Genomic DNA, 125,250 nt, shown 5'->3' on the forward strand with positions numbered 1-125,250 from the left:
GCAATTTGAGTGATTACCTACAATCGATAAAACAGTGGATAACGATACCGACCACCGTTCACGGTGTTAAGATTTTGGCACTTGACTCGGAATTACGCGTTCACATTTTTTCACACCCTTCAGTTTGGGACGTTTGGATTTTAACGAAGACGCGCTTATTCTGCCCCCTGCGACAATTAAACAAACCGCGCGTATAATAATAATGAATAACTCGAGGATTGTACGCATTGTGTGTGTGTATAAGTGCGTATGTTCGAAGGGCATTCTTAGGATAAAGGAAATCTCTCCTCGTCCCTTTCGGCTTGGGTCGGTGCTTCTGGGGTTTCGACTAATTGTATGTAAATACCGCCAGCTGGGTACACGATCCCGCATATTCTGCAAAATGAATGACCGGCCGACAATTTGCTAGCAAAAAAAAAAAAAAAAAATTCACGTTCATGGTTTAGACGGTCGAGAGTTGTATTAATGCATATTAAAGACAAAATTGTCGTAAAAGTTGAAGGAGGTAAGAAAATATTTAGATTTTGCCACCAATTATTGCAATATTTTTTATTTATTTTCATGATGAGTTTATTTTTTGTGTATCGTGGTCCAATTAATCATTCACCGCGTTTTCGTATATTATATACGCGAATCTTTATAGGGACAAAAATTTGTATGAATTTTTCGTTGAGTTTATAGAATTTCTTATATACTTCCCGAGGAGGACAAATTCGCTCTTGAGTTGAACTCTTAACGCGTTTTTAGAGCCCTGATTCAGCCGGTTGCCGAATTAAACCGGGTGCCATCTCGACTTCTTTCCATTTACCATTTACCATATTTGAACCGCGTATAAGTCGAGAATAATATTCGTTCTATAAATAAAAGAAACCAGCTCGACCACTTCCTGTGGAATTTAGGAAACGGAAGTGTGCGAAAACAGGCATGTGACTTTTACAGCGAAAAATCGTTTACATCGAAGAGCAAGTGATCATCATTCCCGCAAGTCAATTCTTCGAAATTTTCCTACATAAATATATAAGTATGTGATTGAAAATGTGTTACATATGTATACGAAATTCTTTGGAATACCGCCAAAATGAATTTTGAACCGTAGAAAGGCTGCGCGCAGATGCATTCTCGGTTAAACTTGAACTTTCTCGTTATGTTCCGTCCAAGTTTCAAAGGTCGGTCAAACGAACGTGATTCGCGGATGTCTCGGGTATCTATAACGTAGTACCGACCCACCATAAAGTGAAAAATCCCTGTATACGTATCTGGAATGAATAAGAAAAGAGGCGGACGCACAACACAATCCTACTTCTCGTAGGTGCGCGGAGGAGCAGCTGTTGTGGCGGTCGCTCTTCGGCGCTCCCACCCTCTAAAAACACCCCCACCCCCAACTTCCTCTTTCTGCCCCCTCAGGTATTGATCGTCCTTCTCGCCGCCGGTAACCAGGCCGACATTATCCCCCCTCCCCCTCCCCCACTCCCACACCTACGCCACCACCGGCACCCGGCAACAAACCGAAACGGCTGCACCTTCCAGAAACTAACAAATATCGGTTGGCATGTATATTCTACACCCTCATTGTGTACAGCGATGCTCGATCCCTCGACGAGATCACTTGTGATCCCTTCATCTTCGTCCCGTCGAGGAATATTCCAGATTTTAATATTTTTTGGACACCGATATACTTGTTGGATAAAACCAAGTTCACGGGTATAGGTGTAACAACAACGACGAGATGGTTGATTCGATACCGAACTGTCGAAGAATAATAATATCGGTAGAAAAGCGCGGACTAATTCGTGACTCAATGAAATTTTTGAATCTCTGCCAATTTTTCATCAGCACATATTATCCATCCGTCATCGTTTACTCGATCGTGTAAGCGCGAGTGCTTAAGTTGAATTATCGTATAAATAATAAAAATGTAAAGTGTTGCAAAATAAAAAAAAAATGAATATTAATCATAATAAATAAGTAATGCTATTTGTTTTTCTTACAACAACGTGTCGTAAAATGTAGACTCGCGGTTCGAACTTTGAAGCTACGTGTATATCCGTGTCTACTTAATGATACACATATACATAATATATACATGTATATGTATACATTACACCCTTGTGTGTGTAGATCGATGTAGGTATAGACGGATGGATCGACGGTGGGTCTCGAACGAAGAGATGTACGAGGAGGGGGTGGTTTCATGGCTCGAAGGAGAGAGAGAGAGAGAGCTAGGCGCGTATCGATTCGGCCGAAACGGGGGCGAAGGAACCGCCGATTGACCGACATACCGCAGTGTTCAACCTATTTCTCCGCTCATGCCTATACGTACCTGTGTAGGTGCCTCGCGTACCCTGCTTTGTACCTTACAGGCACAGACAGGCGCATCGAACGCGGATGACAAGGACCCCCACCACCCCCATCATCCCCCCTCTGAGAAGAATCGACTCGCGTGGTTTTTACGCCATGGGTATATGTATAGGTGGTAGTGGGTATATACCTATTACCCATGTATATACATACATAACGGCTCCCTCATCAATGCCTTCGCATCGCACTTCTATCGAAGATTAGGTACCCTGAACCCGTCCGAATATCCCTATCCAGTTGAGTGGCGTTAAACGAGCTTTAAAGACAATGTCACGCGGCGTCGTACCGAGTGCTCGCGATATCGATGGTTCTCTGTTTTACTACAAAGATCATGCATCCCCCACCACCCATCATCGTCGTCCTCCTCCTCCTCCTCCTCCTCCTCCTCCTCCTCCTCTTGATCCTCGGCAACGCGGTGAGTTTTAAGAGGTGCTAAATCCTGAAGAGGGTAAAAAGCACCTTTTGTTTTCGGGACTGCGTCACCACGCAGCAGCCCTTTTTACGCTTCGACGGTAAGATTTATACTTTCATTATACACCTACGATATCGATGATAGATGACGGGTTTTCTTCTCAGAGGACGATATCGTCATTCATTGTCACGTTTTTTTCGCATGTAAAGTAATTTTCACTAATGTCTTAACCTTTCGGCTAACTTGTTTAACGTCCGAAACAAGTTAGCCGGAGGTTAAGGCCTTGTTGAACAATAAACATGAAAGCATGGTTCGTGACATAACGTTTAGTTCAAATTACATCCGCTCTTTATTCCCGTTTCCAATTGTATTAGTTGCGCGCGATCGATTTTTTTTTTTTTTTTTCTTAAAAAAATTTTTAGATGTGAATTTTACTCTTGTTGGGAATTTGCGCATCATGGTGTCCAGTGGTCCTGGAAATGTCCTTAAATTTTGCTTGTCCTTAAAAAATCCTGGAAACTATCGATAAATTCTTCTTATGTCGTTGACATATTCTATTTTGAATGTCTTTGAATAATCTGTAAATGTCCTTGAAGTTGTTAAGGATTTTTTACCGGACACCATGGTATATTGTGTGAAAAAAAAAAAATACTCTCCTGATTGTACGTGAGAACTCCGGACAATGAAATGATAATATTATCGGGTTACACTCAAGTACTTGCGATTTGTGAAGCGTTAATTGTTGTACATACAATATCTGAATTGCTCCCGCTATCGTCGGTTACACTTCTCTACGTGTTATAGCATATAGTAAGCTGTACCCTTTTTGTTAATGCAAAATCGATTAGGTTGCTTTTATCTTCGTATAAATCATACGGTTGCGATAAGTCCGACTACTGCGTGCAGTATCGTGACAAGCTATCCGGACGAGCACGCCTGTCGATACGTCGTACATACATGTCGTCACTTGACGTATCTCGTCCTCTATTATACTATCTGACATATCGATTTTTCTTCTATTGTATAAATGATTAGGCTTAAAGTAGGATGATTCAGTGAACAATACCAAACAATCGTCGATCCAGATTCCGGTCATGAATTTAGTTAAACGTAGAGTAAATAGGGGCAAAACTGTGCACCTGCACCACCTCGGCTACATTTGAAACGAAAATTGGAGCAAAACCTGCAGTGACATGAAAAATTGTATCTGATTGCTAATAAAAATCACTCGAAAAGCAGAGAATTGTTAAAAGTCAACAACAACTATTGTCCCCAAAAAATGTGCATCTTTTCTTGCTTTTTTTCCTAATTTGCTGCGTTTCAGTGCTTCGGAAACTGAAATTTGTACAAGTTGTGCGAAAAACAAGCCGTGATTTTTGTCAGTATGCCAATTCATTCGAATAGTATTTAGACACCATTCTACGCAATTTGCAGCTTGGTCATAGCGTTTGCAGCAAAACAGGATGGCACACGTGGCACATATTACAGTCTTACGGCCGAACTTCTGGAATCGCCAGAAAAAATTGGAAACACATATTAGGTAGGTACACGCAACGCGTAAAATTATTGTAACGAACGAGTTGGCGAGTGTAAAGTAAAGCTGAACGTTTCTTAACATTTGAATGATTTGAAACTTTATGCTTTACGATTACCCTTTACATGTACGCATCTTCTTCCTTTTTTACCTAATTACAGGTACCTATATATATTTCGTCTGCATATCTTCTTTCACCGTTTGCGTATAGCAGTGAGTACGTAACAGAATATAACGTAATGTAACGTAACGTAACGCAGCGCGGAAATACATCAGGTTCGAAAGAGTTACAAGGGAGATTGGAACGAGAGTGAGTTATAAGAACGAAGATTGCATAATCCGTAGGTTTCGCGAAGACAATCAGGAATCCATTAAACCGTCGTCACCGCGCCCGATCGGCCGAACCTATAAGAGAGTCCGTAGCGGACCGTAGTTCTCGCGTAACATTGTTTGATTAAATAAGAAGCCAATTGAGCCCCATCATCCAATTACTCGCGAATGTGGGAGGGAGGAGGGGCAGAGGGGGGAGGTGGAGGGAAGAACGGATCCCGGCCTCTGCACCTCCTCTCTTTACGTCGAGGAAATTCGTCATCATACCAGTTGCCGCTTACCCGATAGGTATGTAACTACTGTATACATACTTATATAGGTATGTGTAAGTACATAGAACCTATATGTATGGTTAGTGCGAAGTGTGCCTACGCGTATATGCCTATTCATTCCAGAGCTGATGGAAATTCGTCACTTTGCCCGGCCTGTTATCACCCCGCGTTACAGGATCCAGTTTTATCCTTTCGCTCTGCAGGGTGTGGAATTAGATTCTCTGATTGTTAAGTGCTTAATGTCACTTCGTATTACGCACTTATTCTAGGCATATTTAGAGTATATATATATATATATATATATATATATATATTACAGTTTCTGAAGAGAAATGGTGCAGGATGGGAGAGACGATTTTACGCCAATGTTAAAATTTACGCATCATTCACGAATCCTGCATGTAAAGTGCAACGTTCAAATTCAATTTGCAGGGACCGAATTCCATGGACACGCTGACACGGTCCGTTACATTAACATGTATAATATACATGCATATATATAGGCATATTCATGAATTTTTCCGCTGCAGCTTCCGCGTCATAATTCAGTGACAAGTGAGACATCTGCTCTCGGACTTTTGAGGGGTGGGAATATGCAGAAGGCCCGAACCATATGCGCGATCTTCGACGTTCGCAGTAAGCTGTCGCTTCTGTCGCCTCGGTCAGAACGGAGGCGACATTGACCTTGCCTCGCTCTTTCCCCTATACATCGGCTCTTCGCAGCGCATATATATGTATACATATACATGGGGATTCGGTGCGATTCTGCGACGCATAACGTACCTACCTACATACATACATACATAAACGACTAGTGGCGTCCGACACGCGACGGCGTTATTACAATCTCTACTTGCGTTGCAGATCCAAAACTCGAGCAACACGTTTTCAGTCTATCTCCCCCCCCCCCCCGCTCCTTTCTCCTCTCCTCGCCCAACCCCGCAAGCCTATAGCTATCGAGCAAGAATGCGAAAATGATCGATCTTCACTACCAAGGTCACGTTCGATCGAGCTCGGACATTTCGAATCCGCGATTCCGGCACAACTGCGGAAGGCGATCAATCCGCTGGGTTCTCGAATGTTACAGTTGAGAGGGTGGCTTCGACTCACGCTGCGTACGTACAATTACGACGAATTCTTCGTGCGCACGCGACGAAACTAAAATCACGTAGTAAATATCTTCCTCCTCCGGGAGATCTTGATTACTTTTCGCAAGGTGTCTCTCTGCAGCTGTGCGATCTGATCGCGATCCACGCGAATTCACACACGAGCACTCTCTTCCACTCGAGGTGAGCAGTCGGATCGCGCCCTTGGCAGGGCTCGGGACCCGCGCGTAGGTGTTGTCCTCGGAACACTGCCCGTCGTCCTCGTCGACGTTCGCGAACCCTCGACCCCGCGCCCCGGATCGACGAACGGCGAACGGCGAACGGCGAACGGCGCACGCCGACTTCTCTTCGACTAGGCGGCGCAGGGTTCGAACCCCCGATTACAGGCCTCTGAGCCTCCATCGGCCGAGGATCGAGGCCGCTTCTTAGCCCTGACAACGAATCACGGGATTAGGGCAGTCGCCGGTGCGATTTTACACGCCGAATATTTTCATAGCGATGCGGAATTTCACGGTCTACGGATATTTAGACGATGCCTGCACTCCATGACAAATTCTTTGTGCGGTATCGGGGCTCAAGCAGCTATTTCGTGAACGATCGATGCTCTGCCGATGATGTCCGTTTAGTTACATTACGATCTGATAAGAACGCAGAGAAGAAAAAGAGAAAATTTTACTCAAAGGTCAAAAGTGCCGGGAAAGAGCGACACGGCGAGGTTTTTTGGTTAACAATAAAATACCCGTGTCAACTGTAAATATTTTTTATTATGAATATAATAGATTTTAGCCGCACATAGTCGTGTTCGCTGATGTTTTACCAAAAAACCTTATATGTCCCTTGTTTCCTGCAGAATGTTGAGTAAATGTAGCACCGCACGTTTCGAGAAATCAATTTTTTCCAACCTAAATATGAATGAATTATACTTTTTTTTTTTTACAGTCGAAACATCATCGACTGTCGAATCGGTATCAACGGTTTATTCGTCCCGCAAATAATTCCACCTATAATCGACTAAGCATTTTAGTTTGATTACGTATAGAAAGCGTAAGTAATAATAAATGTACACTTCGTCGATAAGCGAGTCAGACGATCGGAGTCTTTCATTACTTTCGAATTTGTATACGTGTAACATAGACGTACAACCGTCTAGTCTTTCCAGCGAACAGTCTTTACAATTTTCTGAATTTCTTTCGAAACCTAAATTTCCTTGCAGAAGTCATGTAATATAAATTGTTCTCCCTACCCTGTTGTTATACGCCGGAACTTGAGTAGCGCGATAACGAACGAGCAGATTGATTGATAGTTCCTCGGTTATCGAGAAAACTGTACATACATACGTGTCAGAGATTGTTCGAGAGTACATTTTCGCGAATCGAAATTAAAAGCTGTCTAATACTTGCGAATCCCGCTGACCTTTTATCAGAGTAGGAGTAGAAGGTTGGACCACACGTGAACCGCCCTCGGGTAGAATAAATTCGTGGCTTTTACTCACATTTCTTTATTATATTTTTCGGCTTTCGTTTGTTTCTCGTCGACGAAATCCTGGATTTGCAGTCCTGTTATAAATCTCGAACCTCGGACGAATCGGTTTTCAGTTTAAATACACGGAAAGTATAATACGCGTAAGCAGTACGCAAAAAAAAAAATAAACCCGCGTGTTAAACTGGTCGTTACACTTTGCCTGGCGTATTTTGTTTTCTCGGACAATTATGCACACAGATTTACAAAACTTGACAAGAGAGGAAAATAAATAATAATAAAACAGAAACAAAAGAAAAAAAAATACTAATAAACCGCAATAAAACCACCAGCCCGCAATACGACGAAACGCAGTCACGCTGGGACCTCGATTGAAGTCTGATTCAAACTCTAATATTCAGCACGTTTACTCCGCGGCATTCGGTCAGTCCTGCATTACATGTAATATATCGCGAAAGGCAAGGACCACGAACTACGAGCACATTCTCGGTGCATCTGTCTTGTTCTAACTTCTACGGCTCTGTTGTCTCGGCGTGCCGTCACTCTCGCCACGTTCGGATCGACGTCGGCGGCGACGGTCTGTTGTCGAGAGTTAAAAGAAGATGAAAGAAGAACGAGGAGAATATGTGACAACGTCATATAGGGTAACCTGGATTTTTGCGCCGCGAGCACCTCTATAATCTGTCGCCGTGTAACGTATCAAGGAATAACATTACGCGCACCTTTTCACAACTCAGCTGTTTTACTTTTCCGTATTAAAATCGATCCTTTACTTTCGGAAAAATAACAGTCGGCGAACAATAATATATACCCGCGATTCTCGCATCATCGATCGTTCCCGCACCTTGTATACGTATACAATAGTATGCACGTATGTTACATGCCACCTTACCCGGCGTGTGTTAAAATACAAACGACTGGCGCCATCTGACGGGGGACTTTGGAACACGAATTGAAATCTGCCCGCTGTCAATTGTTTGTTTGTTTTGGTCCGCGGCGTTTATTCATTCGCACGAGCGAACAGATAGCAGAAATCTGATAACGATAACTAACCGAGGAATGAAAACCAACGGAACAAGAAGAAGAGAACAATAAGAATAATAGTAGACGGCAAAGGGAAGAACAAATGCGAGCAACTCACATTTATGTATACGTATGCTTATCAATTCTTTACATCTTCACTAGAATTCAAATTTACATTTTTTTATCAACGATCCGTGGTCAGGGACAGCGTAATGTGTGTCTATCTTTCTCACACACACACGTTCGAATCACATTCAGTAAACGTGTTTCTCGCTTTAACTTTGCTTTGGCTTGTCCTCGGTCAATTTTGCCTGCAAAAACCGATACAATTGCGTTTGTATTCATGTTATTGGTAGATTTGTAGGAACATCGATGCTTCGACTTACATCTTTAGATTCCGACAAGTATTCTGACGCCTTGCTGGCCAGGTTGCCGATCGTTTCTCCTGCCGTGGCTCCCGTCTCTATTACTTGATCGAAGAGCCCGCTAAACGACGTCGGTATATTCAGCTTAGGAAGTTCTGGAAAATGGATCTCCAACTGCTCGTCTCCCGGTTTAACTGAAAATTTTCTTGTTTTTTTTCTGTGTTTTTTCACATTTCCAATACAGCTCATGCATGACTCCAGGGATTTGGAATTTTGGGATAGGATAGGGACATGGTGGTGTCATTCTGTCGCTAATGCTGCCCTTTACTTTTGCAAGTTTTTCTGTGCACTAATATCGTTGCAACTTTGTGGCCCCTCATCCTGCGGATCTTCCGTATCTAGTTTATTGAGTAAGTAAAGGGGATAGGAATTGTCAAAGATGTTCGGAAAACTCTTACACTGTATGCCAGTATATACTTACTTCCGTAAGCAAAGTTGTAACCTATGTTCACGTAATGTTTGGCAAGATCGACACCTTCTGCGGCTTGTTTTGGGTAACAGAAGGAGGCCACGAGAAGACCACCGGTGGTTGTGTACAACGTTTTCTTGAATGCTCCGCCTCGGAGGCTCAGTATTAGACCAGAAAGAGCTCCGATCCCGATTGCTCCCAGTCGTGGCAAAACGTTACTTTCCTCCTTCAGGTACTCGTAGAGGGCTGTAGAAAAAATGAAACATTATGAAGATGAGAGTGTTGTTACACGATTGTGTCCGTTCATGTGTAATCGTTTTTTAAACTTGGTAGTAAAAATCAACAGAGAATACGATAGTTCGCTGAAAAATTAAGTATTAATTTTGTACAGCATTTTGAAATATTTTATAACCAAGACAGTCCGAGGTTTTTATTTTTGAAACCGAAATTACATTCGATTCTAGACTGTCTTGCGAGTAAATCATTCGAGAATAGATATTACAAACTAAATCGTATTTAAAAATATTTCCATGATCGTGTATTGCAAAGTGAAATTCTGAACCAGAATTACCTTAATTTTGAACGAACATCTTATAGCTACATAAATTCGTTTACTGAATGTAAATTTTGAAATATTTGAGATGATAGGGGAAAAAATCATCATAAGAATTAGATCGAAGGAAAAATTATTTGATCCAATTCATCACGAGTCGCACCTGGTATGCTCCTTGCATCTTTGAGCAACATTTTTTTATATTGTACATGTCGAACTTTGTCTGGATCCATTATAAAAGTCCTTATTAACCAGACGCAACGGGTATCATATGGAAAATTTTTTCTTCGTCATTTATTTTCTTACAAATTGGAGTAGCTGGAATATGAACAAATAACGTTTGATTGCGAGTCTAGCAGATGCTAAGGAAATATTGCAGTTATATCCGGCTCCAAATTTGAATTTCAGCTGATTACAGTGATACAAATAAGCACATCGACTTACATTCACTGTGGGCCACTCCCGTATCTATTTTATCTGTAATAGATTCGGTAATATGTTGATACTGCGTGAAAACACCAGACAAGGACTTCCTAATCGTGCCAAAACCCTGTTCCAAGTACGACGGCTCACAATTGACAGGTGTAGGGCTGAAACAATAAATGTCTGGTTTAGAACATCATAACTCTCGAAAACATAAGCAACTTAGGAAAAATTTTGTCAAATACTGCCGATACTTGTGCTAAAATTATTCACAAAATGTATGGTAGAACCATCGTTTTCAAGTGTGGGATAAATGGGTACGCGATCGAAAGGATGCCTTACTGGGTTCGTTAGCTCTCAGGGACGATGAGCCAGATATCCAAGCATCGATTGTAGGCTTGACTGAAAACAATTCTGAGCGTTGATCAATTACTTGCTTTACCATTGGTCCACTTTTGAAGGTGAGCCAAGCGTATATATCGGCAACTCGGAGGGGCGAATCAGCTTCTTTTCGTCTAGTTCGCAAGGCGTTGGACAATTTGACGGAGGAGGGGCCGGCTTGACAAGCGGTGTCGCTGCACACAGCCCGCAAGGCATCAGGAATTTCTTGAAAAACTTTAGTAATAAAAATTGTTAAAAATATGAATTGGAAATAGAATTCGAAATCAGAGTACTGAAAATTAAAACAAAAGTTTGAAATTTAATGCCTTTCTAATCCGTGACGCGATATTTACCTTGATTCCGTGCATGTTGGTCGATGGATTATTTTCCCTTCTACTTATACCGAACGGTCGGATAACCTATCAAGAGTGTCACTGGTCAGTCAGCTGTACCAGCAGACATTCACGTGACGTAATCGGCGAAGAGTTTTTGATCGGAACGAGCGGAACGGGCGGAACGCGGACCTGATTATTCAAATTTAATGTCCGCGCGATGTTGGAAAAATTTTCTTTAACACGCTGCAATTCGTATATGCACAATTCCAACGGTTGTGAGATGCAAATACGCAAGATAACGAGAATTTAAAACGGGTGTTTTTCGGTGCTGTTAAGTCTATGTGTGTATAACTAACGGTAAAAACATTTTCCCTCTTCGCAATGTCAATCACGCATGCAAGTGAAGATGAAAAAAAACAATTGAGCTTGTTTTTAGCAACTCTCAACTTGTTCGTTATTCCTTTGCTTTTACATGGTGTTCTCCTTGTCCATGTGTTTTTCCGTCAATTATTAGCCACATGTTGTACGCTTATACCATTGCATACCCGTTATACATCGTCCTGCATCTTGAAGAATTATCTCATCTTTTCCTCAATATCGACATAGTTTTTCAATCGAGGATAACGGTGAACTCATGGACGGTCCTTATTCACAGATATCGCTGAAATAGGTCATAATAACGACGTGATAAAGATACGTACTTTAACGCCGGTTCGGCCAAATTCGACCAAAGTTCCTGGTTGGTAGTCGTCGCAACGATCGACCGGCTCTCGACACGTTATGTCTTTACCAAAAATATTGCCAACCGTTGTTTCCAAAATACTATGCACGACGTCCCTCATCCTCCGTTCTATTGGCCCTTAATTTTTCGCTCACGTTTTACATATCAAACTAATAATTTACCATTTGGATTTGTTCCGTGTTCAGGTTGAATTTCGGGTTGTGTGGTTCAAATATGGCGGGTTCTTCCCGGTCTCTTTCCAGCTTTCCACTCAGCTCGCGGTCCGCGGTCCGCGTTCCTATCGCACAGAACTTGGAACGCAGCGTAAACGCCGTAAATGCACGTATGTCGGAGTTTGACGGCGCATTTGACTTTACTGGTCGAATAAACACATTTGGATACTACAAGAGTTGATTATAAAATTCACGCTACGAATAGAAAGCGATGGCACTCTCGACCAGTCCAATTTCACCATCGGTTGATCTCAGCTCCTATCGTGATCAGCACTTCAAGGTTCGTACTTGATCACTCTACGCTAACATAACCTGTTCAATGACGTTATTCGTCGTTACTCCTCAAAAAACATTGTTACTCCTCATTTAGGGATCCCGAGTTGAACAGGACCGACTATTGAGGAACTCGACGACTCTGTACATTGGTAATCTCTCGTTTTACACAACAGAGGAGCAGATATATGAACTCTTTTCAAAGTGCGGAGACATTAGACGAATTATTATGGGACTGGATAAGTACAAAAAAACTCCATGTGGATTTTGCTTCGTCGAGTACTATTTGAGACCCGATGCGGAAAATTGTATGCGATATGTTAATGGGACCCGCTTAGACGACAGAATTATACGTACGGATTGGGATGCCGGGTTCATCGAAGGCAGACAGTATGGACGAGGAAAGACAGGCGGTCAGGTAGGATACCTTATTCCATATTCGGATATAGAGGAACTTGAATCCAGGGCATTAACTCATTCTGGTGGTCAAGAAGCTTATCGAATTGCTTGAATCGATTTTAAGATTCAAGTTGAAACCCTAAAACATCATGAGAGTCACAATAATGATTGATATTTTTCAACAAATTACCAGGTCAGGGACGAATACAGATCCGACTTTGACGGTGGCAGAGGTGGTTATGGAAAAATAATCCAACAAAAAGTAACACCCGTTGTGGATGGGGCATTTGGCCGATGAACTACACACCTATGGATGACAATCTCATTTGATCCTGATCGGTGGTGTGCGTATTGTTTAATTCTATTCACTGACAAGTATAGGCATATTGTGATGAATATACAAAGTTTTGAGGTGACAAAGAACTTTCGTGTGCGAAAGAGTTATTCTATCTGACTCTCCTTATTTCATTGATTTATATTTGTGTAAGTCATTAAATGGTTGATATTTTCCGACAGATGGAAGAAAGGTTTTCACACCCACAATATACACGTAAAAAATTTTATTCGTATAGATATATTGTATTCAATATGTATAATGTACACGCGCGGTACAACTTTGGTTGATAGTTGAAGATTTTTTTTTTATTAATCATTGTATTTGTACAGAAAAGAACACGTAAATTCGCACATGATACATTATAATTATATACATATATCGTATTGTTCCGGGTATAAGCCGAGGTTTCTTATTATCGACAGCAGCCGCCAAAATCGTCGTCGTCTCATACGCGGACCAGTCTTCTGTGCGGGAAACTAAGAAAAACACCCTTGAATACTGTCTCGGAATTTGAGGTCGTCTTATACGCGGGGTGGCTTATACGTAGAAGAATATGGTATATATGTGTATACACGACAGAACTCGAGAGGGATTCTTTGGCTATAATTCGTTCTTTTCGCGTCTTCTAGTATCAGAAATGAAGCTTCGGCGATTTAACTTGTCCATTCATAATATTGACGTTATTAATGGTAGGCACCAGTTAAAATAATAATAATAATAATAATAGTAATGCTAAAATTAATAACAATAATCTTAACGTTTCTTTTTGACGGGTAGACCCCATAACATCAACGATTTTCCAATTGCCGCGTGAATATATGTGATGTATAGGATTGTGCTTGTATCCCGTTTCAAAGAATGCCGCACAGCCTTCGTGGTGACGGTTTTTTCAGCACGGATCTAATACCCTCTACAAATACCTCTTCCAGTCCCTCTGACTTTATTGCCGAACATTCGACATATTTGTAGGCCTTGATTCTTTTCTTCATCTTCTTGCAATCTGCCGGTGTTATTACATCCGTGTCCTCCTTATTCCTCAGGTCACCCTTGGTGCCTATATCCAAGACAGATGATAAATAGTTTTAAGTGAAATCTAAAATCTGGTCAGTTGTTGGCAAACACACATCACTCGTAGCAACATAATGTAGAATACTTAATATTTGCAATATTTATTACACACTCACCGACAAGGACAATTGGCACGTTTGGACAGTGGTGCTTGATCTCCGGATACCATTTGCTGGCAACATTTTCGTACGAACTGCGCGCACTTATTGAAAAGCAGAGGAGAAAACAGTCTGTCTGAAATGCATAGCAATCTGTTGATCATACATAGCTACAGATATATCATCGTTGTTTGGTTCGCAAAAAATATAATAGCGATTTTTGCAGTGCGTAGAATTTGAGAGAATTTTTAACTACGTATGAAATTGAAATTGTAAACCTACGTTCGGGTACGACAAAGGTCTAAGCCTTTCGTAATCCTCTTGACCGGCTGTGTCCCAAAGCACCATATTGAACTCCTGTCCATCTACACATATGTTGTCTGCATAGTTGTCAAACCTGGACAAAAGAAACTTATGCATTATACATGGAAGACTGTTGAATGTAACCGAGAGCAGCGCCGATGTCTTTTCTTTTTATTCTAAAAACGTGATCATAGCATTGCAGCAAGGAATTGCAGATGTTCCGTGCAAATATTACACGTATGAGATCCACATGAACAGTATTTATTAAATTAGATATTTTTCTCAACTTTCCTTGCAATAAATTTGAATCAGTAAGAAATACAAAACTTTCAATATTCAATCATGCGTTACAATTCATCAAAGAGTGTCTTTTAGTCTGTGAAAAATTGTATGAAGTTTGATACGAAGACTGATTTGAATTAGCAGTTCGATTTATTTGACTTTTTTGGATGCTTACACTGTGGGAACGTATTCGGTGGGGAACTTCTTGGACGTGTAAGTGATGAGCATGCAGGTCTTACCGACCATGCCGTCACCAACCGCGGTGACCTTTATCGGTCGTATCCGAGACACCATACTCGCGTCCTCTGAAACAACTAATAAATAATTTCTCATGTTAATTATAATTGTAATCATTCGTTTAACGATACGGAATAGAGACGTAATAACACATCGATCTCAAACCTTTATTCTCGCACTTGACAAACTCTCTAACGAACTAGTCGAAGATCGGTTACCGAGTAAAATCAAAAACTAAAAGCCCCGACTACAACCGTGTTACACGTTCATTCTAAATATCGATGGTTTTTCGAACGATTTACAATTTAAAGAAGAAAAACGTATGCCTGACGAACTACAAGTCGGAACAGTTCTAGCTCTTCTTTCGTACAGCTCGCGATTCACGCTCGGCGCGCCTTCGCAAAACCAATTCATTAGACTCGCTCGTGTCACTCAATCTACGCATCCTGTCCTCGCACGCGCTCCGGTAGCCATCATAGTCTCATAGTCTCTCTTATCTCCGGCCCGTTTATTGTAGTTAATTCCTACATATTACCCTCCCTCGCAACGCGCCCGCCTCGGAGCAAAGCACTTCTTCTCGCCTGTGTGGAATAGCAAATATTACACCTACGAAGCGGTTGCGTTCAAGTATCTCCCGCGGTGCATACGATGCATATTGGCAGGCGGACGATCGTGATAAGCGGACAAACGCGATGGTGTGTATACTGTAAGTTGGTATTTGTCTTTCAGAGAAGAAATAAGTTAACGCACGATTATACCGCCGCGCGCGTTTCTTCCCCTGCAGTGCAGTTGCGTCTTTCTCTTTCCCCTGCTGAAAATGATTTCTACGATTTTCTACGAATTTTTAGGGTAATTGGAATATTTCGTACAATTGTGTAATAAAAAAAAATTGTAAATATATGCATCAGTTTCTCATAATGACTTGTAGATTATCATGAAAATCACAGTAAAAAATCTACAAGCCACTACAATTTTTAAAGAAAATGAACAATTCATCACTAAAAACTATTTGTAGGTATATTTACAATTTTATTTTACGAAATCATACGAAATGGCCTAATTTCTGTAAAAATTCGTAGTAGTAGAAATTTTCACCAGGGTTCCTCTCGCCCTTTTTACTCTTCAAATTGTGTCTAATATGTATAACGTGAATTGTAAGAGAGCCCGCATTAACTCGGGACGATTTAATTACGACGCTTACTTCATGCGTTTGTTCTAAAACTGCAGGGCCGTCCTGAGCCTCCCAAAGGCATCTTTCCAGCTACCAACAAACAGCTGTGGGTTGATAGATATAATATGATAATGAACACGCACATGTGAGTAATGCCACTGTGTGTATAACGCCGTGCTCGTCCTACATCCGGCGGGCAAGGCTCATATACTTATATGCAGTATCAATGGGCGTATGCGGCGCCTCGCGTTGCATGACAATCAACTCTCGACCTTTTCCTTTTTCTTTTTCACCGTCCTACGATTCCTCCTCTCGGGGCGAGAGAAATTTCGTATTATCTTACACGCTGTATGATTATTCTGCAGTGCCTACGACTCACTCGCTCGACAGGACACGTCTATTCGTGAATCGTTATTTTCTTAGATACATTGAATTCGTAATAATTAATTGATGCCCTGATAATTCAATCTTATGCACGTCTTGACGTGAATTTTGAAAATTATCATTCTTCGATGATTCGTGTTTGAAGTACAGAAATTGAGGTCGGAGACATCTTCGGTATATATAAGGCGTTGATATTTTTATACTTTCTAACGTAGAATATTGAACTGTGAAAAATAAGACTTTCTATCTTTGTGTATTATAAACGTGGATATCGTCAAAGTTTCGTTTGAATATGTGAACAAAAATATTTGTATTTATATTTTGTAAACGTGTGTGACGTATCGGAATATACGATTTTTAAAACGCGTAGATTTACAACAGTAGTCCTTTGAAGTTTTCGTGCAAGTCGTATGCTCATTGCTAGACGGGAAGTCGAGACTAACGCGCGATGGATCGTTCATATATCAATATTCATTCACGAGAAGAATTTCAATGTGCTTTAAATCTGCCTCATCCATACTATACCTCTATTTGTACACGCGTAATTCGTTTTACGAACGTATTACACACGCGTTTTTAATTCTCAATTTATACAATACTGCAGTATAACTTGAGAATGTATCAGGCATACAGTCTTGTTCAAAAAGTGTAGAAACTAAAAAATGATACAACAGATGTTTAAAAAACGTATAAAGATTGAGTTTCATCTCATCTTCAAAGCAGTGGAACTCTTGTACAAAACATATAAATGTAATACAAAAATACTAGCGAGTTTGGCCTAAAAATGTCCAGTTTTTCACTTTCAGCGTTCATAATTAATCACTTCTTACGATAATTCGAAAAGAGAAAAGAAAAAACAACGTATCGGTAATCGTTACAGGCTGCAAAAAGTAATTTCAAACTTACGAGTCCTATAGATATAATAAAAAATATGTTACACCTCTGCAGAATATTTGTATATAAATGTATTCATTAGCGAATATTGACATTCGCATTGACAATTCGTCGAACAATGGTTGGCTTTGGCATGCATAAAAAGAAAACAAAATACGGAATAATTTCAATACCGTTCCAATCAAATTCATCCATCTTAATCCTTGCTGCATAAATTTTTTTACCATCGATAATAATTTTTCTACCGGACTGTACGCCCGATACATCGGTAACCGGAGTTTATTTTCACCAAGTATTTCTGTCTATAGACATCCCGTCTGGATTATAGAAACGTTCTCAAAAGAATTTATGCGTAAATGAATGGTCCCAACACTCTTTGACGTTGTACGTACACACTGCTCTAGGATAGGTCAGGTCGGTGACTTTGGTGCGATGCAGGTAGTCACTTGGTTCCATGTTGGTTCCATGGGTAGGTGATATGATAATAAGCGTGGCGCGGCGGTTCGATAAAGAGGTGCAGCGTTCCTTTTTTCATTTTTTCACAGAAATTACCATACGTACCTTCTGACGCTTTTCCAACGCACATCGGGCAGCCGCCGCAGCTATTTCACCCTTGTCCGATGCTTCACGTATATTATATGTTGAGCAGCTTCTTCTTAGGCTTCGTCCCGCGTCCGGCGTTCCTTATCGCGCCGAATGTCTTTCACTCTGTTCTTTTTTCACTCCCAACGTTTTGTTTAATACTCCCTTCCACGCGAGCTTTTTTCCTCTCTATCTCTATCGCTTCCTCAGCATTGGACCCACGGCTACATCATCGTTCAGCACCTAAAACACAGCTTAGATTCAAACTCTGTTACAACGTTGACGTATTTTAAATCGACCGACAACCGAGCCGCTTGTTGGAATACACAGTGGATACCATTATGCTCAATTAACCGTCAAAGGGATCGGCCGAGTCGCTTCGGTGCGCGGAGGTCGAAACGTGGACTATTATACTAATTGCTTCAGTAATAATTGGTCACATGATCGGGGGACGCCTTATCGCGCTTCTAACGCTGTAAGCTGTTATCGATTCGTATGAATTTCAAGTAGCAACTAATCGGATGATGATCAAAGAATATCGGGAATTAACCATTTATTTTTTATTCTCACACGATTCTACACCGTGATATCATCGTTGAACACGGTGCAGGTTACAGAACAGAGACATCTATTTTGTCTCACATCATATAAGACGATTTACTTGATGCATATAAACTGAACAAAGTTGAATGATCAATATTTATTATTATAATCAAGAAGAATATAGTTAAACATGCTAGATTCTCTGATAACACGTTAGCTTATATACAAACTCACATTCGTTTCGTACCCAGAACTACTTACAACTACATTTCTCGTTCGTAGTAGAGAAAAAAAAAAGAGTCAAAAACTGTACAGTAACCACTTATCCTACAGAAATTTCTCTCGGTGTGAAATTCACGACTTCTTACGCATGACTAACGTCTTTATCAAGGCGGATCGAGGGCGAGGGTCTCTGAAGAGAATGACTACGGTTCATAGAGCAAAGGACGCGCGTAATTACCAGAGATCTGATGACGAGGCGGAAGGGAATGAGAATAATTTTCCCAGAATTTTGTGGTGCAATTTGAGGCAAACGATGTAAGCTATGTAAGCAGCTCGTATTGTTTCAATGTCGGCGTTCATAACCGCGACTCTCCCTCCTCCATCTCCTCATCCTCATTTCCTTCATTTAATCACGCACTCGGTGACGTCCTAACTCATTCCGGATCCGCGATCATCGCGGAACGCAATATGCGATATATTGCTGCTGGATGTCGAAAGGCCAGACCGAGTACCTTCCGCCTTCCCAAGAATCTCACCTACAAATACATGCACGTATAAACACTCGAGTCGACTATACGACGTACGAGTATGTTCAACAAACTTGCTCTAGTTTTGTTCCCTATGAGTTATATATACCCCCCCCCCCCCCCTCCATATCTCTCATACGTCTTTCTGTTGGTGAGTTTTACTCCTGCATGTATAGTCACAGCTTTCCGTGATGTGACAGGAAAAACCACTTCCTTTAACCGATCGACGCCGCCCTTCCGTCGCTCACTGAACAGTGTTAGTACGCTTTACACTACTGCCGGTGGAATGTAATTTAATTAAAATTTTTTTCATTTTTATTTTAGACGTCGTGTAATCGGCTGCGAGAATCGAAACAGGATAAGCTTGGTTACTTTAGGGGTTTTTATACGATGTCGATTTGTTTTTTCTACAGCAAGTAATGTTTGTTTGTATTGATCGGTCATTTGTTAGGTAAATATGTTGGGTGAATTTTGTAGCTGACTTTCAATCGGTAAAGATACAAATTAGAAGCCAAAAATAACTTGATCATAATTCTGCCAGGCTAAACGATATTTTTAGAGCCTATAAATCTACCTTTCTTGTAACACCGAAATGCCGTTCTACGAAGACTTCGCCACATCCAGATATACGAAAGCGTAACGCAACCGGGATTTCTAATAATTGATAATAAACGCTGGCGTTTTCTGCGATTAAACTGTATGGAAATATCGCGTAGACTAGAATTTTTCGATCGGAGTTATTGCAGTTTTTAACAAACCGGATTGGGGAAATTTCACGATTACGGAGTCTTTCGTTATCTTTACCTATATAATGCAAATTTTTGACAATTTGTTGGCAAACGGTTAATCGCGAGAATGCGAAGGCTTCGCGTATTGTCTGAAGTAAACTGCGACAGAAGCCAGTATAAAAGACTTGCAGGTTTTTTTACCCCGACGATAATAGTAGCCGATACATGATTCATATATACGTTGGAGGAATGTTTAAACATATCTGGTTAGATTAGATACACAAACCACTGCACGAATTCATTATACACATCGTTGTATGCTCCGTATGCATGTGAGCATTACGTTATTCCGAGTGGAAGACGATGGAAATATTTCTGAATTATTGCATTGATACATCCGAATTCCTTTCACGAGGAATATAGCTAAAGGATTGACGAATGAAGATTATAGGTACGTACCCTCGTCGACGTGGAATAAATGGTTTTAATCTTCGAACTTCGCAATCTTGCAGGCTTTTGGTTTAATATACGTTAATTGCTCCGTCGCGTGCCGCTCTAACAAATAACAAACCACGCTGTGCTTTTCGGTATTACCTAAATGTCACGCGAAAATTGTAACTGTCCTCATTTTTTCATTCTATGTACAGGCACGCACGAAGCATGAATGTCGAACTCTGTTTTTAAGGCTTTGCCCGGCCTTGGCTTATATATTACGGATAAAATATTTACGCCCGAAATAACCAACTGCATTGCGGTTCAAAATGAATTTCGGAGAGTCTGACCATCGACTCGATTACGTCGATGTAAATTGTTTCACGATCAGTACAAGCGGTTTCAACTTGTGTTTGAATCTGCATTTTCACCGCTCGCTAAAGCTGCGCCACACTGGTTCCCTTGGAAATCTAGGCAATCGGAGGATATGCGGTAGGTGGGTAACGAAAACGTGTGTTGTATCGTTATATGCCGTAGGTGCACGTGCATGTATCTGATATATGTATGTACGTGTATACTCGACTCGTTATCGACGATTAGGAATCCCATTTGGTTGCCAACAGCCGATCGTTAATTCCGTGCCATCGACTTCGATCGAGTTACACACGCATTGGCATATTCATTGCACACACATCGTACACCTACTATATTTACGTCGGGGTCTTTACCACGTGCAGCTATCATGTTTCGTCTATCTCCTCTACGTGTATAAAAATTTTCCCAATGATTGTGATAGACGATCATTCTCTTTGCATACGTATATAAACAGGTAAGTATATCTATACTTACAGCAAAGTAAGAAGATATTAATTTACGAAAAATGGGAGTTTATATGTATCAAGTCTGGAATTTGTTCCGTAATTTGCAGCAGTAGTTCATTAAAAACCATTATAAATGTGGATAATACAAAATCCTTCCATAAAAAGGTCTTTGAAACTCAATCTCATGACAGAATTCGACTTTTGTGGAATAGATTTTTTTACGCCGTGCTAGTATTGTTAGTAGTAATGGTCAGTTGAAGTACAAATTAGTGGTAAATTATCACTTCAGTTTGATACGGGGTGTAAGAGGCACCACTAAACAAACACCTAGCTAGCTGATATCCGTTTGTTGGCTGCTTTACGCTATCTAATACAAATTTAACCTGAAAAGCCGACGATACATATAAATTGTTTGGAAAAGCTACGAGACTATCACGTATAATTATCATATATTTCCAATTAGTCGCTGCCATCCCGATAGCACCACTGTCTTATATAATCGGCGAGTATTTTACACCGGAATGATGTGTAGGTACTTCGGTATTCACACCTTATACCTCCCCCTCTGGTAACATCCGAACAGCCACCGTGAACAAGACGGAGAGAGATCATCGAGAGGCTCCCGTAACGTTTAAAAATAGAACAGCTGTTACGCGATGTCTGTTTTTGTTTACTGAACCTTGTTGTCAATTATTAGTTTTGATGAATCTTCTATGTACATATACTTAACTTCTTGTGATCACTATGTCTGCAGCTCTAAACGCGCTTCACTCACGTATAGGTATATGTAGGTATGATAGTGTGGTGGTAGATCTACAATGACGCGCAGCTTGAAGCAATGCAGCAGCTTATACCAAATTATACGTATCGAGGAACTTTGGAAATAAATATCTTTGTATAACTCGAAATTCTGTGACTCTACCAAATAAATTTTCCTTTTCATATTTCGCGATAGATAGCATATAGAAATTATAACGTCAATTGAAATTTATGTACTTGAGCAACTGGGCGTTTACTGGTCTCGTACTTTTGCACGAGGCAAACCTAATATAGAGCTTCCACATTCCGCAGCTGACGGAGAATTGTGTAGCAATTGGTATTTCCTTGTTTTCTCAATCGTAAAGTTGAGCGATAAGCAAACCATATGAAAACTGCGGAGCCATGCTTGCAAACGAAGAATTGTAAAAGGCACAGAAGCCAAGGCGTGATTCTTTCCTCTCGACGCATGAAAATGGAAAAGAAAATAAAGAATGAAAGAAAAAAAAAAAAAATAGAATCCGTTCCTCGTTTACATTCCGAACGGTACAGCAGTTAGGTTTACTCTATCGAAATTTATTTTCATAAATTTATCGTTGAACAAAAGAACAAACTATATCTAAGCTCTCGTGTCTCACAATTGTCGTTGATGATACAAGGAGATTCAGTTTGTGGTATGAAACTCGCGGTGAGATAAGATTAGCTCGAGTTGATATCGCGGAGCGAATTCTAATCTAGATCCCGGGGTGCCGAGTCCCAATTTTTTTAATGTCATCGCCGAGTATCGGCTAATGAGCAAAAATCATGATTCGCCTTAGAATGCGCTTACGGGTACTTCTGTTGCCTGCAATTTTACTTGTCTCTAAATACATGTCGTCAAATTTCCCGCAATTAGATTTCACTGGATTTCACTGAACCTGCAACGGCACCTCGGACTCCAGGTGCCACGCCACTCTGTAATGCACTCTGTAAGGCGCACTTCGCACATTTAATTGATTCTAAGGCAGGACCATTGAGGAACCGTTCAATCGAATTACGGATGCTGTCCGCAGGATCGGAAAGTCAAGGATTACGACACGGTGAAGGACCCTGTGTCAACTCACCATCAATCCTTCACGCATTGGCGACACGTATTTCCCCTCGCATTCAAGTCACAAGCACAACTGGGCTGCGGTCCAGTTCTTCCTCGCGAAATTTTCACGGCAACGTGGATTGGAACCAGCACTGATAGATAAGGCGGGTTGTTTTTTTTTTTTAATTGATCAGGATCAAAGAGGGGCGAGGATCGCGGACACGCGCTGCCACGACTTGGAACCAACTGGCGACGAGCTATCTCACTGACTGACTGACTGACTGACTGACTGACTGACTGACTGACTGACTGACTCGCCGACAATTGACAAGGAACGTGCTGCCTCCGACAACCCTGCCCCTCCACATCAACGACGCGATAGAAAACCGCAGGTTCACCAACATGTTCCAGGTATCCTTTCTGACACGGATATATATACAGGAGAATATATACGGATATTGTGAAAACCTTTATCCAGCTGGGGTCGATCAGATATGACCCACTTGCCGCAGAGAGTATGGAATTTGCAAACCAGGTATAACGTTTTCGCGGCGAGCTGATACTCCGACATGGATAAGTCAATCTCAAGTCAAAAGTAACAGAGAGAGAGATTTTGGAGATATTAAAGATCGACTTTAGTCGATGAATTGTTACGCCGTTGGAATACCGCAAAGGCGACGTTTACGTAATCGGCTTTTCAAGCGCACTTATAAAACTGGTTTAAGTATCGAAATAGCAGTAGAATTCAAAGATAGAAATACGCTTGGTTCATAAATTTCACAAACGTGAATTTCAACCGAAAGAATCGTATCTTAGAAGAATCATTGATAATATAGTACCTAATGGTAAAAGGTACGAATAATGGTGATAAATAAATATGGATAGATGTTTTCGATAGTTCTCCAAAGGTTCTGACGAGATTTTTCGTGTCACACTTCAACCCTTTCAGATGACGATGGCTCGTTGAGATTTAAGACGGGATTTTATCTTTTTATTCGCAACAATCATGATCGAAGAACGAAAGAACGTCGAATTACTTCTTATTATATATCGAATTGTAAGAACGCTGGGTATGTCTACTGCACTGTGTTATCGCGATATAAAAATGACACGGGTAATCTGTCGCGTATAATTGGAATTCCAATGAAGTTAAGGAACCCATAGTATAATGCTCGCGCGGAAGAGATTCTCGCGCAGAAACGTACATAAGATTTCCGTCGCACAATGCCCTGTGCCGTCTCTTATCGAGGCTCCCGGTCACGTTGACGCATTAAAAATTCTCTCAGCAAAGACAGCTCTTGAGGGTGTCGATTGTTCGACGAGTATGGCGCAACGCATAATTACAAATTATTATACATGTGCATTATACGTGGTGGAGGCATGTGTGTGGACAGACGTATGTACAACACGTGAAGATGCAGGATATCGTATCGCTCTAATACCGTGAATCGGAATTCGCTCGTAATATTAATGCAAATGAGCGATAAATAAACATGAGTTTTCCTCCAATCCTTGCTTCCTGTCAACGAGGAAATCGGTTCAGTGCATCGCTCCCGTCGGGCACAATTGACATTGCCTATCTTCAATCCAAATCAGTTTCAAATTAATCCAAGTTCGAATTATACGACTCTGCGCGGTTCGAAATCGGCTGCAAATTTCAAGGTCAATGAGCGACACGGAAGCTTGGAAAATTCGAAATGACGTTCGACCCTTCGTCGGCAACTTTTTCGGCGTCGGTAAAAACGGTCACGTATCAACGGTCGGTAAATGGTAACGCTCGGCGGTTGTAGTTCGTAGTTGTTTTAGGTATCAACGGATGTCACTACGCGCTCATGTCAAAGTCAAACAGGATTCCATCGATTCCATCCGAGAGACATTCTCTTGTCGGTTACCGATACATCGAAGAGTTCAATGAATTTGTGCCGATGATTGCTCGCTTGCGTCGGGATCAATAATTAATTGCTCGTTGGCAGGCTGAAATATCGATCCACGTTTTCGAATCCTCCTTATATGCGTACGCAGGGCGTTTTGAATTATAGAGGTCGAGGTTGTGTAGTCACATGAACGTAAAGTGACGGGTGTCGATTGTCGATAAGTATACAGCTGAATGTGTGGAGTAGAATTGGTAGACATAATAAAAGGTAAAAAGTAGTGGCAACGATTTTTTTTATTTCTGTATTACAAGCTTGCTGTGTATACTCTTAGCAAACTCTTTTATATATAAATAAGTTTATAACAATTTTCAGGAGAGCCTATAATAATATACTCGTATATTGAGAAATATACGAGGTTAGGGCTTACAAATAACTATGTTTACAAGAAATATGAACAACTAATTGTCCATTCAGGTTTCGTCTATTAGAAATTATTATTTTTTCTTCACAATTATCAAAATTGTAATTAATTTCATTTGAATTTCGAATCATACATTTAAAACCGTTATCGTGTGGGTAAGACGATGAAACACACTTGAAACCGCAATAGAGTGCATGACTTATTCGATGATTTTGCTTCTCATAATCAATGATTTTCTTTAAACTGGATTGTTTTTTCGATTCTCATCATTGTTGTTCACTATGTTTATTTTCTAATGTTTTTATTCGGATGAAAACGTGTCATTAGCAGTGTTGAGATTGTAAAATAAAACTGGTGAATATACCACCGTTACAGAGACATTTCGCCCCCTCCCCATCCCCCCCCCCCCCCCCCCCCCAAACCCTACATTTAACGAAAGAGATTCCAACCATAACCTGTATTTCCTAATCCTGATGTCCGGAGTCTTATGCAGGTTTATACTTTGGCATATTTTTGGTAAAAGATCGATTAAATTTTGTGTCATGATTTTTTGAACTATAAATCATTAATTTTCTGTGGTAGGTATAATGTCCGAATACGCTCACGTAAAACAAATCCTTCACCAATCTAAGTAAGTATCTTTGAAAGCTTATCCCTCGTTGCACATATCTATATAGATATGTCTAAAATATTCTTCGTTTCTATACTTGTATTTATGTTTGACTCACAACGGGTCCGCGATAAAGATTCCAAGAGGAGTCAATATATACCTTATACGTGATTGCAAATATATAGCATTATAAAATTCGTTCTTCTAATTTTACGAAAAAAGGAAAAAAAAAAATGTTCACCGCACCTTCGACAGCCCAAATTGAATTTTTCTATTCATCAACGATCTGTGACATCGATAGGAATATTCCGACGATTAAAAAAAACAATCCAAAAATGGAGTCAGGTCAAAAGTGGTTCAATCGATTCATTTTTCCGACATTTTTCACGCTTTATCCCGCATGTTCGGCGCAACCTTCCATCAGTACCGCGTGAACAACTCTTACCCACCCGCAGCCCTCGTTCAGCTCGTGTAAGGGATAGGCGTAGCCGTTCGCGTCGCCATTTTGTATCATCGTATTAACGCGGGGCGTGTCCTGGGCGTGGGAGGGATCGACCTGAGCGATACCTGTGCCGTGAAGAGGAGGAGGAGGATGATGAGGAGGAGGAGGAGGAGGAGGAGGAAGAAGAAAGGGCCCCCGACGCAGGAAGACCGAGGGATTCGAGCTGCGGGTGCGCGCATTCCCGTGTTCTCGAGTCGAGAGAGAGTCCGCGACGCGACTCGCGTTCGCCCGCATCGAGACGCAAGCGAACCGAATATATATATCATACATTACACATACATATCCCACAGAGAAACGAGGCCCCTGCGCCCCTTGAAAATACCCGATTCCGCACTGTTCTACGGGTGAGAGGGAGTGAGAGGGGGAGGAGGAGGAGGGGGGCGGAGAAAGAACGATGAAAGTATAATTGGACCCGATCATGTGTCGGACGTGAAAACAGCGCATTTAGGCACCCACAAACGCCGCGCCGTTCTATAGTGAAAACTGTACCGAGAGAGAAAGAGAGGGAGAGAGGTTTTGTTTACCTTAGGCCAGTCGACACTCGTCACTCGCACGGCGTAGACAAGCTCCGCGCCCGCGTTCGCAGGACCGAGTCTTGTCCCGTCGACGGTCGACCTCCTATACGTCTCTACGCATTCATCACTTATATCGCGCTGTGTTTTGTTCTCACACACCGTGAATGTGTGTACTATACTATGTTATTCACACGCGCCGGGAAGGATTATCGAAATAAGGTGAAAAAGGCTGTTGATTCACACTGCTCGGACTGATTTCGAACGGCGTAGACGCGCGTATCTGACCGTAGTGCAGGGTGTGCGGTGTGTCCTGTAAACGTGTGGTGACGGGGAGCTGATTTTTCGTTCATAAATTTAACGGTGTGGTACGTCAGGAAGGACGAAACAATGTGGTAACTAACCTTGTCAATGTGAAATGTGCTATTTGTACGGTGTAACACGATATTAAACTGTGCTTCGGTATTGGATATATAAATATACTATATGCATATGAATATATATATATATATATATACATACGTATATATCTATTCGTAACTGATTTTGAGTACACGCGGGTTGTGCGGATATAATAGAGTTTTATCCCTGCATCCCTCGCGATAAAGATTATACCTTTTACACGGTATACGAAGTAATGTGAAAAGAGGAGAAAGTGTTTAAATGCCACGGATTAATGTGCAGAGCTGTAATTAAGTATAATGTATTATCGTATTGTGCGTCAACAAAGGACGAACCGGGAAGATATTACGTTGCATACGATGATAATAAAGAGTGGTGCAAATCACCTGCAGGAACTGCCGCAGGACCAGGACGAATGCATATAAATTTTGACGCGAGCGTTAGATATATTATCTTCTCCGGTTTAACGATATTAATGGCAATTTTGTATTCGGCGAGTCAAGTTTCTCGCATATACTCATGCGTTCTAGATTTTTCACCTAACTCACCTGCGCACACATGAGAGAGGCGGCACGCGCCCCGAAATCGGCGCCACGTCGAACAGTGATGTTACATTTGTAAGAGGAGGATTGCTGTTTCGGCGTCGAGGATTTTTGGAGAGACAGTGCCGCTTCCGGATATACGCATGATGGATTTGAGGACGACCCAACGACGACCAACCGACGGCCCGGTTCCCGTACCAGCCGATGTGCAGAAGACCCGGGTTGCCAAGAGCGTCTTCAGCATCCGCAGCCTCGTCGACGTTGGCGATTCCGACGGCTTCCCGCCGAAACGAGAGGAACGCGGCCTGTCGACACCAGGTAAACAGCTTGGATTTATGGGCCCTCTATGGCTTTTGGCCAGGGTCCCCATAAATTTCTTCTTTCAGTTTATATTCTAGGTGTGTTAAGCACCGAGGTTTCTTGTCCGCATGTGTTCTGATCGAATTTACACCGCATGCCTGGCGATCGCGTCTTTTATTGAACTCGAAACTCTCGATGAAAATCGCTGGACGTTAAAAAGTGCGGGTTTTATTAACAATATTGTTATGAATATGTTTACTGTACATTTGTAAACCGCGTAGATATATTCAAAGATTCAAGATTTCAAGATATGTTTCAAATTTCGTTGTAACACTGCAATTGACATCGTTCGTTAATATTCATGCAGATACTCTTCGCCTCCTCATATCCTCAAAGTTGGATCGAATCAATTGACTATCAAGAATGGAAAATAAAATGATTTATTATAAATATTGTTCTACCACTGTGTTCTCTAATATACTATAGTTGGAACTTTTTATCACACCGTTCCGCATTATATTCATACATCTTAGTCGCAACAAGGAAAGTCTTTACGATTTTATTGAAATTTTCTCTCACGTCAGTAAAATGTTGATTATTCCTTCTCTCAGTATGAATTTCTGTGTTGTCAAGTGTTTCAAAGTTGCCCAATTGTTGTTTGGACTTTTTCATCATCCATACGTCGGTGGTTGAATTTCAGCTTTGTATCGGTATACTTTTGCGATTGAATGGCACGAATCGAAAAAAGTATCTCACTTACCTCTCACTAATCCTGTTATCGTTCAGTAATTATGTATTATACGTGTATACTCACGCTATTCTTTGAATTGACAATAAGTCGGTACCTATAATGCTCGAGAGGATGCTATGGTCAGTGTTTACGGATCAATTGAAATATCATTTATTTTGACTGTTAGCTTACGCATATCATTAACTCAAAAAAGCAACCGATAGCGTCGTTGTGCCGAATGCGAAAATCTGAAAAAATTTTCTTGCACGCAACAATAATGCCACGAAGTGTATTTCGTTTCCTGACCTTATTCTCGCATAAAAAAATAAATAAACAAAAAATGAACAATAATTTGGGATATTCCTGTTTGGCATTGCATGTAGAATGGCGCTATCGGTGACTTTTTTGCCTTAGTGACGCGTAAGCGTAGGTGATAATAAAAATTGTGCCATTTCACTCGGTCGGTAAAGTCTGACTGTAGTATCCTCTTAATCTATGGAACATCGTACACACGACGTATATATGTATGTTCTCTCTTGTTCTTACTTGTCTAGTTGGCGATTAGAAATAGCAGAACTTACGTTACAGGTATCCACCGACGCGCTTAAACTTGACTCGGCATCGAATAAGCACTTCATAATATACGCTTACACTCTAAATATATGTATAACAAGAGCGTAGGTACATACAAGACGATAGACGCGGTTCCGCGTTGTGTGCAGATTACGATCGACACAGCTGGAGCGTCTCGCTGTCTTGATATCACTGCCGGGGACAGGAAAAAAATTTTTCATTCTCGAGCATGTAACTCTGTCTTACAACCACGTAGATGTATAATTAATGATCAAAATGGCGTCCAATTAAAAACGCATTATTATAACTCTCCGCGGGACAACGCGTGCAGGTGCGCATATATACATGACATATCACGCATTTACGTAATTTTCTCTATTCTCGCAGCTTCGTTGTGAAATCTTTTCTCTAGTTCTTCAAGCTCCTATTACACCCCTTTTCAATTCTGATCTTCCAAAATTCGAATCGTATTTTGCAAACATGTCTTACAATAGGTAAATTTTTAGACAAATTTTTCATTTTTTTGCAACAGATATTGTAATTGTGGTGGAAAAAGTGAAGCACAAAAAGTGTGTCGTAATCTTTCAGAAATAATAGCAGCAAACAAAATTTTACTTGTTTATAATTTACTGTGCTTATTAGGTAGGTACGGGGTGCAAAGAACTTTTTAAATCAGATTAAAGATCCGTTAAAATATGTTTCGACAATCGTGTCGTTTCGATGAAAAGTGGTAAATCTGCTGGATGTAATAAAATATTATGAATAAATTACCGAATGATGAATAAACTGAAACGCGGTTCAAAAACGCTCGACAGCGTCATTAATATCGAAAATTTTCTGCTCGTTAAGATAAAAAAAAATTAAGTTCATTTACGAAAATAATTACAGCGTGTCCGAATCTGCGTTTTTGTTACATTTATCAAAGTTAGCTGACACGGTTGCTGGTCGCGTGAGATGGTTGAGCCTCTCTTGACGGAGTGGGATTATCCTGTTTTGCAAATTAACTCTGATTATCTACTGAGATTATCCTGCGTTTTCGAAGCACACTTCTGTACACAATGTCTTGATGATTATTCTTATCTAGCCAAAGCTTGGTAAACTAGGCAATACCTACGTTTCCCGTGTTTCCTGTTGATATATTTTAATCGCATTAACACACGTACACATGCATTCTTCACACACGTATACTCGACTTTGCAAATTACTCTGTAGAACAAAAATTATTTCTTCACTTACCTTGTCTGACGAAACGTATATATATCTCTTTCAAGGGTCTAAATAGAGCTGAAAAATCTCTCATTTCACGAAAGAAAATCAACTTATCAGAGCATACAATTGTCGATGATCTAAAAGTAAAGTTACAGTCTTGATTTCTTTTTTCTGTGAAAAAAGTTTCGTTATTCGTAGTCATAAGCCATTATTTGTGAAGAATCTCAGACAAATTCCAGCAATGAGAAGTTGTAATCGAAAATCGCAAAGAATATCATTTCGAATAACAGTTTACGATTCATTGAAAAAATCAGTGATTCACGGCATTTATTATGTACTTAACAAAATTGGCTTTTTTGTTGGAAACTTAACGGTTCGAACTCAATTTTACGCTCTGGTATGAATCTGATGAAATGTTTTACATTCTCTGACGTGACAATAACAAACATGACGAGAATCGAAAACATTGAATTAAAAAGGAAAACATTTATTCGATCACCAAGACAGAATTTCAGAAGAAGAAAACACCAATAAACGTGATTGTTTTTATGGTTTTACCGATAGGCTTCCGACTTCCTTACGGTGACTGTTCAAGCACTGCGCGCGGCGCTTATCGCCGCAAGAATATGTTCCTACGTACGTACATACACGTAAGGGTGTAATACAAGACGGGGCTGCCACTCGGGCGTACACAGTGCGGGTATATAATGGGTGTTGACGGAAAGGCGATAGTAATTGAAAAGATAAGTAATTACCCGTTATTACCCCACAGCACTGCGAGAGCCGTACAAGACGTATAGATATAGGTATATAGGCACGTATAACACATACCTATACATACAGAAGCGCACACGCAAAGCAAAGTACGTCAAAGATCCCCTCGAAGCGAGAAACCAAGTAGGTATAAAATACAAGTCGATCCACCATTAGGTACGTCGAACCTCACATATATAGGCGCTCGTAATGCTTAAACATCTACCTTTATACATATATACGTCGAAGGTACATACCTACTACATATATGTATAATTGCCCTGCGGGCGATTAATAAAATCTCTCTTTCTCTCTCTCTCTCCGCGATACCCGCGAGGTGCAATAACTGATTCCCGATTCTACCCCCACGAAGCTGACGGATGTATAACGCAGCTTGTACAAGGTATACCCTGCGCCCGTATAAATTATACACCGTTGTTGGTAATCTACGGGGAATGGCGTCGTCGCCAGCTCGCGGCTGATTGGCCCTTGCGATCCTCGTACACGGGGTATCACGCGTATCACGATCCATACTGTGGCACGTGATAGGCGCTACCGAAGGGGGCGAAGATCCCCTTCCTTCCTCGAACCCTCGGGGTAACACGTTTGTTACGACCGTGAGCACATATAGAACCTCGGGATCAAGGTACACGTCCAGTATTTGTATACCTGTGTGTGCGTGTAACACGCGTACGAAATAATGTCGCCGAAGGAGGAGCTGAAACGGCGTCAAAGTCTTGCGACTATCGCGCCTTCCTCAGCTTTTGTTATTGCCACTAACAGGAGATATGCTTTAAATAGATAATGTCTAACACGTGTAATAAACTAACCGAGTGATTGATGGCGAACGGGGACATGAGGTGTAGTCCGAACACTGAATGCTTTCTATTATACTTCTATGGAAACGGCTATTATTGTTTGCCAGAAAATTGAATGTTGGGGAATAGCGGAAGCTCGTTAAGCTACCGCGGGTTCGAGGCTGCGAAGTTTATTGTATAGCGGCTAAGAATTGACGAAAAACGGGGGTGCAGGTCAACGATAGTATATATCTATTATAGTTATACTTGATTCACGAGCTTTTAGAGGAGCGGCAACAATTAGGGAACTTCGACTGTTAAGTTATTATAATATTGCGGAAAACCAGTCGGACGCTTTGCGAATCTGCGAATAAATCAACCGATTCACGAGGCTCGTGTTGTCTCATTTAAGAGCTGCTTTTCGGGGACTCGATAGAGCCGATGAAGTTAACTTTCCTGTATTAAGACGAGCCGTTGGTCAGGGCGAAATGTGAAAGAAAAGGAAAGAAATAAAGCAAAAGATGCTGGAAGAAGGAGCGAAAATCGCGAGCCAAAAAGTTGGCGAGTGCTTTCAGAGAGCCAGCGACTGCGGCGGATCTGCTTCTCTAATTGCGTTTTATCGGTAACAGCACCTCCTCTCATCGTCAGCTCCCTTCCCGCGTTCTTTCTTCTGATCCTGGCTTCTTCGTAGCCCGATCCTTTTCATTCTGCGGATTTTCTCTTTCGAGCTGGACCGATCCCGCAGTCCGTAATTTGGAGAAACCGGCTCGTTAGCTGTGATGATCAGGTGATCAGGCATCGCTATGCCGCGGCGTGGATGGTCGCCGCTGATCTCAAGAATCGTGCTTCGCTAATTCAAAGTTGAAGAGTTTGCTCTCGACATTCGGCAAATATTATGCTTTTTACGTGCCTAGTTAGAAAATTGTGTCATTTTAATGCGCAAGGTCCAGGCAAAGGTCCACAAATTGGAAATCGTTATTGGTTTGAAAACAGATTGCATTATCAGTAAATCATCATGAGGGTGTGCTTATTATATGAAAAAATCGCATATTGATTCAAGATACTGTTTCAGATGAGTCAAGTTTTTTTCATTCAGTCACGTTGAAAAACTCTCTTTATTTGTCATTCGTGTTAATTGTTTTTTTGTTCCGTGAATTATTTGCTGCAGGTAATGTAAGGAAAGGGGTGTATAGATTACACGATTAAGTTATTATATTCGACGATACATTTGCGTTGCATTACGACTCCAGATGAACACGAGAGTAGATATATATATATGTAATATGGTACAAGCACCTTCCCTTATTAAAATGCTGATACGGTTTTTACCCGGTCATTTAGCCGCATGCCGGAGGTTTTGTGCGTTAAAGAACATGTAATAGCCGGTAAAAGGTATCCATAAAGAGCGCATCAGCTGCACGGATGCAACTGGGGCGATATATCGGATAATATAGCGGAGGGTTGTTATAGTTTGTTTCTTTACCGATCGAACATGCCCAGCTATACCACGTTTAGAGGATCAGTTAATTGGATCGAGTGCCTGTGCCTCTGCCCTCTGTTCCCCTTGGTCCACCGCACTCTATCGTTGGTAATTAGCGATTAGCAATTACTTGGAACTAATGGATGCGCCAGGTTCTTCTTGTCCGCCTGTAACACCACTCGTCGATATTATACATCATCGGGTTCGACGTACACACGAATGTACACGCTACTCGAGTACCACGTGTATGTAGGTATACGTGAGCGTGAATAACCACCGAATCGACGCGGGGGGGATCAGCTCGATGGAGCGATTAATGGTGCAATTCGCTAATACAACGCCCATTCTGCAGGCCTCGTGGTGTCACGCAACGATTATTAGGCATTGGTACCTGCGGACACTCGACGAATGTTGTTGCTTCTACCCTACGTGGGTGCAAGGAAAGATATCAATACGTGTACCTTTATTATTTTGTCAAATTTATCGCTGAGAGGTGATTTTAGATTGATATTCTCAAGTTGATTCGCATGCTGCATTACGGGTGAAGAAGTTGAAATATATTTTTTTCCTTTATTTCTTTCTTTCTTTGACATTCCATCGGGATAATTCTCAGCTTTTTGTCATGGAAGATCGCGGTATAAGCTCTGCACAGTAGTTTGAACTTCACGTGTGAAAGATCGAAGCGCATGTAAACATCTCGGATGTATATTTTCTTCTGTCTTCTTCTTTTCAACTTCCCTCATATCTGCATATTGATATGATTCTGCATCCAATTGGCAATTGAACAATTTGGTCTATATGTGGTAAGGATCGTTCTTGTTTAGGTACATATTATTCACAGTGAGATGATAGTTTTTAACCCTTGATGTTTCTTTTTTTTATACCGTTCACATTTAAAGGAGGGACTTTGGTGAAATTTCGGTGATGTCGAGTTTTTTTGTTTTTCAAATGACTAAAAACGATGTGATCAAAAATTTCTCCCAAGATAATTAAGATTATGGTAATATGTGTCCTGAAAAAAAAAATCAAACTCCTGCGATAAAAGTGTACGCGCAAGGAAATTTTGGTAGCGGTACGCTGCAAATTTTCTGCCAAAAGTTCTTTGCGCATACACTTTCATCGCAGGAGATTGAAATTTTTTTTCAAGACACATATCTATTACCGTAATCTGAATTTTGTTGGGAGGAATTTTTGATGACATCTTTTTTAGTCGTTTCAAAAATCAAAAACTCGATGTTATCAAAATTTCACTGTAGTCCCCCCCCCCTTAATGTGATATGCGTGAGGTATTATTATCGGACTGCGCGCAAGTTTTAACGTATAACGGACGAGTCGCCATTTGCAGCGATGCACGTTTGACCGGATAATAAATAACAGGGATTTTTTTACCTAATTAAATTTCGGCCTAACAAAAATGTAAACAAGCTACGATCCCTCCTCCCGGTCAATTAGGGCTAATAAATGGTCATCGGGGGTGGAGACCTTCGGCCGAAAGCTCCCGCGCCTCTTATATACATATATATACACCCCCTGCATATCCCTTCACCCAGACGTTACGTTATTAAAAATGTAAATATCTCGGAGGCGGCTCGTTAACGGATGTAAATATGAAGCCGCCGAGCGGCGCTATTCACCGCTTTGTTTAGTTATTTATTGGAATTTGCTCGGTCCGATCCTTCCTTTCATGTATGCATAAGCCGTCGTCTGCAGTGCAGTGCACAAGAATTAAGCATCATTTTTTTGCCCAGCTTTATACCTTATTATATATATATAATACTGCACCGCATTGTGCAGGGTATTTGCAATAATCAAAAACTGAGCAGTAAAACACCGCGCACTGTTTATATTGAAAAATAATAACGCGTTATTATTTCATTTCGAATGAATAACTTGCACAGCTTTCGCGAACGAGTTCGACGAATTTAAAAAATGGAAATTACTAGAATTTTTCAAACGATTGAGCTAAATTTTGCAGTAAAATCTTAGGTATATCGACACTCGTTCTCGGTGGAATCTAGATTGTAGAACAAAGTCCCGCGAGGGTTTCAAGATCGAAGAAAAAAGCTGCATAACCGCGATGAGGGTGTTTTCAGAGACGAGCTGCAGAGGCAAGAGAGGCTCCATCGTCTCTCAGAACTGCGGCGAGATTTGATATACGGCTCAATAAAACAAGAGCCAACTCTCGCGGCAGCTTGCAATCGGTTGTAGGTATGCTGTGGTATCTCATATATGTATATAGATACACACCTCTATCGAAAAATCAACCGCAGAACCGTTCGCGTTCACCTCGTTAGTAACGATCTTGTTGGACAGGAATATAATACCGCGAGTTTGCTGTTACACGGCAGTTGTTATATTGTATACCTATATATACATATATATGTATGTATATAGGTATGTATACCACATGCAGTTGAAGGAAAAACCGCGATAATATTATAGAAAAGTTTTTGTTTATTTATTTTTAGTATTCATCCTGTACTGCAGTACGAGAATGTACGGAAATGTTATTAAGGCGAGCTTCATCATCCGTAAAATATGTTTGCTCTTAGATTAGAATTCAGTTGGTTTAAAAGAAAAAGCAATGCAAACGCGCCGGAAGATACATACATACCCAATCGTAAGTAGTCAAACATTTTTTAGTTGAGAAAGCGAATTTAACTAATGGGTTAGTGGAAAAAATGATAATTCCAAAAAATTTATAACATTGAAAGACACTTAGGGAACCCATGTTCACAAGTTATATGAAACTTTAGACTGCGGCATCACGGAATTGAATTGGATTTACATTCGCAAAGAAATTCTCTGAAATTCACGGGACTTTAATATCAATTAATCAAAATTCATACAACTCTGCGTTTGCACGGAGGAATCGAGACTCAGAATAAAGCCGAAAGTTGTTAAAGTTAACGTAACGATATATCGGGAGAAAAAATGATTATTGGACAGTTTTAGTATGACTTTCAAGAAGTTGCCTTTTCAGCATTAGTCTATATTTCGTTTATAATGGTTTACTTAATTTCGTAAAATCATAAAAATACCAACTACCGATTTTTCCTAAACACTCATCGTTACGTTAACGTTACTAACTTTTCATCCTTAATAAAATCGTGACACAGATCCCTCCGATCCATCCCGGATAGTTGGTTATGGGATGTACGGAGGAGTGCGAGAAGCAAGGCGACGTCGTTCATCCGGTAATATCCCGCGGGCCGTGAACCAGGGGGTTAGTCGAGAACAAAGCGATTACAACAGCGTTTCTTTTTCACGTGACTGCGGCTGCGGCTGCGGCTGCGGCCGGCTGAATGCCCGGTACAGCAGACAACCGGCTGCTGCAGCGGGGGGTTACCACACCGACACAAAAGGTGTTAACCAAAGTTATACATACCCACCTACCTACCTATACAAGGTATCCCATCATGAGATCAGCTCCGTAGTGCCCGGAGGATGGCTTCTTCACGTATAAAGTCGTAACGGTGCAAACGAGGCACGAGGGAGGATGCGGAGGATAAGGAGGATAAGGAGGATAAGGAGGATAAGGAGGAGGGACTACAGGGGCGCCTCGGAGGAGGCGTGCGCGTGCAGAAACCTGCGGAACCCCCGGCAACTTCCTCAACCTCCTCATCCCTCCATAACACTGTCCTTTTTCATCCCCTTAAACCGCTCGACCTTCGTAATTCTTTTCTTTCTGGTGGTGGGTTTTTTTTTCCTCCATTTTTCCAGCGTTTCCAACCTTTTTATATATATATATATATGTGTGTATATGTATATATATATACACCTTTACGAAAATAATTAATTTCTATTCAGTCCGCGTTATGCAGCAGAATATTCTCGTCGCGCGTCGAGCAACCGTGAAATTTCTCTGAATTGAGTTTCGTCGCGCGCTCTGTACCTACCTAGGTACGTACCATCCGATCTTCTCGCCTTTGTACAATCCAAGATTCTTATACACTGCTACTTTATTATACCCCCCACCCCCCGAGTTATATACCAATGCATAACAGGTATGTAAGGTATATCTACGAATTAACAAATCTATCTGGAGGTTAGTGTAGGTAGGCTATCTCGATCTCGACACAATTTCGTTCTAATCCTGTAATGTACTGTACAACAAGTCGAGCAATCGTCCACGGGTAATAATCCTAAGCTGTCCCGGTATCTACTTTTTATTCATCTGAACTATTCCGTGGGGACAGGTGCGCATGTGTAATGCAGACAGATCTTAACGAAGTCCAAAAAAACCAAAACACACTCATACCTGCGTGAACTGAAATTTTTCAATCGCATATATTACAATAACTATTCTTAGTAGGTATATACGTATAATTCGTGCAAAGTTTTAATTAATTTTTATTGCTATATACAGCAATAATATGTATACTTTATAAGTATATGCATTATTTACGTTTATATAATATATATATATATATATATATATATATATATATATATATATATATGTATGTATATATGTAGTGGTGGTACAGTCGTTATTTATGCGTCGAATCGACGCCCCCCAGCGTGACCGCCGTACGACGTTTCATCGTCGCGGTCGTCGTCGTCCTGGTTTTTTCGTTCGTTTTTTTTTCCTCTGTAATTTTTTACTCCATTACCCGCGTAACTAATTTTTGTGGGCGGTCCTGTAGGCCGCAATATTTGTTTTCACTGCGCGGGTGCGACAGGCAGACAGCCAGGCAAATCTCTAGATAACAATATATTATATTACACCCACCTATCTACCTACCTGTAACCTACCTTTACGAAAGAGCGATAGTATAAGACTTGGAGGAAAAGAAGTAACGAAGAAAATAGAAATTATAGAAAATTATCGAGAAACTTGACTGTGTAGAGATTTTTATAGTTTTCACTGCAGGTACACGTGAACGCCGCCATTTTATTCCTGAACTGTTTGATTAAGTTTACACTTTGTTAAATTGAAACTTATCATTACATTGTTACAGAATTTTTATAGAATCGTAGAAATATGCAGGTGTAGTTGTATATATATGTATATATATAAGGTATTATTTGACGCTATGTCTCTTGAGCGCAAAAAACACAATGCGGTTTTATGTTCGGATGAGCTGCGTTAATTTCGGAACGAATTGAACAACGTCGCGGTTACTCTCTGCATAGCGACTCGACTTCCAATTGTCATTACGGGGAATTTTTTTTGCGGAGATGCAGCAGCGAGTGTCAATGTCGTCGAACATGTACATTCTATATGTACGGGAATGTTGAAGAATCTGACGATTATTTCGAGGCCACGTTTTATACAGTAAACAATTTTACCATTAAATTTAGACGGCTCAGGTAACGCGGAGTTCGAGACGAGTTCGTTAACTGTGACGATCGAAATTCGAAAAGGTAAATTAGTCGAGAAAAATCGATTCTTAGACTCCGAATTGACTTCGGCCGTAATCTTGTGGGGTTCAACCTGATCGAGCGTACATTATGTGTATACCCATGCCAATGTCTGTTCAATATTATTGAGTTGAGATTCGAAACTGTCACAGCGGAACGACCCGAGATGTCACGAGACGAGAAAAACCCATCGATCGGCAGGTATCGTGTAATTAGCGTGGACCGCGTCTTGCTAGTCTTCTTATTCTCGCTCCCCTTCGGATTCTTTATTTTCATGCAGGAACGCGTCTCTGTAAATAAATAAAGGTGCACAGTCAATGGCCGTCTTCGATGCCCGAGATTAGAGTGCAGCGAGAGATCGAACGGACGCCTTCCGGTTCGGTACTGTCGGTAATACTTCTCTTTCAAAATATACAGCCGGCGATGGTTTTTTGTCATTTGTTCCGCCCGGATCGCGACGCGTCGGACGAATAGATAGATAGATAGATAGATGGATAGACAGGTATATCTATCCCGATCCTCCTCCTCCTCCTCCTCCGCCTCACGATCAGTAGCTCGAGAATGAAATTAACCGATACCTACCGTCAGGTGCCGTGTAACGAGATTTTCCAATGACTGCGTCCGCCTTTCTGTTGTACAACCTATCTGCCTATAACTCTGTTCGCTCTATCATCGACTGTATTAGACCTTATTATTAAAAATATCGGCACTGCAGGTCGCGTCATGTGTAGAATTGTGTAGGAAAAAGACTTGAAATTTCTTTTACCTTGCGCTGTTTTCACCATGTATATAGCCCAGCGACTGCAGCCCTTGCATCGCGAGACCATCATCGTGAATGTGAACATATTTACAGTGCAATCGTGGCCAAAGTACTTTATTACATGTATGTACATATTATATCAGGTCTGTTAATGATACGTTGAACGCAAAAAATGTGCTGTGCTTCCGCGGCATAATGACATTTATTCACGGAATATGTCAGCTATAGGTATATATATATTATATAATGTGGGGAAACACGTTTGATATCGTGAGGTTATGGGGTATCGAACTGGAGATTCCTGCATGTATATAAATGTTATACGCTTTCCTTGTATATCTTGGATGTGAACACTTATTTAGATTGATTTAATAGAAATCACTGGCCGTTTAATCGAAGCTGCTGGGAGCTATCGTTTGTCTGTTAAATCAGCCAGATATATTCAATTGACAGCCCGTGACCGTCGCATTTATCTCAATCGAACTAGCACTCCACCTCGTGAACCTTTGATACACCGTTTATCTAAAGACAATATTGTTACGAAAGGTGAAACGACCTGTTTTACCTCCCTTTCAGATGATCTAGTAGTCATCACAGATAAAAGACATGTAAGACTTGTTTCACACTTCTAACTAGAAACACGTATTGATGAATAAAAGCCGCATTTCATTCCGTAACTTCCACGAAAGTTATAATATTATTCAACTCAAATCCATGATGATAAATTTGAAAAAAACGCAATGTCAAACTTTAGTCGTCGACTAATTCATTCTCCTTTACGCTATAGGTAGCCGTGAAACGAAGTCATACGTTAGTTCGAGCAGTAAATTTTTTTATAAACATTTGAAAAACTGACGATAAAAACGAAGCGAGTAAGAGAGGCAGAGAAAGGGGAGAGAAACGGGAGAGAAACGATGCATATCAAATAGGAAACGATCCTCGCTTTCTATATCTGTTTCTTTATTGAAATAAATCCTTGCACACATTAGTGTAAGTCGGAGAGTAAGAAAAAGTACTTAGAGTGAACCGCAGTCGAGCGATCGCTCTGTTTAAATATAAGTTTAATCGGTTCGTGAAACGTCTGGTAAATTTTTGCCCCATCTCGATGTATAGATGAGGTCTTTTATAAAACCAATCCAATTTCAGGCTGGACGTTGAAAAACAATGAGAAACCTAAACACGGCACACACAAAACCAACGGCAAAAACAAAGAATGACCAATGTTTCTTAAACATTCGTTGTAACGTTATAACGAGTACCTACAAAGAAGCAAAGAAAAATCATCTATACCAACAATATTATATTGGGTACATCGTATCATGTGCCCTACCCAATTACCATGCGAACTATCGCTATACTTATATAAACCTCTCGCGGTCCATTACGCACGACCATTCTTTCGACTACAAATTCCTTTTTATATGCATATATGCTACATATATAGCAATATAAATATAGCTGTGGAATGTACACGCCACGTTAATATCGACGTTATAAGTGTTATTAGATCCAGTTGCAGCTGTAGGTATTGTACGATTCTATTTAAGATATATTATCATGACCATGGCTTGATATCGTCGATGAAAAAGTTAATTCACTCTTTTTTCTATAACTATTATATGTAATAATGTAGGTACGTATAGATATCTACTCCTTGCGGGTATAATATGTACGTGGATTTAAGGTATCGCTTACGTCCCGTTGCAACAGTTGGTATACCCTGAACGAGGTTGTGAAGTTAGTAACGTTATTGCAACGAAACATCGGGGGAAAACATAACTACTTTCTTAATTTTACAATGATTTTTTTAAGGAAACAAGATTTCCAAATGGGAGTGTGTTTCGTTTTTCTTACGGTCTATTAGATTTCAAAGGGTTTCGAAATCGCCGAGGCCCGGACTTTATTCAGCACGAATCGTTACGATAACGTTACATACTGACTTCAATATGATTTCCGTGATCAGTGATGATGTACTCGTACTTATATGTCATGCCTTGCTCGTACGCTCGAATATTTTGTACGCCTCTGTGCGTTTATCCATCCGCATGTATGTACGTACGTATTGAACATAGTTTATACACAGAAATGTTTGGCTCACGTCGAGGATTGATTGTGAGAAGAGGATCAGGATGATGATGATCGGGAGGAGAAGGAGGAGGAGGAGGAGGTGGAGACGAAGGAAATGACGACAAACGGTTTCGAGCGATCAATTGTCCTCCGTTTCCCTTGTAGTCAGTCGAGTTCTCTCTCTTATTCGGGATCCCGGACTCAGCATCCGTGTCCATGGAGAAGAACCCGAGCATATCGGTAGCCGGCTGTACGTATATAGGTATATAGAAGTATATATAGACGCTCGTACAGCTTCACGGTAAATTTTAATAACAAAACATCGGCCTAACGGTTGTTGGCGCGACGCGGACTTGCCTTGTGACTTGTTGATTTAGATGTGATGAAATTTGTAACGCTGTACCTGGGCAAGAACCGATCTACCTGTCACGTAATTCGACTCGATTAAAATTTCATCCGAATAAGAGGTGAAAAAATTATACGAATGAAAGAAAAAGATGAAGAATAGAAAAATAACAACTATGCGAGGCACTCCACCTCCTGATGAATAAACTTGACTAGCTGCTCGGGTTCCGCTATGTACGAAATTGTATTATACCTATACGTGTAACACGAGAAAATTAGCTACGTAATTACTCGAGGGAATTAGTTTGGTCGAAAAAGTGTCGATAGAAAAGATTGACAAAATACCATTAGGTATATATTATATATATACATATATTACGTCGAAAAACCACAGCGACTTAATTATGGTGCCTTGACTAGTTCAATTTTCATACAGTCAACATCTCACTTGATTTGGAGAGAAAAAATAAATGTAATAATAATAATAACAATAATGATTTTCCTCGAGTTCTCAACTTGGCCGGGATCGCAGGGATCATCTATAACGACAATTTTGTTTATCCGTGGAAAAGAGCGGCGGGAATAGCTCGCGGTTTATCGGTTAAAAGAACCGCGAGATGCGAGATCGGAAGCCGGACTTGGCTAGGGTGCATTTAAGAAGCAGCGTATATTCTCAGAATCCATTAGAAAACTTTCGCTCAGCAGGCCGTGTCACTGTCGTGTGTGGTGTGTGGTGTGTAGGTGGGTCGTGACACGTGCCCACCTTGTCCGACGATATCGCGAGGGGCATTCTCGAAATGCCACCCCGAATGGCTACACTGTAACGACATTTTCGAAAGGTATAAGAGTGAGTCTCGAGGAGCTAGAGCGGCACGCATTCCTAGACCCGCACTGATCCCGCGGGACACGGGCTCTGTCTTGGTAAATTTTCCTCATCGTCAGCCCTAATAGTTTCGTTTAGATAAAGGCGGGGGTTGGTGGTCTTTTTTGGGTAATGGATATACGTGTTTGGACAGAAGTGTGTCTCATACCTTACTCAACAATGCGATCGTTGAGGCTGCTCGGATGTCATTTGTGACTTACGAATTTTCTAGTACGATCCTCAGGTTAATACTGACACAAAATAATGTTTCTCATTGTTAGTGGCAGGACAATGTAGAAATTATAATAGTCTGAAATCGCTGTGCAACGATCTATGCTTCAAAAGTAAAATCAGGTATATACTGTAAACGAAAAACGGCGAAACCTTGTTGCATTTTCTCAATGGTTAGATTCAAGATGTTTTGTCTGCACGTTTTTTCACTTACTTACTCAGGTTCCGATTAGTCGGATAAAGCGGTTACGAACCGATTCTGACACAAAAAGTTTTTGGGTCGCGAAACATCGATAATTTGACAAAATATGTTGATTCGATTCAATTCTTTTTTTTTTTGTTTTTTGTCCAATGCCATAGCTATTATTTTAATGGTTTTGATATTTACTGCGGAATGTTGTGCATCGACAAAACATATTTTCCTCACAAATTGCTCGGACAGATCGATTTAAAAAAAAAAGAGCAAAAAACATTGTTTTATGAATTTATCCGTATATACATATATAATGCCACATTTCTACATCTGTCATGCCGCATTAAAGTTGACGCGCTAATTGTAAGTACCTAGTAGCAATTGCATTTTGTTTTTTGTCCCGGACTAGTCCATTTTTCGTTTTCTATTTCTTTTCGACAGACATGTAAGATTGATTTGCTAGACAGTTGAATATTTCGATGATCTTGGCAATCTTCGCGGAAAGTGAACAAGTTGTGCAACATTTTGAAACTTTAAACGTTGAAAAATATTCGGAATATAAACTGACCGTGTTTTATGCCTGTCAAGTAAAATCAGAAACCAATATAGTAATTTGAATACAAAAATTTAGCAGGGATCTACATGATCTGTCCGTTACTCGTATATATTCTCAGTTAATACCGCACCAATCAGCAACTTTTACGAGGTGCGTGCCATGACTGGGCCCGTAGACGATACCTCTGATCCATGAGTTGTTACGTCACTGGATACTCGCACTAATGGATTCCTCGAACTTATTTTGCATGATTAATCCCAGCCGCCTTTTTCCCTCTCTCTCGCTCTCTCTCCCTCTCTCTCTCTCTCTTCTGTACAACAGAAAGTATCAAGGGTAGAAACTGTGTGTACGCAGATAGAGAGACGCATGCTGCAGCCGTGTAGGTGCAACTTGGATATACTTTAAGGTTACACACAAAGAAGGTTAGCTGTTTTGGACGGCTATCGCGCGTCCTGCGGTTTTCGGCCACTTATACTTTTATCAAAGCTCTCAGAAACGTTTCGCAGATTAATCGACACCTTATTAATAATCCCTGAAATCCTCTCGGGGCCTGGCGCCTTTTCCGTCTCGCCTTTACCTACAATACCTACTCATATCTGACGTGTGTATGTAGGTATAATTTATACTCACGTGTGGTATAGGTTATACCTCTGAGCTATATATCTCTGCGTGTCATGAGCGCGTAATCACTTCGGTCCGGGTTTTTGTTAGTTCTGTAGTTCGATATGCTTGTCTATTTACGTAGGTATAGAGGGATTTCCAATTAACCGATGCTGCGGTAATCTCGTGGCAGAAAAAAAGAAATCGACTTGAAATTAACATGCGTTATATTATACTTGTTATAAAGCATCCGTTGCTTTATACCTGACGTGTATAAAGTGTTGAATCTTTTTTTATACCAAGCTTTTTTCATCCTCTTATACTCTGGCGAAGGATTCGTTTCCGTGATGCATATAGTTTTTTTTTTTTTTGCACAAAATATACTCTTCAAATAAAACCGGGGGCGTCGACTGTTCCGACTATAATTTATATTTCGAGGAAATTTTGAGAATGCCCATTGAAGTGGTCGGATTCAACAATCTCTATAACTCTACCCGAATTTAGGGACAAAAAAATTACTTCGTTTATGAGTATATTTTACAAGATTGAAGCAATGATGTCTCGCAGAATAATTATTCTTTATTTTTCTTACTTCATCTTTCATTAACACAAGATTTTATTGAATTTTGATATAACGGTTCGACGAATATTTTTCCGTAATATACATACAACTCGCGAACAATTCGTGTGGTGCTGAAATAACAGATTAAGATTCTACTCTATGAAACGTTGTACTATTTCTACCTTAACTTGGTCGAATTAGGTGTCTGGGTATATTGTACCTACGCACCTACGTACCTACGTAGGTAGGTACACCGTGACTGTTTGTTCAGGCGACGCTAGAGAGGAGGCGAAATGCTCGCGTGCGGATCGACTAATCAACGCGAGGTAACATTAATTGTCTTTATCTCTGGCTTGTTTGTCGGAGTTGGACCTTAACGCACTTTGCGAGGTACTAAACAACAACCCCGCGGAAATGCACGATAAAATCGCTTTCATACATGTATGTATGTATGTATGTATGTATGTATGTATATTAGCCGGACAAGCATTCGCGGATAGATGTATTCGTACCGTGCAGGTATTCAACTGTAATACGTATAACAGGCTGTGTAAGCATATATATACAAATACATATATAATAAATATTATTTGGAATGTGTATCATGCATAAAAAGTACACAAACATCGTGAAGCTATATCATCGTCATATCATCGAACTAATCAATCGGTGCAGAGCCGGGGGCTGTTGAAACAACATTTTGCTCATCCCTGTATAAGGCACTTACTTCGTTATTACTACACATATGTGTACACTAATCACACGTTGCTTGGTTCTTATGCGCCGCGAGTCTTAATGTTCTTATTATCACATCGTAAACTACGCCGAAATAGTATGTGTAACTTGTAAGAAAGCGTGTGCAAGTGTATAATGCAATGCGTATTACTGCAGCTGTTAGATATAGGTATACAGTATTATACGTGTATAGGACTTGTCGCAACGTATGAGTCGATCAGTACAAATTGGTAATATTAAGATTTTTATTTTCATTGATCTTGTCTTCGTTTTTTTTTTTCGTCTTCTTCTTCTTTCTACATTACATCGCATTTCGTGCGTGGCCAGCTACATAACAATATAACATACGTATATACAGCGTCTCTGTAAATACGCTGCTGGGCGTCATGGTGGGGGCAATAGAGAAATCGATTGATCAACTTCCGTACGTGTATCATACACAGATTCAGGCCTCCTTGCACGAATATACCTTCATCCAATCCGCCGCCCTCTCCCCGATGGATCCCACGCGAGGACCACCACCTAATTTGTAATTACCCAGCGTCGGGACGCGGTTTAACCGAACCAATTAAAACTTAATCTAGAATCTAGATTGTCCTTTATTTGATCCATCCGCGGGATCCTGCCTTGTTGTTATTGGGTGCGGTCGGATTCGTATCACTGACTCCAGGATACATACCCCTGCCAGGCATACCGGTATCGGTTCAGACCAATGAAACTCTTTCAATCTTCTTTGTCATATTTCGCGACACTCGGACACGTACAGAGCGTAGATCTTGTATCGTAGAAATTTGATATCTTCAAATCCTTATATCTGCTTTTCTTGAGGAATTAACTCTACGTAATACACACGTGTATCTGTATATATTGTCTATATCAGGCTTTGACCACTTTTGCGTGGGCTTGTTGGATTTTTTTTTTCTTTTCTTATATACTTTTTTATTCGCCGATCGATGGTATATTTCGCTTCAGTTTCTATACGGATTATCATAGAATTGTAATAAAGTTGGGAGATCGTTATTGTTTCTACATATACTGCAGGTTAATATAACTATGAAAAAATCTATTAGACTCGCGTGTCAAGTTGCCATTCTGAGAAACAAGCCGCTGGAGAGCCGTGAAAAGCTTATGAATCGACGGGGGAATTTTTATCGAATAATTTCCCCTAATTCTAAACCTTCGATTTTACCATTTTATCCCATTCATTTATTTATTCATTTTTTTCTCTTCATTTTTTATAATCCATTTTCTATATTCAGCACAATTTCTGGATATTACGCGATGCCGTGGAAAAAACTATCGTGACTTGAGGGACCTGGTCGTGGTTGTTGTTCCGTTATTCCCTCATTCCCTCATTCCCTCATTTTCTCATTTACTTTTTCATCAGTCTTATACCCCTCAAATAAATTGTATGAAAAAAGTGTCCAACACTTTTCATCTTATTGTTGTAGAGTTGATACCTATATAAATTCCAGGACACTGATATCCTGCGCTTCGTGGCCGCAGGTACCTATTCTTAACGGCACAATAATTATGAATACGCGGGGGTTCGTTCTATCCAAGTTACTAGTTTACATGCACCCCGTGCAGTCCCACGGCTGATTTAATCGAGCAGGGCAACCGTGTATAATGAGACGTTCTTGCTCCAAGTTACAGATCACCGTTTACTCGCCTCGAACTTGCACGCGTACATCCGCTGCCAGGGCAGTGAAACATTGCCGCTTTCATAGGCAGACTCTTAATCGCATCCGCTATATAATACTTGTGGTCCCGCGAGGCGATCGTAACGCCTGCAATACCTTGCAGAATAATTAACTCGCTCCTGATTCAATCAAACTATCATGGCTTTGATGTTAATCATCGGGGTAAATGAACAGGTTATTTTACAAAGTATATTAATAGCTATTTATATCAGAAAAGTAAAAACTAGAAAAGGAGATAGAAGTGCTGCAGATTCGTATTTTACTATATTTGGAAGACGCGTCAGTGCGGGAAGAAGAAATTTTTAGACAGTTATATACAAAAATAATTTCTAGGATGGGCAAGATCCGGTTTTTCTCATTTTTTGCAAAACGGTTTAATTGAACTGAACAAAAAAAAAAAAAACTAAAACAAGAAGCAAAAAAAACAAAAAATGTTACACGATAGATTTTGAAACGGAATGTTGTTTTTTTTTTCCATTTGGCGTATCTTATTTCGTTTTACCGTACGTACGAATTATCAGGTACAAAGTAGTTTGGACCGTTGGTCCTGAGCAGTCAGTATACAGGTACTTTGTATCCATTGATGCATGATAATTGGTAAGACGACCGTAAAGCGTATCTGCGTCTCGAACGCCATGCAGGTACCTACCGTACATTAGAGGGAACGTTGAAATGTGGAAATTCCATATATATCGAGGAACGCACTGGTCACAGGTATACGAGATGTAATTATACTCCACGGGTGTAATTCATAATGACGCCGCGGCGCGGTGAAAATTAGTTGGCTAGTCGTTGATTATACGTCTTGGTGTATTTGCACGGGGTTTATACAACGCTGCCGAGTGCATTCAGGTATCGATGCTGCGAGTATACGTGTGGCGGACTCACGTTAGATACACTATGCGGACGTGTAACCTATCGCTCACATATTATATATAGGAATAGGCTACATCCTACGTACAGTCTATCCGTAGATTCCGCGCCACTAGGCGTTTCGATTGCCGTTGCTGTTGCTGCTGTTGCTGCTGCTGCTGCACCAGCAGAAACGAAAACGACACAGTGTACCTTGATACTTGGGTTACTCCATTCGCCATGCTCGCGCGGCAATTATAATTGAGTATGAAACCGGGACGTCGTAAAATCCAATTAAACGTTATTACCCTACTCCTCGATTACGGCAGTCCCGCGGCCATGCGGCGAAGGGCCGTTTGTACAGCTTATAACTAGCCGTATTCTGTATATCATAGCCCATACCATATGCTCAGCATTGTGCAGCGTATAACTCTTGGTGTGTTTTTTTTTTCCTTTTTTCTTTTTAATTTTATTCATGTATCCTATACGGAAAACTGCTTGTACGCCGTGAATAACAAATTTGATAACTTATTCGATAACATGCGTGGAATCATGGGATATCATAGAAGAGCATCGAAAATTATGTCTGATTTATGTAATTACGATTTGGAGAAAATACACACAAGCATGAATATAAAAAAACCTGGATCATCGCTCACGGCAATTTACCAACACATTGCTGCACAGTGTTGGAGCACTTGAGTTCAACTCCAGTCATGCGGTATTTTTTTTTTTTTTACTAGCTCCAGAGGATTACTGCATTTAATAGTTTTTTCATATGTGCGCGTTTGTGTATTATAGCTGTGAACTTACCCTACTAGACCGGACTATTATCACGCGGTGTCGTAATTATTCGTTAGGAACGAAACGCTCGTTTGACTAACAATAAGAAGTCAGATCAGCCTGCAACGAGTTTTGGTTAGAGAGTGTAGTCAGTCGCCCAGCATAAAATTCATCCCCCGCATCATCCCTGAAACTATTAATCAGGACTGAGAAACGGCGACGACGGAAATGGATCCACTTAGGGTACAGGGTACGGGGTACAGGGTATATAATATAGGCTTGCATGCGTTTTATATGGTTGGTTGGGTAGGTACGTATCCTGGATATGGTATATAGCGATGGTCTTACTGCCTCGAATCACGGCCGTTTCTTGGAGCTCGCCCGATCGCGGAGGATCGATCATCGCCCGCGTCCGTATCACCCTGAATCCTATATAATTTGTTAAGCTGGCCAGCTTAGGCCCGTCATTACGAGCAATCACACTTGATTATTTTTGTCTACAGAGCTAGTTATAGGTATAACGCCGAGGCCGGGGTTCCTCTACGGCCATGCAACAATCCTTCAACTCGACTCCGATCGGCGTTGGGATCATCAGATTATTCTACTATATACAAGAAGTATGGGGGCACGAGTAGGCTTGCGTCCGCACTATCCACCCGGGATTCGTTGGGCTTTGGAGCAGCTTTAACCTCAGACCTGGTCAGGCCAGGCCAGGCAAGGGCAGGGGGGCTCCACTTACGTGATTACCACCGAGCTAGCGGGGCCCAGGGCGAGATGTAGGTATACTACGACCATCGACGTGTACGAATTCGAACCGGTCAATCGGATACCGACGTTCGATTACCACGAGTCGGGGATGTCTTTTTACCCGTTCCTGTCTTCTCTTTATATAGTATACGTACTTCTCTCTTTCTTTTGCTCCCTCTCTTTTTCTCTCTCCCCTACAGAGGCGATCCGATCTTTCAAGGTACACGCTCGATTGAACCGTATTACGATACGGGGATCGAGGCTTGAATCGTGATTATCCCGCAGAATTCTCTGCGCAGCGAGCAAGGCCAATCGTTAATTTTCCTCGTCGAATCGCAATTAGGACAAAGTTTGCACGAGATAATATATAACAGGTTTAATGATAAATCGGTATTGCTCTGCACTTTACACTCTGCGAACGTTTACTTTTATTCCGCAAGAGAGAGAGAGAGAGAGAGAGATAGATAGATAGATAGAGAGATTCGTCGAGGATTGGGTACAAGGTACGACAACGGATCGAGGATCACGGTTAGGACGGGCAAAAAGTTCGGGCCGGAAATCGTAACGACTTAAGCTTCGGTCCTGGGTGGAAAAACGACTTTGAACCGGTGCGGAAACGGCAAAAACAAAGGGCGGGGGAACTCGCGTCTCTTCAGTTTCACTGTTTTACTACATCAGGTTGCCTTATAGTATTAGTTCCTCTCTTTCTCATCTCCTGTTCATCGTCCCGAGACACTGCTTTATTAAATTAGACCTCTACCTATCTAGTAATTCACGGTTGTTTGGTAATTCTAACTTATGAAATCGCTTCTCTTGCTCGGTTCCATCTCACGATGCAGGAAATCATCGATGGTTGAAACACGTTTACGGAGCAGTTTTACTAGGAGTCAACTATCGTATCACCCTTGGTGTATACACGATATATTCTTTGCGGGATTCTTATACCGCATGTTCAAGCTAATCGTAATATATTTTGCGAAAGTTGTGGAATCGATTACTGCAATAAGATGTCGCCAATAAACGGTTCTTTGTCACGGCTCCGTTAGGTAGAAACGTATGTCTATAGCTTTGTGTGTAGTAGGTATACAGTCTATGATGAAGTTTATCTCGTATAACAGACGGGCCAAGACGAAGCCTGCAGAGTTGATCGGCAACAGACGGCTACCGATTTTCGCCCTACAGTCTTACTCGTATAGTAAGAGACGCGTATTTGCGACCTGTTATTTGCCACCGGATCTCCACCTTATCTATTTCTCATCAGCTGTATACCACCATACCGTCGGTTCGTGCAGGGGTATAAGGTACCACTGACTCAATAATGGTGTCAGATGATCCCAACGAGACAGAGAATGAATAAAACTTGAACTGATGCGAGAGTGATTTCATTATTTTTTTTTATTTTTATCACGGAGAGTGGGTAGACGACAGTGTAATATAAACCATCGAATTTGTCTCATGGTGTTGGCATCTACCAGCTCTCATACCTACTTGTAGGCGTAATTTGGTGTAACCGTTGTCGAGTATAAGTAACGTAATTGCAGTAGCTGGAGGCGAGGCTATAACCAATTTATTGCGCCTAATATGAAATACAAGAAACTGTTCTTCTTCTATTTTCATTCCTCATTGTTTTTCTTTTTCTCCTCTTTGGTATGTTGTATTGGTGAAGCGGACATCCAGCTACCGAGTGAGGCCAGCCCAACAACCGTTTAGCGTTCGGTGTTCAAGCCTTTCTAATTACCAACCCGTAACCACGTCTTCCCGTTCGTTCATTCGTTCGTTCGTTCGTTCGTTCGTTCGTTCGTTCGTTCGACCATCCCACGCTGCACACGTGCTCCTGCGCGCACGAGCTCTTTCCATCGTCGCGTCGGTTAAAAGTTTACAACGTATATACGGGTACGCACGTGATATCAATATGTCCGGCTAACGATGGCTAATGGACGTCTCTAGGACTTGCCTTGTTCCCCGGTCAAAACAGGATATCACCTACGTACCTACCTTATATATATATATATATACCTTGGCGACAGCTCCCTGGTCAACTTTCTTTCTCTTTCTTATTCGACATGGTCAGAACGATGCACGTGACATTATCTATACGTTTTTATACTCTCGAATGTACACTTGATGGGATTGATTCGCCATTGTTGAAAGTCTTCAGACGCGGTATCCAAAAGTTATTTCGACATTCACCAGGACACATGTTTCTTCGAGTCCAACACTGACGTATTAGAATAATTATTTTCCCGACGCCATTTCAACCGGTACACGATGGTAATGATAATGTATGCCCGATCTCCGCGCGACGCGGCGCCGTGAATAGCGGACGGGGGCGGACCTCGGCTACTCGTTGTTTCGCACCGTCGAGGAATAAGTCGGCGTGAAATTGGTAGGAGTTGGTCCGAAGAGAAAGATGCGTAGTCACTCGACGATCGCGCGGACCCGCGATTCGTCTCGGGATTTGGGATTCATTGGCCAGGTATAGGTATAGATTATAGGTACTCTCCCCCCCCCCCCCCCCGTACACTCTCTCGTAGGTACCTGTATTAACTCACGGTTTGGGATAAGGTTGATACGTACGTACGTGTAACGATTCCTCTTGGGAGGTGCTGCTTTTTACCGACTCTTTCTTCATTGAGCATAACAAACCTGTTACTTTTTACGGAGACCTATGTTGGCTCTCATGATTTCTTCTATATGTCGTTTCGACGTTGAAATTTTCCGCACAATTTTCGAGTCGATCGCGGCGATCGAGACGATTACTGCCGCCGAGATCCTCGACCTTGCCGCAGTGTTAGGATCTGTGCTGGAAAAGCACCTGCGAGGGCTAATTGTTTTTTCTCCTTTTAAATTGCCAACTAATTCGGCTGGCCTGGGCACGGTGCAGCCCTTGGGTCGGTTATCCTGCAGCTATGGGCAACTGGCCTCGAATACCCGCCAACTCCCTGCTATGATGAATGCGCGATGCCTAATGAATATTTTTCAAATTCATCATCCGGTTTGTGTATCTTTTCGAATTAATGCATGGGAAAGTTACGGTACCGCACCCCCTAAAACCCCCGGTTACTGGCGCCCCGGCCTGCGGCTCCTACATCCCGGCGCTCTACCTCCACCTTCACCTTCACCTTCACCTTCGGGGGAATCGTTTGTCTCGAAGACCCGTGCACGAGGTGCGAATACCACGTATTATACGTATTAGTGCACACGTAACATTTTCTCGTTATTTATCCGTCGTTTTGTAAACATATTTTATAACGCGTTGATGTTATACCTATACCGGAAGTGGCCGTTAGGTGTTGATGCCTGACTCGGCGCGGGACGGAGCCAATTGTGTATGAAATTAGATCGGCAACGATCGGGTAAATTAAGGAAGTGAAACGTGCAGTGCAGGATAAAACTCGGTGAGCCGGCTATGATGCTCGTTATTCTGCTCGATTGAACAGAAGTGCTGGTTATAATGACTTACCCACCTACACCTATCTATATTTCATATTATATTTACATCATTGCAGCTTGTATATTAGCTATATACGCTTTTATTACCACTCTGCCAACACTGTCAGATCCTCCAGCCTTTTTTTCTAACCATTCACAGTCATTGATCAATAGTTATGAAATTCGAGGCTGGAACTCGTTATGCTGACTTCATTTCTGACGTATATACGTCGTCTCCGTTGTTCAAAATGTATGGTATTTCAAGTAGAATATATTTACGGCTACTTGTAGATTCGAGTGTAACTTTGCTTAGTGAATATTTCCTCTACTGACTATGAAATTTTTTGGCTAGCCTGCACATGCAGATATCATTGTAACCACCGATCAGTCGCCACCAGACCTAAACTTTATACCCTTTGAAAAGTTGGAGAGATATCGGAGGCATATGGGGTAGGCCTAGAATATCAAAGGGCGATACGTATAATGACAAGGCTTGGCGGTTGCGGTCGCCTGGTATAATTTGTAGGGATAGTCATCCTATGCAGCCTCTACCCCGGGTGCAGTTTGACCGTCGCCGAGCAGGATCGCGGTCTGGGACGTTTGCGGTTTCCATGATCGCAGCAAACTTGGAAGTAATTTGTTGACGCGCTATCGTCGAGGAACGAGGTCTACCTACGTTGTTATAAGCGCCGTGTGTAGGTATAAGGGAAACGATGCCCACCACCTTCTCAACTTCTTCTTCTTCTTCTTTTTCTTCTTCTTCCTCTTCCACAGCTACGCTTCGCGGCATCCGCAGGACCAGACGAGATGGTATCACGTTCGGTTTGTTTAAGCCACTCACACACACGGACATACACCTGGCTATACCTTTTAGCTGAGGTAATTGATTCTCGGCTTGGACTTGCGGGGCCCGCGGGGCCCGCCGCCATCAATCACACGAGGGCCCGCGCGGGACCCGGTGCGCCGACGTCGTTCGACGACGAGGAACCATCGCGGTTCGAACGGACAAATAACCCCCCACCCCCACCCCCTCCCCCTCCCCCACTACCCTCATTCTCGCAGCCTCCCACCGAGACATTCAAGTAGCGTAGGGCGGGCGCGTCCGAGATGGGGTGTACGTACTAGATCTACATTTGTACAGCCTCCAAGCTGTACTCGTACTGAAACGCTGTAATGTGATCTGAAAACGTTACGTGCGTATCTTTGGTTGCTTGGCTTACAAATATCCTCAGTCAGATATATCTGAATAGATTGACTTTCATTCTTTGTGAAAATCTGTCGGAAGTATCCGTTATGTTATTTACTCTTCTTCATTTAGTAAGCTGATCGTGAGTAAACTCAGCTAGTTTGCATTCCATGAGCAGGGTTAATTGTTTTTCTCAAAGCTGGGGAACTTACCTACTTGATTCATTTCTCTGCGTTAGTATGTTATTTTAACTTATGCAGGATTTTTTTACACGTATCTAACAGAATACCACATCCTTTTTTTTGGAATATACCTGACACCGGGGCTCGTGCGATACCATCCAATTTTTGATTATAATTCCGTATAAGATGGTCGTAGCTTGACCTCTTCTTTCCCCTGCGATAGCCAATTGGTCGAGAAATCTGTTTACGCATTGACAAAGTGATAAAATTTAAAGACTTCCCAGAAATAGTTGGTTAGGAGGTGGTTTATCTCGAGAAACGTGAGTTGAGGGTTGCACTTTATAGTTTCCAAGACCCCGGTGTGGTATATTGCTATGGTTACAAAAAATCATTTGCATCAGAGTTTATCGTTCAAAGCGGAAAGATCTGATTAATCAAATCGATATAGTGGACATGGTACTTTCTCGTTTCGCTATACAAGAATATACAAGTTCGGTTTGTGATGCAGTCAGCTTCTGATTCGAATTATAATTCTAACAAGTCTTGCGTCACTTTTGTTATTTTTCCTTGATGGCCTATCAACAATTGCCAGCATAGGAAAAACTCTTATCTTGACAGGTAATTCAAGCTTCTGCTCTCCGAGTAGAAGATGCTTTCGTTAAAGGTAGTCGTTCGCGCTGATCGCTGGATGTCCAGTGGACCGAGCCATGAAGACATCTTTTGTTGGCGCGCGCTGGTCAAAACGCGTGTAACAGCTAATGGCTGTGATTGGCTGTAGCCGTGGCCAGCCGATTGTCAAATTATTGATAATCTCGCTAAACCAACAACCAGCTGCGAGTGAGATACACACACGTATAGCTGTATATACTTTCTACGCCTGCAGCTTGAGTTGGTTCGACCGCAGACCAAGATTATTACACAGTTCCACGTCTCGGTCGCGGTCGCAAATGGATATACATATACATATGTGTACGCGGCATGCTGCAAGTCTATACATATTATTTACTCACAGTCGATCCGCGATCGTGTGCGCTAAGAAACCGAGTGGCTATTATACACAACTTAACCAAAAACTCACTCGGTTGAACAATGGTTGATCGCTTTCCTCGCGTCCGTACCTTAAGCTCCTTGCCTCAATATGTAATTGGCTATAATAATATAGGTGCACAGACCGAAGTGCACTGCAATCGACAATACTGAAGGGGAACGGGTTGCGGTATATGCGCGGATTATCGCTGATATCCTGCTGTGAGATAATATATGCACACCGGACGTGTTGCAGTATCCATTGCGCCTCGTTTAGATCACTTCGAACCAATCCCATTGGAAATTATAGAGATTATAAACAGGCATTTATCAATCAGAAGGTCTCGCAGCTTCACAGAGTCTGTAAAGTGCTGCTGAAACAGGATGAGCGCGTAGGATGGACGGTGAAACACTTTGATCAATGATCTATCGTGGTGACAAGTTATGTGTCTAAGAAATTGAACCAATTTCTTGGGTGGTGAACGATACGCTTACTTATATGATTTCTCATCCTTGCCTTGGTACTAATGCTGCTGCTGCTGCTGCTGCTGCTTCTGCTGTTGCTGCCGTTCTTCGTGCTGAGAGGCCAAGAGATCCGTCCGCAGCAAGAGGCGTAGATTAACCAATCAACCGGGCCTTGGTGCCACCGCAGCACAATGGCCACTTTAACGAGTGTTGCCCATAGATATTATATCGGTTAGATCGATCCGTCGTTCGTTTTTATCGGTCATCGGTAGGGTAGCCCTTTTTTGTCAATCTCTCATCTTCTACCAGCGGGGGTGATGCCTACGTGCATAACGATCGTCCCTTCGGCAGTCACGCGCACGAATGGAAGTAGGTATCGATTCTCTTGGTGGTATCCTGTTCAATTGTTCACTTTCGAAGTTGCAAGATCAGCCGAGTCGCCTTAACGATGGATCACGCGTGGACATTGGACTGTATAATTGTTGTGTTGTTTATAACGAGTTTGGTTGTAATTGTTGATGGCGGCGTCGTACGTCCGTGTTTTACACGTCAATTTGTTGTTCTTGTGCTGTAAAAACGAAAAAGGGAAGCCCCGTCCCGCGAGATAATCGGTTGAAAGGAAACGATTGCGTCACGATGATGTCATTAGCAGGCGCCACGCCCCCTACGGCGCTACCCCGTTACGCCGCGTCATCTTTCGATGACTCGCGATCGTTGCTTTCGGTTCCCGATCCTCTTCCTCCCCGTTCTTTATACGGCCGGTTCTTCGGAAAGGTTATACGTACGCCAACTGCATTAGGTACGGCAAGCAGGTGAATGTATTTACCGGTGAAACAATGTAATTTATCCACCCTAATGGAGTCTAAACCCTCGTAATTATTTCAACCGGACCCCAGGTTTCGGGCAAACGAGAGAAAAAATGAATAACAGAATGGCTCGTCGGCAAACCGTGGAGGGTTGATTGCTTCAAAGACCCTCTAAGTGGTTGCAGGTTACGGAAGGCACTCCGCGTCCATTCACCGGTTTCCCCCCTTTGTAGCCTCGTCATCATTATTCTCATCTCCGATCGATCCTCGCACATATCTTTTCGAAAATTTGCCCTACATTATAAGGCTCAGATCAATTTAAGATTGAACCAAAACTGGAATGGAACGTTATATTTATACCTACTGCGATTACAGTTCGATCAGTTTCTCTTCGTAACTTTTTGCTCCAGAGTCTGTAACAACATAGTTCACAAAAATCTACGTATACAGATGCTATTGCAGATTTCATCACTTTAAATTTATCATTTGATCAACCTATTATACGTAGGTGCATCCGATTGATAACGACAGCATGTTATAATGCAGGCATAACTTCAGCAGGGGAGGCTCAGTTGGGTTAGGCTAGTTATTACTTGTATTAGACGTACGATAATCAGATTAAACGTACACGTAGCACATGCCTTATACGATATAGGCACGTGTATGGCAGCTAGAGGATGCGCGGATCGGATATAGGCAATACTGCAGTCTAATTGCGCGTAATGAGGGTTATAAAATTCGATTATACTAACTCCTGTTCTTATCTTTCACCTTCCGTTTAACTCACTGCAGACTACATACCTTATACTCATGCCTCTGTAACCCGTGCACGCTATGTACCTACTGTAACAGCTATTACACTGTAGTATGTTCGGTTATACCGCACACAGTTTCCTCGAACTAAACTATGATAACGCCATACTCATACTCATCCATAGGTATGTGGTGTGTAGTATCTATACGTGTCTGAAGTCAATACGTTGTGCAAGGAAAGACCGGCTATCTCCCGTATGCATTTTCGTCCGGCAACGGAGATGACGGCGATGATGAAGAAGAAGAAGAAGGAGAAGAGAAAAAAAGAGGAACGGGGGAAGTTATTGGGAAGCTACGGGCTGATCGGTGATAATTATAATCGTATATAATTTCTACTCGGTAGCCAGCCTCAATCATCTTGATCAGATTAGAGCGGCATCTGCAGGATCAGGCAAAGAGGGATGTTCGAGGCTCGTAGGTTAAACGTGAGATAAGGAAGATCGAACCGCGCGGTGCACAATGCTTGTGGAATTGGTTCGCTGCTGCTGCTGCTGCTAGGATCGTTCCCGGTCATCAGCACCACGACGACGACGACGATGATGATGATGATGATGACAGATACAGATTTCTTCTCTTGGCATTTGAGATGCGTGAGCCGGTGGTACCAACCTTGTTGCCTATGTGCTACCAAATTCACCCTCGTAGGGAAAAGGGTCGCCAAGGATGACAGCGGTAAGATCGGCGGTATCGCTGCGTTTCCACCGGCAGTGTCTGGTTGGTGGTTGCCATTCCGAGCGACATTCTCTCCCTATCTTCTCTTTTCCCCCCTCGTATTTCTCCCACCCCTGTTACTCCAGGAGGGCACGACGAGGCAGGTTATAAGAGACGAAGTGCCGCAACGTCATGGGCGGTGTTGCGTATGCGTAGGGAGTCTTAGTGGTTAAGTTGTACGGATGCGGCTGGGATTGGTCGGCCAACAGCCGACGGGGAGGACCTGCGCGTTCGCGGGCGGTTACCATCGCGGCTAAAGACAAGAGAGAGGGACGCTCGTTCGACAGAGAAAGGCCGATCCCGCTGATCGCTGGACGACGAGGGAGAGAGGGAGAGAGGGAGAGAGGGAGAGAGGGAGAGAGGGAGAGAGGGAGAGAGGTCCGAGGGGAGATGTGGGGCAAACCGGGTGTCGGTGCAGGAGTCGGGATTCCATCTGCCTCGCAGGCACACCGTTTCACGCAGTCGCAGTGACCGCACCTACCACACCGAACCGTGTACACCTATAACACCGGCCGTCGCGCCTCGATCGCGTTACGTTAGAAACCAAAGCTATTGCGTAATCGACCCTGTGTACTTACTTACTTATTGTTAGGCCTACGTGCAGCTTGCGAATGCGCGATACATACGGACATTTCGCGGCTCGAAGAAGATCGCTTGTGATCGAACGATCAATCCGATGATCTCGTGATCCCGGTCGAACGGTCATCCTTTACTTATGTGTGTACATGCCTGTCTCTGTCTCTACGTGCAGTTGTGCATTGTAGATAGTACCGCGGTGTTGTGACGAATACATGCATTTGTATTTGTATTTATATATATATATATATATATATATATACACACATGTATGAAGAACTAATATTTAAACAACTGTGTTTGAACTGTCGCCCTCGTACGACCTCACGTTTTCTCACCACCGATTCTGTGTCTCCTAACGTTATACCTACCTGAGTGCAATTTAGCCTCCTGCACGAGCGAGCCACAATAAAGACGGACAACGCGATCGTTAACTACGTCGTTGTTGGTCAAGAGTAATCCTGTCGACGCAGAAGGGTGAGTCATTAATACTGCACGCCTTTATCGCAACTTCTCGGTGACACGCGACCAGGAACAACTTTGCGACGATTATATGAACAGGGGTGTTTTGATGCAATGCTCAATGTTCGTATGTACGCGGAAAGCACGCGTGAATTCTGGCCTGTTCGATCGATATTATATACTTGTAGCTACTTGTGTCATGCTGCACATGGGAATGCAACGAGAAAATTAACTTTCACTGTATAACCTACGTTATACATCCAGCTTTACCCTTGGTACATTTGTTTTTGTTCTTCGTATCACAAAGCCTGAATTATACACGACACACTGTATCAACGGTGGGTCGGTCGATCTTTCGGATCACGTAGAACTGCGGCGAGGTATAGAAATACTTGAAGCAAAACACTAATTATCCGAGTAATGATCAAAAAGGGGGTATATAATAAAGTATGTAAGTAGATTTCTTGGCCGCGTCGGTCGTCGCTGCGCCTTCTTATAGCCAGCCGAGTCCGCGTGATAATTTGATTTTAACGCGCGAATGATCGTGCCGCGTGGTTTATATCTATTAGACATGCGCGTTATTGTTCGTACAGCGACGTCATGCAGTCAGAATCGATTGCAACACGGGTGATTGCAAAAGCTCGAGTTGTTTGTCTCGAGATAATTATCTGCTGATGAAATATATATTACATGGAGTATAGTTGGTTACTGAGTATAATGTAAAATGTATTTTATACATATTTCCGTATAACTAACGAAAAGAGCTTGGAAATATATAAGTTGAAATATTTGAAACACCGTACGTGCCGTGGTACGGTAAAGACATATTTATAATATATGATCTATAATATATATAATTTAACGGTAATCGTGTTTCTTTGCGATAAGCAATCTTAATTGGATGTTACTCATACATATATATATATATATACACCTGTGACTACGACAAAGAGTATGACTTACAATTACAAATAATATGTTCCATGAAAAGTTGCTTCGACGATTTTTTATTCCAATGACTAACCGTTATCCCGTTATACCTTTCAACGGAAATCGCTAATGGGACGACAAAGATGTGGCGCCCAGCGTGACTAACGATATCTAGAGACCGTCGGTGCAGCAGCACACAACGAAGTCTGGGGTGACCCTGCAGTGATTACCGTCATTCCTATGTGACGGATGAAATCCGGTCTACCACGTGTGCACGCGTCGATCAAACGTTGAACGAAATCGCTGCACCGGGAAAGCGTGACTGCGCGATGAATTCCAGACTCCGTATTACAGTACCGGAATATAATTGCATTGTATACATACGCTAAGTTCTTGAATAAGTTTTTCGATAAGAGGCGCGTTTATTGCCGTCCGAGGGTGACGTGTTCCGCTGCTCGGTTCACATCGTGCACAAGATTCAATCTATATGTAAGAACATACAATTGTGTCACGATTAGATAAGATATGCAATAAACGAGGAGAGCCGCGCTCCAACAAATCCCCTCGCTTCAAGCCGTGTCAGCATGTGTAATTGTATAAGCTGCTAGATAGAAGGGATATTTCATCGGAAATCCACGTTATACCTTGCACGGCGCAAGGGGGGGGCATGGCAATCTTCCGAAGCTTCGGCCTCGTCGGGACTTATAATATGAGAGAGTTTCTTGGAAAAAATATATACACTCAGGGCTAAGAGATTTTGCACCTCATCCCGGTTTCGATGCAGGAATTAAAATTGCAAATAAGAAGTGCGGGGATTAAAAAAACGCCGCCGACCGCGGGATCCTTCCGCGAATGACAATCTCTCGGTCGCGGGCGAGCAGATTATTGTATGAGTAACGCGGAGGGAGATATACTCTCGAGTTTTCTCCCGGCTCGACGCCGCCTCGGAGAGGGAGGGAGGCAGGGAGGCGCGGCTGATAGGGAACTAGTCCTCGGGATCCCCATTAGCGTAATGGGGCAGCGTATAGTCTTTGCGCGGAGTAACGGTCATCTCCGAGTGTAGGTACCTACCTGCTCGGGACCAACCCGGGGTGCCAGGGACGTCGACTGTACCGTCGCCCGATATACCTCGGGCTCGAGGATCATGCCAGCTTTTAATAAGAGGGGAACGGGGTGTATACGCGCCGCGGCGGCTCGCGACCGGAGATAACGACGGTAAATAACTTGTTTATATCTACTCTACTGCAGCGCGGGCTCAACCTGAAAGCGTACGCTATACCTAAGCCGACAACGCGATGATCACAGGATTTCAGGGTGTACCGGTCATTCTTGGCTGCGGCGTGGATAATGTCACACGACGTTGCATGCGTTTCAGATACACCACCACCGGATATATATTGTATATCTGTGTTGTTTTGAAAACGAAAATGGGAACAACGCGCAACGATTCAGGGGATGGAGATTATAATATATAATCTCTATGCAAAGTTGACACGAGATAAGAAATCGTGCATCTTTAAAAAAAGGTGTTATTTTGAAGGAAATAAAGAGGACATCGTCGAATTGAAGACGGTATATGTCTTGGCGTGATCCAGGGTATAAGAACTGCTCAGATATATTATATCTGAGAGTTTCGTTCAGCGGTTAAATGCAAACTTGAAATCAAACGTGTCGCTTTTGACGTACGTCGATTTACCTTCGTAGAGAGATGATACTTCGGATTTGTTGGAATGTCTGAGGCGTTTAAATTTTTTATTACTCTCAAATTTACATAATGCGTCTTTTCAATGATTATACCACTACACAGCACGAAATCTTCTAACAAATATTCCACGAGTCGTATGTGTATAGTAAATAAATCACAGAGCGTATCGATACCGTCCGATTCTTTCACCGTTAGATTATTTATCGTTACTTCTATCAGTAGACGTCGATCTTTACTGTCGGTGAAAGAAATGGAGAAACAGGTTTTAAAAAAACGCCAAAGTAGCCTCCTAAGAATCATTTACAAATTATGAGAATTGTCTGCTAAAATCCTACAGGAGATACTATAGAAGAGGAAATATACTTGTAACATGGGGTTAAATTACCGGGATTTCAGAAGGGTACTGAAAGTTCGAGAGAGAAGTAAAGTTAAACCTAAAAAGAAGCAGGAACGGATAGCTAAGTGGAAGAGACATCTTGCGGGACTTCTACCAGGTCGTAAATTTTTTTACACAGTCTTCGCCGCTCTGTTATTTGCGGGGGTTGCGGAGATCCAGCACTCTTTTCGCCACCGGTTCGTATTATACCACCACTGGAACGAGACGGAACAACCCTAGCTCGATGCAACAACCTGCAGTTACCTGGGTGGTAGCTGCCTCCCTTTATCCGTGGACACCAGGCCTTACCACTTACCGGCCGCGTCGCTTCCGGTCTCTGGGTTTCTCCTCATCGATCCGCCGTTTATCTCGCCGAGCAGAAGTCCTCGTGAATTTATACCTGAAACGCGACGCGTTGCGTAAGGTCCTAGAGTATCCTGCGTGAGACTGATGAAACAATGCCGGGAAAACGACAGCCTTTTGCATCCAGTCCGTATGAATAACGGTGTAATTTAATCCAATGCAGTTTTCAACAATGTGAGAAATCGCTGTAAGCTTCGTTTGCCGAAGTTTTCAATTGATATTTAATATATATATACCGTGATTTCCATCAAATATGTATGTTTAGGGGCATTAAGAAACCCCGCGCGCATCCCACTGTCCTACGAGATAACAACCGGCGTTGCGAATCTTGTCGTTTAAAAGTATCATGTCCTGTTACAGATTTCCCGAAGCGAAAATTTATACTTATTACTTGCAGCGGCGTGCATAACTTGGCATAAACTTTAAATAAATCTAGATAGTCGTCGCCCCCGGCGGGGTATAAATTCTAGTTTAACCATTACACCTTTTCCCCGGTCGGACGACGCGCGGGATGCGTGCATGGTAATAAACGTGTTGCCGCGAACACCTCACTCCACCCTCCCTTCAGCTTGAGCGTAGGTAGCTGGTATACCTTGGTATACAAGGATCCTTGCGCCTATTTGGTAATTGTGTACTTATGCAATCTCCGTGGTAATATAACGCGCGGGAATGGAGGATGGAGGTGGGCACACGCGTTACAGGCACATAAATATACAATTCACGAGCAACAATGCGAGAGGGTACCTACCTACCTACCTACCTACCTACCTACCTACCTACCTACCTACCTACGGTTGGGCTGCGGACATACGTGCGATCCAGGGAAAATGATGACGCGGCATTATCATATATAATGCAAGGAACATTAGTAGCTCGTTAAAGATAGGGAACTTAACAAATGGATGTGTTCCAAATTAGCACTCACTCACCGTGTATAGCTGATCTTATAACGTGCGCTGTGCTTCTGACCACGTGGCGTTGGGACGTACCTACTTGTTCGTACCTCTGCAGTGTGTACACAACTCACCCTACAGAAATTTGCACCTACGTGTATGTATCCACCTTCTTTTGTTTGGAATAGACCTCGTTACTGTGGGCAGCGATTTATCAAACCTGCCGGTTACTACCGCCTGATGATATAATGAATTGCAAATTTATTCCAAGGCTATGTGGTTAAAAGTGTCTTGTTCGCGGCGTTATACACTTATCACTCCCCTGCCTCGCCCGTTCATTGTACTTTCGTGCGTACTTCTCTCGTTGTTGTGGCTTTTTTTCTTTTTCTTTTTTTTGCCCCAAATTTGACAAGACAATGATCATTAGGTATAACCTCGTACGTCGAACCTGATATCGCGCACAGATTGCTAGACAGTTGAAGAATAGAATATCTATGTATAGGTTATGCATACTTTGCGAGGGTTTGTCCTGTTATTAAATGTTTTTCAAAAGTGTTTACGATTTAAACATTTTTTTGCACATGTTTATGTATTACGCATACCGCAGCTTAATCGTCGTTCATTATATTGGCAAAAATTTAAGAGAATTTATATTGTTAATACCGTTATTGCGCAGATAAAATTTATACGAACCTATAGTACAGAATTACATGTATGATTTACGATTATTGCTAGACGTAAATTTTCTATACAATGTTAGAGATCAATTATTGTTTGACATCCTTGGAATGTAACGGCTGATATGTGTAAGGTGTGGCTGTGTGTACACACAGTGCTATAATGCACACTCGTAATAAGCCAGATTGTATTATTATACATGAGATCGTATGAAGTAATCGCTAATAACGTGGCTACGTCATTATGGAGTTTGATTACATTTTACGGATGTTTACCGAACAAAAACCTATTCGCGAGGGTAAAGAAGAAGAACGACCAGGGAAAAAGGGGTTAAAATAAAACAAACAAAACAAAAAAAAAAGGAAGAAAACAGTGACTCAGAAAAAGTGTATAGCGGTATTATGGTCGGAGAGCGTCGAGACGCCGAGCTGGGCGTGATGGAAGAAATAAAAGCGAAAATCAACACAACCTGCTGCAGGTCTAGGTATATAGGTAGGTAGGTAGGTTACTATAATGGGAAAAAAATTAATTGTTCTTGCCGAGGAGGAGATTTCGGCGCTCGGCAAGAGGGTGCGGCGATGAGAAGGTGCTCAGGATAATAGCTGGTACCCAACTTAAATGGTCTGTAGGTATATGAATCTTGGCAAAGAAGATGTCGCGTAACGCAAGTCACCGGAAGCAAGAACCTGCAGATGAATTCTCTCTCTCTCTCTCTCTCTCTCTCAATTTGTTCACGTGTTTCACGCATTATACTGCAGCCATTCTTCCTGTGACAATTACATTATTCTTCGTTTTAAAGATCATTATATGTATATATATATATATATATATATATATGTTTGCCGGAAACGAGACCGGGGAGAGGCCCGGTAACACCTGCTGCTGCAAGTGCATAAACTGTTCAGCTGGGCAACGGTACCGGGTGCTTAAGTCAAGTTGCCCCCGCGGCTCGCGTTGCTTCTACGGGCAAAAGTACTTTGAATTCCACTTAACAGCCTGGTATAAACTACCCTCTCATTTCCTAAGTAGACGGCCATTAATTATCCACCTCGTCTCTCTATACCCACTCCCTTTGTTCCTTTTTAACATATCTATTAATTACACTTCGAGTGAGGAAAAAACTACCCCCGTTATTAGCTCTTTTAGCTCTTCCAATGGTGGGATATTAGGTATATATTTATGTTACGTATGTGTATATGTAACCAGCGCAGCTTATATAATATATGCCGCACTTTCTTGGCGCCCGCATATCCGTTCGGATCGCGGCTGTTCTTTCCTCGGTCCTTTCCTCCCTTAGATGCAGTCATGTAGTATATTATAACGGTTTGAATCAAGACTCGTCGATTCTATCCCATGCATGAAATCCGGCTTTTTCAACTATCCTGCGGCGCGGTGGCCCGCATTACGTGAGGCCATTACTACCTTATACTCCACATCTACATCATTAACAACTTGTGTACGAAGTACACATGGTTAACATCGAGTTGTCCGGCCACAGGATATGACTCGATACTCCTGCAACAGCTCGCTCGAGGCCTCAATTTTTTACCTCAAGCAGCTGCGTATCTTCGGCATAAAGAATGCAATTGGGATCCTCTACTTTATGCATTTATTTATCATCTTATCCAACCATTCGATTCCAGTTTTACCTCATCTCCACGCGCCAAAATGTTAGTGCCAGAAATGAGGAATTAATGCAAACGCATTAAGCTCCCTGCAAGTTACCTTCTTCATATCTATATTCGACTCACATCTTTTTGTCGCTATCACGCGATGCCTTCAGAAGTATCGCGTACATGTAATACTCTAAAATCAAACAGCCTTGCTCTATTATCACGTTTCTTTTGACAGAAATTCCCGCTACCTGTAACCTCTACTTGTGCAAATCTGTACGTCAAATGGTCAAATCGTTTCTCTGCATGAAAGAAGTATTAATAACCGTCGAATAGAAAAGATTCAACAGTGTATTTCGGTAAGTCGGTCTGCTTCAGTGAAGTTTGCGCCTTTGCTAACGAGCAGAAGCTCAGGTAAGCCTGCAGGTGATTTGTTCTCGTGGTGGCAGCTAGTGGTTATCTCCTCGAGGTCGGGGCTTCCAGTTAATGACAAACCCCTGGTCGTCGCCGGGCTGACAGCTCTTGTTTCTCGATGCGCGTATTCCTATGGGTCCAGAGAATTTTTTCGGGAACAGCAAAATCGCTCTCTGTACTATACTCTGGACGATTCAAAGACCTGGTTTGTAACCTAATATCGCGTTATCGATCATCATCATTCGCGATCTCCTCAGCGAAAGGGCAAATAAAACGCACCGTCGAACCGTCGAGAGAATTGTGTGTTCCTAATTGTGCAGGTAGTACATCGTCCCCAAAGTCACGGTTGTCACGTTCTGTACCAATGAGTACAGGTGCGGAGAAGCCTTCGCTTCGACAACATACAGACCCGCTCGTTTCTTACTCACCTGGGGGCACAGAAGACGCGGATAGGGAGGCAGGGAGGCGAAGAGGCCAGGTAGAAAGGTAGGAAGGTATTGTCAGCGTGCGACGACTTCATCTCGGACTCGGCAGGGGAAAAAACTGGGTCTGACGGACGCGACTCGCTACTATTAAACGATGATCAAGTCAGACCTGACGCCGAGAATTACCGATTATCATCCAGCGGTAAAATCCTTTCTTTACTTCCGTTGTCACGCTACTGTGATGCTATACATCCAGGTAGTCTTTGGTCAAAATTGTCTCGAGCTGAACCTGCGGTTTTTGGGCTATAACAAATCGCACTGCCGACATAGGGAATTTATTATTAAAGCGAGCATAGAGTCCCTATATCTATGGAGATTTTATGGCGAAAGAGAGAACACGACACTGTCTACTAGAGTTTTTTTGGACCATCACTTTTACGGTAGGAAAGACTTTGTAATAGCAGTACTACATCGGCCATAGACCAAGTATCGCGAGCAACGTTCACTCTACTTTTTTTATTCTATTGTCACGGCGCACGTAGCTGATGGTAGCGAAGAACGGCGCGAGGAGATTGTTTAGTATCCGTAGGTATAGCTACTTGGCGGAAGACAATTAAATAAGCCCAAGATAACGGCGTTATTCCATTGTAGTACTTTTGTACAATTAACAGATGGTGGTAATTACTCTCGAAGTTCACGTCGAAGACAATGTACCTAGTTAGTATACATCTAAATGAAATCTATTCAATGGAAGGAAATGGTTCATCAGTTTTCAATTACTGAGATACCAAAAATGGTTTCGACTTGTAATCAGCGCTACATTGTTTGGAAAAAAGTTGAAATTCTGTGCACTTTTACTTTTGTAAATTACAACGGTATGTAACAGAGCATAGCTCGAAATACATCGGATTCCCAAATTTCGTTCTCGGGAAGGTTTCGCCTGATGAAAATCGCAATAGAGATGTAAAACGTAACTCGATTCGCAACGCGGTTCCTTGTAAGGTCGAGAGTTGGTGTTTGGCTAAGACTCATCGTCAGCTGCAGCCGAATCCGCGAATCTCGAACTTCTGCACATTCGAGCGTGCCATGTATGTATACATGTATGTATATGTATATATAGGTACAGGAATATATGTACCTTTGCGCACGTCGGTATGAAATGAGTCGCGGGCTGCAGTATGGCGGAATTTCTTTATTCGTTGATAAAGTTTTTGCGTCTTAAGGAGGCGAAATTCTTTGCAGTTCGTTACCGCGAAATCTCCCCGCACCTGGCGAACTCGGATGCCTTGTCGCGGCTACCCGGAATTGACTCTTTCTCCAGCTATTATATACTGCCGCCGCAAATGCCTGATCCTTACCGTATGGTCAGACATATATTTCCAGCTCTCGGTCCACGGCAAGAAAAGAGCCGCTCGCTCATCGAAGACACGTTAAACGAATTAGACAGGAGAATGCGACCGCTCGATGGATTGCCTCGGACTACCTCCTGCCTCGCATCGCCGAACGATCATTCCTCTCTTGAATTAGATATATAGGTATACGCGACATGCCAAATCCGCACAGTAATTTGCACTCTTTTCATTTTACTGTGAAAATATATAGATTTTTCATCAAATTATATCTATAATAATACATAAAATTGCTTTCCAAAAAATCGTTGCATAGAAATTTAAAATGGGTTTTTGCTTTTGTGGAGGCACTGGATACACGAGATCGCCTCTTCACGCCTGCAGTTGTATGTGGGTATACTGTGAAATGATGATGGAATGAATCTTTGTCGCAAGGTATCGCGACAACTGTCACGCCTGTCGGCGTTGTCTTCATAATGGGATTTAATTGTGACCAGGGTATTATTTTGTTATTTTTTTTGACGGTTCGCGGTGATGGCGGGAGGTGGGGGGGGGGGGGGGCGCACATGACGAATCACACGTCATGGATTATAATACGCCAGTACACTGTTGCGTACCTGCCAAATGCTCGTGGCTCGGTTATTTTCTGTGTAGTTTCTCGATTGAGATAAGCGCGTATATAAATATAGCTACGTAGGTATATGTACGACATACAATACCTGCCGAGCTACCAGGGTTACGGAAATTGAATAATAATTGCCGCTGCTCGCTCGCTCGTCACTACCGTGTTATACCTGTTATATCTTATAATATACCTGCAGAAGCTACGATGGGGTGAAAGTCTGTGTAGAACACACGCACAATCTACATACCGTCGTCGTGAGCGCGTTGCGAAGACGCGTTCCATTTACATCTGTTATACATACATGTATCATCATCATCATCATTTAATAAGCCGTCCGCGGACCCGCGCTTTTCCCTCTCCGAGTCGTTTCTATCCGGCGCGATCTCTTTTAAATTAGAATCACTACGGGAGATAAACATTCGAAACAATGGGTTATAATTGTTGCCTCAGGTACACGCTGCCTTTTTTATCATCATATTCTTATCCTTTCCTGTCTTCAGCTCGCCCTCGTCCGCCTTCCGTTTTGCCCTCCATTCTTTGTACAGTAATTACTAAAGTAATGTTTAAGAGACAGATTTAGACACGTATAGATTTTTTTTACACAAAATTAATATTTGGAGTGTAATAAGTACTTTTTAATCGAAAATTTTCGCATCGAACATTGACGATTCAATCACTACGAACTCTCACAGCTCGTCGTAAAAGTATCAATTAGTCCCGGTGATGTGATTTTTCTTTCTTTCTTTTTTTTATTATTCTAATTTTTTTTCACCTGAACAACAGTTATTCATTTATTATTTTATGCGAGGGTCAACAAGTGTTCAGACAACTATCGCAAGCGAAACATATCGTAGTTATACTTATAACTGTGTAATAACTTAGTTATAACTTTGAAGTGATTAAAAATAATTGAAAGTGGTTTTGTGTAATATAATCTGGAAAAACCGGGGTACTTGGAATCTCGTATTTTATCGGTCGAACCCCGAAGCAGTTAATCATCGTCACTGGTCTCGGCTGTAAAGACATTCAACCTACACGGTGTACGTGTACCCATACACCCATACACGCGTAATGTGAAATGAATTAGAATGGTATTTTTATTAATCATAAAACGATCAGCTACGCTAATAGCCGACATCCGTTGGTTCGTACCTTGTACTCTGCCGCCGTATGTATCCGAGTTGTTTGTTTGCACGTTATACCCGCTGGTCCGAGGGGGGAGGGGGTAGGAAGAAAGAGGGGCAAACTAACGTGAGTGAGTTGCCTGCGGGGCTGCTGCTGTGCCGCCTCGATCCAGAGAATAATTACGCAAGCTGGGATCCGGCGGATGCCTGCATGTCGCGGAAAAATTCTGACAAACTTCTGCAGTACTTGCATTTCTTTGGTGGAGGCTCGATGTTGCAAGTATGACGTGTAATTTGTAGGGGAAAAGAGTGGAAAGTATAGGGGTTCATTTGCAATATTTAAAGACACCTGTGTGTAGTGTAGGTGTACTAGTACTTGAATGTTGTTAAAATTTGACCATTTTTTTGTTTTCTTTTTGTTTTGATTAACGTGAAAAGTATCGAATTGCAATTTTCAGTGATATTCGAATAGTCGGATTTCCAATTTTTTTTTAATCAATAACGGTAGACGGTGTTCGACGGTTTGCACACGGACGAAAATATATAAATGTAGGTTTTACACCTGTCGCGATGAATAACCATGTGGACAGCACTTTTAATTATGGCAGATGTTCCCGAGGATTTTTTTACTTTTTTCTTGGGACTCTTGTTATATATTGAATTTGCAAATCTTGGATAAATTTTTGTAGATTTAACTCCAAAAAAGTAATGTTCAGATTATTATATTCACCATAGGAGATGTGAAATGTAGAATATTTTTCTTTCCGTGCATATACGCACCAGCTGCAAAGCTCGGTTAATTAACCTGCATGTTACGTGCGCACGTAATGCGCGGATCGAAAAGGACACGTACGTATCAATTATTATCAATTATATAACGAATTGCGAAGCGTGTAAAAAACCTAATTATACTTCATAAATCAACCGCGTCGTTCACCACCGGCTACCGAGGCGCTGCTGCACTGCTGCACTGCTGCAGGCTGCACTTTGCTGGCAAAACGATGAACTCCATTGGCATCCTGTAAGTTTGAAGGGGTGTCGCCGGTCAGAGTGAAATGAAATTGCGTTCATTGTTTGGAAGAAGGAATTTAAAACTGGTAATTTTCAAGCAGGAATAATTGTATTCCGCATAACTCGCCTGATTCAATAGAACGTTTTGAATGACTTCGGAAATATTTTTGCAAAAAAAAAAAAAAAAAAAATGAAAAAAAAAAAATTATGCAATTTTACCAGATTTGCATGCATCGTATAAAGAATCGTTTAATTTCTACCACAACAGAAACGTCTCGTCATATTCTCAGCTGTATAAAAAAGTAAAAAATAATGTAATAAATTGACCAAGTTTTTTTTTTGCAAAAATAATCCAACAGGTTATTAGTTATCGAAGTTTATTAGTTAAGTTGCAGTAAAATAAGGCTTATGTATACGTTTTAGACGCGTTTTATTATGCATGCAGAATCAACGACGGTTTATAACAGAAACGTATGTATTCCATCGTTGAGTAGGTACCGGCGCGTACACCTTCCTGGGGTAATTTAGTAATTAATAGTGACATTGTAGGTAATTACATGCCGTGGATAATTGCGATTGTGCTAGTAGAAGCCATCATTCGATGCGGAACGAGAAAAAACTCACAATATTAATACTGCTGCCTCGCATATCACGCCGGCGTGCACCGTGTATAAAGTACCTCGTATACACCTACTATCATACCTTATATTATATTCACATGATGTTAATTATGTGAAAGTGCGTGTCGAACGACGCGCGTCATTTCCATCATATCGGGAAAAATTCTCGTATCGTTCGTGAAAATTGCGATCATAAAGAATTTGATCGCGCAAGTTTGTTAGCCGCGAAGTATGTTGTGACAATATCTCCGCTTTGCTAGGTAGAAAGTTTTAATCGTTCCTCGGACTTGGACATCGGCCAGGAGTAATTAACGCGTGATCTGTGTGCCTCTAATCACAATTTATTGATTGGATTATAGCTAGTCCTACCTGTGGAGAATCAGGGAACTCCTTATCTCACAGTTTTTACCTCAGATTCGGGAGTTTGCTGGTAGGAAACATGTCAGATTTTAATCCATTATACAGAAAATATTTTTGAGATGTATATAGAGGGATAAAAATGTTCTAATAGACTATCCAAATTGTTTCTCGTTAACTTTATGAAAGTCTATCGCGATACTTTGAGACTGTTTTTTTTTTTCAATTCTAATTGTTTTTTCTTCTTTATCATTGTTTACAGAATACACGCATATAATACAACCGACTTCCGTTTGATTGATTCAATCGAATGACGCAATGAGACTGCAGACTGCAATAAAATATGAGGAATTCCTCACGTTAGGTAAGATCTGATAGACAGTTGTGATCGGCTTTAACCACGGCAAAGGTCTTCCGATCACAGTTGAAGGTATTATACCTGTAACATATGCGGAAGAACCCCGCAAGAAGCCTTTGCGCTCGTTGCGCGCCTATTATAACGTAGGTACGTCGTAAATAACGAGGAGAGGCTGGCTGTAGTATCGTTTAACCGAGGAGGAATTAAGCATGCGTCAATTATTGTACTATAAACATGAAAATTATCGCGGCATAATAAACTAATTAACCGACTGATTGCGGCTGGATGCTATCCGAGTGGTATTTTACACGTAATATACAAACACTTGGCGGTGCGCGTGTGTGTGACGCTTGTGGGTCCGCGTTTATTACATTCGGTCGTTTTTTGTTGTTGTTGCTGAAAATATACTGTGGACGATAGGCTGATACGTGGCTACCTAAATGCCCAATGGATTTTTGTCCCCGTGTGACGCACTAATGGAACATATTGATTACTGTCGAAAAAAAAGAAAGACACATATATACATATATATACGCGCTGGTAAAAAATCTCGGCTCCCTCCAGCCTCCGGGCAAAAACTCAACGATATTGTATTCACAAGTAATACGTGAGATATAATGTAATCGGCGTACTTTCGAATCATACTTGCAAATGGTATTATATCGGTACGAGGAGCAAAAGCAGGCTGCGTGTCGTGTCGATACAACACACTGTGTATAACACATCGGTGCTATACACCGTCACGTGCAAACTCCGAGGTACAGTCCGCGATGCTTATCCAAGTAATTGAGTAATCGACCCGGGCAGTCGAGTGTAATTGGACGTTGATTATACCCGCCATAATACACCTACCGACGCTTTACATGTTTCGTGGCGAACAAGACCCGAGGGCCAAGAGCCAAGAGCCAGGAGTCGAGAATCAGGGACTCGCGGATATCGTATATGGAAATTTAACCAAAGCTGGTATCTCGTGGCCAGTCTCGTGTAAACGCCAGAAAGTCATTCCTCCATGGGTGCGAAGAGTCCCGGGAAATGGAACCAAGCGGCGAGGAATTCAATATCGACACCAGGCGACGATGTTGAATTAGAAATTGACACGGTATGGAATACCTTCAACAGCTGTATGGACAAATTAACGTTGTGCGTGGTGCGCGTCGTTATTAAGTGTATAACCAGCGGTGAGGGCGTTTTATTTTACATTTTATTTCATCTTTACAATCCGTTGATTGCCTCGTTATTGCTGGAGAAAGTATAACCAGCCGTAATGACGGACAGACCAATTAAAACACAACCATGCATGGCTGCATGGCGGCTTTGTATCACTGCATGGCCGGCCTCTCATCGGGATGTTACGTTTGTGTGGACCATGGGTGTCGTGATCTGTACTCATACAGTCGCGAACGGACGAGCGAATACCAACGACGCTGCGTTTACTATTACTTCTCTCTCTCTCTATATATATATATATATATATATTCAAGTCGCGGAGAGTAGATCACGGAATTTCGTGACGTATTCAATTATCTCTGTTGGCCACCGCGTGCACCTGGGGCAGCGAGACCTCACCTCATGTCTCGCGGTCCTTTCACCGACCTTGTTGCCCCTTGAATAACGCCTGTCAGACTTTCCGTTCGCGTACAAGCTAATTTCATACAATGTTGTAGGCATACCTTGTATATACCAACGTGCTTGGGTAAAATTCTTTCTTTTTCGATATTATTCTTGACTTGTAATGTATCTGGACAGGTATTTCACGAGTCGGGCAACTTCTGCCAGGTCACGCATATACGTTCCTTCAACGAGAATCGAGGATCGACTTCTCACGATCACTTGAACATTCTGAATTCTCGCACTTTGAAGCACGTGTTCTCGACATCCGCGGTGCAAGTTGTTCTTAATGTCCTCTCACGTCCTCATATCTTGGTAAAATGGGTGTCTTGACATTCGACAACTTATATGCAATATTTTCGCGTTTCGGAATTGAACGACAGATTCTGTTTAGAGGAAAATACGAATTCACTTGTTCATGGAAATATTGTTCGTTCAAGTTCCCACCAGGGATACTGGAGGGCTTGGTGCAGGTACTTAGGCAAGTGTACTCATCTCCTCTACTACTATGTACAACATGTATGGTAGGGTACTCTTTTGTTTCCGTCTTCCAAACATCGTTCTCGTCTCCATTATATACCCTTTCATTTCATTTTTTGAATCAACCTTTCCGGGAGGGGCTTCATGCGACGTGGGTCCCAACACAGAAATGGCTTTCGGGACATTGCGGTTAGGCTGTGGTACGGTTATACCGAAAATCGGAGAGGCCGGTTTATGGCGTTTGGGACCCGTAGTCGGGGCCCGGAGCTGACGGTTTTGCTCCGGAAACCAGACCACAAATTTTCCCGCGTGTTCCGGGAATCAATTATGATAATTCTACGCTCACGAAACGGTAATGAGGTTAATGGTCCCTCTCCGCCGCCCACTGCAGGCTAGGAGGCCTGCACTCGACAATGAATCTCGATCTAACATACCTACCGTAGTATTATATACATAACAACGGCAGCAAAATCTCACCCTTGACTTGTTTTGTCATCATCGCTGAGGGAATTTTTCGGCCTTATTTCGTTGCAGAGAACTCGGTGCCAGGCAGCAGCGAGGTGGTCCCGCGGACGAGTCCCGCGGGCAGCTCGAACGGGTCTGTAACCGGGAATCACCCGTCGGCCCGAAACCTCCAGACGACGTCCCAACAAATGGGGATATCCACCGAGGATGCTCGACACGACGACGACGGGGGTCATCCCCGCGCTGCCGCCCCCGCTAGCCCCGAAAGCGAACCGGAAACCGACGAATACACCCCCAAGCGGAAGCAGAGGCGGTACAGGACCACCTTCACCAGCTTCCAGCTGGAGGAACTCGAGAAGGCATTTTCCAGGACTCATTATCCCGATGTGTTCACCAGGCAAGTGCACTTGAATTTATACTACTAACTTACGAGACCACATCTCGATGCAGCCCTTCTTCGTTAACTGCGAAACCATGCTGATCCCCGTGTTATTATACACGCTCTCGGGGCAATTTGAAGAACGATTTCTTTAACATTTCATTTCATCGTTGCGTATGCCCTACCATTTGCTCTCGCGAATCCTTTATTAGGTATACTATCAACTGGCTGGTCCTAACAATTTTCAACTCTCAGCCGTTTTCGATTCTGAGATGGCTTTCACGCGAATTAGTCCATTCGAATGAAACAACCGAGAAGTTCATATCTCCTGGTGGATTGCAGACGAGTAAGGAATGCAGTAGTACTTTTTTACTCTCGAAATGCGGAAATCATTTGTCTGAAGTACCTGCACAGATTGTATAGAAATTGAATATTTCACATACGTGTACCTCACACCCTGAAGCGTGACATCGTCGACGTAAAGGCATAAATCATATGGTATGTAGTCAAGTATTTGTGCGCCTGCTCGATCACGCGTGTATGTGACTATCGGAATATACCAACGAAGACATGGACCAGTACAGATTTCCTGCCCGTACGAACGGGTATACATACATATATACATATATATATATATACATAGGTCTCACCGTTAATTACAAGAACCCACACCGTGCTCGCAGCGCTGGGAGCGCACCTATTACGAACGATTACGCCGCTATTAGTTACCAAGTCCGGTTTAAAAATCTGAAGATAGATTACCCCGTTGCAGCCTCGGAAGCCATTCTACCCATAAGCTTCGGCTATTCCTCATAGTCCATAATCCATAGTCCATCTAGCGAGAGCTGGGTCATCACGGGTCGGAGGAATTCTGCCATATGGTATATACATTATAGATATCGGGTATAATACTTCCGTGGATATTACGTGATATCCGCGTGTCCCAGCTTTTGCAACCCCATGCGAAAGATCGCATGTTGGGTAGGTTTTGGTTTATTTATTTAGTTTTATTTCTTTAGAACATTTCAATTTAAAATACTTGTATGCTCAGACGTGTGCTTGGAATAGTTATTACGGAAGGAAACAGTTGAGGTATAATGAAATGTATTACGACTGTTACTGATTTGACCCGTTGTACACGAAGCTTAGGTCTATGGAAATCAGACATCTTGATATCATAATTCGAGACAACGGCTACCGGACGCATTAATTTTTTCCTCACGATCTATTAGAGAGCGGTTAATTTCAACGAGCGCAAACTTTCAAAGGTGCAGGTTCGTTATAAAGGCCTCTTCCTTCCTCCTCTCTCTCTCTCTCTCTCTTCTTCTCTCGTATACCTACTCCCGGCTTGTGTACGCCGCGTGATTATTATAATGGTCAAAAACTAACATCGATCGCGGATCATATATATCGATGATATACATTTATCGAGGCGTGCGGCGAGTAGGCGCGGTAGCCAGAGTTATTTTCTTTATCTAAATTAGATCTTGGAAGAGGCGGCGGAGGGGCTGACGTTTATGGTCAAGGAGTGTACGCGCGTTTTATATGCCTGGTTTCTCTGTCGGTGCTTCACACCAAAATTACTAGCACGTGTCCCTACACTATGAAAGAAATATTCAGCAATTAAAACGATCGAGGTTTGAAAAAATCGTTCATCAAACTTTTTGAAACTCATTTTAGATTGCCGAACGTTCGTTATACTGTAGATATATACATGATGACACGGTTATACGAAGACGAACGAACGATTATTTTATATTTTATTTGAATGAATTTTTTATTCTGAAAATTAAGTTTCAAGTCAGTGATCGTTGATCCGTAATAACAATTACCAACGTTTCTTTGTCGAAATAATAAACTGCATATCGTTGAGACCCGTTCAAGGCAGTCACAAATTTTATTAGCTTCTAAGCGGAGTCATAGTCACGTTTTCAAATACCAATTCAAAATTAGCGCGCATGTATCTCGCTCCCTTTCGTAAGATTTTTTTTCAGTATTTTAGGATAAACAGTGTCGCACGGAAGTCTCGCCGCTGCACTCGCCGTTTATCAAGCAAGTTTATCGCGTCCCTGCACAGTGACGTATAAGCTGCAGTCCGCAGTGGATGGCCACCCAACGCGTATCCACGGGACGACTCATTTCCAGTGACAGCCAGGGTGCAGCCGATCCTCCCGGCTCCTGGAGGTCTAGACGATAGCTAAGAGCCAAAAGCGGTTGCGCTGCGGAATGGGATAGGAAGACGCGTATACATACATATACTTATACATAGGTGTACCTGCTGCTACACGGACGCGGCATAACGGAACCGTGATAGGAGCTACACCCTTCTATTAGTTTGTCCCCTGGTCGGAACCTAATTCCAACGATAGCGCCGATTCCATTCTCAGTGCTTCCCAACCGGGCTGATACGTCGTCTGCATTTAGGTATAAACATAAAGATTCATCTCGGCAAGATTTCAATCCACTTTGAACGATTCCGTGGAATTTCAGCAGGTTTTTTTTTTTTTTTTTTTCAAATGTGGAATCGGGAAAAGCATTTTTTAGACATCTTTACGTAACGGAGTCACAGAGTCGTACCCCAATTTTCAGGGTGTCGCTCATTATTGGTCCCCGCTGGACCACGCGTATTATCTTATGGAGACATATCGCACGCGACTCGCGGCAAACAAGATGGCCGTGTGTCGCCTCGTGGATCTAACACACATGTCGTACAAGAGAGTAAGAGAGAGGGAGTGTGGTGGCAGGGGAAGGGGGGGGGGGGAGGTTCGGAATATACTACACTCGACAACTACGGGAGGAAAGTAACGGGACCGGTTCGTTCTGACTGGACAAATCTGATTGGTTGGATGGATTCCGTTCAAAGTTTGTTTTCTGGACTGTCTCGGCCATGGCTTTGCAACTCGTAGGAAAAAAGTTGGAATGTAATTACGATTCGCTAATGTTTGCGAGATTGACATTATTATTATTATTAAAAATATAAAACAGCCTTTTTTCTTTTTTTTTGCGGTGATGAGTAAAAAGAACCGTATTCGAGGTACCCTAATCCGATTCCACGGAAGCCGTATACTTAATATCTCCAGAATCCTGACTATATATAATGCTAGAACAGGCCAGTTCACCGGAATTCGTCTCATCACCTGTTATTTTCGAATTATTTATTTTCTGTCGCTGTAACAGTTGCTTTGTTGTATGAATAATTAGCCGCGTCGTCGTCAAACTGCACGTACGGGACGGCCAGTCAGGCAGCGAGGAGGTTCAAAGCTGGGTTTAAATTGATTAGATTCGTGGGTGAGAGGAGGGTGAGAGGAGGGTGAGAGGAGAGTGACGGGTGTTGAGGGTTCTGGCACAGATTTCTGGGAAAGGATTCGCGCGTGTGTATAACTATTATACCTATTATTTGCATATATACATCTGTATAGCGCTACGCGCGCGCTGTTCTCCCTTCTTGCGCGCAGGACGTGTCTAACGGCTGGTATTTTATACAATTTTATATATGTACACGTGTGTGTGTATATATTATACCTATACATGCATTCCCTGCCTTTCAGGGTTTCAGGCAATTCGAGTAATTGCCACACAATTACATTATCTAATTAACCTCTCGGGGGAGCTGGGGTCCCATCCAGCCGTGATTGTTCATGCCGCAATCCTAATTATTGTTGTTAACTGCTGCTGCTGCTGCTGCTGATTCTGATGCTGATGCCGCCGCCATGCGACGCACTGTGCGGCAAACCCTTTTTTGCAGCATCCCGCACACCTCTGACTGTGTAGTACAATCTTTGCAGTTTACACGATCCGACGCAGTGTGGCTGCATGGCTACTTCATCCGCTTTGTTACTATACTGCTTGCATATTATCTTCCACCGTGACCTTTGTAGTAAAATTTAGCGAAGAATCGCAGGTGAACACCTTTTCCAACGGCACGTCGCCCCCTTTGTTTAAAACTTGTTTCTTAATTGCACTTCACTTATTTTACACAATCATTTGAATTTTGCGTGCTGCGATGCGGCAGTCAGAGGGTGAAGTATCGGTGCATACGTGGGCTTATGACGTATACGTAAAGGCACATACCTATACCGATCCCTCTCTACACAACCTGTAATTTATACACACTCGAATTTCTTACGCTATTGCGGCGCAAGTGATTCTAAACGCTGAATCGCGGCTTCTGTATAATCAGGAACATTTACCGGCGATTTTGCGAACATCTGGAGCAATTTGCGATCCAAATGAGAGCGCTCGGCTCCATCGGACGCCCCACAAGGGCCCCGAACCCCCGGGCCCCAGGGCCTTCGGGAAGTCCTGCAATCGATCCGGTTAATGCTTTCATCCCATCATCCCTTTGGCTTTGGGCCTTTGGTGTATACGAGTATACAGTATTGATGATCGAATCGTCTCCGCTATACCTCTAATTTTATCCTCTTTTGTGTTTCAGGGAGGAACTCGCGATGAAAATTGGACTTACCGAGGCTCGCATACAGGTTGGTTATATATTTTTTTATGCATTCTCTAATGTACTTACTTATCTACACTTATTTCGATCGGGCATAGTTGCGATATATTTTGACGGCGATAGTCGTGAAAGAAAAACACACTTTTTATTTTTATATTATATAGTTTGACGTAAAGTCTATATAGTTTTAAATTTTCAACTCAAGTAAATTCAACCCTTCCGCATTCTGTTCAGTTTCTTTTCAATAAAATTATTCGGTCATCCAACACACAAAGGTGGGAAAACTCGTAGACCCTCGTGGCGAAATATTTAGTTTACTGCGTGTAACCCACGACCTTCGTACCAGGAGTAGGTAAGAAATGAGATCTCGGGTCGGTTGGTTACGGCGGGTTTCCACTGCACTTATAAGGTCGTACCGTACACAAACATAACTACCTACTATAAGTATATAATGTATAATAGTGTACATTACAAAGTAGATAAATGTCGGGGAGAGAAGAAAAATCGCGACGTGCAGCAGCTCTGTTGGTATTGCGCAAGACGAAATTGCACGGTCTCGAGAGCTAAGCAGCGAACATCAGGCACAAGGTTTAACAGCTCAGGCCTCTCGGAACCGATTTAGATCGGCGAGGTCCGTCACCCGGCCCAACTCCTTTCGCTGTTCAGTAACTAAACCTCCAGGGTAGAAAAATTATCCTACGTCTTGAGGATCCCTTCGTCAATGCAGGGACTCGCAGGCAGGTAAACGCGGGAAAATGACCAATGGTTAATTTGTACGCGGTGCGATTCATGTATGTGTGTGTGTGTGTGTGTGTGTGTAATACACCCGTAACTGGAGCGGTAATTTCTTGGCGAATCGTAAAAATGATGTTACCTCCGTTATTTATAAACATTGTTTCTTTTTTTTTTGCCTTCTTTTACACGTTGCGTATATCTACTTAGTTGGACTCATGCAGCAAAAGTGTAATAAGATCGAATTGTTCCCCGAGGGTAGAAGATTTCTCTCATTAGAGAATTAGGTAATTCTATACTTGCAACATGAGGTAATTTAATTCTTTCAAACGTACTCCCGCATATTTTACGAAGCATCCGAGACGCGCAGGTATAGTATAAACCTCGTTGAGAACCACTGACGGAATGACACGCATCAAGAACCAACGGATAATTATTTCGAGGAATCACTCAAAGTCTTAAGTAGTAGCCTGACTGCGGGATCGCTTGCCCGTCCTCCCTCTCTGCCAGCTCCGTCTCTCTCTTTCTCTCTCTACGTATATATTTCTACGTCGTTCTTCTTTCATTTTTTTTTTCATTCTATTCTTTTTTCTCTTCATCTCGTCGTCTTTCCTCCTCGTCCACCTTGCCCGAGTCTCCTACCGTTGACTGTATAACAACAACCCTTCGAGTCACCCCGTTGCAACCTAGACTGCAGGCTGTGAAAAAGCTTGCATTATTGCATTATCCTCGTGGATGATGTGGTTTGACGCGAAATTCCACGGGACAAGGCGACGAAAGACGAAAAGTGAGGGGATGAAAGATGAAAAGTAAAGAGCCAGCGTCAGCCTTCGTATAATAGGTACCTCCACCTATACGTACGTAGAGATACCTAATATATTGGCTTCGTGCCACGTTCCATTATCGCAGAATTTATGCAAAGTGCTGATTTATTGGCTGTAAGCAAGAGCAAGGCGGACATTAGGGTCCAACTGGGGGCTCGTCCTCTTTCTTCTCCCAGCACTTACCCCGCAGACGACGGCAGCAGCCGTGTTCTACCTTGTAATACCAGCATAATAGCCGCCGTCGCCAATTAGGAACGGGTCTCTACCCTTCGCCACTGCCGCGAGACGAGACGAGACGAGACGGGAATCGGCTTGCTTTGCCTCTCTTATCCTTCGGGTTCTGCCTCCTCTCGGCCGCCGATTACGCGGATACGAAGGCGACGACGACGACGAAGACGACGAAGACGAAATGCTCGTGAAAGCGACGAGAAACGAACGAATTAGGTATCACCGTAGTGCGTGATTCCGATCGAGAAAACTCTGCGCCACGCTCAATGAAATTAAGTAAATCTCGTATCTCGTTTATAATGCATAAACACACGCACCCATATGGGTAGGTGTGCGAATGCTTGTGCGAATGCGAATCCACTTTGGTGAGATTAATCGGGGAGAATGGACCGGGAGAGACGCCACTATTATAGACGTGATTTCTACGTTCGATCAATTAACGAGTCTCGCCGTCGTTTCAATTTTATACTTACTATTGATGGCTTCCATAATTTACGATATGGATGCGACTGTAACGAGACTTGATAAGAAAATGATACCTACTGTTGAAATGTTCGTCACCAACTTATCACATATTATGCATGGAAACAGGTAAGTCAACTCAGGCTTCATTTTGTCAGAGGGAGTTGAGAAAAAAAAAGAAAAAAGAAAAAAAAAAAATTTATTCATATTTTAAATTCATCAAGATCGTAAAAAACCGTGAAATTCCAGACTATAATTATAAACTGTCTTGCGATCCCTGTAAAAATATATTCAACCGTATCAACTCAAGTTTTAATTCTCCAATTTTTAAATGGTAGGCATAAGGATACTAAAAATGCTTCCTTCTATCATCGATCGGTGATTATACTCGCTCTTCTTGTCGTTTGTTTATTATTACGCGTGTAATAAAGTTAGCGACGTTTTTTCAGAGTCCAATGCATGAATCGGCGATTCTTTCTTTCTGCGCATCTCGACAATAGGTCGATCCGAAGGGAGTCAGCACGTTCGCAACCTGTTTCATTGACGAATGATCCCCATTCAGCCAGTCAAGCCTCCGAAGTATAAAACGCGATTTATAACGCGTGTCCGTGCGGATCGATTTGGCGAACAATCGTTTCCTAATCGTCACATTATCACGGTCCACCAAATCCTAGGATCCATAATAATTGGCTGCAGGTATGTAGTTTAAGAAGAATAGCCGGCAATTCTTATTCAATCAAACTTTACTGTTACATAGTTTCGATTCACGGGGTTCCGAGAACAACATGCACGCCCGAATACCACGGCTCACGTGTACGTGGTAGCTGACTAAACAACATAATAGAAATAATTTCGATTAATCACGTACCCGTGTCCGTGACCGACGGCGGCTTTTCTAGCATATCTATCTACACGCGTTATGCAACGATCGTCATTATTTACCCAAACTTTCGAGAATCTCACGCAGCTCGAATTTGGCTGTATGGATTTATAAAAAATTTTCGTACCGTAATTAACGCGTCTTTTCAAGTTCCGTTTATTACTGTATTCTATACTACGTTGTATTTACCGCATATACCATGTGACACATTACGACGAACAGTGAATAAGTGTTGAATACGTGTTATACCATTTCGTTGCTAGAACACAATGAATACGAATTACTATAATATGTATTATGCGGCCAGTTTATAATGTATGTATGTATGTAGAAACAAAACGAATGAACATTAAGTTTTTATCACAACTATAGACCTTTCACTGGGTGTAAAAACGTGTCTAAATAAAAAGATTATCCGCCGACGACATCGCGTTATTTGTCTACGCAGAATCGTTTTAAAACACACAATATAATCCGATATACGTTGAAAACACGCCGCGTTGAGTGCGGGAAATGGCTAATTAAATGTATAAAAAAGGTGAAACATCATCAGAGGGCATCGCTAACTCGACGTTACGCTGCGCGAGTTAAGGCCAAGGTCGGAGGACTCGTAGGATTCTATGTATACCTTTTGTACACCGTCGTGCATAAAACGTGCTGCGTCTTGCGTAGAGCACGTATTAGGTACATTAGAGACTGGGCCCCGTATCTCGGGGCATTATCTTATCCCGTATTTCTATCGCAGCTACTCGACCCGCTGTCGCTAATCGTTATTTAATCGAAGAACTTCCTGCAGAGGCGAGCGTGCAGGGTCAGGATGTTAGGATGTTGAGCACCTTTGCAGATGGACGGATTTCGGGGTTACAACTTATGAAAATATTATAATAATGGGACTATAAGCTGAGGCGGGAGCCAAACGGAACGAAATACTCCCATAGTAGGTACATACATGTAACAATTAACTGGGCGCCAGGATGGCGAGGAATTTATTTTTAACGCGTAAATCGAGGTACACGCGTAGGTAGGTACCTACCTACCTACCTATTCGAATTTGGTTACCACGCATGCATGCATGCGGCACTTTTTACGCCGGAATCGCGCGGAGGAAGCTCTCCTGACGTGCGTTAACGTCTGCCTGGAGAAGGAAGATGCCACTTAACCGAGGCAGCCGCGATTGTGTCAGATAAGCGTAATCGTCCTTCTCTAATGGTCGTACCTTTCGGGTTGTTCGGTAGTAAATTTCTACCCGGGGAAAAATCCCGACGACGCCCTTTGCTCCTGAACCATATCAAACGAGCTTACGTCTGTAGGTTTACCTACCTAAAAGTACCTGCGACATGGCACGCATGCCTCATATATATATATATATATATATATATATATATATATATATATATATATATATATATATATATGGATATATACGTTGCAGCTTGTTTTGCCGGTTGTTGGGAAACGCGATTATACTCAAATCATGGTATCGCGTACGAGGATCTTAATTCAGGATCAGTGCAGCATTTCCAATTCAACATTCGATTTTACTCATATAATTTTGTTTTCGATTTCGAATCCACGACGAAACGGAGTATTGAAACTCGGTTGTCTTCGACAACTTCAATTTTTTAACGTTTAGATTCGCCTGGAATAATTTTTTTTGTGATATCAATCTTGAAACTGTCGTTTATTATATATACAAGATACATTATTATTGCTGTAACACTTGAGTGGATTGGTCGCTCCGGAACAAATCAATTCGCTCTTCTAATATAACGCGTTCACGTAACTACCGAAAGCCAATATGCCGTGTAAACAGCCTGCAACACGTAACCAAATTGTCTTTCACATTCCGGAGGCGGCTTATAAATCTCTAGAATATATGTATATATATATACTATTATACTTATATACATCCAGAGTCTATAAGTAATCTAATACAAGAAAAGGTTTTGAATGAGTTGATTTCACGAATAACTACAGCTATCTCCTTAGAAAAAAATGTATCCTTCTACACAGCGTACCTCCAAGTCCCTTCAATTATTAACCTTCTTGTAATTAAGTCGTACTTGGAATATTTTCGCGTTTATCGAGGAGATACCGACAATGAGTGGAGAGGGCGCATCATGTTCGTGCACATGTGCGACGATTGCAGGATTAATGTTGGTACCTAATTCTGGATTGCGAGTCCAGGAGTCCAGGTTCCGCAGCGTTCGATGGGGCAGCGCTTAATTATCTCGATTGAGCGGAATGCCAACTGGCCTCCCTCTCCCCGCGACCGTCGGTCGGGTCGGCTGGCCGCTTCCTGGGGGCCCGGACGCACGCGATCTCTCCCGCGCGTAGTTCCAGGAAAACCGCTGAGCGACAACGACTGGGAGGACGAAGATGGGGGCGGGAGGGGGCGCCGACAAACGGCGATCGACGCCGCGGTCCCGCGGGGACCACCATGAGCAAAGCTTTTTGCTAATCGCCGATTGTTTCTTACCTTTTTTATTTCCCATCTAATTTCCTTTTCTCTCTCTCTCTCTCTCTCTCTCTCTCTCTCTCTCTCTCTCTCTCTCTCTCTCTCTCTCTCTCTCTCTCTATCTCTCTTCGGATTTTTATATCTTTTTCTATTCGGTAGATTTTAGGAATGCGCTTAACTTGCACAGAGAGTCTTGGGACGACACTGCCAAGTTTTTTGCTCAATCGTGCCAAGATTTTCGGAACTTCTCGAATCGAAGAATTCGGGTTTTCTGTAGAAAAATATTTCTACCGGTTTTTAGCATTGTGCAGATGATATATATGAGTCGTCGTTCCACAGACATCTCGAAGTCATCTGCAGGAGGTATATAGTAAACGGTTTTTTTTTTTTCGTTACACGTTTCTCAGGTCGACAGATTCACCATCGATACAAACGTGCGAAACTGTTTGTTTCAGAAAAGTAAAAGCGATTATGATTGATTACCGACCGTGTGTTTTGCATCTTTACGGAATATATAGGGAATTTCAATTGAATTTGCGTAAAACTCGGTTTCTTTAGCCTAAAGACATGACTTGTAAGTCAATTCATTGTAATGAGATATGCTGATCAAGTTATACGTGAGCATCGTAACACGATACCATAGAGAGTGAAAATATTAGGGAGGAAAATTCTCTTCAAAGATCGCCGAATCCCATAGAGAGGGAGGAAAAGTTAGGCGGATGGTTAGTCATATACACAGGTATACATATAGGTATGTATATATGGTATATGCATTATACGTATAGCCGGCTGTATAACCATTGTCCGTGTAATTAATGTGGTACAATTAAGTCCGGAGTGACCGCGGGATCCCGCAGTTCGTCGTCGTCGTCGTCGTCGTCGGCTTGTTTTGTTTTAACCCGTCGATGTTTAGCGTCCTGCTGGGGGCAATCCTCGTCACGACGGGGGGGCCGATCCCCCTTGCCGCCGCCGACAGGCGAGGCAGTGGCGCAGGGGGCGGCCGAAGAGGCGTCGTCGTGGAGTAATGAACCGGCATGCAGCGTCGTCGGGGAGCGAAATAATAAAGAGAGAATAACAGGGAGTTTGACGAACGCGCGGGTGACATCTCGAATCGCCTCGGTCGTCGCGAATCGAGGACCACGGCCAACGATAAGATAAGATCCGCAATATCGCGGCGTCGAAAAGTTATTGCTACGTCTATAACGCAATAACCGGGCTTTATTAATCAAATTTGGGAGTCAAAGGGCCGCTCGGAGTTGTAGATTAGGTCTAAACATGCCTCGGGACAAGCGCCCGCGGCATCCGCAGCCTCGTCATCGCGCGGCGATGGGGTGTAACGCTGACTCGGCAATATCTCCACCGCATCGCGGCTCTGTACGGGCCCTGTAATAATTCGGGCGCCAACCCGGGGGACGAATAACCGACATTGTGCCCGTACGGCACCCGGAGAGCACCGCTGACCGTGCTTCGGGCGGCTGATGGTAGCGGCTCGTCCTTTACTCCTTTACTCCTTCACTCCTTCACTCCTTCACTCCTTTACTCCTTTAATCCCCCCCTCCTTGAGATTCTACCCGCGGCATTGCACCGGCACCGGCACCGGGAGCTACATCGCATCTTGATTAAACGAGAAATCGAGCAGTACACCGTCGTCGTCGCGTCGGCTTCTCATACACCTTGGACCGGGCCAATCAGCCGTCCTTACACGTTCGGTATTATACTATAAGGTATAGAGTGAGATTGCTCGATGCTTGTATACACAGGTCTACTATGTACAATACGTATACCTACCTACGTAGGTATATAGAGCGTATAAAGAGATAGTAATTTCGGTGGGGGAGATTAGCTAAATTGGGACAACTAACGTTTCAATTAAATTCTGATACACGCGTGTTTATATATGAACTTACCTGTGTGTATAGACTTCGATCATTACCACGCAACAAAGATATTCTGCCCTTCTATTCTGATAGAAATATGCTTACCTATAGTTGGATATAGGTATGGGATAGAACTGTTCGATACTCCGATGTGTGATGCTATTGAACTTTAAGTGCCGATTACTTCGCTGAACTAATACTGCGATCGTAATCGTTGTTACGAATTATTATACATCAATCGACACTACTACACGGAAAATTAATTGGAATATTTATTTTTCCCCGATCACGCGTGATTAGAAAGTTTTTCATTCTCTCATTGACAGTCCTCGATTGTAACATTCGTAAAACATTGATTCGAATACTGCATGCTCGTACTTTACATATGTCTTCTACAGATTTTGCCTGAAGGTACCGAATAACGTGTAGTTTTGTCCCGGATTCGGCAACTAGACTTTTATGCCTAAATAATCAAGCATTATGACGGAATATTTTTGTCAGTGATTAATTGCGATAAAATGAAATGTTCTTAGGTCCTGTTTCACTCCACTTATCCACAGGTTGTGTCGTATTAGGTACGTACAACGTCGGCATCCCGTGTTTGCATATATTTTACTCAAGAATTCGGAAATCCCGAGCCGAGACTTGATGCATATAATAGAGCGAAGGAAAATCCTCACCCCGTTGCAACCCTTAGATCGATGTTCTAGTCTCGCATAGTTACGTTCAGATTGGATAAGTTGAATTGTTGTTGACATCCTGATCTGAATCTGACTGCGCCTTGTCACGGCATCTAGGAATAACGTAGTGTGCCAACCGCTATCTACTTGTACGTTTACCTCGCCACCCGATACAACGATCTCGAAGGAGCAGCCATCGGACTGTCAGAGGACGGCACGGACTCTCGATCGATCCAACAAACTCGCTGCGTTACGACGCTCGCAGTTTTCTAAAAGCTGCCTTGATCTACGTAGATGTATATTTGCTTAGGGTAGGTATAAAAAAGTAGGAAGGTTGAGGGTTTGAGCCGCAGAAACAGATCATCATGATCCCTGGTTTCGGAGAGTTTAATTTTTCTTTACACGACGGAAAACGGAAATCGCCATACTTGCTGGGTCGAAAGAATATCTCACATACCATCCGGTATACCCAAGTCTACTGTACGAAGGTATTTTACCGCACATCTAACCATTATTCTGTCCCCATTTCTGTTTCAGGTCTGGTTTCAAAACCGGCGAGCAAAATGGCGGAAGCAAGAGAAAGTCGGGCCGCAGGGCCACCCGTACAACCCGTACCTTGGCGGAGGCGCTCCTCAACCATCAGCGGTGGTTGCCCCGACGTTGCCTAACCCCTTTGCCCACCTGGGGACGTTCGCGCTGAGGAAGCCCTTCGACGCCTTCCGATATCCACCCCTCGGCGGGTACCCGCCGCACCCCTATCACAGGGCGCCACCGCCTCTCTCGCCCCTCTCGCCCCTCCTCCCCCCGGGTATTCCCCTGTCGTACACGAGCGCAGCTCAGTCCTTTCAGAGCTTCCTGGCGAACATATCGGCCGCCCAGCGCCCTAAACTCGTCGACGTGCCGCCGCCCCCGCCCCAGAGGATCGGCCCGCCGCCCCCGACGACGGGATCCACGCGAACCACCAGCTCGCCCCAGGGCTCGCCGAGCAATGGAGCCAACCCCGGTGTCGGGGTGCCGCCGGATATGGACCGCAGGACGCACAGCATCGCCGAGCTACGACTTAAGGCCAGAGAGCACGAGATACGGCTCGAAATGCTCAGGAAAAATGGCGACCTTGTCAGCTGAGCCGGGGCGTTCGAAGACCGCTGAAGAAGCGCGGAGGATTCGCATCCCCGAGGGATAAGATCGCGCCGTTATGAATCCGTTGATCGGTAGAAGTTATCGGTGGTAACAACGTCGATCCGGCCGGGTTCGGATCGGGGTTGAACCACCGCTTAACGCACGCGTTTGCGATCTTTATTCCACGTTGGGTTGGACAATTCTCGCGCAAGACTTTGGCGAAACGTCCTGTATTATTAGATTGACCGACACGTCCCGCGGATCTTCGCTGACGTAATCGTAGAACCCAACGGGAGATGACCATGTGGGACACTGGAAAATGGAAAAATCACGTTTAGTAACCGCGTCGAGTACTTTTTCGATGATATTTTTCAAGGATCTTTCATGGATTCTACGGTTGCGTCGTCGCGGTTTAGCGAAGCATCGGTGGGACGCTGGAGGTCGAGGCTGAATTTTCACTGAAAATTAACATTTCGCCTTCTTCTTCTTAACATTATTATTATTATTATTTGATCGTTATATGCAAGAGAAAAACACTGTTGTATACACGCAACGCGAGCGTACATATTTATATATATATATATATACATATATATACGTACATATATATATATATATATATAATATATATATACATAGGTATAATTGAAGTGTAGAAAATGGATTTTCGTAGGATTTATTTCACAGACCTGTAGCGAAGACTATGTCACAAATGACAAGAAAATTCGCTGTACTATAACAGAGAACAAATACTAGCTGGGAGCTGAGAAAGGTAGAGAGAAGTATGAGGTTATGCCCTTAGATATCCGGTGATATCTACAACTTATACTTACTTAGTATTCATGACACGCATTTACACGACTTCTTACATTGACTAAAGGAACTGTTCCAGAAACAGCGGCGACGTGACGTGCCTTATTTACATATATAGGTATACATCATCCCTATAATACTACCGTTTCACATTATATATATATATACATATATATATATATACATTATAATATTATATTATATGTATGTATATATGTATAATATAATATTCTTCGCCAAAGTATTTCAGGGTATAAACTTGGCGGCACCCCGCAGCCGCGGTATCCTGTCTCTATTTAACCCGGTTGCCAGATGCTGCACAATTATTATATCCAAATATATGTGTTAATCAATTCCCTGTCCTGTGTTATACGCACATACATAGGTGTGTGTGTGTGTGCGTGTGTGTATATATATACATATATATATATATAAAATACCGGTCAAGGTAGGGAAAAATCCAAGTCCAATGTGGAATATCCGTCCAAGAGTTCCTTGATCTGATAGGTGTGGCCATTTTCACCGTCGGGTTTAAACTCGTCGCCGCCGCCGCCGCCGCGTTTAGTTCACATTTATAACGCGATCCACACACGCACACACACACACACACACACACAATCGTCACACAATTTACTTACAATATATCAATATACCTAGATAGATATTTATACATATTATTACTATTATCATTATAATTATTATATACTATGATATTAATATTATTATTAGGTATATCATTATTACTATTATTATTATTATTTTTATTTTTACGGCTACATTAACGCTATTACTATTATTTTTTAACTGACGAGGCACGTATATATATATATATTGAGTAACATTGTAAATTGTATGATATATATAAAACTTCCAAGTGTACTTACAAATATATAAGTATATATATACATAGAATGTATACATATTTATACTTATTATTCAAACGAAACATTCATCACGTGATTAAATATATACACATATATATACATATGCATTCGTACTGAGTGTCGGTCTTGGTCCAGAAATTCATTTTTGTTATGTATCAAGCATACCCACCATGAGTGATGAATGCACCTTATAAATATATAATATTTTAGCAATTAAGTTGCGAAAATAAGAACTGAAGCAGTTACATGTATGCACTGTACTTGGTGTGTACCGATAAATACTTACTTAATATATATTATATATACATTCTATACGCACAATTTTTATCTCTGCCAGCAGTAGCGTGCTATGGGAAAAGTTAACTTGAGAGAACAAAGCGTTGGAGATGCGAAACAAGAAAACGAAAAATCAACGAGAATTACAAACTGGAGATTGTAGTTGACGAACGCAAGATCACGAGTTTATCTCATTTCGGAAATCCAAAGTATCTTGTAAGACAGATGAAAAAAAAGTTAACAATTTTGCTCTTCGACTCGTGCATGTATAAGTCTCTGATGAACCCTCTCAACTAGCGAGACTGACTCAAAGTGTTAATCGCGGTAATTTTCAGGTAGGTTAAATTAGCGGAATAACTTTGGCCAATTATGCAAGCGGGATCGGCGCTCGTCGGTCGCAGGACATGCAGCTCATGTGGACGAATCCTGGGGCGAAGAGAGGATCGGATGCCGGGACGTCGCCGCGGACTTGTTTACACCGGAGTAATTTGCTAATCGGCTAGTTTCCCCCCGGCACTCGGCAGGGCTTATTGAGATCGCGGGCGCGTGATCAGCACCCAAATTCACATCGTGTAAGATCGTCAAGCAGACCTTCGTCGGGGAACCGGGGAAATTTAATCAGATGTAGGTACCCCGAGAGCCTTTCAAGCCAATTTTTCATCCCGCTAAACGGCACCGATGCACGTGTGCAATACGCTCCATCGCCTTTCGAGACTTTCAACCAGGGCACCCTACCACCCTACCACCACCCTACGCCTCTCGGCAACGCTTTATCCATCCGCACGTACAGGCACCACCGAGCTTTATCCTCGATTAAGAAGCCGCGATTACGGGTTATCCGGTAACCAACTTAGCGCGAGGCCTCCATTCCATGCCTCCAATATGCCACCGTGGTATACCTACACCCGTGTGTTCCTCCTTGGGTAAATGCATTGGGTACAGGACGATTCACAGGTGAGGGGTGCTGACTTTAGGATCATTCAATGGAACGCCAACCGGTCGGGTTTGCGGGTTTTGACAATTTATAACAATGCACTTTAACGGTTGGTTCTACGATCTAGAAATTTCCAAATCAAATTTCGAATCGTGCCTGTCAACTTCGATGAGCAAGATATTTAAAAGGGTAAAAAATTCTGCTGAAGACAGTGCTGAAGGTTGGTAGGTACCCGATTAATTTGCACGCTTATCGCAGGGATAGTATCGGTTTGATTTTCGCCTCAGAAATATCTGATCCGAGTTTTCACTTGTACGCAAGACGGTATCGTCTACAAGGATCCGATGATGTGAAAGAGTCTGTATAACGAACACCCGGTGGAGCGGGGGGCTGGCCAGCGAGATGAAGGATGCGCGCCGTGACGGTCTAATTGAGGCCTTCTTGATTGCATTTACACCGCCGCTGCCTCCCGTATATACCTACCGGTGTATATACCTATGTACCCACATACATAGACACAACATCCTGCACCCGGTTCTCCCCGGGAACCAGCCAAGAGTTACACGTGCACCAACCGTCGGCAGCGTTCGGCAGCAAGGTCTTCGCGTACCTCGGATCCTCGCGTCGCGTCGGAGAAATATGGATGATGTAGAGCGGTTGGAACTGCGCTAGGGAATTCCGTCACCTTGCAGGTGTACCAATTTTTGACCGATCACAGAGAATGAGCATATATTCGTTGAGATGTAGATACCGTCAAAAGTGAAAACGCAACGCGTTACTATTTTCAACGACCTGAAACGACGCCCTGACGTGAAGAGTTTATACAATACCTCTGAAAATGATTGATTCTAATAAATTTGCTTGGGCTTATACTTCAAGTGCCGGAGATATGATGACAATACACATATAACGTGCTATTAAAGTACGAAAGCATCGTGGTTTTTATACTTATTTTAACACTGACCGTTGGTATGGGTTATCTACAGTTCATCATCCTGGAAGATCAATTACATAGTCGCAGTACGATTCAAACGTTGAAACGGTTCCAATAAGACTGATCGAGCTCACTAAGGGCGACAAAAGTATGTCCAAACTCTTGTCGTCGACTGTACCGTGAGGTCCAATGTCTAGCGTGTAGTTATATTCGAGTGAGAGATACGTTATTGTGGTCAGTAAATTGCTGGGGCGGCGGTCGACGTTTGCGCCTCCAGCTGTGGGAAACTGCAACTTGGTGATATGCACGCGTGCATAGAGGTGACCATCACCGAACTCGGAGATCTATGCATGCATGGCGACTATACGGATGGTATGATTGGTGGGTTGACGAAATCCCCACGTCACGAATGTCGGAATGCACGACGAGCATTACCTCCTACCCTGCACTCGTGCGGTGCGCCAACGCGACGTGCAGAGACGAGGTCACCTCTTTGGCAACGACACCTTCGACCTCGCCACGTTGCACCCAAAGCCACAACCTAGCCGTCGTCGTCGTCATTAGCGGCGGCAATTTAGTCGGCATCACGAGCAATTCGCGGCTAAGGAAATCTCTCGCATTACGTTATGCGCCGCGTGGTGTACGAGACGAGAACGCTCATTTTGCGTGGCATGCACCAATGCAACTGCAGGATTATGAGGCGACGCGAACACGCCGGTTGGCGCCCACAACTCAGCTGGTGCACGGGGTCAAATGCCGTGGCGATAAATCAGCCTGCACCTTCCTACGAGGTAGTCGGTGGAGAAAAAGCCGTACGGATCAGGAAGCTCGGTTAATTCGGTGATTGTGGGCTGTGCGGCTTCTTGAAATTAAGCCTCATTGTTTAAAAGAGAATCCATCCTGATTGTCGGTGAATAATGTTGCGGGCTTCGATAACGCGCGCCCTACGGCACACCGTTCGAACTGAAGATCGGTGATGAATCAGGCGTAGGAGGTCAGCGAATGGGAACAGGAAAAGAAATACCTATACCTGTCTGTATATATATCTATATAAACGATGTTCCGCCGGTTGGCTGGCTTCGGTGGACGTCGCGTCTTCTTGCTCCGGCAGTTAGCACCCAATGCTCCTACCACGGCGTTTCCACCTAGAAAGTTCCGAAAGAAATAATAGATCGCGAACGCGGACAAGGTCGAGTCGCATGCCGGCATCCAGGTATTATTATAATAAATACGACCAACCGCAGCTGCGGAGAAGCTTTGCAGCAGCTCCTCTCGATGCTGCGTGCGAAGCGACGACTCTTATCTGGACCAGCTTCTGCACACCAACCGCGGCATTACCGGGGATACCGGTATTGTTCGTAATTGAAATGTGCGGACTGGCACAGAATTGGAAATGGCGTTGAGCTACCTCGAGGCGTCGTATCTTTCTTTCTCAATTTAATACAAAAACTCGTATCGCTTGGGCTCCTTGGAATGATAATTAACGTAGAGACCAAATAGCCAAAGTTCTAGCGATAAATTTGTGCCAATTAGGTCGTACCTTGTATCGAGCTTCCGGTCCTGCCACCCTGACTAACAAACACTAGACACGCGATCGTCGCACTGCGATGCTTCCCGAAATTTTCTTGGATATGAAGTTATTCCGAACATAGCTGTGTCTTCGACCAATCTACCGTAGCATTGATTTTTACACACTTTTCTGTATAGTTATCTATTATGTAACAAATCTTATAGGTTTCGATAATATAGCGGTCACTTACAGTTGTATTATACATATTAATAGAATTTTTCGATCTGAATAGGCGATTTCCGATAACGGGTGAAAATACTGATTTGAAAAAATGCAGAGCACTTCACATAATAGTGAACTGCGAGTACCCGGTATGGATGCAGGGAGGTTCAGCACGGATCGGCGGGTATATAAAGCGGGTGAAATTTGGGTAATAACGCGTTCGCTACCGAGCCGCGTTCGCGGGTACGAGGGAACGCTAATCGGCAGGCATTATCTCAATCACGTAAAACTCCAAAATTGCATTTACCTTTTTAAATGAATATTTGGCGGGGAACGGGTCCCAGCCGTTGCCTACGCTCGGTAAGTTAATTTACCCTGGAATGCCGGGTAACGCCCTGCGCAGCGCTCCTCGAACGACGCGGAGATCCGCCGACCGCGGGGAAATTATTGTCCCGCACCATCAACAGCATCTCCTCGATCCCTGATCGAAATCCGACGATACACGTCCCGCGATTCGTCTGCTCCATTTTTCGGAACTTATTGATGAAAGAAAAAAAGAAAAACGAAAAAGAAATTGCAGCCCCAAGAAAAGTGGTTGTACGTCACAAGCTGCAAACCGCAACACCGTGGACGGATCCAAGCTCAACTTCCATGAAAGCTCGGTTAACAGATTTCCCGCAGTCCTCGGTATCTTCTCATCGGATCATTCAGAGGGTTAATTACACGGTGATTAACGGGATCGGCTCCTGCGCACCACTCCTTTTCTCCCCTCTTCTCGGGAGCCAGTTCTTAATCACCGACGTGACTATAATTCTTTTTTCACAAATTTCGATGCTTTTGAAATCTGTGATTCTTGGCTATGACGCTGAAAGGTTTGCTAGGATGTTTGGTCGAACCTCGAGGTGAGATATTTCCCGCAACTTTGTAATTTTACATACCTAAATCCGCGACGGTTTCGTGATTAGCACGAATTTTCGTGTCACGTTTTCGCCAACTCGGACTTCTGTAATATTATACGTGCACCCGAGTCTCTTCGGCGCGGGACTGACCCCTAAACGTCCGGTTAATTAGACTTTTGTTCTTCGATTTCTTAGCTCGAGCCCCCTAATAACTCGGGCCAACCGTAATGAGGAGTAAACTAATTATTGGCTGCTAGTTGGCCGGTAGAACGATATTTCAAAGTCGCGCTGACAGCCACCAGGAGCAACAAGGATGACGCTTTTGGGTATCGCTCGGAGTCTGCGGCGGACGAGGGCCTCCCTCTCTGCAGGATATGCTACAAACTTATAACTACGGCTACCTTGCTACCATAAAAGTGGCCCGGGATCAGGTTGCACACCTTTTGTTCGTTTGCTGCGCGAATTACATACTATGTTACAAAAATTTTGTCCAACTTTTCAACACCAAGAACAGATCGTTAAACGTGAATTTCAGATTTTAAATGAACATTCTCGCGTTTTACTAACTCCCGTACATTTAAGCTGTTTCGACAATTTCCGAAAAACTTTACTTCTGTGCAGACTTTGATTAGGTTCGCATTTGCTAATGTATGGCAAAAGTTTATTGTTCGATCCATTTTATAGAGTCGACAGAAAGATACTCGTATGAATATCGTCAAGTTTAACACGCGACGAATTCAACTCGTGCAGTACGTCTTACTCAGAAGTTTTGAGTCTATGCATTTGAACGATAATGAAAAAATCGAACCACTTCTCTTTACCGGTGATTGTTATATTGGAGCTCGAACAATTTTGAACAGTATCAAAAGGTGTCCGTCAGTTAATGTGACGGGTGGCTTAGGCGTGGGCGTCTCCGTATAGAAACAGACACATTATTTATGTACCTGTTAGCCGTAACCGAAAAGAGTTCAGTAAACAGGTAGATTAATACCGATGCTAAGTACCTGACTACTTAAAAACTTACCGGCAAAGTTGTGTGCGTGTGTCGGATGCATAAAGAGTAAGAAAAAGAAGAAACGAATGGCATTAGGCGACTCGCTGACTAGACTCGTTGGCCGACAAATATTAAGTGTAGAAATTTTTCCACCGCGTCACTTAGGGTCGCTTTTATAGTCGAGGATATTATATAGTTTCGTAAAAAGTTTCGAGGTCGTAAAGTCTGGTTTCCCTTTGAGATACGACGGCCATTCTCAAATTTTAATCAGTTATATCTCACCGTAATTAACTTGGTTATACACTTCACAAAGTTATACCCTGCATATACCGCTGACATATATAACGTACGTATAAGGTACGTCAGCCGGGGGTGGGCGGCCTTCGTTTACGCCGATGTGCGTGTATCCAGGATATTCGAGTTTCCTCGGGATTTCAAAAACACATATAACCCATACGTGCGCAACAATGAAGTTAAACTGCATCCAAAGCACGCACACTCGCAGGTCCGAGGAGAGGCTCGGCGAGGGGTGGAGGGAAAGGAGCACCGACCCATGAATACGAAATCAGTTCTTCCCCGCTACGAAACGGTCGGAACCTCCTAAAAAGCTTGGTTCGTAATAAATTGGAATATAATCGTAAAAATTCAAGATCCAATGCAAACAAATGCATTCGAGGATTCCGTCGAGCGAACGGACGGGCCGTCGTTAAAGAATAAAGAATGTGAATATTATGCCAGCCGTTTAGGCCGACCTGGACGCCGATCGTCGATATGCCGTGGACCCGGATTGTAACAGGGGTTAGACAATGTGGCGGGTATAGTGCATAGTGCATCGGCGGCAGAGGCGGGGATACAACAAATCAAGCACCTCCCTCGAGATAGATTAATTATTTCTACGAGTCCGAATATCGACTGGGTACACGCATGTATTATACTATACAACGTTGGCGATAGCAGCCTCTAAAAAACCGTTCTTTACGACGGACGAATGCGCCGCGCAGCTACGACGGATCGACTCGGACACGCCCATCCGAACCAGGTTCCGAAGGAATCCTAATTTAATTAAGACAGACTGTTATTAAGTTCTGATCGGTATATGGAAATTAGTCGCCGACCCGGGCCCGCTCGCTCTCTCGCTCACTTATCCACACACATAAACACACACACTCGCGAGAAATTAGCTCGAACATACCGGACAGTGAGCACCACCTCATCTGCCGCTGTATATCACGATCCCGATTGTCCGCTTGTTGGAACAGTTTTCATAAAGAAGGTGAATAAACAAAATTACAACAAGAATGAGAAGCCATTGAAGAAGGGGGAGAAACCACTCCCCCGTGGTTCCATTCAAATAGAGTTCGTGTCCACGTCGTTTTTACCCGTTAAGATCGGACTTTACGAGAGGTAAACGTCGCCTTGCTCCTCGTGAAATAATGGGACCGTAATTTGATAATTTAAAGGTCCCAGTGGCGCCAAGCTGCGCTGCTCGGAGGGATCTCTAGCGCGTATCATCCGAGCTTCTATAATCTTCGAGGAATTCCAATTCCTATAGCATGTGTGTAATGTTCCTTTTTTTCGATCTTGGTATCCACGATTGAATGTACCAGTTGCGGTGTAATTTGATCGACTGTCTCTCGCGTGCCTTGTAACCGCGAGATTTTTGTCCTGTGAAATACCGATCTGCGGTACAGTTCTTCCGGTCTTCCACGAAGTTTTCACTTTCACCAACAACCATATAGGATATAATTTCATTCCCCCCTGAATCCGTGACCACTCGGTTCCCCCGTATTCCCCGACGGCCGAGTGTTTCGGCGTTGTCGCGGGATATTCGATTATTCGACGTAGGCGCGAGAGCACGCGTCTCTCGGTGTCCTGGAACCGCAGGTACCGGACCTCTGGTGAGCTCCCGGGGCGCGCACCGGGTTTCGACACCCACACGCCGTGCCGCCTCACCAAAGACATAAATAACGGCGAATGGCCGAGGCCGACGTCGCGTCGCGCCCCGTGCGGACCGCGGGACTTATTAAGGGGCCCCCTGAATTCGCCGAGTTAGTAAGTCGCGAGTGTAAAGTGGGTCTCTGGGCACAAGGTGCGACGGTTACCTACGGTCTTCGAAACGGATGTGGGTCTGCCGATCTGGCGGCAACAGGTGGCGAACGTGCGGGGCGAGACCACCCCGAGTATCCAATCCCCGTTTATTGGCCCTCTCGGCGTGCGGGCGGCAGGGTGCACGGGGGTTGAAGGACGTTCCCTCACCGCTGCACGAGGGTGACGCGGGCGGGAGTTCGTTGTAATCATCCCTAATTCAATGTCTTGTTAGTTTTACGCTGTCGTGTCGCCGATGTACGGCTTCGTCTGTCGTAGTGTTGTTCGGGCGTGCCTCCACCTATATCTACATACTTACCTGCATATATATATATATATATATATAAATATATATACAGCCGGAAATCGTATTTATATTGAGATCCTCGCGGTAACGTACGAGCGGACTCTTCGGCCGGTAACGAGGTAACTTTCCCGGAGATTCTGTATTACGAGCGTATACGGTTAGGGTGGAGCAACGCAGCCCCGCCGCCTGCCCCCATACGCCGCCTCCAGGCTTCCGAAATATTATTTCTTTTTTTTTTCCTATTCTTCCGACGGTCATATCTCATCAAATATTGAGAAGAATGTTATATACGGATGGCGCGCTGGTATTTACCTTATATACACACCGAGGTGCTTCGCCGCTGAGTCGTAATACTGGAAATTTATAACCGAGAGTCGGTAACGTTTATGCCCTTGCGTCTGCCCATCTGTCCGTCCGGCTGCAAGTGTATGCCCGCACATTCACGCGTGTGCTTTGACCCGTACAATGCACGTTATGCGGCATAAGAGAAACGGCGAGACTGTTCAAGTTTTGTAAACTTTGTCGATATCCCCCACCCACCCCCCGCCCCTGACGACCGGGACCCCGCGGGCACTGCGGACCCGCGATTTTGGCTCGCGAGCAAACGAAAGGTCCTCCCACGCTATTTATACTCTGGGTATATCCACGGCGACATAAATTCCTCTACCTTTATTTTACGACCCCTGCCACTCCGTCTTTGCGAGCCTCTCCCGAATCCTTTGTTATAGTTGCGTGTAGTTTTGTTTCACGATTTTACGGTACACCGATCCGTTTTTCCAAAATCCTGCTGCACTCGCGGCTGGTTTTCGAATTTCTCGATCCCCGCATGCCGCGTGGAAATTATAGACGTATATGTAACAGACACGTCGCTATTCACCTAGCTGCGCTGTATATCTGCGCCTCGACGGGGGGTCGCGAAATTTTATTTCACAAGTTCTGGGGAAATAAACCGCGAAACGACGCGATAAAGTCACACCGGCGTGCCGCAACGCGGCGAACGCTATTACCTTTATTGCGATTGACACCGGGTGAGTTTGGTCGCGAATCCGACCCGCCGCGGGGTGCGAGGAGATAAGGATCGCCGGCGAACGTGATCGCCGAGGCGAAACTCGAATCTCGGACTCTCGTATGTTTGGGAACTGACAATTACCTTTATCAATAAATAATCTCGATGAAGACGGGTCCGTCGCGGGGCTTCCCACGGGCCCCCGCTGGGTATTTAAAACAATTCCAACCTTCGCCTCGCTTCGACCGACATATTACGCATATATGCATGCCGGGTATAATCCGAGTACCTTATACCTATAACCTTACACCACGAGGGCACGTATAATTCCCGTCGGCAGCCGCTCTCCACGGACACGCGTTTTTATTCATACCGCATGGGTTACAGACGGAAGTAGGTACAGAACGCGTTGTCGGTAGCTGATCATCGCTAATAGCACCGCTTTACCCCGGAATGCCTGAAATATATCTATCCGATGATAGGTAATAATCGGTTGCCGCTAATTCCACGTCGTCGCCTCCACGTACCGCGCCTATGTCGACGGCACGGCACCCGGGCCCTGCGCCCGTGTTGGTGTATCCCTCGGGGGAGCCGCGGGACCGAAAGACGATGCTGCGGGGCCACCGGTGGGTAATTCCGACTAATTCGTACAGGCGATCGGGGCGAGACAGGCGCGCTGGGCCTCCGGATTCTGTCCGACTCCCCGTAATCGGCGATACCACCTCGCTCGCTGAGGTATAATGGGATGGAATTAAGAGGAGACGTGCCCTCTGCTAATCTATTAATTCCTCAGGCTCGACGGCCGCCCCGCTCAACTTTGCCGCGGACCTGAGAATTCGACGTGAACTTCGAGCGAAGATTTTGATCAAATTGTTCAGCGATACCGCTTCGCTCAATATCAACCCCTTTGGAGTTTGTGAGATATAATGTCTATTTTTGATAATGCTGTAATCAATTCTTTGATCGCCTGCATGGGATGATGTAATATGGCGTGAGAAATCGATGACGCGCGGTCCAAATACGCTGCGAGCAACGGATCGAGAGTTACGGCCGAAAATCGAGAAAATTTCTTAGTATCTCTCCAGCTATTTATCTAACGCTGTTTAAGAGGTCTTTTTTGTGTTTTTCTGAGAATTAATTCAGCAGATCGAAGTTGTCCAAAATTGATTCTAGACGAAAAAGTTTCCAGGTTCAAAATCGAAGGAATCAATGCATCGCTGACCCATTAGAGAGGAGGATTGAGTCTGACGGTCAAAACATATAAGATACGAACAGTGTTTCCAGGAAGCAGGAAAAAAAGTCTCAAATTTAGAGCTACCAAGCTGCAACGTTTATTCTATACGCCTAATTGCTAGTACAAGTGTCTGTAGGTGTCAGTGTGTACTAATGTAACAAGTTAGCGCGCAGTATGTAAGCGAAGACAAAAAGACATGAAAAAGTATGCTTAAACGCTACACAATGATTCTGATAGTTAAAACCGTAGAAATGCGTATATATATGCAATGTATTAGGCAAAATAAGATGAATATTATACGAAATGGACTTAGTCGTAGTTAGTAAGTATACTTGGAGTGAAGGCTAGCGGACAGGAGCGATGCGCACCTACTGAATGCGATATATTATAAAACATATTGTATTGTAACTACTTTATGTAACCTATATAAATGTGAATAAATGACTGATTCTTTCTATATTGTATTCCGATTTGTCCGTTGTATTTTAGGTCCGAATTTTGATGAATTTCAAAAATGCTGCAAACAGTTCTTTATTGCAATATTCCGACGTAATTTTGCGAGAGACATCGATTGAGCGTAGTTCCAGTACGCTGCGAGCAACGCCTGGAAAGTTACAGCCAAAAAACTGTAGATTTTCATCGTCATTTCTCTGCTGTTGGTCCTACGCTTTTTTTCAAGTGTTTTTTGAGTTCCTGGGGTGCCAATTAGTCCGGAAATAGTCATACGTATCGATTCGGGTATCAAAAATTTTCGGCTCCGAAAATCACGAAAAAAGTAAGGCTAACCCCTTTGGATTTTTGGCGAAAATTTCGACGACTTTGAAAAGTGCTGCGAATAATTTTTGAGGGTCCTATTCCGACGTAATTTTGCGAGAGAAATCGATTGAGCGTAGTCCCAGTACGCTGCGAGCAACGCCTGAAAAGTTACAGCCGAAAAACTGCAGATTTTCATCGTCATTTCTCTGCTGTTGGGCCTACGCTTTTTTTCAAGTGTTTTTTGAGTTCCTGGGGTGCCAATTATTCGGAAAATGGTCATACAAATCGATTCAGAGATCAAAAATTTTTGGCTCCGAAAATCACGAAAAAAGTAAGGCTAACCTCTTTGGATTTTTGGCGAAAATTTCGACGACTTTGAAAAGTGCTGCGAATAATTTTTGAGGGTCCTATTCCGACGTGATTTTGCGAGAGAAATCGATTGACCGTAGTCCCAGTACGCTGCGAGCAACGCCTGTAAAGTTACAGCCGAAAAACTGCAGATTTTCATCGTCATTTCTCTGCTGTTGGTCCTACGCTTTTTTTCAAGTGTTTTTTGAGTTCCTGGGGTGCCAATTGGTCGGAAAATGGTCATACGAATCGATTCAGAGATCAAAAATTTTGGGCTCCGAAAATCACGAAAAAAGTAAGGCTAACCCCTTTGGATTTTTGGCGAAAAGTTCGACGACTTTGAAAAGTGCTGCGAATAATTTTTGAGGGTCCTATTCCGACGTGATTTTGCGAGAGAAATCGATTGAGCGTAGTCCCAGTACGCTGCGAGCAACGCCTGAAAAGTTACGGCCGAAAAACTGCAGATTTTCATCGTCATTTCTCTGCTGTTGGTCCTACGCTTTTTTTCAAGTGTTTTTTGAGTTGTTGGGGTGCCAATTAGTCGAAAAATGGTCATACAAATCGATTCGGAGATCAAAAATTTTCGGCTCCGAAAATCACGAAAAAAGTAAGGCTAACCCCTTTGGATTTTTGGCGAAAATTTCGACGACTTTGAAAAGTGCTGCGAATAATTTTTGAGGGTCCTGTTCCGACGTAATTTTGCGAGAGAAATCGATTGAGCGTAGTCCCAGTACGCTGCGAGCAACGCCTGAAAAGTTACGGCCGAAAAACTGCAGATTTTCATCGTCATTTCTCTGCTGTTGGTCCTAGGCTTTTTTTCAAGTGTTTTTTGAGTTCCTGGGGTGTCAATTAGTCAGGAAATGGTCATACAAATCGATTCAGAGATCAAAACTTTCCGGCTCCGAAAATCACGAAAAAAGTAAGGCTAACCCCTTTGGATTTTTGGCGAAAATTTCGACGACTTTGAAAAGTGCTGCGAATAATTTTTGAGGGTCCTATTCCGACGTAATTTTGCGAGAGAAATCGATTGAGCGTAGTCCCAGTACGCTGCGAGCAACGCCTGAAAAGTTACAGCCAAAAAACTGCAGATTTTCATCGTCATTTCTCTGCTGTTGGTCCTAGGCTTTTTTTCAAGTGTTTTTTGAGTTCCTGGGGTGTCAATTAGTCGGGAAATGGTCATACAAATCGATTCAGAGATCAAAAATTTTCGGCTCCGAAAATCACGAAAAAAGTAAGGCTAACCCCTTTGGATTTTTGGCGAAAATTTCGACGACTTTGAAAAGTGCTGCGAATAATTTTTGAGGGTCCTATTCCGACGTAGTTTTGCGAGAGAAATCGATTGAGCGTAGTCCCAGTACGCTGCGAGCAACGCCTGAAGAGTAACAGCCGAAAAACTGCAGATTTTCATCGTCATTTCTCTGCTGTTGGTCCTACGCTTTTTTTCAAGTGTTTTTTGAGTTCCTGGGGTGCCAATTAGTCGGGAAATGGTCATACAAATCGATTCGGAGATCAAAAATTTTCAGCTCCGAAAATCACGAAAAAAGTAAGGCTAACCCCTTTGGATTTTTGGCGAAAATTTCGACGACTTTGAAAAGTGCTGCGAATAATTTTTGAGGGTCCTATTCCGACGTAATTTTGCGAGAGTAATCGATTGAGCGTAGTCCCAGTACGCTGCGAGCAACGCCTGAAAAGTTGCGGCCGAAAAACTGCAGATTTTCATCGTCATTTCTCTGCTGTTGGTCCTAGGCTTTTTTTCAAGTGTTTTTTGAGTTCCTGGGGTGCCAATTAGTCGGGAAACGGTCATACGAATCGATTCGGAGATCAAAAATTTTCGGCTCCGAAAATCACGAAAAAAGTAAGGCTAACCCCTTTGGATTTTTGGCGAAAATTTCGACGACTTTGAAAAGTGCTGCGAATAATTTTTGAGGGTACTATTCCGACGTAATTTTGCGAGAGAAATCGATTGAGCGTAGTCCCAGTACGCTGCGAGCAACGCCTGAAAAGTTACAGCCAAAAAACTGCAGATTTTCATCGTCATTTCTCTGCTGTTGGTCCTACGCTTTTTTTCAAGTGTTTTTTGAGTTCCTGGGGTGTCAATTAGTCAGGAAATGGTCATACAAATCGATTCAGAGATCAAAAATTTTCGGCTCCGAAAATCACGAAAAAAGTAAGGCTAACCCCTTTGGATTTTTGGCGAAAATTTCGACGACTTTGAAAAGTGCTGCGAATAATTTTTGAGGGTCCTATTCCGACGTAATTCTGCGAGAGAAATCGATTGAGCGTAGTCCCAGTAGGCTGCGAGCAACGCCTGAAGAGTTACAGCCGAAAAACTGCAGATTTTTATCGTCATTTCTCTGCTGTTGGTCCTACGCTTTTTTTCAAGTGTTTTTTGAGTTCCTGGGGTGCCAATTAGTCGGAAAATGGTCATACAAATCGATTCGGAGATCAAAAATTTTCGGCTCCGAAAATCACGAAAAAAGTAAGGCTAACCCCTTTGGATTTTTGGCGAAAATTTCGACGACTTTGAAAAGTGCTGCGAATAAGTTTTGAGAGTCCTATTCCGACGTGATTTTGCGAGAGAAATCGATTGAGCGTAGTCCCAGTACGCTGCGAGCAACGCCTGGAAAGTTACAGCCGAAAAACTGCAGATTTTCATCGTCATTTCTCTGCTGTTGGTCCTACGCTTTTTTTCAAGTGTTTTTTGAGTTCCTGGGGTGCCAATTAGTCGGGAAACGGTCATACAAATCGATTCGGAGATCACAAATTTTCGGCTCCGAAAATCACGAAAAAAGTAAGGCTAACCCCTTTGGATTTTTGGCGAAAATTTCGACGACTTTGAAAAGTGCTGCGAATAATTTTTGAGGGTCCAATTCCGACGTAATTTTGCGAGAGAAATCGATTGAGCGTAGTCCCAGTACGCTGCGAGCAACGCCTGGAAAGTTACAGCCAAAAAACTGCAGATTTTCATCGTCATTTCTCTGCTGTTGGTCCTAGGCTTTTTTTCAAGTGTTTTTTGAGTTCCTGGGGTGTCAATTAGTCAGGAAATGGTCATACAAATCGATTCAGAGATCAAAAATTTTCGGCTCCGAAAATCACGAAAAAAGTAAGGCTAACCCCTTTGGATTTTTGGCGAAAATTTCGACGACTTTGAAAAGTGCTGCGAATAATTTTTGAGGGTCCTATTCCGACGTAATTTTGCGAGAGAAATCGATTGAGCGTAGTCCCAGTACGCTGCGAGCAACGCCTGAAAAGTTACGGCCGAAAAACTGCAGATTTTCATCGTCATTTCTCTGCTGTTGGTCCTACGCTTTTTTTCAAGTGTTTTTTGAGTTCCTGGGGTGCCAATTAGTCGGGAAACGGTCATACAAATCGATTCGGAGATCAAAAATTTTCGGCTCCGAAAATCACGAAAAAAGTAAGGCTAACCCCTTTGGATTTTTGGCGAAAATTTCGACGACTTTGAAAAGTGCTGCGAATAATTTTTGAGGGTCCAATTCCGACGTAATTTTGCGAGAGAAATCGATTGAGCGTAGTCCCAGTACGCTGCGAGCAACGCCTGAAAAGTTACAGCCAAAAAACTGCAGATTTTCATCGTCATTTCTCTGCTGTTGGTCCTAGGCTTTTTTTCAAGTGTTTTTTGAGTTCCTGGGGTGTCAATTAGTCAGGAAATGGTCATACAAATCGATTCAGAGATCAAAAATTTTCGGCTCCGAAAATCACGAAAAAAGTAAGGCTAACCCCTTTGGATTTTTGGCGAAAATTTCGACGACTTTGAAAAGTGCTGCGAATAATTTTTGAGGGTCCAATTCCGACGTAATTTTGCGAGAGAAATCGATTGAGCGTAGTCCCAGTACGCTGCGAGCAACGCCTGAAGAGTTACAGCCGAAAAACTGCAGATTTTCATCGTCATTTCTCTGCTGTTGGTCCTACGCTTTTTTTCAAGTGTTTTTTGAGTTCCTGGGGTGCCAATTAGTCGGGAAATGGTCATACAAATCGATTCGGAGATCAAAAATTTTCAGCTCCGAAAATCACGAAAAAAGTAAGGCTAACCCCTTTGGATTTTTGGCGAAAATTTCGACGACTTTGAAAAGTGCTGCGAATAATTTTTGAGGGTCCTATTCCGACGTAATTTTGCGAGAGAAATCGATTGAGCGTAGTCCCAGTACGCTGCGAGCAACGCCTGAAAAGTTACAGCCAAAAAACTGCAGATTTTCATCGTCATTTCTCTGCTGTTGGTCCTACTCTTTTTTTCAAGTGTTTTTTGAGTTCCTGGGGTGTCAATTAGTCAGGAAATGGTCATACAAATCGATTCAGAGATCAAAAATTTTCGGCTCCGAAAATCACGAAAAAAGTAAGGCTAACCCCTTTGGATTTTTGGCGAAAATTTCGACGACTTTGAAAAGTGCTGCGAATAATTTTTGAGGGTCCTATTCCGACGTAATTCTGCGAGAGAAATCGATTGAGCGTAGTCCCAGTACGCTGCGAGCAACGCCTGAAGAGTTACAGCCGAAAAACTGCAGATTTTTATCGTCATTTCTCTGCTGTTGGTCCTACGCTTTTTTTCAAGTGTTTTTTGAGTTCCTGGGGTGCCAATTAGTCGGAAAATGGTCATACAAATCGATTCGGAGATCAAAAATTTTCGGCTCCGAAAATCACGAAAAAAGTAAGGCTAACCCCTTTGGATTTTTGGCGAAAATTTCGACGACTTTGAAAAGTGCTGCGAATAAGTTTTGAGGGTCCTATTCCGACGTAATTTTGCGAGAGAAATCGATTGAGCGTAGTCCCAGTACGCTGCGAGCAACGCCTGGAAAGTTACAGCCGAAAAACTGCAGATTTTCATCGTCATTTCTCTGCTGTTGGTCCTACGCTTTTTTTCTAGTGTTTTTTGAGTTATTGGGGTGCCAATTAGTCGGGAAACGGTCATACAAATCGATTCGGAGATCAAAAATTTTCGGCTCCGAAAATCACGAAAAAAGTAAGGCTAACCCCTTTGGATTTTTGGCGAAAATTTCGACGACTTTGAAAAGTGCTGCGAATAATTTTTGAGGGTCCAATTCCGACGTAATTTTGCGAGAGAAATCGATTGAGCGTAGTCCCAGTACGCTGCGAGCAACGCCTGAAAAGTTACAGCCAAAAAACTGCAGATTTTCATCGTCATTTCTCTGCTGTTGGTCCTAGGCTTTTTTTCAAGTGTTTTTTGAGTTCCTGGGGTGTCAATTAGTCAGGAAATGGTCATACAAATCGATTCAGAGATCAAAAATTTTCGGCTCCGAAAATCACGAAAAAAGTAAGGCTAACCCCTTTGGATTTTTGGCGAAAATTTCGACGACTTTGAAAAGTGCTGCGAATAATTTTTGAGGGTCCTATTCCGACGTAATTTTGCGAGAGAAATCGATTGAGCGTAGTCCCAGTACGCTGCGAGCAACGCCTGAAGAGTTACAGCCGAAAAACTGCAGATTTTCATCGTCATTTCTCTGCTGTTGGTCCTACGCTTTTTTTCAAGTGTTTTTTGAGTTCCTGGGGTGCCAATTAGTCGGGAAATGGTCATACAAATCGATTCGGAGATCAAAAATTTTCGGCTCCGAAAATCACGAAAAAAGTAAGGCTAACCCCTTTGGATTTTTGGCGAAAATTTCGACGACTTTGAAAAGTGCTGCGAATAATTTTTGAGGGTCCTATTCCGACGTAATTTTGCGAGAGAAATCGATTGAGCGTAGTCACAGTACGCTGCGAGCAACGCCTGAAAAGTTACGGCCGAAAAACTGCAGATTTTCATCGCCATTTCTCTGCTGTTGGTCCTAGGCTTTTTTTCAAGTGTTTTTTGAGTTCCTGGGGTGTCAATTAGTCAGGAAATGGTCATACAAATCGATTCAGAGATCAAAAATTTCCGGCTCCGAAAATCACGAAAAAAGTAAGGCTAACCCCTTTGGATTTTTGGCGAAAATTTCGACGACTTTGAAAAGTGCTGCGAATAATTTTTGAGGGTCCTATTCCGACGTAATTTTGCGAGAGAAATCGATTGAGCGTAGTCCCAGTACGCTGCGAGCAACGCCTGAAAAGTTAAAGCCAAAAAACTGCAGATTTTCATCGTCATTTCTCTGCTGTTGGTCCTAGGCTTTTTTTCAAGTGTTTTTTGAGTTCCTTGGGTGTCAATTAGTCAGGAAATGGTCATACAAATCGATTCAGAGATCAAAAATTTCCGGCTCCGAAAATCACGAAAAAAGTAAGGCTAACCCCTTTGGATTTTTGGCGAAAATTTCGACGACTTTGAAAAGTGCTGCAAATAATTTTTAGGGTCCTATTCCGACGTAATTTTGCGAGAGAAATCGATTGAGCGTAGTCCCAGTACGCTGCGAGCAACGCCTGAAAAGTTACGGCCGAAAAACTGCAGATTTTCATCGTCATTTCTCTGCTGTTGGTCCCACGCTTTTTTTCAAGTGTTTTTTGAGTTCCTGGGGTGCCAATTAGTCGGAAAATGGTCATACAAATCGATTCGGAGATCAAAAATTTTCGGCTCCGAAAATCACGAAAAAAGTAAGGCTAACCCCTTTGGATTTTTGGCGAAAATTTCGACGACTTTGAAAAGTGCTGCGAATAATTTTTGAGGGTCCAATTCCGACGTAATTTTGCGAGAGAAATCGATTGAGCGTAGTCCCAGTACGCTGCGAGCAACGCCTGAAAAGTTACGGCCGAAAAACTGCAGATTTTCATCGTCATTTCTCTGCTGTTGGTCCTAGGCTTTTTTTCAAGTGTTTTTTGAGTTCCTGGGGTGTCAATTAGTCAGGAAATGGTCATACAAATCGATTCAGAGATCAAAAATTTCCGGCTCCGAAAATCACGAAAAAAGTAAGGCTAACCCCTTTGGATTTTTGGCGAAAATTTCGACGACTTTGAAAAGTGCTGCAAATAATTTTTGAGGGTCCAATTCCGACGTAATTTTGCGAGAGAAATCGATTGAGCGTAGTCCCAGTACGCTGCGAGCAACGCCTGAAAAGTTACGGCCGAAAAACTGCAGATTTTCATCGTCATTTCTCTGCTGTTGGTCCTACGCTTTTTTTCAAGTGTTTTTTGAGTTCCTGGGGTGCCAATTAGTCGGGAAACGGTCATACAAATCGATTCGGAGATCAAAAATTTTCGGCTCCGAAAATCACGTAAAAAGTAAGGCTAACCCCTTTGGATTTTTGGCGAAAATTTCGACGACTTTGAAAAGTGCTGCGAATAATTTTTGAGGGTCCAATTCCGACGTAATTTTGCGAGAGAAATCGATTGAGCGTAGTCCCAGTACGCTGCGAGCAACGCCTGAAAAGTTACAGCCAAAAAACTGCAGATTTTCATCGTCATTTCTCTGCTGTTGGTCCTAGGCTTTTTTTCAAGTGTTTTTTGAGTTCCTGGGGTGTCAATTAGTCAGGAAATGGTCATACAAATCGATTCAGAGATCAAAAATTTTCGGCTCCGAAAATCACGAAAAAAGTAAGGCTAACCCCTTTGGATTTTTGGCGAAAATTTCGACGACTTTGAAAAGTGCTGCGAATAATTTTTGAGGGTCCTATTCCGACGTAATTTTGCGAGAGAAATCGATTGAGCGTAGTCCCAGTACGCTGCGAGCAACGCCTGAAGAGTTACAGCCGAAAAACTGCAGATTTTCATCGTCATTTCTCTGCTGTTGGTCCTACGCTTTTTTTCAAGTGTTTTTTGAGTTCCTGGGGTGCCAATTAGTCGGGAAATGGTCATACAAATCGATTCGGAGATCAAAAATTTTCGGCTCCGAAAATCACGAAAAAAGTAAGGCTAACCCCTTTGGATTTTTGGCGAAAATTTCGACGACTTTGAAAAGTGCTGCGAATAATTTTTGAGGGTCCTATTCCGACGTAATTTTGCGAGAGAAATCGATTGAGCGTAGTCACAGTACGCTGCGAGCAACGCCTGAAAAGTTACGGCCGAAAAACTGCAGATTTTCATCGCCATTTCTCTGCTGTTGGTCCTAGGCTTTTTTTCAAGTGTTTTTTGAGTTCCTGGGGTGTCAATTAGTCAGGAAATGGTCATACAAATCGATTCAGAGATCAAAAATTTCCGGCTCCGAAAATCACGAAAAAAGTAAGGCTAACCCCTTTGGATTTTTGGCGAAAATTTCGACGACTTTGAAAAGTGCTGCGAATAATTTTTGAGGGTCCTATTCCGACGTAATTTTGCGAGAGAAATCGATTGAGCGTAGTCCCAGTACGCTGCGAGCAACGCCTGAAAAGTTACAGCCAAAAAACTGCAGATTTTCATCGTCATTTCTCTGCTGTTGGTCCTAGGCTTTTTTTCAAGTGTTTTTTGAGTTCCTTGGGTGTCAATTAGTCAGGAAATGGTCATACAAATCGATTCAGAGATCAAAAATTTCCGGCTCCGAAAATCACGAAAAAAGTAAGGCTAACCCCTTTGGATTTTTGGCGAAAATTTCGACGACTTTGAAAAGTGCTGCAAATAATTTTTAGGGTCCTATTCCGACGTAATTTTGCGAGAGAAATCGATTGAGCGTAGTCCCAGTACGCTGCGAGCAACGCCTGAAGAGTTACAGCCGAAAAACTGCAGATTTTCATCGTCATTTCTCTGCTGTTGGTCTTACGCTTTTTTTCAAGTGTTTTTTGAGTTCCTGGGGTGCCAATTAGTCGGGAAATGGTCATACAAATCGATTCGGAGATCAAAAATTTTCGGCTCCGAAAATCACGAAAAAAGTAAGGCTAACCCCTTTGGATTTTTGGCGAAAATTTCGACGACTTTGAAAAGTGCTGCGAATAATTTTTGAGGGTCCAATTCCGACGTAATTTTGCGAGAGAAATCGATTGAGCGTAGTCCCAGTACGCTGCGAGCAACGCCTGAAAAGTTACGGCCGAAAAACTGCAGATTTTCATCGTCATTTCTCTGCTGTTGGTCCTACGCTTTTTTTCAAGTGTTTTTTGAGTTCCTGGGGTGCCAATTAGTCGGAAAATGGTCATACAAATCGATTCGGAGATCAAAAATTTTCGGCTCCGAAAATCACGAAAAAAGTAAGGCTAACCCCTTTGGATTTTTGGCGAAAATTTCGACGACTTTGAAAAGTGCTGCGAATAATTTTTGAGGGTCCAATTCCGACGTAATTTTGCGAGAGAAATCGATTGAGCGTAGTCCCAGTACGCTGCGAGCAACGCCTGAAAAGTTACGGCCGAAAAACTGCAGATTTTCATCGTCATTTCTCTGCTGTTGGTCCTAGGCTTTTTTTCAAGTGTTTTTTGAGTTCCTGGGGTGTCAATTAGTCAGGAAATGGTCATACAAATCGATTCAGAGATCAAAAATTTCCGGCTCCGAAAATCACGAAAAAAGTAAGGCTAACCCCTTTGGATTTTTGGCGAAAATTTCGACGACTTTGAAAAGTGCTGCAAATAATTTTTGAGGGTCCAATTCCGACGTAATTTTGCGAGAGAAATCGATTGAGCGTAGTCCCAGTACGCTGCGAGCAACGCCTGAAAAGTTACGGCCGAAAAACTGCAGATTTTCATCGTCATTTCTCTGCTGTTGGTCCTACGCTTTTTTTCAAGTGTTTTTTGAGTTCCTGGGGTGCCAATTAGTCGGGAAACGGTCATACAAATCGATTCGGAGATCAAAAATTTTCGGCTCCGAAAATCACGTAAAAAGTAAGGCTAACCCCTTTGGATTTTTGGCGAAAATTTCGACGACTTTGAAAAGTGCTGCGAATAATTTTTGAGGGTCCTATTCCGACGTAATTTTGCGAGAGAAATCGATTGAGCGTAGTCCCAGTACGCTGCGAGCAACGCCTGAAGAGTTACAGCCGAAAAACTGCAGATTTTCATCGTCATTTCTCTGCTGTTGGTCCTACGCTTTTTTTCAAGCGTTTTTTGAGTTCCTGGGGTGCCAATTAGTCGGGAAATGGTCATACAAATCGATTCGGAGATCAAAAATTTTCGGCTCCGAAAATCACGAAAAAAGTAAGGCTAACCCCTTTGGATTTTTGGCGAAAATTTCGACGACTTTGAAAAGTGCTGCGAATAATTTTTGAGGGTCCTCTTCCGACGTAATTTTGCGAGAGAAATCGATTGAGCGTAGTCCCAGGACGCTGCGAGCAACGCCTGAAAAGTTACAGCCAAAAAACTGCAGATTTTCATCGTCATTTCTCTGCTGTCGGTCCTAGGCTTTTTTTCAAGTGTTTTTTGAGTTCCTGGGGTGTCAATTAGTCAGGAAATGGTCACACAAATCGATTCAGAGATCAAAAATTTTCGGCTCCGAAAATCACGAAAAAAGTAAGGCTAACCCCTTTGGATTTTTGGCGAAAATTTCGACGACTTTGAAAAGTGCTGCGAATAATTTTTAAGGGTCCATTTCCGACGTAATTTTGCGAGAGAAATTGATTGAGCGTAGTCCCAGTACGCTGCGAGCAACGCCTGAAAAGTTACGGCCGAAAAACTGCAGATTTTCATCGCCATTTCTCTGCTGTTGGTCCTAGGCTTTTTTTCAAGTGTTTTTTGAGTTCCTGGGGTGTCAATTAGTCAGGAAATGGTCATACAAATCGATTCAGAGATCAAAAATTTCCGGCTCCGAAAATCACGAAAAAAGTAAGGCTAACCCCTTTGGATTTTTGGCGAAAATTTCGACGACTTTGAAAAGTGCTGCGAATAATTTTTGAGGGTCCTATTCCGACGTAATTTTGCGAGAGAAATCGATTGAGCGTAGTCCCAGTACGCTGCGAGCAACGCCTGAAAAGTTACAGCCAAAAAACTGCAGATTTTCATCGTCATTTCTCTGCTGTTGGTCCTAGGCTTTTTTTCAAGTGTTTTTTGAGTTCCTTGGGTGTCAATTAGTCAGGAAATGGTCATACAAATCGATTCAGAGATCAAAAATTTCCGGCTCCGAAAATCACGAAAAAAGTAAGGCTAACCCCTTTGGATTTTTGGCGAAAATTTCGACGACATTGAAAAGTGCTGCAAATAATTTTTAGGGTCCTATTCCGACGTAATTTTGCGAGAGAAATCGATTGAGCGTAGTCCCAGTACGCTGCGAGCAACGCCTGAAGAGTTACAGCCGAAAAACTGCAGATTTTCATCGTCATTTCTCTGCTGTTGGTCCTACGCTTTTTTTCAAGTGTTTTTTGAGTTCCTGGGGTGCCAATTAGTCGGGAAATGGTCATACAAATCGATTCGGAGATCAAAAATTTTCGGCTCCGAAAATCACGAAAAAAGTAAGGCTAACCCCTTTGGATTTTTGGCGAAAATTTCGACGACTTTGAAAAGTGCTGCGAATAATTTTTGAGGGTCCAATTCCGACGTAATTTTGCGAGAGAAACCGATTGAGCGTAGTCCCAGTACGCTGCGAGCAACGCCTGAAAAGTTACGGCCGAAAAACTGCAGATTTTCATCGTCATTTCTCTGCTGTTGGTCCTACGCTTTTTTTCAAGTGTTTTTTGAGTTCCTGGGGTGCCAATTAGTCGGAAAATGGTCATACAAATCGATTCGGAGATCAAAAATTTTCGGCTCCGAAAATCACGAAAAAAGTAAGGCTAACCCCTTTGGATTTTTGGCGAAAATTTCGACGACTTTGAAAAGTGCTGCGAATAATTTTTGAGGGTCCAATTCCGACGTAATTTTGCGAGAGAAATCGATTGAGCGTAGTCCCAGTACGCTGCGAGCAACGCCTGAAAAGTTACGGCCGAAAAACTGCAGATTTTCATCGTCATTTCTCTGCTGTTGGTCCTAGGCTTTTTTTCAAGTGTTTTTTGAGTTCCTGGGGTGTCAATTAGTCAGGAAATGGTCATACAAATCGATTCAGAGATCAAAAATTTCCGGCTCCGAAAATCACGAAAAAAGTAAGGCTAACCCCTTTGGATTTTTGGCGAAAATTTCGACGACTTTGAAAAGTGCTGCAAATAATTTTTGAGGGTCCAATTCCGACGTAATTTTGCGAGAGAAATCGATTGAGCGTAGTCCCAGTACGCTGCGAGCAACGCCTGAAAAGTTACGGCCGAAAAACTGCAGATTTTCATCGTCATTTCTCTGCTGTTGGTCCTACGCTTTTTTTCAAGTGTTTTTTGAGTTCCTGGGGTGCCAATTAGTCGGGAAACGGTCATACAAATCGATTCGGAGATCAAAAATTTTCGGCTCCGAAAATCACGTAAAAAGTAAGGCTAACCCCTTTGGATTTTTGGCGAAAATTTCGACGACTTTGAAAAGTGCTGCGAATAATTTTTGAGGGTCCTATTCCGACGTAATTTTGCGAGAGAAATCGATTGAGCGTAGTCCCAGTACGCTGCGAGCAACGCCTGAAGAGTTACAGCCGAAAAACTGCAGATTTTCATCGTCATTTCTCTGCTGTTGGTCCTACGCTTTTTTTCAAGTGTTTTTTGAGTTCCTGGGGTGCCAATTAGTCGGGAAATGGTCATACAAATCGATTCGGAGATCAAAAATTTTCGGCTCCGAAAATCACGAAAAAAGTAAGGCTAACCCCTTTGGATTTTTGGCGAAAATTTCGACGACTTTGAAAAGTGCTGCGAATAATTTTTGAGGGTCCAATTCCGACGTAATTTTGCGAGAGAAATCGATTGAGCGTAGTCCCAGTACGCTGCGAGCAACGCCTGAAAAGTTACGGCCGAAAAACTGCAGATTTTCATCGTCATTTCTCTGCTGTTGGTCCTACGCTTTTTTTCAAGTGTTTTTTGAGTTCCTGGGGTGCCAATTAGTCGGAAAATGGTCATACAAATCGATTCGGAGATCAAAAATTTTCGGCTCCGAAAATCACGAAAAAAGTAAGGCTAACCCCTTTGGATTTTTGGCGAAAATTTCGACGACTTGGAAAAGTGCTGCGAATAATTTTTGAGGGTCCAATTCCGACGTAATTTTGCGAGAGAAATCGATTGAGCGTAGTCCCAGTACGCTGCGAGCAACGCCTGAAGAGTTACAGCCGAAAAACTGCAGATTTTCATCGTCATTTCTCTGCTGTTGGTCCTACGCTTTTTTTCAAGTGTTTTTTGAGTTCCTGGGGTGCCAATTAGTCGGGAAATGGTCATACAAATCGATTCGGAGATCAAAAATTTTCGGCTCCGAAAATCACGAAAAAAGTAAGGCTAACCCCTTTGGATTTTTGGCGAAAATTTCGACGACTTTGAAAAGTGCTGCGAATAATTTTTGAGGGTCCTATTCCGACGTAATTTTGCGAGAGAAATCGATTGAGCGTAGTCCCAGTACGCTGCGAGCAACGCCTGAAGAGTTACAGCCGAAAAACTGCAGATTTTCATCGTCATTTCTCTGCTGTTGGTCCTACGCTTTTTTTCAAGTGTTTTTTGAGTTCCTGGGGTGCCAATTAGTCAGGAAATGGTCATACAAATCGATTCAGAGATCAAAAATTTCCGGCTCCGAAAATCACGAAAAAAGTAAGGCTAACCCCTTTGGATTTTTGGCGAAAATTTCGACGACTTTGAAAAGTGCTGCAAATAATTTTTAGGGTCCTATTCCGACGTAATTTTGCGAGAGAAATCGATTGAGCGTAGTCCCAGTACGCTGCGAGCAACGCCTGAAGAGTTACAGCCGAAAAACTGCAGATTTTCATCGTCATTTCTCTGCTGTTGGTCCTACGCTTTTTTTCAAGTGTTTTTTGAGTTCCTGGGGTGCCAATTAGTCGGGAAATGGTCATGCAAATCGATTCGGAGATCAAAAATTTTCGGCTCCGAAAATCACGAAAAAAGTAAGGCTAACCCCTTTGGATTTTTGGCGAAAATTTCGACGACTTTGAAAAGTGCTGCGAATAATTTTTGAGGGTCCTATTCCGACGTAATTTTGCGAGAGAAATCGATTGAGCGTAGTCCCAGTACGCTGCGAGCAACGCCTGAAAAGTTACGGCCGAAAAACTGCAGATTTTCATCGTCATTTCTCTGCTGTTGGTCCTACGCTTTTTTTCAAGTGTTTTTTGAGTTCCTGGGGTGCCAATTAGTCGGAAAATGGTCATACAAATCGATTCGGAGATCAAAAATTTTCGGCTCCGAAAATCACGAAAAAAGTAAAGCTAACCCCTTTGGATTTTTGGCGAAAATTTCGACGACTTTGAAAAGTGCTGCGAATAATTTTTGAGGGTCCAATTCCGACGTAATTTTGCGGGAGAAATCGATTGAGCGTAGTCCCAGTACGCTGCGAGCAACGCCTGAAAAGTTACGGCCGAAAAACTGCAGATTTTCATCGTCATTTCTCTGCTGTTGGTCCTAGGCTTTTTTTCAAGTGTTTTTTGAGTTCCTGGGGTGTCAATTAGTCAGGAAATGGTCATACAAATCGATTCAGAGATCAAAAATTTCCGGCTCCGAAAATCACGAAAAAAGTAAGGCTAACCCCTTTGGATTTTTGGCGAAAATTTCGACGACTTTGAAAAGTGCTGCAGATAATTTTTGAGGGTCCTATTCCGACGTAATTTTGCGAGAGAAATCGATTGAGCGTAGTCCCAGTACGCTGCGAGCAACGCCTGAAGAGTTACAGCCGAAAAACTGCAGATTTTCATCGTCATTTCTCTGCTGTTGGTCCTAGGCTTTTTTTCAAGTGTTTTTTGAGTTCCTGGGGTGTCAATTAGTCAGGAAATGGTCATACAAATCGATTCAGAGATCAAAAATTTCCGGCTCCGAAAATCACGAAAAAAGTAAGGCTAACCCCTTTGGATTTTTGGCGAAAATTTCGACGACTTTGAAAAGTGCTGCAAATAATTTTTGAGGGTCCTATTCCGACGTAATTTTGCGAGAGAAATCGATTGAGCGTAGTCCCAGTACGCTGCGAGCAACGCCTGAAAAGTTACGGCCGAAAAACTGCAGATTTTCATCGTCATTTCTCTGCTGTTGGTCCTACGCTTTTTATCAAGTGTTTTTTGAGTTCCTGGGGTGCCAATTAGTCGGGAAACGGTCATACAAATCGATTCGGAGATCAAAAATTTTCGGCTCCGAAAATCACGTAAAAAGTAAGGCTAACCCCTTTGGATTTTTGGCGAAAATTTCGACGACTTTGAAAAGTGCTGCGAATAATTTTTGAGGGTCCTATTCCGACGTAATTTTGCGAGAGAAATCGATTGAGCGTAGTCCCAGTACGCTGCGAGCAACGCCTGAAGAGTTACAGCCGAAAAACTGCAGATTTTCATCGTCATTTCTCTGCTGTTGGTCCTACGCTTTTTTTCAAGTGTTTTTTGAGTTCCTGGGGTGCCAATTAGTCGGGAAATGGTCATACAAATCGATTCGGAGATCAAAAATTTTCGGCTCCGAAAATCACGAAAAAAGTAAGGCTAACCCCTTTGGATTTTTGGCGAAAATTTCGACGACTTTGAAAAGTGCTGCGAATAATTTTTGAGGGTCCAATTCCGACGTAATTTTGCGAGAGAAATCGATTGAGCGTAGTCCCAGTACGCTGCGAGCAACGCCTGAAAAGTTACAGCCGAAAAACTGCAGATTTTCATCGTCATTTCTCTGCTGTTGGTCCTACGCTTTTTTTCAAGTGTTTTTTGAGTTTCTGGGGTGTCAATTAGTCGGGAAATGGTCATACAAATCGATTCGGAGATCAAAAATTTTCGGCTCCGAAAATCACGAAAAAAGTAAGGCTAACCCCTTTGGATTTTTGGCGAAAATTTCGACGACTTTGAAAAGTGCTGCGAATAATTTTTGAGGGTCCTATTCCGACGTAATTTTGCGAGAGAAATCGATTGAGCGTAGTCCCAGTACGCTGCGAGCAACGCCTGAAAAGTTACGGCCGAAAAACTGCAGATTTTCATCGTCATTTCTCTGCTGTTGGTCCTACGCTTTTTTTCAAGTGTTTTTTGAGTTCCTGGGGTGCCAATTAGTCGGGAAATGGTCATACAAATCGATTCGGAGATCAAAAATTTTCGGCTCCGAAAATCACGAAAAAAGTAAGGCTAACCCCTTTGGATTTTTGGCGAAAATTTCGACGACTTTGAAAAGTGCTGCGAATAATTTTTGAGGGTCCAATTCCGACGTAATTTTGCGAGAGAAATCGATTGAGCGTAGTCCCAGTACGCTGCGAGCAACGCCTGAAAAGTTACGGCCGAAAAACTGCAGATTTTCATCGTCATTTCTCTGCTGTTGGTCCTACGCTTTTTTTCAAGTGTTTTTTGAGTTCCTGGGGTGCCAATTAGTCGGAAAATGGTCATACAAATCGATTCGGAGATCAAAAATTTTCGGCTCCGAAAATCACGAAAAAAGTAAGGCTAACCCCTTTGGATTTTTGGCGAAAATTTCGACGACTTTGAAAAGTGCTGCGAATAATTTTTGAGGGTCCTATTCCGACGTAATTTTGCGAGAGAAATCGATTGAGCGTAGTCCCAGGACGCTGCGAGCAACGCCTGAAAAGTTACAGCCAAAAAACTGCAGATTTTCATCGTCATTTCTCTGCTGTCGGTCCTAGGCTTTTTTTCAAGTGTTTTTTGAGTTCCTGGGGTGTCAATTAGTCAGGAAATGGTCACACAAATCGATTCAGAGATCAAAAATTTTCGGCTCCGAAAATCACGAAAAAAGTAAGGCTAACCCCTTTGGATTTTTGGCGAAAATTTCGACGACTTTGAAAAGTGCTGCGAATAATTTTTGAGGGTCCATTTCCGACGTAATTTTGCGAGAGAAATTGATTGAGCGTAGTCCCAGTACGCTGCGAGCAACGCCTGAAAAGTTACAGCCGAAAAACTGCAGATTTTTATCGTCATTTCTCTGCTGTTGGTCCTACGCTTTTTTTCAAGTGTTTTTTGAGTTCCTGGGGTGCCAATTATTCGGAAAATGGTCATACAAATCGATTCGGAGATCAAAAATTTTCGGCTCCGAAAATCACGTAAAAAGTAAGGCTAACCCCTTTGGATTTTTGGCGAAAATTTCGACGACTTTGAAAAGTGCTGCGAATAATTTTTGAGGGTCCTATTCCGACGTAATTTTGCGAGCGAAATCGATTGAGCGTAGTCCCAGTACGCTGCGAGCAACGCCTGAAAAGTTACAGCCGAAAAACTGCAGATTTTCATCGTCATTTCTCTGCTGTTGGTCCTACGCTTTTTTTCAAGTGTTTTTTGAGTTCCTGGGGTGTCAATTAGTCGGGAAATGGTCATACAAATCGATTCGGAGATCAAAAATTTTCGGCTCCGAAAATCACGAAAAAAGTAAGGCTAACCCCTTTGGATTTTTGGCGAAAATTTCGACGACTTTGAAAAGTGCTGCGAATAATTTTTGAGGGTCCTATTCCGACGTAATTTTGCGAGAGAAATCGATTGAGCGTAGTCCCAGTACGCTGCGAGCAACGCCTGAAAAGTTACGGCCGAAAAACTGCAGATTTTCATCGTCATTTCTCTGCTGTTGGTCCTACGCTTTTTTTCAAATGTTTTTTGAGTTCCTGGGGTGCCAATTAGTCGGGAAATGGTCATACAAATCGATTCGGAGATCAAAAATTTTCGGCTCCGAAAATCACGAAAAAAGTAAGGCTAACCCCTTTGGATTTTTGGCGAAAATTTCGACGACTTTGAAAAGTGCTGCGAATAATTTTTGAGGGTACTATTCCGACGTAATTTTGCGAGAGAAATCGATTGAGCGTAGTCCCAGTACGCTGCGAGCAACGCCTGAAGAGTTACAGCCGAAAAACTGCAGATTTATATCGTCATTTCTCTGCTGTTGGTCCTACGCTTTTTTTCAAGTGTTTTTTGAGTTCCTGGGGTGCCAATTAGTCGGAAAATGGTCATACAAATCAATTCGGAGATCAAAAATTCTCGGCTCCGAAAATCACGAAAAAAGTAAGGCTAACCCCTTTGGATTTTTGGCTAAAATTTCGACGACTTTGAAAAGTGCTGCGAATAATTTTTGAGGGTCCTGTTCCGACGTAATTTTGCGAGAGAAATCGATTGAGCGTAGTCCCAGTACGCTGCGAGCAACGCCTGGAAAGTTACAGCCGAAAAACTGCAGATTTTCATTGTCATTTCTCTGCTGTTGGTCCTACGCTTTTTTTCAAGTGTTTTTTGAGTTCCTGGGGTGCCAATCAGTCGGGAAATGGTCATACAAATCGATTCGGAGATCAAAAATTTTCGGCTCCGAAAATCACGAAAAAAGTAAGGCTAACCCCTTTGGATTTTTGGCGAAAATTTCGACGACTTTGAAAAGTGCTGCGAATAATTTTTGAGGCTCCTATTCCGACGTAATTTTGCGAGAGAAATCGATTGAGCGTAGTCCCAGTACGCTGCGAGCAACGCCTGAAAAGTTACAGCCAAAAAACTGCAGATTTTCATCGTCATTTCTCTGCTGTTGGTCCTAGGCTTTTTTTCAAGTGTTTTTTGAGTTCCTGGGGTGTCAATTAGTCGGGAAATGGTCATACAAATCGATTCAGAGATCAAAAATTTTCGGCTCCGAAAATCACGAAAAAAGTAAGGCTAACCCCTTTGGATTTTTGGCGAAAATTTCGACGACTTTGAAAAGTGCTGCGAATAATTTCTGAGGGTCCTATTCCGACGTAATTTTGCGAGAGAAATCGATTGAGCGTAGTCCCAGTACGCTGCGAGCAACGCCTGAAAAGTGACGGCCGAAAAACTGCAGATTTTCATCGTCATTTCTCTGCTGTTGGTCCTACGCTTTTTTTCAAGTGTTTTTTGAGTTCCTGGGGTGCCAATTAGTCGGAAAATGGTCATACAAATCGATTCGGAGATCAAAAATTTCCGGCTCCGAAAATCACGAAAAAAGTAAGGCTAACCCCTTTGGATTTTTTGCGAAAATTTCGACGACTTTGAAAAGTGCTGCGAATAATTTTTGAGGGTCCTATTCCGACGTAATTTTGCGAGAGAAATCGATTGAGCGTAGTCCCAGTACGCTGCGAGCAACGCCTGAAAAGTTACAGCCGAAAAACTGCAGATTTTCATCGTCATTTCTCTGCTGTTGGTCCTACGCTTTTTTTCAAGTGTTTTTTGAGTTCCTGGGGTGTCAATTAGTCGGGAAATGGTCATACAAATCGATTCGGAGATCAAAAATTTTCGGCTCCGAAAATCACGAAAAAAGTAAGGCTAACCCCTTTGGATTTTTGGCGAAAATTTCGACGACTTTGAAAAGTGCTGCGAATAATTTTTGAGGGTCCTATTCCGACGTAATTTTGCGAGAGAAATCGATTGAGCGTAGTCCCAGTACGCTGCGAGCAACGCCTGAAAAGTTACAGCCAAAAAACTGCAGATTTTCATCGTCATTTCTCTGCTGTTGGTCCTAGGCTTTTTTTCAAGTGTTTTTTGAGTTTCTGGGGTGTCAATTAGTCGGGAAATGGTCATACAAATCGATTCAGAGATCAAAAATTTTCGGCTCCGAAAATCACGAAAAAAGTAAGGCTAACCCCTTTGGATTTTTGGCGAAAATTTCGACGACTTTGAAAAGTGCTGCGAATAATTTTTGAGGGTCCTATTCCGACGTAATTTTGCGAGAGAAATCGATTTAGCGTAGTCCCAGTACGCTGCGAGCAACGCCTGAAGAGTTACAGCCGAAAAACTGCAGATTTTTATCGTCATTTCTCTGCTGTTGGTCCTACGCTTTTTTTCAAGTGTTTTTTGAGTTCCTGGGGTGCCAATTAGTCGGAAAATGGTCATACAAATCGATTCGGAGATCAAAAATTTTCGGCTCCGAAAATCACGAAAAAAGTAAGGCTAACCCCTTTGGATTTTTGGCGAAAATTTCGACGACTTTGAAAAGTGCTGCGAATAATTTTTGAGGGTCCTGTTCCGACGTAATTTTGCGAGAGAAATCGATTGAGCGTAGTCCCAGTACGCTGCGAGCAACGCCTGGAAAGTTACAGCCGAAAAACTGCAGATTTTCATTGTCATTTCTCTGCTGTTGGTCCTACGCTTTTTTTCAAGTGTTTTTTGAGTTCCTGGGGTGCCAATTAGTCGGGAAATGGTCATACAAATCGATTCGGAGATCAAAAATTTTCGGCTCCGAAAATCACGAAAAAAGTAAGGCTAACCCCTTTGGATTTTTGGCGAAAATTTCGACGACTTTGAAAAGTGCTGCGAATAATTTTTGAGGGTCATATTCCGACGTAATTTTGCGAGAGAAATCGATTGAGCGTAGTCCCAGTACGCTGCGAGCAACGCCTGAAAAGTTACGGCCGAAAAACTGCAGATTTTCATCGTCATTTCTCTGCTGTTGGTCCTACGCTTTTTTTCAAGTGTTTTTTGAGTTCCTGGGGTGCCAATTAGTCGGAAAATGGTCATACAAATCGATTCGGAGATCAAAAATTTTCGGCTCCGAAAATCACGAAAAAAGTAAGGCCAACCCCTTTGGATTTTTGGCGAAAATTTCGACGACTTTGAAAAGTGCTGCGAATAATTTTTGAGGGTCCTATTCCGACGTAATTTTGCGAGAGAAATCGATTGAGCGTAGTCCTAGTACGCTGCGAGCAACGCCTGAAAAGTTACGGCCGAAAAACTGCAGATTTTTATCGTCATTTCTCTGCTGTTGGTCCTACGCTTTTTTTCAAGTGTTTTTTGAGTTCCTGGGGTGCCAATTAGTCGGAAAATGGTCATACAAATCGATTCGGAGATCAAAAATTTTCGGCTCCGAAAATCACGAAAAAAGTAAGGCTAACCCCTTTGGATTTTTGGCGAAAATTTCGACGACTTTGAAAAGTGCTGCGAATAATTTTTGAGGGTCCTATTCCGACGTAATTTTGCGAGAGAAATCGATTGAGCGTAGTCCCAGTACGCTGCGAGCAACGCCTGAAGAGTTACAGCCGAAAAACTGCAGATTTTTATCGTCATTTCTCTGCTGTTGGTCCTACGCTTTTTTTTAAGTGTTTTTTGAGTTCCTGGGGTGCCAATTAGTCGGAAAATGGTCATACAAATCGATTCGGAGATCAAAAATTTCCGGCTCCGAAAATCACGAAAAAAGTAAGGCTAACCCCTTTGGATTTTTTGCGAAAATTTCGACGACTTTGAAAAGTGCTGCGAATAATTTTTGAGGGTCCTATTCCGACGTAATTTTGCGAGAGAAATCGATTGAGCGTAGTCCCAGTACGCTGCGAGCAACGCCTGAAAAGTTACAGCCGAAAAACTGCAGATTTTCATCGTCATTTCTCTGCTGTTGGTCCTACGCTTTTTTTCAAGTGTTTTTTGAGTTCCTGGGGTGTCAATTAGTCGGGAAATGGTCATACAAATCGATTCGGAGATCAAAAATTTTCGGCTCCGAAAATCACGAAAAAAGTAAGGCTAACCCGTTTGGATTTTTGGCGAAAATTTCGACGACTTTGAAAAGTGCTGCGAATAATTTCTGAGTGTCCTGTTCCGACGTAATTTTGCGAGAGAAATCGATTGAGCGTAGTCCCAGTACGCTGCGAGCAACGCCTGGAAAGTTACAGCCGAAAAACTGCAGATTTTCATTGTCATTTCTCTGCTGTTGGTCCTACGCTTTTTTTCAAGTGTTTTTTGAGTTCCTGGGGTGCCAATTAGTCGGGAAATGGTCATACAAATCGATTCGGAGATCAAAAATTTTCGGCTCCGAAAATCACGAAAAAAGTAAGGCTAACCCCTTTGGATTTTTGGCGAAAATTTCGACGACTTTGAAAAGTGCTGCGAATAATTCTTGAGGGTCCTATTCCGATGTAATTTTGCGAGAGAAATCGATTGAGCGTAGTCCCAGTACGCTGCGAGCAACGCCTGAAAAGTTACAGCCAAAAAACTGCAGATTTTCATCGTCATTTCTCTGCCGTTGGTCCTAGGCTTTTTTTCAAGTGTTCTTTGAGTTCCTGGGGTGTCAATTAGTCAGGAAATGGTCATACAAATCCATTCAGAGATCAAAAATTTTCGGCTCCGAAAATCACGAAAAAAGCAAGGCTAACCCCTTTGGATTTTCGGTGAAAATTTCGACGACTTTGAAAAGTGCTGCGAATAATTTTTGAGGGTCCCATTCCGACGTAATTTTGCGAGAGAAATCGATTGAGCGTAGTCCCAGTACGCTGCGAGCAACGCCTGAAGAGTTACAGCCGAAAAACTGCACATTTTTATCGTCATTTCTCTGCTGTTGGTTCTACGCTTTTTTTCAAGTGTTTTTTGAGTTCCTGGGGTGCCAATTAGTCGGAAAATGGTCATACAAATCGATTCGGAGATCAAAAATTTTCGGCTCCGAAAATCACGAAAAAAGTAAGGCTAACCCCTTTGGATTTTTGGCGAAAATTTCGACGACTTTGAAAAGTGCTGCGAATAATTTTTGAGGGTCCTATTCCGACGTAATTTCGCGAGAGAAATCGATTGAGCGTAGTCCCAGTACGCTGCGAGCAACGCCTGGAAAGTTACAGCCGAAAAACTGCAGATTTTCGTTGTCATTTCTCTGCTGTTGGTCCTACGCTTCTTTTCAAGTGTTTTTTGAGTTCCTGGGGTGCCAATTAGTCGGGAAATGGTCATACAAATCGATTCGGAGATCAAAAATTTTGGGCTCCGAAAATCACGAAAAAAGTAAGGCTAACCCCTTTGGATTTTTGGCGAAAATTTCGACGACTTTGAAAAGTGCTGCGAATAATTTTTGAGGGTCCTATTCCGACGTAATTTTGCGAGAGAAATCGATTGAGCGTAGTCCCAGTACGCTGCGAGCAACGCCTGAAGAGTTACAGCCGAAAAACTGCAGATTTTTATCGTCATTTCTCTGCTGTTGGTCCTACGCTTTTTTTCAAGTGTTTTTTGAGTTCCTGGGGTGCCAATTAGTCGGAAAATGGTCATACAAATCG

General features: G+C 42.7%; 4 protein-coding genes and 1 long non-coding RNA gene across 8 annotated transcripts; 2 read left to right on the top strand and 3 right to left on the bottom strand.

Annotated features, from left to right (window-relative positions):
* Positions 1 to 8,683: 8,683 nt before the first annotated feature.
* Positions 8,684 to 11,214, bottom strand: LOC124405082 (MICOS complex subunit MIC27). The gene is made up of 6 exons (XM_046879679.1): positions 11,059 to 11,214; positions 10,767 to 10,939; positions 10,346 to 10,491; positions 9,361 to 9,594; positions 8,901 to 9,073; positions 8,684 to 8,825 (listed from the first exon to the last, which is right to left on the bottom strand). Exons 1-6 carry the CDS (start codon positions 11,071 to 11,073, stop codon positions 8,790 to 8,792), a joined length of 777 nt encoding a protein of 258 aa, XP_046735635.1. The 5' UTR covers positions 11,074 to 11,214; the 3' UTR covers positions 8,684 to 8,789.
* An 842-nt stretch (positions 11,215 to 12,056) lies between these two features.
* Positions 12,057 to 13,562, top strand: LOC124405084 (nuclear cap-binding protein subunit 2). 2 transcript variants are annotated; one of them, XM_046879684.1, is made up of 4 exons: positions 12,057 to 12,274; positions 12,365 to 12,685; positions 12,860 to 13,010; positions 13,426 to 13,562. In XM_046879684.1, the coding sequence occupies exons 1-3, from the start codon at positions 12,206 to 12,208 to the stop codon at positions 12,962 to 12,964; spliced, it is 495 nt and encodes a 164-aa protein (XP_046735640.1). In that variant the 5' UTR covers positions 12,057 to 12,205; the 3' UTR covers positions 12,965 to 13,010; positions 13,426 to 13,562. The 2 variants fall into 2 exon arrangements, with proteins under 2 accessions (XP_046735640.1, XP_046735639.1); XM_046879683.1 differs by lacking the exon at positions 13,426 to 13,562 and having other exon boundaries at positions 12,860 to 13,089.
* Positions 13,563 to 13,854: 292 nt separating this feature from the next.
* On the bottom strand, positions 13,855 to 27,118 carry LOC124405083 (ras-like GTP-binding protein RhoL). 3 transcript variants are annotated; one of them, XM_046879681.1, is made up of 6 exons: positions 27,055 to 27,118; positions 18,002 to 18,265; positions 14,930 to 15,059; positions 14,452 to 14,566; positions 14,188 to 14,305; positions 13,855 to 14,057 (listed from the first exon to the last, which is right to left on the bottom strand). In XM_046879681.1, exons 2-6 carry the CDS (start codon positions 18,024 to 18,026, stop codon positions 13,855 to 13,857), a joined length of 591 nt encoding a protein of 196 aa, XP_046735637.1. In that variant the 5' UTR covers positions 18,027 to 18,265; positions 27,055 to 27,118. The 3 variants fall into 3 exon arrangements, with proteins under 3 accessions (XP_046735637.1, XP_046735636.1, XP_046735638.1); XM_046879680.1 differs by lacking the exon at positions 27,055 to 27,118 and adding an exon at positions 23,155 to 23,298; XM_046879682.1 differs by lacking the exons at positions 18,002 to 18,265; positions 27,055 to 27,118 and adding an exon at positions 17,797 to 17,897.
* An 863-nt stretch (positions 27,119 to 27,981) lies between these two features.
* On the top strand, positions 27,982 to 89,862 carry LOC124405080 (homeobox protein aristaless-like). Its single transcript, XM_046879677.1, is given in 6 exon segments — positions 27,982 to 28,304; positions 75,314 to 75,641; positions 80,059 to 80,104; positions 88,336 to 88,481; positions 88,483 to 88,507; positions 88,755 to 89,862. Coding segments are annotated over 6 exon segments (1,308 nt in total). The 5' UTR covers positions 27,982 to 28,129; the 3' UTR covers positions 89,343 to 89,862.
* On the bottom strand, positions 59,208 to 78,255 carry LOC124405089. Its single transcript, XR_006929065.1, has 3 exons — positions 78,243 to 78,255; positions 59,435 to 59,451; positions 59,208 to 59,389 (listed from the first exon to the last, which is right to left on the bottom strand). It is a non-coding gene; the product is annotated as an uncharacterized LOC124405089 (long non-coding RNA).
* Positions 89,863 to 125,250: the final 35,388 nt, after the last annotated feature.

The sequence above is a fragment of the Diprion similis genome, chromosome 4, assembly GCF_021155765.1.
Source record: "Diprion similis isolate iyDipSimi1 chromosome 4, iyDipSimi1.1, whole genome shotgun sequence".
Classification (NCBI taxonomy): Eukaryota; Metazoa; Arthropoda; class Insecta; order Hymenoptera; family Diprionidae; genus Diprion; species Diprion similis.

Excerpts from the sequence above, each read along its gene's own strand:
- LOC124405083 (XM_046879681.1), bottom strand. The coding sequence starts at position 18,026 with ATGTGCGTTGGAAAAGCGTCAGAAG. Across the intron at positions 15,060-18,001 it reads CGTTGGAAAAGCGTCAGAAG|AGGACGCGAGTATGGTGTCT; the intron begins GTACGTATGGTA and ends TAGTTGTTTCAG. Across the intron at positions 14,306-14,451 it reads GACCTTTGTCGTACCCGAAC|ACAGACTGTTTTCTCCTCTG; the intron begins GTAGGTTTACAA and ends TATGCATTTCAG.
- LOC124405082 (XM_046879679.1), bottom strand. Across the intron at positions 9,074-9,360 it reads TTACAACTTTGCTTACGGAA|TTAAACCGGGAGACGAGCAG; the intron begins GTAAGTATATAC and ends GAAAATTTTCAG. Across the intron at positions 8,826-8,900 it reads ACTTGTCGGAATCTAAAGAT|GCAAAATTGACCGAGGACAA; the intron begins GTAAGTCGAAGC and ends CGGTTTTTGCAG.
- LOC124405084 (XM_046879684.1), top strand. The coding sequence starts at position 12,206 with ATGGCACTCTCGACCAGTCCAATTTCACCATCGGTTGATCTCAGCTCC. Across the intron at positions 12,275-12,364 it reads ATCGTGATCAGCACTTCAAG|GGATCCCGAGTTGAACAGGA; the intron begins GTTCGTACTTGA and ends CTCCTCATTTAG. Across the intron at positions 12,686-12,859 it reads GAGGAAAGACAGGCGGTCAG|GTCAGGGACGAATACAGATC; the intron begins GTAGGATACCTT and ends ACAAATTACCAG.